Source organism: Melanostigma gelatinosum, assembly GCF_949748355.1.
Source record: "Melanostigma gelatinosum genome assembly, chromosome: 13".
Taxonomy (NCBI): Eukaryota; Metazoa; Chordata; class Actinopteri; order Perciformes; family Zoarcidae; genus Melanostigma; species Melanostigma gelatinosum.
In genome coordinates, this window is record NC_136646.1 from 91,939 (window position 1) to 213,834 (window position 121,896).

A 121,896-nucleotide genomic window follows, 5' to 3' on the forward strand; every position below is an offset into this window, starting at 1 on the left:
ATAACATATTTATGACTTCATTCAGCATGCTATACTACGACTTATTTATGACTTCATTCAGCATGCTATACTATAACTTATTTATGACTTCATTCAACATGCTATACTACGAATAATTTATGACTTCATTCAGCATGCTATACAACGACTTATTTATGACTTCATTCAGCATGCTATACTATGACTTATTTATGACTTCATTCAGCATGCTATACTATGACTTATTTATGACTTCATTCAGCATGCTATACTATGACTTATTTATGACTTCATTCAGCATGCTATAATACGACTTATTTATGACTTCATTCAGCATGCTATACTATGACTTATTTATGACTTCATTCAGCATGCTATACTATGACTTATTTATGACTTCATTCAGCATGCTATACTATGACTTATTTATGACTTCATTCAGCATGCTATAATACGACTTATTTATGACTTCATTCAGCATGCTATACTATGACTTATTTATGACTTCATTCAGCATGCTATACTATGACTTATTTATGACTTCATTCAGCATGCTATACTATGACTTATTTATGACTTCATTCAGCATGCTATACTATGACTTATTTATGACTTCATTCAGCATGCTATACTATGACTTATTTATGACTTCATTCAGCATGCTATACTATGACTTATTTATGACTTCATTCAGCATGCTATACAACGACTTATTTATGACTTCATTCAGCATGCTATACTATGACTTATTTATGACTTCATTCAGCATGCTATACTATGACTTATTTATGACTTCATTCAGCATGCTATACTAAGACTTATTTATGACTTCATTCAGCATGCTATACTACGACTTATTTATGACTTCATTCAGCATGCTATACTACGATTTATTTATGACTTCATTCAACATGCTATACTACGACTTATTTATGACTTCATTCAGATTGCTATACTACGACTTATTAATGACTTCATTCAGCATGCTATACTATGACTTATTTATGACTTCATTCAACATGCTATACAACGACTTATTTATGACTTCATTCAGCATGCTATACTACGACTTATTTATGACTTCATTCAGCATGCTATACTACGACTTATTTATGACTTCATTCAGCATGCTATACTACGAATTATTTATGACTTCATTCAGCATGCTATACTAAGACTTATTTATGACTTCATTCAGCATGCTATACTACGACTTATTTATGACTTCATTCAACATGCTATACTACGAATAATTTATGACTTCATTCAGCATGCTATACAACGACTTATTTATGACTTCATTCAACATGCTATACTACGACTTATTTATGACTTCATTCAACATGCTATACTACGACTTATTTATGACTTCATTCAGCATGCTATACTAAGACTTATTTATGACTTCATTCAGCATGCTATACTACGACTTATTTATGACTTCATTCAGCATGCTATACTACGACTTATTTATGACTTCATTCAGCATGCTATACTATAACTTATTTATGACTTCATTCAACATGCTATACTATAACATATTTATGACTTCATTCAGCATGCTATACTACGACTTATTTATGACTTCATTCAGCATGCTATACTACGACTTATTTATGACTTCATTCAGCATGCTATACTACGACTTATTTATGACTTCATTCAGCATGCTATACTAAGACTTATTTATGACTTCATTCAGCATGCTATACTATAACTTATTTATGACTTCATTCAGCATGCTATACTACGACTTATTTATGACTTCATTCAGCATGCTATACTACGACTTATTTATGACTTCATTCAGCATGCTATACTAAGACTTATTTATGACTTCATTCAGCATGCTATACTATAACTTATTTATGACTTCATTCAGCATGCTATACTAAGACTTATTTATGACTTCATTCAGCATGCTATACTCTAACATATTTATGACTTCATTCAGCATGCTATACTACGACTTATTTATGACTTCATTCAGCATGCTATACTACGACTTATTTATGACTTCATTCAGCATGCTATACTATGACTTATTTATGACTTCATTCAGCATGCTATACTATGACTTATTTATGACTTCATTCAGCATGCTATACTACGACTTATTTATGACTTCATTCAGCATGCTATACTATGACTTATTTATGACTTCATTCAGCATGCTATACTATGACTTATTTATGACTTCATTCAGCATGCTATACTAAGACTTATTTATGACTTCATTCAGCATGCTATACTACGACTTATTTATGACTTCATTCAGCATGCTATACTAAGACTTATTTATGACTTCATTCAGCATGCTATACTACGACTTATTTATGACTTCATTCAGCATGCTATACTACGACTTATTTATGACTTCATTCAGCATGCTATACTACGACTTATTTATGACTTCATTCAACATGCTATACTAAGACTTATTTATGACTTCATTCAGCATGCTATACTACGACTTATTTATGACTTCATTCAGCATGCTATACTACGACTTATTTATGACTTCATTCAGCATGCTATACTACGACTTATTTATGACTTCATTCAGCATGCTATACTACGACTTATTTATGACTTCATTCAGCATGCTATACTACGACTTATTTATGACTTCATTCAACATGCTATACTACGACTTATTTATGACTTCATTCAGATTGCTATACTACGACTTATTAATGACTTCATTCAGCATGCTATACTATGACTTATTTATGACTTCATTCAACATGCTATACTACGACTTATTTATGACTTCATTCAGCATGCTATACTACGACTTATTTATGACTTCATTCAGCATGCTATACTAAGACTTATTTATGACTTCATTCAGCATGCTATACTACGACTTATTTATGACTTCATTCAGCATGCTATACTACGACTTATTTATGACTTCATTCAGCATGCTATACTACGACTTATTTATGACTTCATTCAACATGCTATACTACGACTTATTTATGACTTCATTCAGATTGCTATACTACGACTTATTAATGACTTCATTCAGCATGCTATACTATGACTTATTTATGACTTCATTCAGCATGCTATACTACGACTTATTTATGACTTCATTCAACATGCTATACTACGACTTATTTATGACTTCATTCAGATTGCTATACTACGACTTATTAATGACTTCATTCAGCATGCTATACTACGACTTATTTATGACTTCATTCAGCATGCTATACTACGACTTATTTATGACTTCATTCAACATGCTATACTACGACTTATTTATGACTTCATTCAGCATGCTATACTATGACTTATTTATGACTTCATTCAACATGCTATACTATGACTTATTTATGACTTCATTCAACATGCTATACTACGACTTATTTATGACTTCATTCAACATGCTATACTACGACTTATTTATGACTTCATTCAACATGCTATACTACGACTTATTTATGACTTCATTCAGCATGCTATACTAAGACTTATTTATGACTTCATTCAGCATGCTATACTACGACTTATTTATGACTTCATTCAACATGCTATACTATGACTTATTTATGACTTCATTCAACATGCTATACTACGACTTATTTATGACTTCATTCAACATGCTATACTACGACTTATTTATGACTTCATTCAGCATGCTATACTAAGACTTATTTATGACTTCATTCAGCATGCTATACTACGACTTATTTATGACTTCATTCAACATGCTATACTAAGACTTATTTATGACTTCATTCATCATGCTATACTACGACTTATTTATGACTTCATTCAGCATGCTATACTACGACTTATTTATGACTTCATTCAACATGCTATACTAAGACTTATTTATGACTTCATTCAACATGCTATACTACGACTTATTTATGACTTCATTGAGCATGCTATACTACGACTTATTTATGACTTCATTCAACATGCTATACTACGACTTATTTATGACTTCATTCAGCATGCTATACTATGACTTATTTATGACTTCATTCAACATGCTATACTACGACTTATTTATGACTTCATTCAGCATGCTATACTATGACTTATTTATGACTTCATTCAACATGCTATACTACGACTTATTTATGACTTCATTCAACATGCTATACCACGACTTATTTATGACTTCATTCAACATGCTATACTACGACTTATTTATGACTTCATTCAACATGCTATACCACGACTTATTTATGACTTCATTCAACATGCTATACCACGACTTATTTATGACTTCATTCAGCATGCTATACTACGACTTATTTATGACTTCATTCAACATGCTATACTACGACTTATTTATGACTTCATTCAACATGCTATACAACGACTTATTTATGACTTCATTCAGCATGCTATACTACGACTTATTTATGACTTAATTCAGCATGCTATACTACGACTTATTTATGACTTCATTCAGCATGCTATACTACGACTTATTTATGACTTCATTCAGCATGCTATACAACGACTTATTTATGACTTCATTCAGCACGCTATACTAAGACTTATTTATGACTTCATTCAGCATGCTATACTAAGACTTATTTATGACTTCATTCAGCATGCTATACTAAGACTTATTTATGACTTCATTCAGCATGCTATACTACAACTTATTTATGACTTCATTCAGCATGCTATACTACAACTTATTTATGACTTCATTCAGCATGCTATACTACAACTTATTTATGACTTCATTCAACATGTTATACTACGACTTATTTATGACTTCATTCAACATGCTATACTACGACTTATTTATGACTTCATTCAACATGCTATACTACGACTTATTTATGACTTCATTCAGCATGCTATACTATGACTTATTTATGACTTCATTCAGCATGCTATACTACGACTTATTTATGACTTCATTCAGCATGCTATACTACAACTTATTTATGACTTCATTCAGCATGCTATACAACGACTTATTTATGACTTCATTCAGCATGCTATACTACGACTTATTTATGACTTCATTCAGCATGCTATACTACGACTTATTTATGACTTCATTCAGCATGCTATACTACGACTTATTTATGATTTCATTCAGCATGCTATACTACGACTTATTTATGACTTCATTCAATATGCTATACTACGACTTATTTATGACTTCATTCAGCATGCTATACAACGACTTATTTATGATTTCATTCAGCATGCTATACAACGACTTATTTATGATTTCATTCAGCATGCTATACTATAACTTATTTATGACTTCATTCAGCATGCTATACTACAACTTATTTATGACTTCATTCAACATGCTATACTATGACTTATTTATGACTTCATTCAGCATGCTATACTATGACTTATTTATGACTTCATTCAACATGCTATACTACGACTTATTTATGACTTCATTCAGCATGCTATACTATGACTTATTTATGACTTCATTCAACATGCTATACTACGACTTATTTATGACTTCATTCAGCATGCTATACTATGACTTATTTATGACTTCATTCAGCATGCTATACTACAACTTATTTATGACTTCATTCAACATGCTATACTATGACTTATTTATGACTTCATTCAACATGCTATACAACGACTTATTTATGACTTCATTCAGCATGCTATACTATAACTTATTTATGACTTCATTCAACATGCTATACTATAACTTATTTATGACTTCATTCAACATGCTATACTATGACTTATTTATGACTTCATTCAGATTGCTATACTACGACTTATTTATGACTTCATTCAGCATGCTATACTATAACTTATTTATGACTTCATTCAACATGCTATACTACGACTTATTTATGACTTCATTCAGCATGCTATACTATGACTTATTTATGACTTCATTCAACATGCTATACTACGACTTATTAATGACTTCATTCAGCATGCTGTACTATAACTTATTTATGACTTCATTCAACATGCTATACTACGACTTATTTATGACTTCATTCAGCATGCTATACTATGACTTATTTATGACTTCATTCAACATGCTATACTACGACTTATTTATGACTTCATTCAACATGCTATACTACGACTTATTTATGACTTCATTCAACATGCTATACTACGACTTATTTATGACTTCATTCAGATTGCTATACTACGACTTATTTATGACTTCATTCAACATGCTATACTACGACTTATTTATGACTTCATTCAGATTGCTATACTACGACTTATTTATGACTTCATTCAGCATGCTATACTATGACTTATTTATGACTTCATTCAACATGCTATACTACGACTTATTTATGACTTCATTCAGATTGCTATACTACGACTTATTTATGACTTCATTCAGCATGCTATACTACGACTTATTTATGACTTCATTCAACATGCTATACTACGACTTATTTATGACTTCATTCAGCATGCTATACTATGACTTATTTATGACTTCATTAAACATGCTATACTATGACTTATTTATGACTTCATTCAACATGCTATACTACGACTTATTTATGACTTCATTCAACATGCTATACTACGACTTATTTATGACTTCATTCAGCATGCTATACTAAGACTTATTTATGACTTCATTCAACATGCTATACTACGACTTATTTATGACTTCATTCAGCATGCTATACCATTACTTATTTATGACTTCATTCAGCATGCTATACTATGACTTATTTATGACTTCATTCAGCATGCTATACCATTACTTATTTATGACTTCATTCAGCATGCTATACTATGACTTATTTATGACTTCATTCAGCATGCTATACCATTACTTATTTATGACTTCATTCAGCATGCTATACTACGACTTATTTATGACTTCATTCAGCATGCTATACCATTACTTATTTATGACTTCATTCAGCATGCTATACTACGACTTATTTATGACTTCATTCAGATTGCTATACTACGACTTATTTATGACTTCATTCAGCATGCTATACTACGACTTATTTATGACTTCATTCAACATGCTATACTACGACTTATTTATGACTTCATTCAGCATGCTATACTATGACTTATTTATGACTTCATTCAACATGCTATACTACGACTTATTTATGACTTCATTCAGCATGCTATACTATGACTTATTTATGACTTCATTCAACATGCTATACTACGACTTATTTATGACTTCATTCAACATGCTATACTACGACTTATTTATGACTTCATTCAACATGCTATACAACGACTTATTTATGACTTCATTCAACATGCTATACTATGACTTATTTATGACTTCATTCAGCATGCTATACAACGACTTATTTATGACTTCATTCAACATGCTATACTACGACTTATTTATGACTTCATTCAGCATGCTATACTACGACTTATTTATGACTTCATTCAGCATGCTATACTACGACTTATTTATGACTTCATTCAGCATGCTATACTACGACTTATTTATGACTTCATTCAGCATGCTATACTACGACTTTTTTATGACTTCATTCAGCATGCTATACTACGACTTATTTATGACTTCATTCAGCATGCTATACTACGACTTATTTATGACTTCATTCAGCATGCTATACTATAACTTATTTATGACTTCATTCAACATGCTATACTACGACTTATTTATGACTTCATTCAGCATGCTATACAACGACTTATTTATGACTTCATTCAGCATGCTATACTACGACTTATTTATGACTTCATTCAGCATGCTATACTATAACTTATTTATGACTTCATTCAGCATGCTATACTAAGACTTATTTATGACTTCATTCAGCATGCTATACTATAACTTATTTATGACTTCATTCAGCATGCTATACTAAGACTTATTTATGACTTCATTCAGCATGCTATACTACAACTTATTTATGACTTCATTCAGCATGCTATACTACAACTTATTTATGACTTCATTCAGCATGCTATACTACGACTTATTTATGACTTCATTCAACATGCTATACTACAACTTATTTATGACTTCATTCAACATGCTATACTACGACTTATTTATGACTTCATTCAGCATGCTATACTACGACTTATTTATGACTTCATTCAGCATGCTATACTACGACTTATTTATGACTTCATTCAGCATGCTATACTACGACTTATTTATGACTTCATTCAGCATGCTATACTACGACTTATTTATGACTTCATTCAGCATGCTATACTACGACTTATTTATGACTTCATTCAGCATGCTATACTACGACTTATTTATGACTTCATTCAGCATGCTATACTACGACTTATTTATGACTTCATTCAACATGCTATACTACGACTTATTTATGACTTCATTCAGCATGCTATACTACGACTTATTTATGACTTCATTCAACATGCTATACTACGACTTATTTATGACTTCATTCAACATGCTATACTACGACTTATTTATGACTTCATTCAACATGCTATACTACGACTTATTTATGACTTCATTCAACATGCTATACTACGACTTATTTATGACTTCATTCAACATGCTATACTACGACTTATTTATGACTTCATTCAGCAAGCTATACTACGACTTATTTATGACTTCATTCAGCATGCTATACTACGACTTATTTATGACTTCATTCAGCATGCTATACTACGACTTATTTATGACTTCATTCAGCATGCTATACTACGACTTATTTATGACTTCATTCAGCATGCTATACTACGACTTATTTATGATTTCATTCAGCATGCTATACTACGACTTATTTATGACTTCATTCAGCATGCTATACTACGACTTATTTATGACTTCATTCAGCATGCTATACTACGACTTATTTATGACTTCATTCAGCATGCTATACTACGACTTATTTATGACTTCATTCAGCATGCTATACTACGACTTATTTATGACTTCATTCAGCATGCTATACTACGACTTATTTATGACTTCATTCAGCATGCTATACTACGACTTATTTATGACTTCATTCAACATGCTATACTACGACTTATTTATGACTTCATTCAACATGCTATACTACGACTTATTTATGACTTCATTCAACATGCTATACTACGACTTATTCATGACTTCATTCAACATGCTATACTACGACTTATTTATGACTTCATTCAACATGCTATACTACGACTTATTTATGACTTCATTCAACATGCTATACTACGACTTATTTATGACTTCATTCAGCAAGCTATACTACGACTTATTTATGACTTCATTCAGCATGCTATACTACGACTTATTTATGACTTCATTCAGCATGCTATACTACGACTTATTTATGACTTCATTCAGCATGCTATACTACGACTTATTTATGACTTCATTCAGCATGCTATACTACGACTTATTTATGACTTCATTCAGCATGCTATACTACGACTTATTTATGACTTCATTCAGCATGCTATACTACGACTTATTTATGACTTCATTCAGCATGCTATACTACGACTTATTTATGACTTCATTCAGCATGCTATACTAAGACTTATTTATGACTTCATTCAGCATGCTATACTACGACTTATTTATGACTTCATTCAACATGCTATACTACGACTTATTAATGACTTCATTCAACATGCTATACTACGACTTATTTATGACTTCATTCAGCATGCTATACTACGACTTATTTATGACTTCATTCAGCAAGCTATACTACGACTTATTTATGATTTCATTCAGCAAGCTATACTACGACTTATTTATGACTTCATTCAACATGCTATACTACGACTTATTTATGACTTCATTCAACATGCTATACTACGACTTATTTATGACTTCATTCAACATGCTATACTACGACTTATTTATGACTTCATTCAGCATGCTATACTACGACTTATTTATGACTTCATTCAGCATGCTATACTACGACTTATTTATGACTTCATTCAGCATGCTATACTACGACTTATTTATGACTTCATTCAGCATGCTATACTACGACTTATTTATGACTTCATTCAACATGCTATACTATGACTTATTTATGACTTCATTCAGCATGCTATACTACGACTTATTTATGACTTCATTCAACATGCTATACTAAGACTTATTTATGACTTCATTCAACATGCTATACTAAGACTTATTCATGACTTCATTCAGCATGCTATACTACTACTTATTTATGACTTCATTCAACATGCTATACTAAGACTTATTCATGACTTCATTCAGCATGCTATACTACGACTTATTTATGACTTCATTCAGCATGCTATACTACGACTTATTTATGACTTCATTCAACATGCTATACTACAACTTATTTATGACTTCATTCAACATGCTATACTACGACTTATTTATGACTTCATTCAGCAAGCTATACTACGACTTATTTATGACTTCATTCAGCATGCTATACTACGACTTATTTATGACTTCATTCAACATGCTATACTACGACTTATTTATGACTTCATTCAGCATGCTATACTACGACTTATTTATGACTTCATTCAGCATGCTATACTACGACTTATTTATGACTTCATTCAACATGCTATACTATGACTTATTTATGACTTCATTCAGCAAGCTATACTACGACTTATTTATGACTTCATTCAGCATGCTATACTACGACTTATTTATGACTTCATTCAACATGCTATACTACGACTTATTTATGACTTCATTCAGCATGCTATACTACGACTTATTTATGACTTCATACAGCATGCTATACTACGACTTATTTATGACTTCATTCAACATGCTATACTACGACTTATTTATGACTTCATTCAGCAAGCTATACTACGACTTATTTATGACTTCATTCAACATGCTATACTACGACTTATTTATGACTTCATTCAACATGCTATACTAAGACTTATTTATGACTTCATTCAGCATGCTATACTAAGACTTATTTATGACTTCATTCAGCATGCTATACTACGACTTATTTATGACTTCATTCAACATGCTATACTACGACTTATTTATGACTTCATTCAGCATGCTATACTACGACTTATTTAGGACTTCATTCAGCATGCTATACTACGACTTATTTATGACTTCATTCAACATGCTATACTATGACTTATTTATGACTTCATTCAGCACGCTATACTACGACTTATTTATGACTTCATTCAGCACGCTATACTACGACTTATTTATGACTTCATTCAGCACGCTATACTACGACTTATTCATGACTTCATTCAGCACGCTATACTACGACTTATTCATGACTTCATTCAGCATGCTATACTACGACTTATTTATGACTTCATTCAGCATGCTATACTACGACTTATTTATGACTTCATTCAGCATGCTATACTATAACATATTCATGACTTCATTCAGCACGCTATACTACGACTTATTTATGACTTCATTCAACATGCTATACTAAGACTTATTTATGACTTCATTCAGCATGCTATACTACGACTTATTTATGACTTCATTCAGCATGCTATACTACGACTTATTTATGACTTCATTCAACATGCTATACTACGACTTATTTATGACTTCATTCAACATGCTATACTACGACTTATTTATGACTTCATTCAACATGCTATACTACAACTTATTTATGACTTCATTCAACATGCTATACTACGACTTATTTATGACTTCATTCAGCATGCTATACTACGACTTATTTATGACTTCATTCAACATGCTATACTACGACTTATTTATGACTTCATTCAACATGCTATACTACGACTTATTTATGACTTCATTCAACATGCTATACTACGACTTATTTATGACTTCATTCAACATGCTATACTACGACTTATTTATGACTTCATTCAGCAAGCTATACTACAACTTATTTATGACTTCATTCAACATGCAATACTACGACTTATTTATGACTTCATTCAACATGCTATACTACGACTTATTTATGACTTCATTCAACATGCTATACTACGACTTATTTATGACTTCATTCAACATGCTATACTACGACTTATTTATGACTTCATTCAACATGCTATACTACGACTTATTTATGACTTCATTCAACATGCTATACTACGACTTATTTATGACTTCATTCAACATGCTATACTACGACTTATTTATGACTTCATTCAACATGCTATACTACGACTTATTTATGACTTCATTCAACATGCTATACTACGACTTATTTATGACTTCATTCAACATGCAATACTACGACTTATTTATGACTTCATTCAACATGCTATACTACGACTTATTTATGACTTCATTCAACATGCTATACTACGACTTATTTATGACTTCATTCAGCATGCTATACTACGACTTATTTATGACTTCATTCAACATGCTATACTACGACTTATTTATGACTTCATTCAGCATGCTATACTACGACTTATTTATGACTTCATTCAGCATGCTATACTACGACTTATTTATGACTTCATTCAGCATGCTATACTACGACTTATTTATGACTTCATTCAGCATGCTATACTACGACTTATTTATGACTTCATTCAGCATGCTATACTACGACTTATTTATGACTTCATTCAGCATGCTATACTACGACTTATTTATGACTTCATTCAGCATGCTATACTACGACTTATTTATGACTTCATTCAGCATGCTATACTACGACTTATTTATGACTTCATTCAGCATGCTATACTACGACTTATTTATGACTTCATTCAGCATGCTATACTACGACTTATTTATGACTTCATTCAGCATGCTATACTATAACATATTTATGACTTCATTCAACATGCTATACTACGACTTATTTATGACTTCATTCAGCATGCTATACTACGACTTATTTATGACTTCATTCAGCATGCTATACTACGACTTATTTATGACTTCATTCAGCATGCTATACTACGACTTATTTATGACTTCATTCAGCATGCTATACTATAACATATTTATGACTTCATTCAACATGCTATACTACGACTTATTTATGACTTCATTCAGCATGCTATACTACGACTTATTTATGACTTCATTCAGCATGCTATACTATAACATATTTATGACTTCATTCAACATGCTATACTACGACTTATTTATGACTTCATTCAGCATGCTATACTACGACTTATTTATGACTTCATTCAGCATGCTATACTACGACTTATTTATGACTTCATTCAGCATGCTATACTACGACTTATTTATGACTTCATTCAGCATGCTATACTACGACTTATTTATGACTTCATTCAACATGCTATACTATGACTTATTTATGACTTCATTCAACATGCTATACTATGACTTATTTATGACTTCATTCAACATGCTATACTATAACTTATTTATGACTTCATTCAACATGCTATACTATGACTTATTTATGACTTCATTCAACATGCTATACTATGACTTATTTATGACTTCATTCAGCATGCTATACTATGACTTATTTATGACTTCATTCAGCATGCTATACTATAACTTATTTATGACTTCATTCAGCATGCTATACTACGACTTATTTATGACTTCATTCAACATGCTATACTATGACTTATTTATGACTTCATTCAGCATGCTATACTATGACTTATTTATGACTTCATTCAGCATGCTATACTACGACTTATTTATGACTTCATTCAACATGCTATACTAAGACTTATTTATGACTTCATTCAACATGCTATACAACGACTTATTTATGACTTCATTCAGCATGCTATACTACGACTTATTTATGACTTCATTCAGCATGCTATACTATGACTTATTTATGACTTCATTCAACATGCTATACAACGACTTATTTATGACTTCATTCAACATGCTATACAACGACTTATTTATGACTTCATTCAGCATGCTATACTACGACTTATTTATGACTTCATTCAGCATGCTATACTATGACTTATTTATGACTTCATTCAACATGCTATACTATGACTTATTTATGACTTCATTCAACATGCTATACTATGACTTATTTATGACTTCATTCAACATGCTATACTATAACTTATTTATGACTTCATTCAACATGCTATACTATGACTTATTTATGACTTCATTCAGCATGCTATACTACGACTTATTTATGACTTCATTCAAAATGCTATACTATGACTTATTTATGACTTCATTCAGCATGCTATACTACGACTTATTTATGACTTCATTCAAAATGCTATACTATGACTTATTTATGACTTCATTCAGCATGCTATACTATGACTTATTTATGACTTCATTCAACATGCTATACTAAGACTTATTTATGACTTCATTCAGCATGCTATACTACGACTTATTTATGACTTCATTCAGCATGCTATACTAAGACTTATTTATGACTTCATTCAACATGCTATACAACGACTTATTTATGACTTCATTCAACATGCTATACTACGACTTATTTATGACTTCATTCAACATGCTATACTACGACTTATTTATGATTTCATTCAGCACGCTATACTAAGACTTATTTATGACTTCATTCAGCATGCTATACTACAACTTATTTATGACTTCATTCAGCATGCTATACTACGACTTATTTATGACTTCATTCAGCATGCTATACTACGACTTATTTATGACTTCATTCAGCATGCTATACTACGACTTATTTATGACTTCATTCAGCATGCTATACTAAGACTTATTTATGACTTCATTCAGCATGCTATACTACGACTTATTTATGACTTCATTCAGCATGCTATACTACGACTTATTAATGACTTCATTCAACATGCTATACTACGACTTATTTATGACTTCATTCAGCATGCTATACTACGACTTATTTATGACTTCATTCAGCAAGCTATACTACGACTTATTTATGATTTCATTCAGCAAGCTATACTACGACTTATTTATGACTTCATTCAACACGCTATACTACGACTTATTTATGACTTCATTCAACACGCTATACTACGACTTATTTATGACTTCATTCAGCACGCTATACTAAGACTTATTTATGACTTCATTCAGCATGCTATACTACAACTTATTTATGACTTCATTCAGCATGCTATACTACGACTTATTTATGACTTCATTCAGCATGCTATACTACGACTTATTTATGACTTCATTCAGCATGCTATACTACGACTTATTTATGACTTCATTCAGCATGCTATACTAAGACTTATTTATGACTTCATTCAGCATGCTATACTACGACTTATTTATGACTTCATTCAACATGCTATACTACGACTTATTAATGACTTCATTCAACATGCTATACTACGACTTATTTATGACTTCATTCAGCATGCTATACTACGACTTATTTATGACTTCATTCAGCAAGCTATACTACGACTTATTTATGATTTCATTCAGCAAGCTATACTACGACTTATTTATGACTTCATTCAACATGCTATACTACGACTTATTTATGACTTCATTCAACATGCTATACTACGACTTATTTATGACTTCATTCAACATGCTATACTACGACTTATTTATGACTTCATTCAGCATGCTATACTACGACTTATTTATGACTTCATTCAGCATGCTATACTACGACTTATTTATGACTTCATTCAGCATGCTATACTACGACTTATTTATGACTTCATTCAGCATGCTATACTACGACTTATTTATGACTTCATTCAACATGCTATACTATGACTTATTTATGACTTCATTCAGCATGCTATACTACGACTTATTTATGACTTCATTCAACATGCTATACTAAGACTTATTTATGACTTCATTCAACATGCTATACTAAGACTTATTCATGACTTCATTCAGCATGCTATACTACTACTTATTTATGACTTCATTCAACATGCTATACTAAGACTTATTCATGACTTCATTCAGCATGCTATACTACGACTTATTTATGACTTCATTCAGCATGCTATACTACGACTTATTTATGACTTCATTCAACATGCTATACTACAACTTATTTATGACTTCATTCAACATGCTATACTACAACTTATTTATGACTTCATTCAGCAAGCTATACTACGACTTATTCATGACTTCATTCAGCATGCTATACTACGACTTATATATGACTTCATTCAACATGCTATACTACGACTTATTTATGACTTCATTCAGCATGCTATACTACGACTTATTTATGACTTCATTCAGCAAGCTATACTACGACTTATTTATGACTTCATTCAGCATGCTATACTACGACTTATTTATGACTTCATTCAACATGCTATACTACGACTTATTTATGACTTCATTCAGCATGCTATACTACGACTTATTTATGACTTCATTCAACATGCTATACTACGACTTATTTATGACTTCATTCAGCATGCTATACTACGACTTATTTAGGACTTCATTCAGCATGCTATACTACGACTTATTTATGACTTCATTCAACATGCTATACTACGACTTATTTATGACTTCATTCAGCATGCTATACTAAGACTTATTTATGACTTCATTCAGCATGCTATACTAAGACTTATTTATGACTTCATTCAGCATGCTATACTACGACTTATTTATGACTTCATTCAACATGCTATACTACGACTTATTTATGACTTCATTCAGCATGCTATACTACGACTTATTTAGGACTTCATTCAGCATGCTATACTACGACTTATTTATGACTTCATTCAACATGCTATACTACGACTTATTTATGACTTCATTCAGCACGCTATACTACGACTTATTTATGACTTCATTCAGCACGCTATACTACGACTTATTTATGACTTCATTCAGCACGCTATACTACGACTTATTCATGACTTCATTCAGCACGCTATACTACGACTTATTCATGACTTCATTCAGCACGCTATACTACGACTTATTTATGACTTCATTCAGCATGCTATACTATGACTTATTTATGACTTCATTCAGCATGCTATACTACGACTTATTTATGACTTCATTCAAAATGCTATACTATGACTTATTTATGACTTCATTCAGCATGCTATACTACGACTTATTTATGACTTCATTCAGCATGCTATACTACGACTTATTTATGACTTCATTCAGCATGCTATACTACGACTTATTTATGACTTCATTCAACATGCTATACTATGACTTATTTATGACTTCATTCAGCATGCTATACTACGACTTATTTATGACTTCATTCAACATGCTATACTAAGACTTATTTATGACTTCATTCAACATGCTATACTAAGACTTATTCATGACTTCATTCAGCATGCTATACTACTACTTATTTATGACTTCATTCAACATGCTATACTAAGACTTATTCATGACTTCATTCAGCATGCTATACTACGACTTATTTATGACTTCATTCAGCATGCTATACTACGACTTATTTATGACTTCATTCAACATGCTATACTACAACTTATTTATGACTTCATTCAGCATGCTATACTACAACTTATTTATGACTTCATTCAGCAAGCTATACTACAACTTATTCATGACTTCATTCAGCATGCTATACTACGACTTATTTATGACTTCATTCAACATGCTATACTACGACTTATTTATGACTTCATTCAGCATGCTATACTACGACTTATTTATGACTTCATTCAGCAAGCTATACTACGACTTATTTATGACTTCATTCAGCATGCTATACTACGACTTATTTATGACTTCATTCAACATGCTATACTACGACTTATTTATGACTTCATTCAGCATGCTATACTACGACTTATTTATGACTTCATTCAGCATGCTATACTACGACTTATTTATGACTTCATTCAACATGCTATACTACGACTTATTTATGACTTCATTCAGCAAGCTATACTACGACTTATTTATGACTTCATTCAGCATGCTATACTACGACTTATTTATGACTTCATTCAACATGCTATACTACGACTTATTTATGACTTCATTCAGCAAGCTATACTACGACTTATTTATGACTTCATTCAACATGCTATACTAAGACTTATTTATGACTTCATTCAGCATGCTATACTACGACTTATTTATGACTTCATTCAACATGCTATACTACGACTTATTTATGACTTCATTCAGCATGCTATACTACGACTTATTTAGGACTTCATTCAGCATGCTATACTACGACTTATTTATGACTTCATTCAACACGCTATACTACGACTTATTTATGACTTCATTCAGCACGCTATACTACGACTTATTTATGACTTCATTCAGCATGCTATACTACAACTTATTTATGACTTCATTCAGCACGCTATACTACGACTTATTCATGACTTCATTCAGCACGCTATACTACGACTTATTCATGACTTCATTCAGCACGCTATACTACGACTTATTTATGACTTCATTCAGCATGCTATACTACGACTTATTTATGACTTCATTCAGCATGCTATACTACGACTTATTTATGACTTCATTCAACATGCTATACTAAGACTTATTTATGACTTCATTCAGCATGCTATACTACGACTTATTTATGACTTCATTCAACATGCTATACTACGACTTATTTATGACTTCATTCAGCATGCTATACTACGACTTATTTATGACTTCATTCAACATGCTATACTACGACTTATTTATGACTTCATTCAACATGCTATACTACGACTTATTTATGACTTCATTCAACATGCTATACTACGACTTATTTATGACTTCATTCAACATGCTATACTACGACTTATTTATGACTTCATTCAACATGCTATACTACGACTTATTTATGACTTCATTCAACATGCTATACTACGACTTATTTATGACTTCATTCAGCAAGCTATACTACAACTTATTTATGACTTCATTCAACATGCAATACTACGACTTATTTATGACTTCATTCAACATGCTATACTACGACTTATTTATGACTTCATTCAGCATGCTATACTACGACTTATTTATGACTTCATTCAACATGCTATACTACGACTTATTTATGACTTCATTCAGCATGCTATACTACGACTTATTTATGACTTCATTCAGCATGCTATACTACGACTTATTTATGACTTCATTCAGCATGCTATACTACGACTTATTTATGACTTCATTCAGCATGCTATACTACGACTTATTTATGACTTCATTCAGCATGCTATACTACGACTTATTTATGACTTCATTCAGCATGCTATACTACGACTTATTTATGACTTCATTCAGCATGCTATACTACGACTTATTTATGACTTCATTCAGCATGCTATACTACGACTTATTTATGACTTCATTCAGCATGCTATACTACGACTTATTTATGACTTCATTCAGCATGCTATACTACGACTTATTTATGACTTCATTCAGCATGCTATACTACGACTTATTTATGACTTCATTCAGCATGCTATACTACGACTTATTTATGACTTCATTCAACATGCTATACTATGACTTATTTATGACTTCATTCAACATGCTATACTATGACTTATTTATGACTTCATTCAACATGCTATACTATAACTTATTTATGACTTCATTCAACATGCTATACTATGACTTATTTATGACTTCATTCAACATGCTATACTATGACTTATTTATGACTTCATTCAGCATGCTATACTATAACTTATTTATGACTTCATTCAACATGCTATACTATGACTTATTTATGACTTCATTCAGCATGCTATACTATAACTTATTTATGACTTCATTCAACATGCTATACTATGACTTATTTATGACTTCATTCAACATGCTATACTATGACTTATTTATGACTTCATTCAGCATGCTATACTACGACTTATTTATGACTTCATTCAACATGCTATACTATGACTTATTTATGACTTCATTCAGCATGCTATACTATAACTTATTTATGACTTCATTCAACATGCTATACTATGACTTATTTATGACTTCATTCAACATGCTATACTATGACTTATTTATGACTTCATTCAGCATGCTATACTACGACTTATTTATGACTTCATTCAACATGCTATACTATGACTTATTTATGACTTCATTCAGCATGCTATACTAAGACTTATTTATGACTTCATTCAGCATGCTATACTACGACTTATTTATGACTTCATTCAGCATGCTATACTACGACTTATTTATGACTTCATTCAGCATGCTATACTATGACTTATTTATGACTTCATTCAGCATGCTATACTACGACTTATTTATGACTTCATTCAACATGCTATACTAAGACTTATTTATGACTTCATTCAGCATGCTATACTAAGACTTATTTATGACTTCATTCAACATGCTATACTATAACTTATTTATGACTTCATTCAACATGCTATACTATAACTTATTCATGACTTCATTCAGCATGCTATACTACGACTTATTTATGACTTCATTCAGCATGCTATACTACGACTTATTTACTTATTTATGACTTCATTCAGCATGCTATACTACGACTTATTTATGACTTCATTCAGCATGCTATACTACGACTTATTTATGACTTCATTCAGCATGCTATACTACGACTTATTTATGACTTCATTCAGCATGCTATACTACGACTTATTTATGACTTCATTCAGCATGCTATACTACGACTTATTTATGACTTCATTCAGCATGCTATACTACGACTTATTTATGACTTCATTCAGCATGCTATACTACGACTTATTTATGAATTCATTCAGCATGCTATACTACGACTTATTTATGACTTCATTCAACACGCTATACTACGACTTATTTATGACTTCATTCAGCACGCTATACTAAGACTTATTTATGACTTCATTCAGCATGCTATACTACGACTTATTTATGACTTCATTCAGCACGCTATACTAAGACTTATTTATGACTTCATTCAGCATGCTATACTACGACTTATTTATGACTTCATTCAACATGCTATACTACGACTTATTTATGACTTCATTCAGCACGCTATACTAAGACTTATTTATGACTTCATTCAGCATGCTATACTATGACTTATTTATGACTTCATTCAACATGCTATACTGTGACTTATTTATGACTTCATTCAACATGCTATACTGTGACTTATTTATGACTTCATTCAACATGCTATACTATGACTTATTTATGACTTCATTCAGCATGCTATACTATGACTTATTTATGACTTCATTCAACATGCTATACTGTGACTTATTTATGACTTCATTCAACATGCTATACTGTGACTTATTTATGACTTCATTCAACATGCTATACTATGACTTATTTATGACTTCATTCAACATGCTATACTATGACTTATTTATGACTTCATTCAACATGCTATACTATAACTTATTTATGACTTCATTCAACATGCTATACTATGACTTATTTATGACTTCATTCAACATGCTATACTATAACTTATTCATGACTTCATTCAACATGCTATACTATGACTTATTTATGACTTCATTCAACATGCTATACTATGACTTATTTATGACTTCATTCAGCATGCTATACTAAGACTTATTTATGACTTCATTCAACATGCTATACAACGACTTATTTATGACTTCATTCAACATGCTATACTATGACTTATTTATGACTTCATTCAACATGCTATACTATGACTTATTTATGACTTCATTCAGCATGCTATACTAAGACTTATTTATGACTTCATTCAGCATGCTATACTACGACTTATTTATGACTTCATTCAACATGCTATACTATAACTTATTTATGACTTCATTCAGCATGCTATACTATGACTTATTTATGACTTCATTCAACATGCTATACTATGACTTATTTATGACTTCATTCAGCATGCTATACTATGACTTATTTATGACTTCATTCAACATGCTATACTAAGACTTATTTATGACTTCATTCAACATGCTATACAACGACTTATTTATGACTTCATTCAAAATGCTATACTACGACTTATTTATGACTTCATTCAACATGCTATACTATGACTTATTTATGACTTCATTCAACATGCTATACTATGACTTATTTATGACTTCATTCAGCACGCTATACTATAACTTATTTATGACTTCATTCAACATGCTATATTATGACTTATTTATGACTTCATTCAACATGCTATACTATGACTTATTTATGACTTCATTCAACATGCTATACTATGACTTATTTATGACTTCATTCAACATGCTATACAACAACTTATTTATGACTTCATTCAACATGCTATACTATAACTTATTTATGACTTCATTCAACATGCTATACTAAGACTTATTTATGACTTCATTCAACATGATATACTATAACTTATTTATGACTTCATTCAACATGCTATACTAAGACTTATTTATGACTTCATTCAACATGCTATACTATGACTTATTTATGACTTCATTCAACATGATATACTATAACTTATTTATGACTTCATTCAACATGCTATACTATGACTTATTTATGACTTCATTCAACATGCTATACTATGACTTATTTATGACTTCATTCAGCATGCTATACTATGACTTATTTATGACTTCATTCAACATGCTATACAACAACTTATTTATGACTTCATTCAACATGCTATACAACGACTTATTTATGACTTCATTCAACATGCTATACTATAACTTATTTATGACTTCATTCAACATGCTATACTATGACTTATTTATGACTTCATTCAACATGCTATACTATAACTTATTTATGACTTCATTCAACATGCTATACTAAGACTTATTTATGACTTCATTCAACATGCTATACAACGACTTATTTATGACTTCATTCAGCATGCTATACTAAGACTTATTTATGACTTCATTCAGCATGCTATACTAAGACTTATTTATGACTTCATTCAACATGCTATACTAAGACGTATTTATGACTTCATTCAACATGCTATACTAAGACTTATTTATGACTTCATTCAACATGCTATACTATAACTTATTTATGACTTCATTCAACATGCTATACTACGACTTATTTATGACTTCATTCAACATGCTATACTAAGACTTATTTATGACTTCATTCAACATGCTATACTAAGACGTATTTATGACTTCATTCAACATGCTATACTAAGACTTATTTATGACTTCATTCAGCATGCTATACTATGACTTATTTATGACTTCATTCAACATGCTATACTACGACTTATTTATGACTTCATTCAACATGCTATACTAAGACTTATTTATGACTTCATTCAACATGCTATACTAAGACTTATTTATGACTTCATTCAACATGCTATACTAAGACGTATTTATGACTTCATTCAACATGCTATACTAAGACTTATTTATGACTTCATTCAACATGCTATACTAAGACTTATTTATGACTTCATTCAACATGCTATACTATAACTTATTTATGACTTCATTCAACATGCTATACTACGACTTATTTATGACTTCATTCAACATGCTATACTATAACTTATTTATGACTTCATTCAACATGCTATACTACGACTTATTTATGACTTCATTCAACATGCTATACTAAGACTTATTTATGACTTCATTCAACATGCTATACTAAGACGTATTTATGACTTCATTCAACATGCTATACTAAGACTTATTTATGACTTCATTTAGCATGCTATACTATAACTTATTTATGACTTCATTCAACATGCTATACTATAACTTATTTATGACTTCATTCAACATGCTATACTAAGACTTATTTATGACTTCATTTAGCATGCTATACTATAACTTATTTATGACTTCATTCAACATGCTATACTAAGACTTATTTATGACTTCATTCAGCATGCTATACTATAACTTATTTATGACTTCATTCAGCATGCTATACTAAGACTTATTTATGACTTCATTCAGCATGCTATAGTATGACTTATTTATGACTTCATTCAACATGCTATACTATGACTTATTTATGACTTCATTCAACATGCTATACTATAACTTATTTATGACTTCATTCAACATGCTATACTATGACTTATTTATGACTTCATTCAACATGCTATACTATAACTTATTTATGACTTCATTCAACATGCTATAGTATGACTTATTTATGACTTCATTCAACATGCTATACTATAACTTATTTATGACTTCATTCAGCATGCTATACTATAACTTATTTATGACTTCATTCAACATGCTATAGTATGACTTATTTATGACTTCATTCAACATGCTATACTATAACTTATTTATGACTTCATTCAACATGCTATACTATGACTTATTTATGACTTCATTCAACATGCTATACTATAACTTATTTATGACTTCATTCAACATGCTATACTATGACTTATTTATGACTTCATTCAGCATGCTATACTAAGACTTATTTATGACTTCATTCAACATGCTATACTATAACTTATTTATGACTTCATTCAACATGCTATACTATGACTTATTTATGACTTCATTCAGCATGCTATACTAAGACTTATTTATGACTTCATTCAACATGCTATACTATAACTTATTTATGACTTCATTCAACATGCTATACTATAACTTATTCATGACTTCATTCAGCATGCTATACTACGACTTATTTATGACTTCATTCAGCATGCTATACTACGACTTATTTATGACTTCATTCAGCATGCTATACTACGACTTATTTATGACTTCATTCAGCATGCTATACTACGACTTATTTATGACTTCATTCAGCATGCTATACTACGACTTATTTATGACTTCATTCAGCATGCTATACTACGACTTATTTATGACTTCATTCAACATGCTATACTAAGACTTATTTATGACTTCATTCAGCATGCTATACTGTGACTTATTTATGACTTCATTCAACATGCTATACTATGACTTATTTATGACTTCATTCAACATGCTATACTGTGACTTATTTATGACTTCATTCAACATGCTATACTACGACTTATTTATGACTTCATTCAACATGCTATACTATGACTTATTTATGACTTCATTCAACATGCTATACTGTGACTTATTTATGACTTCATTCAACATGCTATACTATGACTTATTTATGACTTCATTCAGCATGCTATACTGTGACTTATTTATGACTTCATTCAACATGCTATACTGTGACTTATTTATGACTTCATTCAACATGCTATACTATGACTTATTTATGACTTCATTCAACATGCTATACTGTGACTTATTTATGACTTCATTCAACATGCTATACTACGACTTATTTATGACTTCATTCAACATGCTATACTGTGACTTATTTATGACTTCATTCAACATGCTATACTACGACTTATTTATGACTTCATTCAACATGCTATACTATGACTTATTTATGACTTCATTCAGCATGCTATACTATGACTTATTTATGACTTCATTCAACATGCTATACTGTGACTTATTTATGACTTCATTCAGCATGCTATACTATGACTTATTTATGACTTCATTCAACATGCTATACTGTGACTTATTTATGACTTCATTCAGCATGCTATACTACGATTTATTTATGACTTCATTCAGCATGCTATACTATGACTTATTTATGACTTCATTCAACATGCTATACTATAACTTATTTATGACTTCATTCAACATGCTATACTATGACTTATTTATGACTTCATTCAACATGCTATACTATGACTTATTTATGACTTCATTCAGCATGCTATACTATGACTTATTTATGACTTCATTCAACATGCTATACTATGACTTATTTATGACTTCATTCAGCATGCTATACAACGACTTATTTATGACTTCATTCAAAATGCTATACTACGACTTATTTATGACTTCATTCAACATGCTATACTACGACTTATTTATGACTTCATTCAACATGCTATACTATAACTTATTTATGACTTCATTCAACATGCTATACTATAACTTATTTATGACTTCATTCAACATGCTATACTATGACTTATTTATGACTTCATTCAACATGCTATACTATGACTTATTCATGACTTCATTCAGCATGCTATACTAAGACTTATTTATGACTTCATTCAACATGCTATACAACGACTTATTTATGACTTCATTCAAAATGCTATACTACGACTTATTTATGACTTCATTCAACATGCTATACTATAACTTATTTATGACTTCATTCAACATGCTATACTATGACTTATTTATGACTTCATTCAACATGCTATACTATGACTTATTTATGACTTCATTCAGCATGCTATACTAAGACTTATTTATGACTTCATTCAACATGCTATACAACGACTTATTTATGACTTCATTCAAAATGCTATACTATAACTTATTTATGACTTCATTCAACATGCTATACTATGACTTATTTATGACTTCATTCAACATGCTATACTATGACTTATTTATGACTTCATTCAACATGCTATACTATGACTTATTTATGACTTCATTCAACATGCTATACTACGACTTATTTATGACTTCATTCAACATGCTATACTATGACTTATTTATGACTTCATTCAACATGCTATACTATAACTTATTTATGACTTCATTCAGCATGCTATACTACGACTTATTTATGACTTCATTCAGCATGCTATACTACGACTTATTTATGACTTCATTCAGCATGCTATACTATGACTTATTTATGACTTCATTCAACATGCTATACTATGACTTATTTATGACTTCATTCAACATGCTATACTATAACTTATTTATGACTTCATTCAACATGCTATACTACGACTTATTTATGACTTCATTCAGCATGCTATACTATGACTTATTTATGACTTCATTCAACATGCTATACTATGACTTATTTATGACTTCATTCAGCATGCTATACTAAGACTTATTTATGACTTCATTCAACATGCTATACAACGACTTATTTATGACTTCATTCAAAATGCTATACTACGACTTATTTATGACTTCATTCAACATGCTATACTATAACTTATTTATGACTTCATTCAACATGCTATACTACAACTTATTTATGACTTCATTCAACATGCTATACTATGACTTATTCATGACTTCATTCAGCACGCTATACTATAACTTATTTATGACTTCATTCAACATGCTATACTATGACTTATTTATGACTTCATTCAGCATGCTATACTATGACTTATTCATGACTTCATTCAACATGCTATACTATAACTTATTTATGACTTCATTCAACATGCTATACTATGACTTATTTATGACTTCATTCAACATGCTATACTAAGACTTATTTATGACTTCATTCAACATGCTATACTAAGACTTATTTATGACTTCATTCAACATGCTATACTAAGACGTATTTATGACTTCATTCAACATGCTATACTAAGACTTATTTATGACTTCATTTAGCATGCTATACTATAACTTATTTATGACTTCATTCAACATGCTATACTATAACTTATTTATGACTTCATTCAACATGCTATACTAAGACTTATTTATGACTTCATTTAGCATGCTATACTATAACTTATTTATGACTTCATTCAACATGCTATACTAAGACTTATTTATGACTTCATTCAGCATGCTATACTATAACTTATTTATGACTTCATTCAGCATGCTATACTAAGACTTATTTATGACTTCATTCAGCATGCTATAGTATGACTTATTTATGACTTCATTCAACATGCTATACTATGACTTATTTATGACTTCATTCAACATGCTATACTATAACTTATTTATGACTTCATTCAACATGCTATACTATGACTTATTTATGACTTCATTCAACATGCTATACTATAACTTATTTATGACTTCATTCAACATGCTATACTATAACTTATTTATGACTTCATTCAGCATGCTATACTATAACTTATTTATGACTTCATTCAACATGCTATAGTATGACTTATTTATGACTTCATTCAACATGCTATACTATAACTTATTTATGACTTCATTCAACATGCTATACTATGACTTATTTATGACTTCATTCAACATGCTATACTATAACTTATTTATGACTTCATTCAACATGCTATACTATGACTTATTTATGACTTCATTCAGCATGCTATACTAAGACTTATTTATGACTTCATTCAACATGCTATACTATAACTTATTTATGACTTCATTCAACATGCTATACTATGACTTATTTATGACTTCATTCAGCATGCTATACTAAGACTTATTTATGACTTCATTCAACATGCTATACTATAACTTATTTATGACTTCATTCAACATGCTATACTATAACTTATTCATGACTTCATTCAGCATGCTATACTACGACTTATTTATGACTTCATTCAGCATGCTATACTACGACTTATTTATGACTTCATTCAGCATGCTATACTACGACTTATTTATGACTTCATTCAGCATGCTATACTACGACTTATTTATGACTTCATTCAGCATGCTATACTACGACTTATTTATGACTTCATTCAGCATGCTATACTACGACTTATTTATGACTTCATTCAACATGCTATACTAAGACTTATTTATGACTTCATTCAGCATGCTATACTGTGACTTATTTATGACTTCATTCAACATGCTATACTGTGACTTATTTATGACTTCATTCAACATGCTATACTATGACTTATTTATGACTTCATTCAACATGCTATACTGTGACTTATTTATGACTTCATTCAACATGCTATACTGTGACTTATTTATGACTTCATTCAGCATGCTATACTGTGACTTATTTATGACTTCATTCAACATGCTATACTACGACTTATTTATGACTTCATTCAACATGCTATACTGTGACTTATTTATGACTTCATTCAACATGCTATACTATGACTTATTTATGACTTCATTCAGCATGCTATACTGTGACTTATTTATGACTTCATTCAACATGCTATACTGTGACTTATTTATGACTTCATTCAACATGCTATACTACGACTTATTTATGACTTCATTCAACATGCTATACTATGACTTATTTATGACTTCATTCAACATGCTATACTGTGACTTATTTATGACTTCATTCAACATGCTATACTATGACTTATTTATGACTTCATTCAGCATGCTATACTGTGACTTATTTATGACTTCATTCAACATGCTATACTGTGACTTATTTATGACTTCATTCAACATGCTATACTATGACTTATTTATGACTTCATTCAACATGCTATACTGTGACTTATTTATGACTTCATTCAACATGCTATACTACGACTTATTTATGACTTCATTCAACATGCTATACTGTGACTTATTTATGACTTCATTCAACATGCTATACTACGACTTATTTATGACTTCATTCAACATGCTATACTACGACTTATTTATGACTTCATTCAGCATGCTATACTATGACTTATTTATGACTTCATTCAACATGCTATACTGTGACTTATTTATGACTTCATTCAGCATGCTATACTATGACTTATTTATGACTTCATTCAACATGCTATACTGTGACTTATTTATGACTTCATTCAGCATGCTATACTATGACTTATTTATGACTTCATTCAACATGCTATACTATGACTTATTTATGACTTCATTCAACATGCTATACTGTGACTTATTTATGACTTCATTCAGCATGCTATACTACGATTTATTTATGACTTCATTCAGCATGCTATACTATGACTTATTTATGACTTCATTCAACATGCTATACTATAACTTATTTATGACTTCATTCAACATGCTATACTATGACTTATTTATGACTTCATTCAACATGCTATACTATGACTTATTTATGACTTCATTCAGCATGCTATACTATGACTTATTTATGACTTCATTCAACATGCTATACTATGACTTATTTATGACTTCATTCAGCATGCTATACAACGACTTATTTATGACTTCATTCAAAATGCTATACTACGACTTATTTATGACTTCATTCAACATGCTATACTACGACTTATTTATGACTTCATTCAACATGCTATACTATAACTTATTTATGACTTCATTCAACATGCTATACTATAACTTATTTATGACTTCATTCAACATGCTATACTATGACTTATTTATGACTTCATTCAACATGCTATACAACGACTTATTTATGACTTCATTCAAAATGCTATACTACGACTTATTTATGACTTCATTCAACATGCTATACTATAACTTATTTATGACTTCATTCAACATGCTATACTATGACTTATTTATGACTTCATTCAAAATGCTATACTATAACTTATTTATGACTTCATTCAACATGCTATACTATGACTTATTTATGACTTCATTCAACATGCTATACTATGACTTATTTATGACTTCATTCAACATGCTATACTATGACTTATTTATGACTTCATTCAACATGCTATACTACGACTTATTTATGACTTCATTCAACATGCTATACTATGACTTATTTATGACTTCATTCAACATGCTATACTATAACTTATTTATGACTTCATTCAGCATGCTATACTATAACTTATTTATGACTTCATTCAACATGCTATACTATAACTTATTTATGACTTCATTCAGCATGCTATACTATAACTTATTTATGACTTCATTCAACATGCTATACTACGACTTATTTATGACTTCATTCAGCATGCTATACTATGACTTATTTATGACTTCATTCAACATGCTATACTATAACTTATTTATGACTTCATTCAACATGCTATACTACGACTTATTTATGACTTCATTCAGCATGCTATACTATGACTTATTTATGACTTCATTCAACATGCTATACTATAACTTATTTATGACTTCATTCAACATGCTATACTACGACTTATTTATGACTTCATTCAGCATGCTATACTATAACTTATTTATGACTTCATTCAACATGCTATACTATAACTTATTTATGACTTCATTCAACATGCTATACTACGACTTATTTATGACTTCATTCAGCATGCTATACTATGACTTATTTATGACTTCATTCAACATGCTATACTATAACTTATTTATGACTTCATTCAACATGCTATACTACGACTTATTTATGACTTCATTCAGCATGCTATACTATGACTTATTTATGACTTCATTCAACATGCTATACTATGACTTATTTATGACTTCATTCAGCATGCTATACTAAGACTTATTTATGACTTCATTCAACATGCTATACAACGACTTATTTATGACTTCATTCAAAATGCTATACTACGACTTATTTATGACTTCATTCAACATGCTATACTATAACTTATTTATGACTTCATTCAACATGCTATACTATGACTTATTTATGACTTCATTCAACATGCTATACTATGACTTATTCATGACTTCATTCAGCACGCTATACTATAACTTATTTATGACTTCATTCAACATGCTATACTATGACTTATTTATGACTTCATTCAGCACGCTATACTATAACTTATTTATGACTTCATTCAACATGCTATACTATGACTTATTTATGACTTCATTCAACATGCTATACTAAGACTTATTTATGACTTCATTCAACATGCTATACTATAACTTATTTATGACTTCATTCAACATGCTATACTATGACTTATTCATGACTTCATTCAGCACGCTATACTATAACTTATTTATGACTTCATTCAACATGCTATACTATGACTTATTTATGACTTCATTCAGCATGCTATACTATGACTTATTCATGACTTCATTCAACATGCTATACTATAACTTATTTATGACTTCATTCAACATGCTATACTATGACTTATTCATGACTTCATTCAACATGCTATACTATAACTTATTTATGACTTCATTCAACATGCTATACTAAGACTTATTTATGACTTCATTCAGCATGCTATACTATAACTTATTTATGACTTCATTCAACATGCTATACTAAGACTTATTTATGACTTCATTCAGCATGCTATACTATAACTTATTTATGACTTCATTCAACATGCTATACTAAGACTTATTTATGACTTCATTCAGCATGCTATACTATAACTTATTTATGACTTCATTCAACATGCTATACTAAGACTTATTTATGACTTCATTCAGCATGCTATACTATAACTTATTTATGACTTCATTCAACATGCTATACTATAACTTATTTATGACTTCATTCAACATGCTATACTAAGACTTATTTATGACTTCATTCAGCATGCTATACTATAACTTATTTATGACTTTATTCAACATGCTATACTATGACTTATTTATGACTTCATTCAGCATGCTATACTAAGACTTATTTATGACTTCATTCAACATGCTATACTAAGACTTATTTATGACTTCATTCAACATGCTATACTAAGACTTATTTATGACTTCATTCAGCATGCTATACTATAACTTATTTATGACTTTATTCAACATGCTATACTATGACTTATTTATGACTTCATTCAGCATGCTATACTAAGACTTATTTATGACTTCATTCAACATGCTATACTAAGACTTATTTATGACTTCATTCAACATGCTATACTAAGACTTATTTATGACTTCATTCAACATGCTATACTAAGACTTATTTATGACTTCATTCAACATGCTATACTATAACTTATTTATGACTTTATTCAACATGCTATACTAAGACTTATTTATGACTTCATTCAACATGCTATACTATAACTTATTTATGACTTCATTCAACATGCTATACTATGACTTATTTATGACTTCATTCAGCATGCTATACTATAACTTATTTATGACTTTATTCAACATGCTATACAACGACTTATTTATGACTTCATTCAACATGCTATACTAAGACTTATTTATGACTTCATTCAACATGCTATACTATAACTTATTTATGACTTTATTCAACATGCTATACTATGACTTATTTATGACTTCATTCAACATGCTATACTAAGACTTATTTATGACTTCATTCAACATGCTATACTATAACTTATTTATGACTTCATTCAACATGCTATACTAAGACTTATTTATGACTTCATTCAGCATGCTATACTATAACTTATTCATGACTTCATTCAGCATGCTATACTATAACTTATTTATGACTTCATTCAACATGCTATACTATAACTTATTCATGACTTCATTCAGCATGCTATACTATAACTTATTTATGACTTCATTCAGCATGCTATACTAAGACTTATTTATGACTTCATTCAACATGCTATACTATAACTTATTTATGACTTCATTCAACATGCTATACTATAACTTATTTATGACTTCATTCAGCATGCTATACTAAGACTTATTTATGACTTCATTCAACATGCTATACTAAGACTTATTTATGACTTCATTCAACATGCTATACTATAACTTATTTATGACTTCATTCAACATGCTATACTACGACTTATTTATGACTTCATTCAGCATGCTATACTACAACTTATTTATGACTTCATTCAGCATGCTATACTATGACTTATTTATGACTTCATTCAACATGCTATACTATAACTTATTCATGACTTCATTCAGCATGCTATACTATGACTTATTTATGACTTCATTCAACATGCTATACTATAACTTATTTATGACTTCATTCAACATGCTATACTACGACTTATTTATGACTTCATTCAGCATGCTATACTATGACTTATTTATGACTTCATTCAACATGCTATACTATAACTTATTTATGACTTCATTCAACATGCTATACTACGACTTATTTATGACTTCATTCAGCATGCTATACTATGACTTATTTATGACTTCATTCAACATGCTATACTACGACTTATTTATGACTTCATTCAACATGCTATACTATAACTTATTTATGACTTCATTCAACATGCTATACTACGACTTATTTATGACTTCATTCAGCATGCTATACTATGACTTATTTATGACTTCATTCAGCATGCTATACTATGACTTATTTATGACTTCATTCAGCATGCTATACTATGACTTATTTATGACTTCATTCAGCATGCTATACTATGACTTATTTATGACTTCATTCAACATGCTATACTATAACTTATTCATGACTTCATTCAGCATGCTATACTATGACTTATTTATGACTTCATTCAGCATGCTATACTATGACTTATTTATGACTTCATTCAGCATGCTATACTATGACTTATTTATGACTTCATTCAACATGCTATACTATAACTTATTCATGACTTCATTCAGCATGCTATACTATGACTTATTTATGACTTCATTCAGCATGCTATACAACGACTTATTTATGACTTCATTCAGCATGCTATACTATGACTTATTTATGACTTCATTCAGCATGCTATACAACGACTTATTTATGACTTCATTCAGCATGCTATACTATGACTTATTTATGACTTCATTCAACATGCTATACTACGACTTATTTATTACTTCATTCAACATGCTATACTACGACTTATTTATGACTTCATTCAGCATGCTATACTATAACTTATTTATGACTTCATTCAGCATGCTATACTACGACTTATTTATGACTTCATTCAACATGCTATACTAAGACTTATTTATGACTTCATTCAGCATGCTATACTACGACTTATTTATGACTTCATTCAGCATGCTATACTACGACTTATTTATGACTTCATTCAACATGCTATACTACGACTTATTTATGACTTCATTCAACATGCTATACTACGACTTATTTATGACTTCATTCAACATGCTATACTACGACTTATTTATGACTTCATTCAGCATGCTATACTACGACTTATTTATGACTTCATTCAACATGCTATACTACGACTTATTTATGACTTCATTCAGCATGCTATACTATAACTTATTTATGACTTCATTCAGCATGCTATACTACAACTTATTTATGACTTCATTCAACATGCTATACAACGACTTATTTATGACTTCATTCAGCATGCTATACTACGACTTATTTATGACTTCATTCAGCATGCTATACTATGACTTATTTATGACTTCATTCAGCATGCTATACTATGACTTATTTATGACTTCATTCAGCATGCTATACTACGACTTATTTATGACTTCATTCAGCATGCTATACTATGACTTATTTATGACTTCATTCAACATGCTATACTATAACTTATTTATGACTTCATTCAACATGCTATACTATGACTTATTTATGACTTCATTCAACATGCTATACTATGACTTATTTATGACTTCATTCAACATGCTATACTATGACTTATTTATGACTTCATTCAGCATGCTATACTATAACTTATTTATGACTTCATTCAGCATGCTATACTATGACTTATTTATGACTTCATTCAACATGCTATACTATAACTTATTTATGACTTCATTCAGCATGCTATACTATGACTTATTTATGACTTCATTCAACATGCTATACTATGACTTATTTATGACTTCATTCAGCATGCTATACTATAACTTATTTATGACTTCATTCAGCATGCTATACTATGACTTATTTATGACTTCATTCAACATGCTATACTATAACTTATTTATGACTTCATTCAACATGCTATACTATAACTTATTTATGACTTCATTCAACATGCTATACTATGACTTATTTATGACTTCATTCAACATGCTATACTATAACTTATTTATGACTTCATTCAACATGCTATACTATGACTTATTTATGACTTCATTCAACATGCTATACTATAACTTATTTATGACTTCATTCAACATGCTATACTATAACTTATTTATGACTTCATTCAACATGCTATACTATGACTTATTTATGACTTCATTCAGCATGCTATACAACGACTTATTTATGACTTCATTCAACATGCTATACTATGATTTATTTATGACTTCATTCAACATGCTATACAACGACTTATTTATGACTTCATTCAACATGCTATACTATAACTTATTTATGACTTCATTCAACATGCTATACTACGACTTATTTATGACTTCATTCAGCATGCTATACTATGATTTATTTATGACTTCATTCAACATGCTATACTATGACTTATTTATGACTTCATTCAGCATGCTATACTATAACTTATTTATGACTTCATTCAACATGCTATACTATAACTTATTTATGACTTCATTCAACATGCTATACTATGACTTATTTATGACTTCATTCAACATGCTATACTATAACTTATTTATGACTTCATTCAACATGCTATACTATAACTTATTTATGACTTCATTCAACATGCTATACTATGACTTATTTATGACTTCATTCAGCATGCTATACAACGACTTATTTATGACTTCATTCAACATGCTATACTATGATTTATTTATGACTTCATTCAACATGCTATACAACGACTTATTTATGACTTCATTCAACATGCTATACTATAACTTATTTATGACTTCATTCAACATGCTATACTACGACTTATTTATGACTTCATTCAGCATGCTATACTATGATTTATTTATGACTTCATTCAACATGCTATACTATGACTTATTTATGACTTCATTCAGCATGCTATACTATAACTTATTTATGACTTCATTCAACATGCTATACTATAACTTATTTATGACTTCATTCAACATGCTATACTATGACTTATTTATGACTTCATTCAACATGCTATACTATGATTTATTTATGACTTCATTCAACATGCTATACTACGACTTATTTATGACTTCATTCAACATGCTATACTATGACTTATTTATGACTTCATTCAACATGCTATACTATGACTTATTTATGACTTCATTCAACATGCTATACTATGACTTATTTATGACTTCATTCAACATGCTATACTATGACTTATTTATGACTTCATTCAACATGCTATACTATGACTTATTTATGACTTCATTCAACATGCTATACTATAACTTATTTATGACTTCATTCAACATGCTATACTATAACTTATTTATGACTTCATTCAACATGCTATACAACGACTTATTTATGACTTCATTCAACATGCTATACTATGATTTATTTATGACTTCATTCAACATGCTATACAACGACTTATTTATGACTTCATTCAACATGCTATACTACGACTTATTTATGACTTCATTCAACATGCTATACTATAACTTATTTATGACTTCATTCAACATGCTATACTACGACTTATTTATGACTTCATTCAGCATGCTATACTACGACTTATTTATGACTTCATTCAACATGCTATACTATAACTTATTTATGACTTCATTCAACATGCTATACAACGACTTATTTATGACTTCATTCAACATGCTATACAACGACTTATTTATGACTTCATTCAACATGCTATACTATAACTTATTTATGACTTCATTCAACATGCTATACTATGACTTATTTATGACTTCATTCAACATGCTATACTATGACTTATTTATGACTTCATTCAACATGCTATACAACGACTTATTTATGACTTCATTCAACATGCTATACTACGACTTATTTATGACTTCATTCAACATGCTATACTATGACTTATTTATGACTTCATTCAACATGCTATACTATGATTTATTTATGACTTCATTCAACATGCTATACAACGACTTATTTATGACTTCATTCAACATGCTATACTACGACTTATTTATGACTTCATTCAACATGCTATACTATGACTTATTTATGACTTCATTCAACATGCTATACTACGACTTATTTATGACTTCATTCAGCATGCTATACTACGACTTATTTATGACTTCATTCAGCATGCTATACTACGACTTATTTATGACTTCATTCAACATGCTATACTATGACTTATTTATGACTTCATTCAGCATGCTATACTATGATTTATTTATGACTTCATTCAACATGCTATACAACGACTTATTTATGACTTCATTCAACATGCTATACTACGACTTATTTATGACTTCATTCAACATGCTATACTATGATTTATTTATGACTTCATTCAACATGCTATACAACGACTTATTTATGACTTCATTCAACATGCTATACTACGACTTATTTATGACTTCATTCAACATGCTATACTATGACTTATTTATGACTTCATTCAACATGCTATACTACGACTTATTTATGACTTCATTCAGCATGCTATACTACGACTTATTTATGACTTCATTCAACATGCTATACTATGATTTATTTATGACTTCATTCAGCATGCTATACTAAGACCTATTTATGACTTCATTCAACATGCTATACAACGACTTATTTATGACTTCATTCAGCATGCTATACTAAGACTTATTTATGACTTCATTCAACATGCTATACTATGACTTATTTATGACTTCATTCAACATGCTATACTATGATTTATTTATGACTTCATTCAGCATGCTATACTACGACTTATTTATGACTTCATTCAGCATGCTATACTATGATTTATTTATGACTTCATTCAGCATGCTATACTACGACTTATTTATGACTTCATTCAACATGCTATACTATGACTTATTTATGACTTCATTCAGCATGCTATACTATAACTTATTTATGACTTCATTCAGCATGCTATACTATGACTTATTTATGACTTCATTCAACATGCTATACTATAACTTATTTATGACTTCATTCAACATGCTATACTATAACTTATTTATGACTTCATTCAACATGCTATACTATGACTTATTTATGACTTCATTCAACATGCTATACTATAACTTATTTATGACTTCATTCAACATGCTATACTATAACTTATTTATGACTTCATTCAACATGCTATACTATGATTTATTTATGACTTCATTCAACATGCTATACAACGACTTATTTATGACTTCATTCAACATGCTATACTATAACTTATTTATGACTTCATTCAACATGCTATACTACGACTTATTTATGACTTCATTCAGCATGCTATACTATGATTTATTTATGACTTCATTCAACATGCTATACTATGACTTATTTATGACTTCATTCAGCATGCTATACTATAACTTATTTATGACTTCATTCAACATGCTATACTATAACTTATTTATGACTTCATTCAACATGCTATACTATGACTTATTTATGACTTCATTCAACATGCTATACTATAACTTATTTATGACTTCATTCAACATGCTATACAACGACTTATTTATGACTTCATTCAACATGCTATACTACGACTTATTTATGACTTCATTCAACATGCTATACTATGATTTATTTATGACTTCATTCAACATGCTATACAACGACTTATTTATGACTTCATTCAACATGCTATACTATGATTTATTTATGACTTCATTCAACATGCTATACAACGACTTATTTATGACTTCATTCAACATGCTATACTATGACTTATTTATGACTTCATTCAACATGCTATACTATGATTTATTTATGACTTCATTCAACATGCTATACTACGACTTATTTATGACTTCATTCAACATGCTATACTATGACTTATTTATGACTTCATTCAACATGCTATACTATGACTTATTTATGACTTCATTCAACATGCTATACTATGACTTATTTATGACTTCATTCAACATGCTATACTATGACTTATTTATGACTTCATTCAACATGCTATACTATGACTTATTTATGACTTCATTCAACATGCTATACTATAACTTATTTATGACTTCATTCAACATGCTATACTATAACTTATTTATGACTTCATTCAACATGCTATACAACGACTTATTTATGACTTCATTCAACATGCTATACTACGACTTATTTATGACTTCATTCAACATGCTATACTATAACTTATTTATGACTTCATTCAACATGCTATACTACGACTTATTTATGACTTCATTCAGCATGCTATACTATGACTTATTTATGACTTCATTCAACATGCTATACTATGACTTATTTATGACTTCATTCAACATGCTATACTATAACTTATTTATGACTTCATTCAACATGCTATACTATGATTTATTTATGACTTCATTCAACATGCTATACAACGACTTATTTATGACTTCATTCAACATGCTATACTACGACTTATTTATGACTTCATTCAACATGCTATACTATAACTTATTTATGACTTCATTCAACATGCTATACTACGACTTATTTATGACTTCATTCAGCATGCTATACTACGACTTATTTATGACTTCATTCAACATGCTATACTATAACTTATTTATGACTTCATTCAACATGCTATACAACGACTTATTTATGACTTCATTCAACATGCTATACAACGACTTATTTATGACTTCATTCAACATGCTATACTATAACTTATTTATGACTTCATTCAACATGCTATACTATGACTTATTTATGACTTCATTCAACATGCTATACTATGACTTATTTATGACTTCATTCAACATGCTATACAACGACTTATTTATGACTTCATTCAACATGCTATACTACGACTTATTTATGACTTCATTCAACATGCTATACTATGACTTATTTATGACTTCATTCAACATGCTATACTATGATTTATTTATGACTTCATTCAACATGCTATACAACGACTTATTTATGACTTCATTCAACATGCTATACTACGACTTATTTATGACTTCATTCAACATGCTATACTATGACTTATTTATGACTTCATTCAACATGCTATACTACGACTTATTTATGACTTCATTCAGCATGCTATACTACGACTTATTTATGACTTCATTCAGCATGCTATACTACGACTTATTTATGACTTCATTCAACATGCTATACTATGACTTATTTATGACTTCATTCAACATGCTATACTATGATTTATTTATGACTTCATTCAGCATGCTATACTAAGACCTATTTATGACTTCATTCAACATGCTATACAACGACTTATTTATGACTTCATTCAGCATGCTATACTAAGACTTATTTATGACTTCATTCAACATGCTATACTATGACTTATTTATGACTTCATTCAGCATGCTATACTACGACTTATTTATGACTTCATTCAGCATGCTATACTACGACTTATTTATGACTTCATTCAGCATGCTATACTATGATTTATTTATGACTTCATTCAGCATGCTATACTACGACTTATTTATGACTTCATTCAGCATGCTATACTACGACTTATTTATGACTTCATTCAACATGCTATACTACGACTTATTTATGACTTCATTCAGCATGCTATACTACGACTTATTTATGACTTCATTCAACATGCTATACTATGACTTATTTATGACTTCATTCAGCACGCTATACTACGACTTATTTATGACTTCATTCAACATGCTATACTAAGACTTATTTATGACTTCATTCAGCATGCTATACTATGACTTATTTATGACTTCATTCAACATGCTATACTAAGACTTATTTATGACTTCATTCAGCATGCTATACTATGACTTATTTATGACTTCATTCAACATGCTATACTAAGACTTATTCATGACTTCATTCAGCATGCTATACTAAGACTTATTTATGACTTCATTCAGCATGCTATACTACGACTTATTTATGACTTCATTCAGCATGCTATACTACGACTTATTTATGACTTCATTCAGCATGCTATACTATGACTTATTTATGACTTCATTCAACATGCTATACTACAACTTATTTATGACTTCATTCAGCATGCTATACTCCGACTTATTTATGACTTCATTCAGCATGCTATACTAAGACTTATTTATGACTTCATTCAACATGCTATACTACGACTTATTTATGACTTCATTCAACATGCTATACTAAGACTTATTTATGACTTCATTCAACATGCTATACTAAGACTTATTTATGACTTCATTCAGCATGCTATACTACGACTTATTTATGACTTCATTCAACATGCTATACTAAGACTTATTTATGACTTCATTCAACATGCTATACTACGACTTATTTATGACTTCATTCAACATGCTATACTAAGACTTATTTATGACTTCATTCAACATGCTATACTAAGACTTATTTATGACTTCATTCAGCATGCTATACTACGACTTATTTATGACTTCATTCAGCATGCTATACTACGACTTATTTATGACTTCATTCAACATGCTATACTATGACCTATTTATGACTTCATTCAACATGCTATACTATGACTTATTTATGACTTCATTCAACATGCTATACTAAGACTTATTTATGACTTCATTCAACATGCTATACTACGACTTATTTTTGACTTCATTCAACATGCTATACTACGACTTATTTATGACTTCATTCAGCATGCTATACTACGACTTATTTATGACTTCATTCAGCATGCTATACTACGACTTATTTATGACTTCATTCAACATGCTATACTATGACTTATTTATGACTTCATTCAGCATGCTATACTATGACTTATTTATGACTTCATTCAGCATGCTATACTATGACTTATTTATGACTTCATTCAACATGCTATACTATGACTTATTTATGACTTCATTCAACATGCTATACTATGACTTATTTATGACTTCATTCAACATGCTATACTAAGACTTATTTATGACTTCATTCAGCACGCTATACTACGACTTATTTATGACTTCATTCAACATGCTATACTATGACTTATTTATGACTTCATTCAGCACGCTATACTACGACTTATTTATGACTTCATTCAGCATGCTATACTACGACTTATTTATGACTTCATTCAGCACGCTATACTACGACTTATTTATGACTTCATTCAGCATGCTATACTATGACTTATTTATGACTTCATTCAGCACGCTATACTATGACTTATTTATGACTTCATTCAGCACGCTATACTACGACTTATTTATGACTTCATTCAGCATGCTATACTACGACTTATTTATGACTTCATTCAACATGCTATACTACGACTTATTTATGACTTCATTCAGCATGCTATACTATGACTTATTTATGACTTCATTCAGCATGCTATACTATGACTTATTTATGACTTCATTCAGCATGCTATACTATGACTTATTTATGACTTCATTCAACATGCTATACTATGACTTATTTATGACTTCATTCAACATGCTATACTATGACTTATTTATGACTTCATTCAACATGCTATACTAAGACTTATTTATGACTTCATTCAGCACGCTATACTACGACTTATTTATGACTTCATTCAACATGCTATACTATGACTTATTTATGACTTCATTCAGCACGCTATACTACGACTTATTTATGACTTCATTCAGCATGCTATACTCCGACTTATTTATGACTTCATTCAGCATGCTATACTAAGACTTATTTATGACTTCATTCAACATGCTATACTACGACTTATTTATGACTTCATTCAACATGCTATACTAAGACTTATTTATGACTTCATTCAACATGCTATACTAAGACTTATTTATGACTTCATTCAACATGCTATACTAAGACTTATTTATGACTTCATTCAACATGCTATACTACGACTTATTTATGACTTCATTCAACATGCTATACTAAGACTTATTTATGACTTCATTCAACATGCTATACTACGACTTATTTATGACTTCATTCAACATGCTATACTAAGACTTATTTATGACTTCATTCAACATGCTATACTAAGACTTATTTATGACTTCATTCAGCATGCTATACTACGACTTATTTATGACTTCATTCAGCATGCTATACTACGACTTATTTATGACTTCATTCAACATGCTATACTATGACCTATTTATGACTTCATTCAACATGCTATACTATGACTTATTTATGACTTCATTCAACATGCTATACTAAGACTTATTTATGACTTCATTCAGCATGCTATACTACGACTTATTTATGACTTCATTCAACATGCTATACTACGACTTATTTATGACTTCATTCAGCATGCTATACTACGACTTATTTATGACTTCATTCAACATGCTATACTACGACTTATTTTTGACTTCATTCAACATGCTATACTACAACTTATTTATGACTTCATTCAGCATGCTATACTACGACTTATTTATGACTTCATTCAGCATGCTATACTACGACTTATTTATGACTTCATTCAACATGCTATACTATGACTTATTTATGACTTCATTCAGCATGCTATACTACGACTTATTTATGACTTCATTCAGCATGCTATACTACGACTTATTTATGACTTCATTCAACATGCTATACTATGACTTATTTATGACTTCATTCAGCATGCTATACTATGACTTATTTATGACTTCATTCAACATGCTATACTATGACTTATTTATGACTTCATTCAACATGCTATACTATGACTTATTTATGACTTCATTCAACATGCTATACTAAGACTTATTTATGACTTCATTCAGCACGCTATACTACGACTTATTTATGACTTCATTCAACATGCTATACTATGACTTATTTATGACTTCATTCAGCACGCTATACTACGACTTATTTATGACTTCATTCAGCATGCTATACTACGACTTATTTATGACTTCATTCAGCATGCTATACTACGACTTATTTATGACTTCATTCAGCACGCTATACTACGACTTATTTATGACTTCATTCAGCATGCTATACTATGACTTATTTATGACTTCATTCAGCATGCTATACTATGACTTATTTATGACTTCATTCAACATGCTATACTACGACTTATTTATGACTTCATTCAGCATGCTATACTACGACTTATTTATGACTTCATTCAACATGCTATACTACGACTTATTTATGACTTAATTCAGCATGCTATACTACGACTTATTTATGACTTCATTCAGCATGCTATACTACGACTTATTTATGACTTCATTCAACATGCTATACTACGACTTATTTATGACTTAATTCAGCATGCTATACTACGACTTATTTATGACTTCATTCAACATGCTATACTAAGACTTATTTATGACTTCATTCAGCATGCTATACTACGACTTATTTATGACTTCATTCAACATGCTATACTAAGACTTATTTATGACTTCATTCAGCATGCTATACTACGACTTATTTATGACTTCATTCAGCATGCTATACTACGACTTATTTATGACTTCATTCAGCATGCTATACTAAGACTTATTTATGACTTCATTCAACATGCTATACTACGACTTATTTATGACTTCATTCAGCATGCTATACTACAACTTATTTATGACTTCATTCAGCATGCTATACTAAGACTTATTTATGACTTCATTCAGCATGCTATACTACGACTTATTTATGACTTCATTCAGCATGCTATACTACGACTTATTTATGACTTCATTCAGCATGCTATACTAAGACTTATTTATGACTTCATTCAGCATGCTATACTACAACTTATTTATGACTTCATTCAGCATGCTATACTAAGACTTATTTATGACTTCATTCAGCATGCTATACTACAACTTATTTATGACTTCATTCAGCATGCTATACTACGACTTATTTATGACTTCATTCAGCATGCTATACTACGACTTATTTATGACTTCATTCAACATGCTATACTACGACTTATTTATGACTTCATTCAACATGCTATACTACGACTTATTTATGACTTCATTCAGCATGCTATACTACGACTTATTTATGACTTCATTCAACATGCTATACTACGACTTATTTATGACTTCATTCAACATGCTATACTAAGACTTATTTATGACTTCATTCAGCATGCTATACTACAACTTATTTATGACTTCATTCAGCATGCTATACTAAGACTTATTTATGACTTCATTCAGCATGCTATACTACAACTTATTTATGACTTCATTCAGCATGCTATACTAAGACTTATTTATGACTTCATTCAGCATGCTATACTACAACTTATTTATGACTTCATTCAGCATGCTATACTAAGACTTATTTATGACTTCATTCAGCATGCTATACTACAACTTATTTATGACTTCATTCAGCATGCTATACTACGACTTATTTATGACTTCATTCAGCATGCTATACTACGACTTATTTATGACTTCATTCAACATGCTATACTACGACTTATTTATGACTTCATTCAGCATGCTATACTACGACTTATTTATGACTTCATTCAACATGCTATACTACGACTTATTTATGACTTCATTCAGCATGCTATACTAAGACTTATTTATGACTTCATTCAGCATGCTATACTACAACTTATTTATGACTTCATTCAGCATGCTATACTAAGACTTATTTATGACTTCATTCAGCATGCTATACTACAACTTATTTATGACTTCATTCAGCATGCTATACTACGACTTATTTATGACTTCATTCAGCATGCTATACTACGACTTATTTATGACTTCATTCAGCATGCTATACTACGACTTATTTATGACTTCATTCAACATGCTATACTACGACTTATTTATGACTTCATTCAACATGCTATACTACGACTTATTTATGACTTCATTCAGCATGCTATACTACGACTTATTTATGACTTCATTCAGCATGCTATACTACAACTTATTTATGACTTCATTCAGCATGCTATACTACAACTTATTTATGACTTCATTCAGCATGCTATACTACGACTTATTTATGACTTCATTCAACATGCTATACTACGACTTATTTATGACTTCATTCAGCATGCTATACTACAACTTATTTATGACTTCATTCAGCATGCTATACTAAGACTTATTTATGACTTCATTCAGCATGCTATACTACAACTTATTTATGACTTCATTCAGCATGCTATACTACGACTTATTTATGACTTCATTCAGCATGCTATACTACGACTTATTTATGACTTCATTCAGCATGCTATACTACGACTTATTTATGACTTCATTCAACATGCTATACTACGACTTATTTATGACTTCATTCAACATGCTATACTACGACTTATTTATGACTTCATTCAGCATGCTATACTACGACTTATTTATGACTTCATTCAGCATGCTATACTACGACTTATTTATGACTTCATTCAACATGCTATACTACGACTTATTTATGACTTCATTCAACATGCTATACTACGACTTATTTATGACTTCATTCAACATGCTATACTAAGACTTATTTATGACTTCATTCAGCATGCTATACTACGACTTATTTATGACTTCATTCAGCATGCTATACTACGACTTATTTATGACTTCATTCAGCATGCTATACTACGACTTATTTATGACTTCATTCAACATGCTATACTACAACTTATTTATGACTTCATTCAGCATGCTATACTACGACTTATTTATGACTTCATTCAACATGCTATACTAAGACTTATTTATGACTTCATTCAGCATGCTATACTAAGACTTATTTATGACTTCATTCAGCATGCTATACTACGACTTATTTATGACTTCATTCAACATGCTATACTACAACTTATTTATGACTTCATTCAGCATGCTATACTACGACTTATTTATGACTTCATTCAGCATGCTATACTACGACTTATTTATGACTTCATTCAGCATGCTATACTACGACTTATTTATGACTTCATTCAGCATGCTATACTACGACTTATTTATGACTTCATTCAGCATGCTATACTACGACTTGTTTATGACGTCATTCAACATGCTATACTATGACTTATTTATGACTTCATTCAGCATGCTATACTATGACTTATTTATGACTTCATTCAACATGCTATACTATGACTTATTTATGACTTCATTCAGCATGCTATACTATGACTTATTTATGACTTCATTCAGCATGCTATACTAAGACTTATTTATGACTTCATTCAACATGCTATACTATGACTTATTTATGACTTCATTCAACATGCTATACTATGACTTATTTATGACTTCATTCAGCATGCTATACTATGACTTATTTATGACTTCATTCAGCATGCTATACTATGACTTATTTATGACTTCATTCAGCATGCTATACTAAGACTTATTTATGACTTCATTCAACATGCTATACTATGACTTATTTATGACTTCATTCAACATGCTATACTATGACTTATTTATGACTTCATTCAGCATGCTATACTATGACTTATTTATGACTTCATTCAGCATGCTATACTAAGACTTATTTATGACTTCATTCAACATGCTATACTACGACTTATTTTTGACTTCATTCAACATGCTATACTACGACTTATTTATGACTTCATTCAACATGCTATACTACGACTTATTTTTGACTTCATTCAACATGCTATACTACGACTTATTTATGACTTCATTCAGCATGCTATACTACGACTTGTTTATGACTTCATTCAACATGCTATACTACAACTTATTTATGACTTCATTCAGCATGCTATACTACGACTTGTTTATGACTTCATTCAACATGCTATACTACAACTTATTTATGACTTCATTCAACATGCTATACTACGACTTATTTTTGACTTCATTCAACATGCTATACTACGACTTATTTATGACTTCATTCAGCATGCTATACTACGACTTGTTTATGACTTCATTCAACATGCTATACTACAACTTATTTATGACTTCATTCAGCATGCTATACTACGACTTATTTATGACTTCATTCAACATGCTATACTACAACTTATTTATGACTTCATTCAGCATGCTATACTACGACTTATTTTTGACTTCATTCAACATGCTATACTACGACTTATTTATGACTTCATTCAGCATGCTATAATACGACTTGTTTATGACTTCATTCAACATGCTATACTACAACTTATTTATGACTTCATTCAGCATGCTATACTACGACTTATTTATGACTTCATTCAGCATGCTATACTACGACTTATTTATGACTTCATTCAACATGCTATACTACAACTTATTTATGACTTCATTCAACATGCTATACTACAACTTATTTATGACTTCATTCAACATGCTATACTACAACTTATTTATGACTTCATTCAACATGCTATACTACAACTTATTTATGACTTCATTCAGCATGCTATACTAAGACTTATTTATGACTTCATTCAACATGCTATACTAAGACTTATTTATGACTTCATTCAGCATGCTATACTACGACTTATTTATGACTTCATTCAGCACGCTATACTAAGACTTATTTATGACTTCATTCAACATGCTATACTAAGACTTATTTATGACTTCATTCAACATGCTATACTAAGACTTATTTATGACTTCATTCAACATGCTATACTACGACTTATTTATGACTTCATTCAGCATGCTATACTACAACTTATTTATGACTTCATTCAACATGCTATACTAAGACTTATTTATGACTTCATTCAACATGCTATACTATGACTTATTTATGACTTCATTCAACATGCTATACTAAGACTTATTTATGACTTCATTCAACATGCTATACTACGACTTATTTATGACTTCATTCAACATGCTATACTATGACTTATTTATGACTTCATTCAACATGCTATACTAAGACTTATTTATGACTTCATTCAACATGCTATACTAAGACTTATTTATGACTTCATTCAGCATGCTATACTGTGACTTATTTATGACTTCATTCAACATGCTATACTGTGACTTATTTATGACTTCATTCAACATGCTATACTGTGACTTATTTATGACTTCATTCAGCATGCTATACTACGACTTATTTATGACTTCATTCAGCATGCTATACTACGACTTATTTATGACTTCATTCAACATGCTATACTATAACTTATTTATGACTTCATTCAGCATGCTATACTACGACTTATTTATGACTTCATTCAACATGCTATACTATAACTTATTTATGACTTCATTCAGCACGCTATACTACGACTTATTTATGACTTCATTCAACATGCTATACTATAACTTATTTATGACTTCATTCAGCATGCTATACTACGACTTATTTATGACTTCATTCAACATGCTATACTATAACTTATTTATGACTTCATTCAGCACGCTATACTACGACTTATTTATGACTTCATTCAACATGCTATACTATGACTTATTTATGACTTCATTCAACATGCTATACTAAGACTTATTTATGACTTCATTCAGCATGCTATACTAAGACTTATTTATGACTTCATTCAACATGCTATACTATGACTTATTTATGACTTCATTCAACATGCTATACTATGACTTATTTATGACTTCATTCAACATGCTATACTATGACTTATTTATGACTTCATTCAACATGCTATACTGTGACTTATTTATGACTTCATTCAACATGCTATACTATAACTTATTTATGACTTCATTCAGCATGCTATACTGTGACTTATTTATGACTTCATTCAACATGCTATACTGTGACTTATTTATGACTTCATTCAACATGCTATACTGTGACTTATTTATGACTTCATTCAGCATGCTATACTACGACTTATTTATGACTTCATTCAACATGCTATACTATAACTTATTTATGACTTCATTCAGCATGCTATACTATGACTTATTTATGACTTCATTCAGCATGCTATACTGTGACTTATTTATGACTTCATTCAACATGCTATACTACGACTTATTTATGACTTCATTCAACATGCTATACTATAACTTATTTATGACTTCATTCAGCACGCTATACTACGACTTATTTATGACTTCATTCAACATGCTATACTATAACTTATTTATGACTTCATTCAGCACGCTATACTATGACTTATTTATGACTTCATTCAACATGCTATACTACGACTTATTTATGACTTCATTCAGCATGCTATACTACGACTTATTTATGACTTCATTCAACATGCTATACTATGACTTATTTATGACTTCATTCAGCATGCTATACAACGACTTATTTATGACTTCATTCAGCATGCTATACTACGACTTATTTATGACTTCATTCAACATGCTATACTATGACTTATTTATGACTTCATTCAGCATGCTATACAACGACTTATTTATGACTTCATTCAGCATGCTATACTACGACTTATTTATGACTTCATTCAACATGCTATACTATGACTTATTTATGACTTCATTCAGCATGCTATACAACGACTTATTTATGACTTCATTCAGCATGCTATACTACGACTTATTTATGACTTCATTCAACATGCTATACTATGACTTATTTATGACTTCATTCAACATGCTATACTACGACTTATTTATGACTTCATTCAGCACGCTATACTACGACTTATTTATGACTTCATTCAACATGCTATACTATAACTTATTTATGACTTCATTCAGCACGCTATACTATGACTTATTTATGACTTCATTCAACATGCTATACAACGACTTATTTATGACTTCATTCAGCATGCTATACTACGACTTATTTATGACTTCATTCAACATGCTATACTATGACTTATTTATGACTTCATTCAACATGCTATACTATGACTTATTTATGACTTCATTCAACATGCTATACTAAGACTTATTTATGACTTCATTCAACATGCTATACTGTGACTTATTTATGACTTCATTCAACATGCTATACTGTGACTTATTTATGACTTCATTCAACATGCTATACTGTGACTTATTTATGACTTCATTCAACATGCTATACTATAACTTATTTATGACTTCATTCAGCATGCTATACTACGACTTATTTATGACTTCATTCAACATGCTATACTATAACTTATTTATGACTTCATTCAGCATGCTATACTACGACTTATTTATGACTTCATTCAACATGCTATACTATAACTTATTTATGACTTCATTCAGCACGCTATACTACGACTTATTTATGACTTCATTCAACATGCTATACTATGACTTATTTATGACTTCATTCAGCATGCTATACTACGACTTATTTATGACTTCATTCAACATGCTATACTATGACTTATTTATGACTTCATTCAACATGCTATACTATGACTTATTTATGACTTCATTCAACATGCTATACTGTGACTTATTTATGACTTCATTCAGCATGCTATACTACGACTTATTTATGACTTCATTCAACATGCTATACTATGACTTATTTATGACTTCATTCAACATGCTATACTATGACTTATTTATGACTTCATTCAACATGCTATACTATAACTTATTTATGACTTCATTCAACATGCTATACTATAACTTATTTATGACTTCATTCAACATGCTATACTATAACTTATTTATGACTTCATTCAACATGCTATACTATAACTTATTTATGACTTCATTCAACATGCTATACTATAACTTATTTATGACTTCATTCAGCATGCTATACTACGACTTATTTATGACTTCATTCAGCATGCTATACTATAACTTATTTATGACTTCATTCAACATGCTATACTATAACTTATTTATGACTTCATTCAACATGCTATACTATAACTTATTTATGACTTCATTCAACATGCTATACTATAACTTATTTATGACTTCATTCAGCATGCTATACTATGACTTATTTATGACTTCATTCAACATGCTATACTATGACTTATTTATGACTTCATTCAACATGCTATACTATAACTTATTTATGACTTCATTCAGCATGCTATACTACGACTTATTTATGACTTCATTCAACATGCTATACTATGACTTATTTATGACTTCATTCAACATGCTATACTATGACTTATTTATGACTTCATTCAGCATGCTATACTACGACTTATTTATGACTTCATTCAGCATGCTATACTACGACTTATTTATGACTTCATTCAACATGCTATACTATGACTTATTTATGACTTCATTCAACATGCTATACTATGACTTATTTATGACTTCATTCAACATGCTATACTAAGACTTATTTATGACTTCATTCAGCATGCTATACTACGACTTATTTATGACTTCATTCAGCATGCTATACTACGACTTATTTATGACTTCATTCAACATGCTATACTATGACTTATTTATGACTTCATTCAACATGCTATACTATGACTTATTTATGACTTCATTCAACATGCTATACTATGACTTATTTATGACTTCATTCAACATGCTATACTATGACTTATTTATGACTTCATTCAACATGCTATACTAAGACTTATTTATGACTTCATTCAGCATGCTATACTACGACTTATTTATGACTTCATTCAGCATGCTATACTACGACTTATTTATGACTTCATTCAACATGCTATACTATGACTTATTTATGACTTCATTCAACATGCTATACTATGACTTATTTATGACTTCATTCAGCATGCTATACTACGACTTATTTATGACTTCATTCAGCATGCTATACTACGACTTATTTATGACTTCATTCAGCATGCTATACTACGACTTATTTATGACTTCATTCAGCATGCTATACTACGACTTATTTATGACTTCATTCAGCATGCTATACTACGACTTATTTATGACTTCATTCAACATGCTATACTACGACTTATTTATGACTTCATTCAGCATGCTATACTACGACTTATTTATGACTTCATTCAACATGCTATACTACGACTTATTTATGACTTCATTCAGCATGCTATACTACGACTTATTTATGACTTCATTCAACATGCTATACTATGACTTATTTATGACTTCATTCAACATGCTATACTATGACTTATTTATGACTTCATTCAGCACGCTATACTACGACTTATTTATGACTTCATTCAGCATGCTATACTACGACTTATTTATGACTTCATTCAGCATGCTATACTACGACTTATTTATGACTTCATTCAGCATGCTATACTACGACTTATTTATGACTTCATTCAGCACGCTATACTACGACTTATTTATGACTTCATTCAGCATGCTATACTACGACTTATTTATGACTTCATTCAGCACGCTATACTACGACTTATTTATGACTTCATTCAGCACGCTATACTACGACTTATTTATGACTTCATTCAGCACGCTATACTACGACTTATTTATGACTTCATTCAGCATGCTATACCACGACTTATTTATGACTTCATTCAGCATGCTATACTACGACTTATTTATGACTTCATTCAGCACGCTATACTACGACTTATTTATGACTTCATTCAGCATGCTATACTACGACTTATTTATGACTTCATTCAGCATGCTATACTACGACTTATTTATGACTTCATTCAGCACGCTATACTACGACTTATTTATGACTTCATTCAGCATGCTATACTACGACTTATTTATGACTTCATTCAGCATGCTATACTACGACTTATTTATGACTTCATTCAGCACGCTATACTACGACTTATTTATGACTTCATTCAGCATGCTATACTGTGACTTATTTATGACTTCATTCAACATGCTATACTGTGACTTATTTATGACTTCATTCAACATGCTATACTGTGACTTATTTATGACTTCATTCAACATGCTATACTATGACTTATTTATGACTTCATTCAGCACGCTATACTACGACTTATTTATGACTTCATTCAACATGCTATACTATGACTTATTTATGACTTCATTCAGCATGCTATACTACGACTTATTTATGACTTCATTCAGCATGCTATACTATGACTTATTTATGACTTCATTCAACATGCTATACTGTGACTTATTTATGACTTCATTCAGCATGCTATACTATGACTTATTTATGACTTCATTCAGCATGCTATACTACGACTTATTTATGACTTCATTCAACATGCTATACTATGACTTATTTATGACTTCATTCAGCATGCTATACTACGACTTATTTATGACTTCATTCAACATGCTATACTATGACTTATTTATGACTTCATTCAACATGCTATACTATGACTTATTTATGACTTCATTCAACATGCTATACTGTGACTTATTTATGACTTCATTCAGCATGCTATACTATGACTTATTTATGACTTCATTCAGCACGCTATACTACGACTTATTTATGACTTCATTCAACATGCTATACTATTATATAATCCTGTTGCGCAGGGATTCTAGGCGGCAGGGAACAGCTGGTGACGCAAACAGGAAGTCCTCTAGCGTAGGCCGTCTCATTTCGGAGACAGCATGGTCCAGCCTTTGCGGTCCTCAACGCGGCCCACGTAGACCGCGAAGGCCGGGTCCTCCGAAGGATGCGGTCCCTGAATTGAGACACATGTCAACAAACATGCGAAATGGGACAGCCTAGTCGCAGCACTGTGACGCAACCGGTCTACGAATGCAGCCTCCGAAGGGTGCAGACCCTGAATTGGGGCAGACGCTCTAAGGACAAACTTTCTTGATTTCAGTATCATCGGACTCACTCTGTACTTTTGAATACTTTTTTCCACCACAACAGGCTTCTGACTGAGTCTTCTCCCAACATAATGATAATTTCAGTGCGCTCAGTATCAGTGTATCAATCTTATTTGTTTCGATCTCTGAGCGGTAGTTTTTCACAGGAAAGATGCAGGTCGGTTTAATGACCAGCTCAGCACTCAAGTTGTCCACCTAATTTGGAAAGATTGCACATTTAAGGAATGCCGCTCAAAAAAGACTTTTGTGTTTCAATTTTAAAATGTTAAGCAAAATTGTATTCCAATTACAATAACAACTCTACAAACTCATAAAATAGAAACTTACCAATTTCTTCAGGTCCTTGCTCTTATACACGTTCTTTATATCGGCCTTTTTTTCTAAGATTTTATTTGTACAGGGACAGTTCACATTAATCGACAGCACACATTAATAAAAACATGACTGTAAATGTGACAGTGTTAGCTAAAAAAGCTAATTTTCAACCGTTGTCCCTGGGCACGGTGTTAGAAGCTGTTGTGAAAATAAAGCTGTCTTTCACACTTGGAGCGGGTTTAAGAATGAAACAGAAAGCTCTCAGAGGCGTATAGTTATATCAAAGCAATAGATTTATTTATCAACAGAGTTATTCAGCCCAGCCATCAAACAAGCTTGGGTGCTAATGGTTGAACTTCGCAGAGATTCACCATGAGACACGCTTGAACACATCAGCGTGAACCTTAATATAGGGGGTCCACCCCTTGATACACATTGGTCAAAGTCAAAGATGCAGGCGTGGCACATTTGTACGTTATGGCACCTGGATGGAAGCCGTGGATGTCCATCCACCTTGGCCCCTCCCAGTAGGCGTTGGTTTCCATCAGTGTGAGTGAGGTGTTGCATGAGACAAGACCTGAGAAAGTGTGTGTGGAGAAGCCGGGCTCAGCTGGGGCGTTGTCCCTCGCTTGAATCTGACTGTCCATTGTGTCTTCCTTATCTTCTCTAAAGATGGCGTCCTGTTTCTTGTGACGCAGTTAAAATCAGTAACCTTCCTCCTGCTTCTCTCTGGCCCTGCTGTGTTGTGAGCACTGTATAAGTGGTTAATAGAGCTGCATAAGCTAATGGTTATTAAAACTACAAATATGCTAGTGATTAATTAAACTGTATATAAGCTAGTTGCTACTTAAACTGTATATAAGCTAGTTGCTACTTAAAGCTGCATATAAACTAGCTGCTGATTAAGCTGTATATAAGCTAATTGCTGATTAAAGCTGTATATAAGCTAATTTTATCAACAAAGCCGCTAAAAACATTTAAACATTTAAAAACTGTTTAAAAAGACAACAACACAAAAACAAGCAAACAGAGCTGTGCAATACAATCCTGCAGACACAGGATCAAACATGACAGACAAGCAGGCAGACAGACAGACAGACAGACAGACAGACAGGCAGACAGACAGACAGGCAGACAGGCAGACAGGCAGGCTACATACGGACATGGCAGGCATGAGACTGTTAGTGCTGACACACCTGGTTGTTAATGAGCCAGGCTTTGAGGTTGTGTGTGAAGAACCTGTATGTGGTGCTCTGTCTTATGTGTGATGGGAGAGTGTTCCAGGTGACGGAAGCTGTGACAGAGTATGATAGCTGGCTAAACTTGCTTCTCCTGCCTGGGACCACTAGGTCCCCGCGAGCTGTTGCTCTGGTTAGTCTGCTATTGGTCTTTTGTGTTATAAAAGTGCTCAACGGGGGAGGTGCAAGGCCATTAAGAATTTTAAAGGTTAAGCAGCTGTTATGGAATTTGACAAGACTATCCCAACACAGAAGATGGTATTTGGGCAAGATGTTGCAAATGTGGTAGTGTCTGGGCTTGATGTCAAGTACCTTGATAGCCTGCTTATAGACGGACTGTAGGGGCTTCAGGGTTGTGTTGTGAGTGTGTGACCAGGTGGTTAGACAGTAAGTGATATGAGGGAGGATCATTGCATGAAAGTACAGTTTAGCAGCTTCAGTTGTGAGGTTGTTGCTTATGTATCTGAAATTATGTAGACTAAACTTGACCTTTGCCATTACATGCTTCACTTAGAGGCCTTGACCTCTGGACCAGCTACATCAATTTTGGTGAGAATAGCCACTTGGGGAATCTCTGCCGATACAAAGATCCAATTCAATCAGATTAATGTTTGTCAGGTTATTTGATTTCATTTATCAACCCCAAAAACAACCTTACTCATGTGTGAAGCTGCAAGTCTGACTTCCCTCATCCTTTCCACAGATTCTTCATCCAGTATATTTACACTCTCGGCATCGATGACACAAACCAGAACATGAACTTGGTCCTTCAGAGTGGGGTCCTTGTTGTAGTCGTTTTTATCCATCAAAGTGGATTTAGAAAAGCAAGGGGAACAATGGATCCAATAGCATGTCTAGAAGCAGAGGTGAGGAAGGCACAAGGAAGGCATAAGGAGGAAGTGGTAGTGTTTTTTGATGTGGAGAAAGCGTATGATTTACTGTGGTAAGAGGGATTATTCATCAAAATTTGAAAATTAGGAGTATCGGGTAAAATATTCATGTGGGTTAAACATTTTTGTCTGGTCGATCAATAGAAGTGAGAGTGGGAAGGTGTTTGTCGGCCAGCCATTTGGTGGACAATGGAACACCACAAGGAAGTGTGATTAGTCCTCCTTTATTGTTCTCAGCAATGATTGATGATGTATATGAAAATGTTTGACAAAATATAGGGAGATCTTTATTTACTGATGATGGGGCACTGTGGAAAAGAGCTAGGAATGTGGAATATGTTGTGAAACAGATGCAGGAAACAATCAAAAGAGTGGAACAGTGCGCATTGGAATGGGGATTTAAATTTTCAGTGGAAAAAACAAATACCCTTTTCTTTACAAGAAAGAAAATTGGAACAGAGGTCAAATTGTATTTATATGGTAAGGAACTGAAAAGGACGGACTCGTGCAAATTTTTAGGGATGTGGTTTGATGCTCGGCTCACATGGAATGTACATATTGATAAAATGGTTACTAAATGAGATGCTTGGTGGGAACAGAGTGGGGAGCTGACAGGTCTGCTTTGAAAGCTATATATATGGGGTTGATAAGATCAGTGATAGACTATGGCTGTGTGGCGTATAGGTCAGTCTCTAAAACATTATTGGGAAAATTTGATGTAATACAAGCATTAAGAATATGTAGTGGGGCTTTTAAAACAACATCTGTGCCGGCATTACAGGCAGAAATGGGGGAAATGCCATTGGAGATGAGAAGATTACAGATAATGATGACATATTGGGCTAGTTTACAAGGACATAACAACCATCCAACAGTAAGTGCAATTGAGCCATGCTGGGAACATGCAAAAACGCTAACAACGAGCTTTGGTTGGGTTGCTAAGGAGAAGGTTGGGGAATTGGACATATTGGACAGGAGTTATTCTCCAGCTGTGGTTCTGCCAGCTGTTCCTCCTTGGTTACTGCCACAGCCTGAAGTTGATCTTGGCCTCCTTGAAGTAATGAGAGGTGAATGTGGGGTAAACTGTGGGATATTCAAGTCATACATCAGGAGGAATTATCACAATTATATACAAATTTATACAGATGGATCAAAAGACCCCAATAATGGTAAAACATCAGCAGCAGCAGCAGTAATACCAGAATATCAGTATGAGTGTGGGAAGAGACTCAGTGATGACTTGTCGGTGTTTGCATGTGAGGTGATGGCCATAGGTATTGCCTTGCAGTGGGTAGAGGACGTCAGGCCAGAGAGAGTGGTGATTGCACCAGATTCATGTGCAGTACTGATAAGTTTAAAATTGATCCACTCCAGATGCAGAGATGATTTACTGTATGAAATACTACAAGCACGATTCAGAATCCATCAAATGCACGTAGCGGTTAAATTTGTGTGGGTCCCTGCTCATGTTGGAGTCGATGGCAATGAGAAGGCGGATAAAGCAGCAAAAAAGGCTTTGAAGAGTGGGAGAAATATTGTTCAATTAAATATAAGCAAGTCAGAATCTAAAGTGGTGATTAAGGGACAAATCAAAAAGATATGGCAGACTGAATGGAATAAAGGGAGCAAAGGACGATATCTGTTTAAAAATAAACCATTGGTTGGGAGTGCATGGCCTAGTGGACGAAATAGAAAAGAATATGACAGGGTAATGACAAGACTAAGGAATGGACATACTGGTCTTAACAGTTCCCTCTGTATTATTGGAAAACATAATAATGGAATGTGTGGATTTTGTGATGAAGAGGAAACTGTGGACCATGTTTTAGTGTCATGTCAGAGGTACGAGGCAGAGAGAGAAATATTAAAAAGTGGTCTAAGAGAGTTGGGAGAGGCGAATATAACTGATATATTAAAGAAAAGCTTTGGTGAAGAGTGTTGGAAGCCTATTTTGGAGTTTTTGGAGTCAACAAGACTGGTGAATAGAATTTGAGAATTATATTTATTGTATTTTGTTTTGTTTTATTTTGTGTTTGTTTGTTTGGTTTTCGTATTAGATAATTACTTTCCTTAGTCCACACTCCAGATTAGTGGGTGGCGGTAATGCACCTAAAAAGAAGAAGAAGAAGAAGAAGAAGAAGAAGAAGAAGAAGGAGAAGAAGAAGGACTTATTTATCGCTGGCCCCTGCTGGGCCAATCAGGGCACGTCTCGCGATAGTTCAAGGGAGCTGAATTCAAACCTGAAGCGGTTTGAACTGATCAGTGGCAAGGTAACGTTAAATTCATTCATTTGTTATACTTATAGCCATTGTCTACCAATTTAACAAATGATCTCCAGAGTTAACTTACTTGGTCGCCCTTCTCAAGGGACTTCCTCGTGCGAACAGTGTTCTGTCTGCTGAAAAACGAGCCGGGGTTAGTTCAAGCGCCATTGTTGTTGTTGAAATGGTTAACGTTAGCTAAGGCTAATGCTAGCTAACGCTAATGCTATAGCGTTAACGTTTATTAGCTTTTTGGTCCATATAACTGCCGGTGTCGTTGTGTTACTTAGCTAGTGGTGCTAACGTAGTGCTATCTTGGCGTCAATAACCATTTAGCTAGCTTGCTTATGTGGTTTTTTTCAGCTGCTTATTTTTCAGGGCTGATACTTCAACACTTGACGGGGCTAACTACTGTATTTAACGTGCAGTTACTCGGACACAGCGTTCGCTACACACAGCATGTGTAACGTTAACGTTCATTGGATAAACGCTTCAGTATCTGACCTGCACGTACACATAGCCACGAAGTTAAAATGACGCTGATCTGATACATTATGTGTAACGTTACGTCAAGGAATATAGCTGCACACTTGAAACCAAATCACGAGCAGCAAAAATGAATCTGTAACCTGTGGGAGCGTGACGTCACAGGGAGATCTATCTGATCTGTGAAAGATAAAACACAATACAAATACTTTAAACATTTAAATAGAAATACTACACTGAGTTGACCAAATGACTAATAAAGCTCAACTCTAAAATAATAAATATGTAATATATCTCACCAAAGTGGTAACTGTTCTCAAATGTGACAAATCCACCATTCCATTCCCTTTTTTTTTTTTTTTTTCATTTATTTAAAAGGGACCATGTACAGTTTAAACATAAATGTCTCCATTCGATGCACTGTACCAGATTATAGCTTAAGCTAATTTGCATCTGCAGTCCCTTGGCAGGTCAAACAAGGACGGAACAACAACACAGTCAAAGGAAAAGAGATAATATAGAGATCTACCGCAAAAAACATACAGGACACCCAATACAACACTACACACAAATGGTACATCAAAAATGAATGTGTGTCAATAAAATCAAATCATAAAAGACCACAAGAATTGAGGTCAGTGTGTGCAGTGTTGTGCAGTTTTTAAAAGACTTTTCAAGTTGGCTTTAAAAGTGCTAATAGTGCTGCAGCTCCTCACAACTTCAGGCAGGGTGTCTTTAATGTGTGAGGCCCATGCTGGGTTGCAGCGAGCACTGCACTGGAAGCACAAAGGTTTTACAAACCTCCTCCCTGTCCACTCACCACTCTCCAGATGGCGGCGGAAGAGGAGATGCAGCGCCTGAGGAGCCAGCTGCGGGAGAAAGAGGAGCAGGTCCAGCAGGCTGCCCGAGCTGGTCTGGATCTCCTCAACCAGCAGATGGAAATGCAGACCAGACTGGACGAACAGAGGGTGGAGATGACCAACGCTCTGGAGGTATGATGCCCGCACCACAGATGCTCAATTTAGCCAAATTGGACAAAATGACAACTGACGGTAGTTGCTGCTTTGCAACCACCCCAGAACAGAACTGTCAACAGTCGAACATTCTCTTCTTTAGAACTGTTCTAGTCAAACCTCTACGCCTGTTTTTATTTGTCAAAGGACCTCGAGCAAGCGAAGTACTCCCTTCAGAAGGAAGTGGAGTTAAAGACCCGGATGCTGAACGCTCTGCAGTCGGACCTCGACTGTGTGAAGAACCAGCAGGCGCGGCAGCTCGAGGACCAACAGATGCACCTGGAGAGGAGCCACAGCACAGCGCTCAAGGAGCTCAGCAAGAAGGTACAACGAGCTGCCGTCTGGTCTGGTCTTCACTGCAGACGTTAGTAAATGTCATAGTACGAAAAGCACAGGTGTCGCTGATAACATTGATGATGGCTCACTGTCATGCTTTACTGGCACACGTGGCGATAGTAGAGCGCCATCATTAGGGGGCGACCGTGGCTCACTGGGTTAAGAGGGTCATCTGGGAACCGGAACGTCAACGGTTCAATCCCCGACTGGGACGTGTCGAAGTGTACCTGAGCAATACACTGAACCCCCGGCTGCCGATCAATGGCAGCCCACTGCTCCCATACAGGGATGGGTCAAATTTCGTGTAAATGTATATGACAATAAAAATGGTTTCTTCTTCTTCTTCTTCTAGTGTTTTATACGCCGCTGCTTTTGCTTTGAAATCCATAAACGCAGCACTATTCCTCTCATGCTGTGTTCACACCATACGCAGAGCAAGTTTGTGTTACTCGTGCAAGTTTGAGTGTACATTTAGGAGGAGGAGGAGCTGCTAAGTACATTTAATTATTGTACTTAAGTACAATATTGAGGTACTTGTAGCCTACTTTACAAGAGTATTTCCATTTCATGTACCGGTAATTTGACACTACTGGTCCACTACATCTCAGAGAGAAATATGATATTTCTAACCTCACTACATTCATTTGACAATATTAGTTACTAGTTCGGCTACTTTGCAGATTCACACTCTTACTAGAAAATACAAATGAGCTAATAAACTATGACTTATTAAGTAGTATATCGCCTAATTATTAAGGAAATAAAGTTGTTCAAATTAGCTGCAACTTAACCAGCTGCAACATTTAGAATGCAGAACATAACTTGTATTATTTTCGGTGGATTATGATCCTATGATGGGCTAAAACACACTTTGGTGGGCCGCCGCAGTCGAGGTTAATTGACGGCAAACCTTCTGATCCCCGTGGTGTTGCTCTTGGGGGCGACCGTGGCTTACTGGGTAGAGAGGGTTGTCTGCCAACCGAAAGGTCACCGGTTCGATTCTCGGCTGCACCGTGTCCTGTGTCGAAGTGTCCCTGAGCAAGACACTGAACCCCTAACTGCTCCCCGGGCGCCTGTCACTGGCAGCTCACTGCTCCCTATATATACAGGGATGGGTCAAATGCAGAGAATAATTTCCCCACTGTGGGACGAATAATTTCCCCACTGTGGGACGAATAAAGGAATGTTTCTTCTTCAACATGTTTGTCCTGTGTGTCGTCCCAGATGCTGAGTTTGCAGTCCACCCTGGAGGAATCCCAGCTGAGTGAGCAACAGCTGAAACACAAACTCCAGGCGCAGACCGAGACTCTGAATAACAAGACAGAGGAGCTGCGAGGTTTAAGCGAGCACACCCAGAGCTCCATGACGTCTGAGATGCTGGATGTGCAGATGAAGAACATGGATCTGGAGAGCATTATGGTGAGCGGGAGCAGAGCTGGAGAAACCAGGCTTATCTGGAGTTAATCTGCCTTTGTACCGTTCTTCAGGGAGAATGTAATCATAATCGCCTACATTCTGCAGCCTTAAACTTCTTGTACTGTAATCTGCTGCTCTTTCCGATCCTGTGTTAATGAGTCCCGTCGACCAGGTGGAGTTGGAGCAGACGCTAAAGGAGTCTCAGTACAAAGAGCAGCAGCTGGAGCTGACCAGTAGCAGCCTGCAGCGCCGCCTGGAGCAAAGCACTGAGGAGAGAGAGGAGCGGGAGAAGGAGGCTGTTTCCTCGTTCAATGCATTACAGGTAAGCGCACATCAGCTGTGCTCGTTGATATGCTTTAGGCCAGGGGTCGGCAACCTGCGGCTCTTTAGCCTCTCTGTTGCGGCTCTCTGAGGTTCCCAACTGGCGCACCGGATCCGGACCCAGGAACTAAAAACGATAGATAATTCGGAATTATACATATTGGGCACCGAGTTTAAACTTTAACCGGCGCCTCGTTACGGCACTTGTTCGGTGGTGCAGGAAACACACCGACCAATGCATTGCATCGCGTGATGCAGCTCAGCCAATCAAATATGGGTATTCTGACAAGTTTCCTGATTCGAGCGAGGTTTACACACACGGGACACACGGGGGAGAGACGAGGAAATAGAAAGAAGAGCAGGAGAATTGCGCTAATCGAAGAAGTTATCTCGCATGATGTTCTCCAAAAAGAGAAACGTGTTCAGAGAGAATATAATTTATAAGCAAGAATGAACAGAATCCTATATCGTCACCTTCCTAAAATAATGGCCTCAGTCATTTTTTGACAAAAATGATTTTGTTGCCTAAATCATCTCCTTATGATGCTGGCCACCTCTGATAAAATTGCGTACATCCTCAGATGAACAGATCATGCTATTCTACCCCTATAATATAATGGCCTATGTCAAGACTCAAGAGTGTCAGCCCGTGTTATTTTGTGTTTTTTGAAAAACCTGAAAAAATGACGTATGCCATTATTTTAGGAAGGTGACGATATGTTAATTATTCCCACAGGCACTTAAATCCTCTACCCCTGTTAAGTGCTTTTCCCTGCAGGTGGCTAATCATGATTTTCAGACCCCCGCCCTCTGGAAACTATCAATGGATAAATCCAAAAAAAGAAAAGTCACGGAGGAAAATAGAGAGTTTAACTCTGTGTGGACGTCTTCATTTGCTTTCACTGCCAACGATGCTAACTTGTAACAAGCACACAGCATTTGCTGAAAAGTGTCACGCTGGAGATGAGCGACTAAGAGCGATTTCTCAGCTGCTGCAGAAAACTCTCCTCTTCATAAGAGTGTGATATTGTTCTATCAGGTAAAAATGTCAAGAATTGTCTTTATACTTGTTCTATATTTTCATAAATACAACAAACTATAGTGTTTGTATGTATAATATAACTATATATACAACTTTATAAGCTGTGATATTAAATAGCTTTTGCGGCTCCAGCCGAATTTTATTTGGTGGAAAATAGGGCAAAATGGCTCTTTGGATAGAAAAGGTTGCCGACCCCTGCTTTAGGCCGTCGGGTCTTATCATCACAGGCCGCTGAAGGTTGATTCCAGCATTGACTGGACTTAAAAACTGCTGACGGTCAATACTTGATGTCTTAAAATTGTGGTAGACCTCGGAACACCCCTGGATGTTATAGCTACCTCGTCATCGTGCGCTTTAGAGGAAACAAGGACGAGCGAAACCTTCTCTACTCTCCCATTGCACTTCAAAGCAGTTTCAAAAGTTTCTGCATTTACAATCCGTTCCCTATGCTCTAAACCCAATATTCACTGATTCACTTATCTGTCTCAGGCATTTGTGGTGGATACCTCAACACTACACACTCCGTGAAATGATCTCTCCCTTCATCCGAGTGCAGCCGGATCACTGACTGCGATTGCATGTGAACATGCCGTCTGTCACATCTCTTTGTCTCCCATGTCTGGATGCTCATGCTGTACGTCTCTCTCTGTCTCCGCAGAAATCTCGTGATGCGAACCGAGACCTCCAGATCCAGTTGGACCAGGTTCTGCAGCAGGCCCAAGATCCCAACAGTAAAGGGAACTCTCTGTTCGCAGAGGTAAAAACCAAACTGAGCTGCCAATGACGTAGACGGGCAAGGAAGGCTCTGTCTTTGCTGAAGTAGAAAACTAAATAGCTTAAAGCGTCGTAGAGCGGGGTCGGCCTTCAATTCGATCCCAGCTTCGCTTGTCCATGTGTCCACGTGTCTTTGTGTCCTTGGACAACAATCTCACAACATTAGAGCCTCGTTGCGCCGCCGGCCCTGTGACGGTAAACCTCAGATTGATGTAGCTAGCCCGCTAACGTCTTTTTAGTTTTGCTCGAAGTTGCACCGCTAAGCGGCTCAACTGACGACTGCTCTCCAGCTTTCTAAAGGATCGTCTGTCTCTGAACTCTCATTGCAGTCGTTTCAAAAATGTTACTCAATCTTAATTAACGACGAGGAGTCTGAATCCGACTGCAATTAGCTCATGCTAACATTGCTAGTTTATGCTGTGTCAGACGTCGCGTTATGTCCAAACTGTTATTTGTAAAATATTTGAATAATTAACAACATTATCATGTGATCTGTGTCTGTAGTAAACTGTTATGGACCGGGCAGCAGAGTGTTTGGTGGCTTTGGAGAGAGCGAACATGAACCAGCTCTCGTGCAGGCTGTGCGGTAAATACCTCCAACAGCCCCACTTGGGAATATCCGCTCTAGCCGTTTAAAGCAACTTATCGTAAACTCCTCTACCCGGTCTCAATATTTCCAAATTGACAACAATTCTCTGTAACTTCAACGTCATACCGTCGAGAGCATCATCGTGCACCGACATATTTTGGCACACAAGCTAAGCTAGTTTATTTAAGACCCCATGTAAATCCGTGTGCTAAATGTTGTGTGTTGTTCTGCTGCAGTTGGAGGACAAGCGCGCTCAGATGGAGAGACAGCTCATCAGTATGAAGGTCCAGCATCTGTCGCTGCAGAAGCAACACGCCTTCAGCAAACAGCAGCTGCAGCGCATGAAGGTACCGCGTGTTGTGGAGCGCACTCGGGACCAACACGCTGGCTGTGAACAATGTCCCGTTTTGTTTGTGACTTGAATGACTGAGTGGACGTCTTGTGCAGGTCCAGATAGCCACTCTGATGCAGCTCCAGGGTTCCAGGGCTGATCCCGCTCAGCTGGGGAGGCTCCAGTCCATGCTCTCTGAGAAGAATGGAGAGATCCAATACCTCATCACTAAACTGCAGAGACTTGAGAAAGTAGAGGTGAGCTCCTAAAACAATGTACAGATGCTGTGCAGAACTTCTGGAGATATTTAAGCTTCACCAACAACAAAGTATTTCTAAAAGTGTCGTAACGACAACACAAATTCTGTTTTAATAGAATCTGTTATCTGAAACCTGGATTATTATTATTATTACGTGTGTGTGTGTAGATGATGTTGAAGTCTCAGCTAGCCAATCCGGCTCCAGCAGAAGGTGGTGACGGCCGAGATGAAACCTACTACACTGACCTGCTCAAAATGAAGCTCAACAACTCTGTGTGAGTTCCAACTCTGCGTGCCTCAAGTCATTCGAGTTGAACTGCAGCTCACTTTATCAAACAGTTTGCTTTATTGCATCGATGACTCAGCAGTTGCATTTAAAGCTACCAAAGCTGTCCAGCGCTTAAAGACCACTGTAGTCTGGTAAACCTGTATTTCATAAATTGTAAACAGTTTACTGTCTTTGATGACATTGTACAGCTGGGGACTCTGCTGTCTAGATGCCAGCGTACAGTGTGCACATTTTGCCGATCCCCTCACAGTTCTCCCATCTCAGGTTAAAGTCAGTGTCCATGATTTTGAATACTTCACCTGCAGTGGCTCTGTTAATGAAGGCCAAAGAATTATGATAACATTGTTTTGTCTTAGTTTCAATGTATTTCAGAGCTTTTCTTTATAACCAGCTGAAACAAAGTCTGCTGATATTTCTAGCTGTCTAATGTTACGATATTGTTTTACGCCTGATTCCCAAGTCCAGCAGCAAAGTTGCAGCATTATTTTTGACACTATTGAAATCCTACCATCGGGATTTCTAAATACCTTTTTTTAAACATAATCCCCCGAGCCGAGGCAAGTGATTTGAAACTGCCTTGATGCAAAACTACATGGTGGCACTGGGACAAACCTGAATAAGCTGGCTGTCCGCCCCCTCCCTGGTTAACCTGAACTCTTCTTCTCTTGTGTGCGTCGTCAGTAAGGATGCAGAGCGTCTGGGAGACGAGCTCTCCCTGCAGAGGATGCAGTCTTTGTCGGAGAGCCAGAGAGCTTTAGAGCTGGAGAGGAAGCTCTTCTCATCGGAGCTTCTTCTCAAACGGGTAACGGCTCCGACTGCATACATTCTGAACCCTACGCTCACTGAGCAATGCAACCGGCTGCAACACTTGCGCCACTAGTACCATCCAATAGATATAACAAAATTATGAAGAAAACTATTTTTTTTTTTTTTTTCAATAAGAAAACAAATAGTCTCCAAGTCAGGTACTTTTTTTATTTTTCCCCCAGAATCATTTTTGTAAGTTCTTTTTTTCTCATTTGTAATAACAGGTGAAACCCCTTTTAGTGAGGCTCATTGTGTGTTTGTTGTTGTAATGCTCATGTCGGCCACAAGAGGCTGAAGTACGCCACTACCTGTCATTCTACTGTAAATATGACTACCGGTACATGCATTCATGTTTTCTTCCAGGCCAGTTTAATTTACAAAACTTGCTCACACACATTGTATGTATCTTGTGTTTAAGGAGAATGGCAAAGTCCTATTTAAACCATAGGCATAAACCTTCAGACTCTTAACAACACTTTTATCCTTACAAAAATGAAATCACATTACATGGATTACCAGAAATATTTCCTTATCACTTGACCCTCTAGGCTTCCGTAGTCTAAAGTAGTAAACTGCAAAGAGACGGTTAGAGAGCAGCGTTGTAGTTCAGTGAGCACATGTTTGAGTCATCAGCAGCACAGTGAACATGTTTAGTCTGTTCTGCCTGCTAGATACACAAAGATCCATGATCTGATAAAACACAACCACTGAAACATGGTCACTTGGGAAGTGTCCGAAGTAATGATGCCCGTCCAGCACTGCTGTAGTCGGTGACTACGGTAGCTGTTAACGATGATGAACTAATCACGACATGCAAACATAACCGTGAGTCACAGAAGCACTTTGTACATTTCTGCTCCCTGCTGCAGACTCAGAGTGACAAGATACGGCTGCAGCTACGAGTAGAAGAGCTGCAGCACAAGTATGAGCCGGAAGGTAATGAGATGAACGCCGAACCCACTTCTGCTCATTGGTCACGACCGACGAGTCTCTGGTGTTATGGATGGAACTTTAGAGACCCTGTTGCTCGTAATGACACGGACGCACGTACATTTTGTGTTATTGTACGACTGTGACGTTGCTGCCTTTTGCAATATTTGTGTCTAGATGCCAAAATGATTGTGATTCAGAAGAGAAGGAGAGAGAAGCTTCCTGTGGACATCTTACCCTCCTCTGATGTCACAAAGACTGCACTTCCTGAGGCGGGCTCTCATTGTACGGCTAAGGCAGTGAGCTTCGCACAAGGTGTGTTCACTGGAGTTCGTGCTCCAGGAGGCAAATGTGGATTAGAACTGAGTGCAGTTGCTCTACATAAAAGAACACGCAGTACACATTGACATGGGGTTGTAGGAGGTACTTATGTGGTAGCACCGTTAATCACTTTGCCATTTTGTGTTTTTGGTTCAGAGCCTGAGGCACCACCTGCCAAGTGTGTGAAGATCGTTGGAGAAGAGCCTGTTGCCATTCCCAGCCCCAGGTCAGTACACCTGCCCGGTGTCGGGTCCTTCGGTGGCCTTTGAAGCGTACAGAACACTTAGATAAGTTCATCATCAGCCTTCAGTGTTGTGCTGCTGATTCTGTATGACGCCGTTTGTAGGTTTCTGTGCTCACCTCAGAGACACCAGTGAGGTCCATGGACTTTGACTTCACGATGCCTCTCGCTGCTCTCTCTACACACACACACACACACACACAACACATCATCGTCATTCTTGGCAAAACACGCAAGCGCCGTTTATTTTATCGACCGATATTTGAAAAAAATATTCATTAACATCTTGATTTCCCAAAATTACAACGCAACTAATTAAAGCCAATTGAAGGCTTATGAAATCAAACATGACGTATAAATGCCGCCACTCCACATGTGGCATGCAGTACTTGTCTAAGTCAGTCTTGGGTGGAACACAGTTTCTCATTTGGCAGCTTCAGCTCCTTCGTCCTCGCTGGGAGGAGCTGAGGCGTGCGTGCGTGCGTGCGTGCGTGCGTGCGTGCGTGCGTGTGTGTGCGCGTGTGTGTGTGTGTGCGCGCGCGTGCGCGCGTGCATGATGAAGCTGAACAGGGACGGGTACCGTTGGTCCTAATCTATTTGGTTCTTTGTTGATACTCTTATTGGTTCTTTTTGCATTACAAAGTAAGGAAGAATAATACAAAATACATAATTCCGAGCCGTATTAGAATTTATTAATATTTTAGATCGTGCTAAAAATTATTTCTAGAGCGGCAACAGTAATGTGTACAACAGCAGAGTCACTTTATAAACTCAATAATATCTCACTGTACTCCAATGTACAACGTCAATGAAATGAATAAAGTTTGGAAAGATTGAAGAACACAAACATCAGTCCTTCCTCTGCTGATGTGACTCACTGCCTACAGGTAGAAACGTTCTTTATCATTTTAAGATATGTGGCAAAATCAAGAGTTCGAGCAACAACACTGTTCTATGTTAACATGTGCATGCTCTTGATGAATAGGTGGATTGATGATAAGTGTTGGCTTTTTACAGTAGTTAAGTTCACTCCAGTGTCTCCTCCGAGCCTCTGCTCTGCTTCCTCCATGTGTGTGGAGGAGCACAGCCCCAACGCCTCAGAGGAGAGGCGGCAGCGGCCAGATAAACGACAAAACATTCAAAAGTACGGATAAGTTGGAACTTATTAATACTCTGGTCTTTAAATGTAGCACCGGTGCCCATTGAATACTGGGTTTCGGTACCCATCCCTAGACCCACTAATGCAGAACAGCTCTATATAGAGGCGCTAGAGTTCTAAAACTCCTCGGGGAACCTTTAAATGAACAAGTAGATTTCGTTGGTCAGACACTCATTGTTGACAGCAAAATTTACAAAGAATGATCACAATAATTGTTTTTCTTTTTATTGACTGAAGTTGCTTCTTTGTTGTGCAATAAGCAATAGAAACACAACGTATACATTGCTACCTGGTGGGGAAATACTGTAGATCTAGACCAGCGGTTCTAGAGCAGCGGTTCCCAAACTTTTTAGGCCGCGCACCCCCTTCTACATCCCGACCGGGTTCACGCACCCCCAATCCCCCACACCTTAAAAAAAAACAAAAAAAAACAACAGAGCCTACCGTATTTATAGCGTATAGAAATCGGACCAATGAGAGAACAGTTTGCTCGCGCGTGGCGTTTGTTTACAATATTTAGTCCGCTGTTAAATGTTGCAGTGTGAACACAAACCGAACAAAGGAGCAACTGCAACAAAGCAAACGAACTGAAGGTGTGAAAACGCCCTGAAACACTGCAACAAAGTTTCAATAACTTTCAGTGACACAAGGCGTCACTTTTAAAGAGCAATCAGGATGCGAGGACACACGCACAGGCTCAGAGGGAGATTATCACATTTAATTTACAATCAACCACACATAGAATGAGACTCCAGTTGTTTTTGGCTGTTTTGTAACTCCTCCAATTTGGATATAAACAATGTAAGGGGCTTTTGACTTGCACTGGCATGCTTGGTGTTCAGGTGGCGACGTAAATAAGAGCTTCAGACTGTTAGCCAGAACCTCACTGCACACCACGCACTGTGGCTTTGGGGAATCTGCGTTGGCAATCCAAGTGAAGCCCAGACACACATACTTTTCATCATATTCAATCTTTTTTTTCCCAGTCTGATGCTCACCCTCGTTTCCTCTTTTTTACCTTGACTCCGCGATGGGCCGATGTGCTCCCGATTTGTCTGTGCTATCCCTTCCTCCTTCCTCAGTCTCATCTTCCTCTGACTCCCGTTCGATTTCTTCTCCCGGTCTCCCCAACGCACCTCTCCGATTCCTCTCTCTCTCTCTCTCTCTGTCCCTCTCCTCTTTTATGACCGATAGCTTCAGATGTCCCACCTGACAGTTTCCCAGATTTTCAGCCAGTTTCCTAAAGTGTGGTGTGTGTGTGTGTATATATATATATATATTCATATATATATATATATATATATATATGAATATATATATATATATATATATATATATATTCATATATATATATATATATTCATATATATATATATATATATATTCATATATATATATATATATATATATATGAATATATATATATATATATATATATATATATATATATATATATATATATATATATATATATATATATATATATATATATATATATATATATATATGAATATATATATATATATTTATATATGAATATATATATATATATTTATATATGAATATATATATATATATATATTCATATATATATATATATATATATATATATATATATATATATATATATATATATATATATATTCATATATGAATATATATATATATATTTATATATATATATATATTCATATATGAATATATATATTCATATATATATATATTCATAATCTCATGAGTGATGTTTGTGTGTGATTCTCAGCTCTCCTGTGACTGTACCCAAAGATGAGGAGATAGAGGAGAGAAGAAAGAAGCAAAGAACAGTGGAGGTGATCCATGTCAGCTCCCAAAGCACTATGGAGAACGAGTGTGCTCAGCAGTAGTGTGTGTGTGTATGTATGTGTGTGTGTATATATATATATATATATATATATATATATATATATATATATATGACACACACTGCTTTCATTGAAATATATTTTCTATTTCTACATTTCCATCCTTCTTCTGACATCACTGTATTTGCTCTTTACTGTCAATATATTTAAATCTTACGGTATTAAAAGTTGTTTGCATGATACAGTATTCTGTGTTCAGTTTTCCAAAACACATGAACATTAATATGTTGACTTCAATTCCCTGTTTAGATTGCAATAATAAGAGTTATCTTAAATGCATTCCATGACATCGAGGTACCTGGATGTCTTAAAGAATTCAACTTTTTCCACCAGATTTAGCCTCGCGTTAACCTACCAGTGGTGGAGGAAGTCTGCTCGTACTAAAGTACAATACTTGAAGTAAATTCCACAAATCCACCACTGAACCGGCGCACCTGGACTCAAAATCACCAGTACCTATGGAATGACTTCCCACCTAACAAAAGAATGTCCCTCTGGAAAATGTTTTAAAAGATGCCCAAAAGAAAATGTGATTGCTGTTTTGTAACAGTTTGTTTATGTATTAGTTTTCATGTCTTTCTTGTTTTAGCTGTTATATTACACACGCACACGCTCACGCAACACAATTTTATTATTATTATTTTTCCTTTTCTTTCTTTGTTTTGTTGTAATGTAATGTCTTATGCATATTTAATTTTTTCTTTGTAATTTTGTAAAATTGTATTATTATATAGGTGGAGGCTTCAAATAAGCCAAGTCGGCTTTCTGTCTCTTCCTGTACTGATTCATTTATTTCTGTTATGTTTGATTATTTTAAATTTAGTTGTTTGAATTGTGCAAAATAAATAACTCTAACTCTACCATACCGGGTAGGTTACATGCGGTATAACTGCTCCGTCATTTCAGTGAAATGCTGTAGGAACAAGTTAAATATGTAACGTGTTGTCGACCTTAGCGCCTCAGAGCTGTCCAGCTGTCCTCTGTGGAGTTGCTGAAGATACTGAGGTTCCTTTGCACAGACACCTGGCTTCACACACAAGATGACACCTCAACATTCTGCTCTATGGAGTGGTCTCACCGACGTCACGATCTCCTTAGTTACGAGGTCGGTCGGCCATGTTGGAGTACATACAGATCCTACATGGCGGCGCGTAAACAAGGAAGTGCGGCGAAAATACAATGGAGTGGTCTCACCGACGTCACGATCTCCTTAGTTACGAGGTCGGTCGGCCATGTCAGGGAACATGTTCCACTCAATCATTGTAGAACCCGGCTGTGACCCAGTTCCATCCAGCCTTCTATTCTATTCTCAAGGGCAGATAATGTCTCCTTTTATGAAGTCACTATTTGCTAGTCCAGCTTTCACCGTGTTTTCATAAAACTCCACACATTATGATGCATTAGCCGTAATGAAATAACACGATATTACAAAACACATTTTGTCTATTGCTTTGCAGATATTTTAAATCATACATGCAACAAGTCACAACAAAGGTTTAAGCTGTTTCAAGTAACTCCACAAATTATCCTTTTAACATTGTTAAGCCATCTGTTTGCAAATTCATATTCAAGTGCTAATATATTGCATCTTGTGTATGTATGGTAACTACAGCCCAAATCTGACCTGCACCTGAGTTTGGGAATCAGTCAATTGATGGATTTAACACCGTAAAACCGTTTTGAACTGAATTATTTGATGTATAATAGTTATTAAGACAATTAATATTAATAAGTCTCTATTATGGTAATTATGTTCTGTTTGCCTTGCACGTTTCACTGCTCTGATTGGAAGAAAAGAAAAAAAATACCCAATTTGCATTTTACTGTGACTTGTTTCGACATACATATATATATATATACATATATATATATATATATATATATATATATGTATATATATATGTATATATATATATATATATGTATATATATATATGTATATATATACTGTGACTATTTCCCCCACACATACTGTATTATAACTTTCATTTTCCTTTTATTCAACGTACTATGAGGACTTTTTTCTACATGCTGTACTGACGTTTATTTAAAAATACTATACTTTGACATTGTTATCATAAGTAATATTTCAACATACCATGTAGTGTGACTTTTTTTAACTTTTTGTCAACATACTTTACTGACTTTTTTTGGTATATTGTACTTTGAGTTTTTTATCCATTATATACTACGACATTTTCTATGACTTTTGTAGACATATTATACTCTGACTTTTTCAATCACTTTTTTATGACTTTCAAAAAACTATAGTATGGCTTACTTTAAATAGTATACTATGACGTTATGTCATACTATACCATGACTTTTACAAGATGATATACAATTTTTTTCATGAAATACTACAGGATTTTTTTGACTCATGACTAATTCTTTATCTTATTCATAATTTATTCAAAACAATACTTCTTCTTGTAACTTTTCTTTTAACACACTATACTATAGGATTTGAACAAAGTTGTATCATACTACACTTACTTTTTGTGTTTACTTGTTTGACATACGATACTTGGGCTATCATGACCTTTTTGAACAGATTTACAATGATTTGCTTTTTGGTTTCTTCAACATACTATACTATGAATGTTTATTACACTGTTATGACATACTATCATGCTTTTGGAGCTTAAGAACTTCAATAATTGGTTATTAACAACACATACAATAGTTGCCAAGTCAGTCAAATCGTTTGACTCATGAATTAATCGACTAATTGTTCACACAAAAAGTAGTAATCTGTATTTTCCAACTAAACTTTAGAACTGGAGAAACATCACTGAGACCTTTATGTTGTGAAATAATGCTGACTACAGTCCTGCTTTTGAGTGCGCATACATTTTACAATTCTTATTTTAGACTTTACTTTTAAAAGACGAGCTTCTCACAACTTTCAAGTGTAATTTTGTTGGTGTTAATTTAAAACGTGCAGTTAACGAGGACACTGTTCAGTTTATACATAAAATTATGAAATAAAGATAATGACGAGACGAAACTGATGAAGGAAATCCCAAATGTTGCCTCAGCATTGTACGATTGGACTTCAAGCTAAGAGGAATAGCTCGGCATTTGGGGAAATGTTTAATCTTTTTTCCTGTGAGCTAGATGAGGGGATTATGGATGGAGGTTAGCTTAGTTTAACATACAGAGCAGAAACAGGTAGGGTGACCAGACGTCCGCAGACGTGCGCAGCATCAAGCCGGACGCGTATTTGTCCTCCTTTTTGGAGTTCCACTGGGCCTAAAGACGCGATAGAATATTTTGCTGGAACGCAGTCTCACAAATGATTGGTTCAAAGCGTTGTCACATAAATATCTGATTGGCTTAGGTTAGGTTCTAGCCGACTGACAGCTGATCAGCTGTCAGTCGGCCTCAATCATCAGAAACCGACGTCGCTTCACGTGACGCTTCAGAGGAAAGCCTGCGGTCAAGTCAGCAGACACTTACATGTTAGTGCACCTATATGCTGACATTCACGGTAAACGCAACCAAACGGCACAGATCGGAATAATAATGAAAGGTATTTTCTCAATAAGCCCAGACAATGACTGATCTGACTGAAATTTGACATTTTTACTGTACCAATTAAGAGATATTGCAAAGTAAATGTCGTACATTTGAGTCGAGAAAATATCTAATAAATGGATATTTGAAGTGTAATAAAAAGTATTTTCTCAATAAGATCAGACAATGACGTGTCTGTACATGATCACTGTACAGAGTTGTTTTCTGGTCCGGGCCGTTTTCAGCGAACATTCCAATAAAAATGCACTTTAAATATTGATTAAAAAAAAGATCGTATGTTTTCAGTTGATTTAATGGTGTTAAACTACTACTTATATTAATAAAGACACAGTTATCATCACTGTCAGAGTGGAGATGCTTTCTCTGTAGTCCTGTTAAACAAACTGCACACAAGTCCCCAATAGACTGAATCACTTTAGAAATATTTTTTGGCTCAGTCTACAGTTGTTTTTGGAATATATTTTTTTTACGAGGATATTATTTACTGCCTTTTCTTTAGTATGTTAGTATTCCGTGTTACTGCGTTCTTTTATTCCACAGAAAAGCTGCACAAAGCTTTTCTGTGACCAACAAAGGTCCCAAGGCCAAAGTACAACACTGTTTTCAGTGATGAAGTTTCTCGGGTCTGATGGTTTGAAGGCGACATTTCAGAAAAAAAACCTGTCCCTATTGGACATACGTCTGTTTTTTGCCCGATTGGCTTTGGTTGTCTCTTTTCGCGTCCTGAAATATGTCTCCAGCACGCCTCTGTCCATATGTGGCACAAAGCTTGGGTGTAGGATTACACAGGACTTGCATGTGTTATACTGTGGTATTGCTACCCTGACTTCAGAAAAGGATCTGAATACCTCTTCCACTTCAACATTAATTATTTGTTTTACAGCAACCATCAGTTGAACAGATAACATTCAAACTGGTGCGTTCAAGTACAGACGTTCTGCATCCCTCTTTCTATCACTTCATACTGCCGATGTACAAATTAGTCTGATGAAAAAAAGACACTGCACACAAGTCCCCAAGAGACTGAATCACTTTAGAAATTCTTTACTTTTTGAGCCGTTAAATGTGAACCAAATTTGTTTGGTTTTCTTTATGCTTTTAAAACATTCATTTATGTTTATTATTTATTATTTATGTGACCTGTGATTTAATTTGTACATTTTAAGTCCACAAATGTTATGCTTTGTGGCACTCAGCACAGTGGTCAGTTTTTGAACACCACAATGTATTGAATAAATACAAATACTGTGAACAAACACTTTTTGACTCTTTAAGACTATTTTTTCCTATTCTGTTACACATACATCATGTAGCAATCACACAAAGTTGTGTTATAGAGGGGAGTCCTATGCTATTATTCACAGCTTCACTAAATACCGCAGTGTCCTCCTTTTTGGTGTTATGGATATGGTCACCCTAGAAACAGGGGAGTGAGGTAGCCCCGCTTTCTACCAGAACTGTGACCTGCAACAGACAGTCAGTGAATTGCTTTATTGAGTTTCCAGACAAGTTTAACAACAGGCCCACTTAAAAAAAACACACAAATAAACAGAGAATCAGGATCAACGTCACAACATTACAGTGAGAGTAATAAAAAAAAAGGCTCCATTAAAATGTCCGCGAACCCCCGAAATGAAACTAAGCGTGAAGAATCACAAGAGTTCTTCCCTTTTTAAGCTCCTGCAACACAATTGGGGACAAGGTGGAAAAAGAAACGGGCTGAAACTTTCGAGAGAAGGGACAAGTGTCATCATCAATAATAGTCACAGTAAGAGATTGCTCGAATAGCGTGTATTGCACATGTGTACACATATATGCGCTTTATGTACATGTGAGTCTGCGAGAACTAGACACGTGTTGTATCGTCGCGACGGGAAAGAATCCGGATACAACGACAGCACGGGACAGAGAAGAGTCAGGAATGTGCTTGTGATCGGTTCCAACCAAACGGCGTGGCGTGGGCTTTTTTGTTGTTTTTTTTCTCCAATTTTTCAGTCACGAGCCGGACGACATAAAAAGGTAACGGAGAGAACGTCTCCCCTTCAAAAAGAGAGGGAGGTAAAACAGAGAGGGAGGGAGGGAGAAGGCGACAGTCACACTGATACTGAACCTCCTCTGTCCCCACCCGAGTCCAAAAAATACCCCCCCACCCACACACACACCCACACACACACCGCATCATAGCAGGACACTACATTTACACCACAGTATCAAACATATTAAGAAATATACAGTATTTAACTTGTGTAGCAAAATAGTCTGTGTGCGTGAAAGTGTGCGATTCACCTGTGTGTGTGTGTGTGTGTGTGTGAGTGCGTGTGTGCGTGTGAGTGCGTGTGTGTGTGTGTGTGTGTGTGTGTGTGTGTGAGTGGGTGGTAGTGACAGTAAAGCTGTGCGGCCTCTGGGCTGGGGAGGAGACGCCGAAACGGCAAGAAATCTTGGCCTTAGACGACACAAACCATCAGACCCGTCAGCACTGGTCATAGAGCGGCAACCACCACGACTTCTGATCATTACACTCTGGCTCTTATTGTTTGGTCAGTTGAACTCACTAAAGTGAGCTGAACTGTCCTAACGCAGCAACATCACTACTACAGAAGGCTGAGGTGAGTTGGTTAGTAGTGTCTACAGCTGTATTTACACACAGGCCAGTTTAAAAAGTCTGAGGTCAACAGATTTTAAACATATTTCTAGAGAATAGGCAACAGGAAATGCTTGTTGACTGTTCAGCCACAGTGTGAAAATATCCCATCAAACCCCTGCAGGACAATATGACATAATCATCGTATTGGCGAGGAAAGAAAATTAGAGAAAAACAGAAATCAGCAAAACAAGATATTTTTAAAAATCTACATTTTCTCTTGATCTTTTTATTGGGAAATAGTTGTTTCAGACCTCTACACCCGCTCTAAGACCGCTCTTTGGTTGAACTGCTTGCAACTCATACACACATTGACTCTTTGGGTAAAGCGCTTCACGGTGAAACAGTCAGCGATACTCCCTCACTGTACAGTACGCCGTGGGTTTCTATGCGTTTGTGCCGGCTCCTGTTTCTTTCTCCATTTACTTATATTTATTGAAGTTCTCGAGTTTCCAGATGAACCTGATTAGTACGTTGTTATTATTGTCGATGGAAATGACGGCTTAAATCTACAAAAAAATAAAGTCCAAGTTGTGATAAACCAGAATTACCTCTCAATGAAAACAATATATCTTACGCTGCAGTTCCTCTAATGGCCACTAGATGCTGGTAAAATACTATTCGTTGTTGGTAGTAGTTTAAAACATTGTAGTGTTGATACTCAGACATTTTTAAGTGGTGTACAAATTAACGTATAAAGTATAAATTGCTCTGTGGTAGTTGCCGCTTTCTTGCTCCACATGAACTCCAGCTGAGCTCAGGCGTCAACACCGCACTGCCGTGTTTGAAGGCTAATTTTTGTCTTTACCAACACCCCCCCCCCCCCCCCCCCCAACCTAAAGCCCTGCTATTACCCACTACTGTTGTGACGGACGAAATGGCCATAGTGTTTACACGAGCACAGAAACCACTGTACACTGAACCGCCAGGAAACACAGCTCAATAAATCAATCAACCCGTTGATCAATCCATGCTCGACCCCATCAAAAGCCAGGAAGAGCTTCACCAATGTGCGACCATGGCAACGCGTGTGCTGGTCTTTGTAGTCCTGCCGGTCACTGCTGTCCTATTAGTGTTATATTGCTTTGAACAGAGGGGACCCAGAGGTGAGCGGCGTCGGCTACGACGCTCGCCACACAGCACAGGGTCGTGGGAAATGGAGTTCAGTGAGGTTGTGTCCGGCAGAGTTGAGTATTTATGGATGTGGGTGATAGAATGGTCCAGTTCTGAGGCTCTGCGTCCGTTGGGTTTCTCCAGTGAGCGGAGGACGGTAGCTTAAAGCTTTCGTGAGTTCGAACTGAAGAAGTGGCAAGCAAACGTTTAAGTGCGGTGGTTCTTGGGAGAATTGTGGCATCATTTGGCAGAACGTACAGAACACGACGTCTTCGATTGAAGGATACTGCGGAGTTGATTTGCCAACTAAAACTGTAATCTTTAAAACAAAATAAATATATTTGTGGAATTGGGTCGGTGCAGCGTAATCATGAAGCTAAAGAAGTTGGGTTCGGTAAAAAAAATCATAAAATTTGTCACAGCGAGAATATTGAAAATATCAATTTACAGGATGGTCTTCGCCACTTCAATGGCAGGAAAATGAGCCCACTAACCCTGACCAAGAAAGGTCTCCTCCATTCACGTGGTTTAGATTGGCGCTTTCACGATGCAATTCTGTCTGCCACCACCGGGTACGATCTCCCGACAAAATGAACCGGTAGCGATCTGTAGCTAGCCCAGGTTACTTTACAGTTACTATCCCCGGTAGCGGAATCAGCAGCAACAAAAAAATGTAAGACCTGCAAAAACATACAAAAAATGCATAAAAAAAAAAAGTTTTGTTAACTTAAATTCAGAAAATCCAATTTAAGACGTTTTAAGGATCTGCGACAACCCCCCCAAAAGTTAGAACCTCGTGCTCGCAAAAGACTTATCGAGCACAAATCAACTGAATGGAAATGGCAACTACAACGTTGCCCCAACGTGTTTGACAACGCGCTCACTGCGTGAAGTGAAAACAGTTGAAAAGGTCATTCTGTTCGGCGACATCAACACGGAACGCAAAAGTACAACGACAAGCTCATTGCGGCGTAGCTCATCATCACTGGACCAACCTATTCACCAACACGACCTTTGACCTTAATATCCCCCTTTCTGTAGCTGCCTGTGGAGTGCAGCACTGCATGCTTGGTCCTGCCAGAGGAACTGGAGCTCCGCTGTCCCCCTCCAACCACGACAACAACAGTATCCAGCCATCCTCAACATCTGTAAACAAACAAACAAACATACAGGTGGCGGTCTGGTGACATCAGACCATGTGCTTACTTCCTGTCAACAACCAAACCTTTAAAACATCAAATCTCCAAATTGAATATATTCATGAATCCAATCCGATTAGATAAAACATAATATATACATACGTGTGTGTATAATATTCATTTTTTATACAAAAAGAGAAAGTACTTTGTGTTTTTTATACATATAAGTATGTACAGAAATAGAAAAGTGACCACACTGAGTCTGCTGTGACGTAACCATGGGCAACAGGACAGGAGGAAGTATTTACACCAAAGAGGAAATATTACAATTTAACAACAACAAAAAACGAGGGAGGGACGTGGTGGTGGTCGTGGTGGTGTTTTCAAAACGTGCCACAATCCCACGATCCCCTTTTCGAGAAGAAGGGGGCGGGGCTCAGCTGACGTGACTCCCAATCGGAACGAGCGAAAGAGAGCGAGAGCGACGCGTCACATGTCTCAACCAATGAAGACTGTTAAAACGGGCCGGATCCTGAGACACTGACACTGACACCAGAAAGTCTGAGTGAACGTCATCGTTAATGGGAATGACAGAAATATTTAATGGAGACTTCTGCTGGGAATTTCCAGTGTGTAATGATGGCTTTAGAGGATTCTCTTCCCAAACTAAATTAAAGTCTGTTGGGAGTACCTGGCATGAATATTGTCATATTTGAAAGAAAATACAATTCTTAGCAGTTTCACTCACCCTATAAATATATATATATATCTATATATATATATTTATAGGAACTCTCATGATTCTCTCTCTCAAGGTTGCTGAATAGTGAGATAAGAACAAATTAAGGCATCCAGATGAAGAAACAGGAAATGAAGTGACTGAGACGACAGCAGTATGAGCGTGTGCATCAGTGTTTCTTCAGTCCTGATTGGCTGGTGGGTTTGCTGAGGTGCTGCGGTGGTGTCTTGTGGTTTCTGATTGGATGGTATTTTTTGTTCTTTTGTTGTCGTTTTTTTTCTCTTTTTTTGAAAGGCACCTAGTTCCTCCTCTGTTCATTTTAAAAACAGTTTACTCCTGCTCCGCCACGTTCGCTCGGCCTGTTTCTCTGACAGACAGACAAGAGGACAAGTCGTCCACTTGGCGTCTGACATGTTCACTCAAATTCCACAGTCGTGGTCCCGCTGTGGACACAAGAGGAGAAACAGGAAGTCGGATGGAAAGGAAATAATTCAGTGGTGCTGTGTACAGGTGACAAAGTATGCAGGTTACAAGACGCGTGTCCCCTCGCTGACCCTCTCCTCCTCTGGTTTCCATGGAGATGCCAACAAGTCGCCTGCTCCTCCTCTGGGCCGATGAAGAAAAGAGACGCGTCTTCTTCGGTCCCCGTCTTCTTCTGTCCCCGTCTTCTTCTGCGTTCACAACGTTCTCCTCGGAAAAATCGGGAGTCCTCCACAACGGCACAATTCTGCTGCGTGTGTTTGTGTGTGCACCTGCGCACACTCAGTGGAGGAAGAAGAGAAGGAAGAGGAGGTGCCAGAAGGACGTGAATTTGTAGGTTTCTGTGTGTGATCCTCCTTTAAGCTCTTCCTACAACACAGGCTCTTCTTCCATCGGCTCCTCTGTGGACCTGAGGGTGAAATTAGACAATGTCAGATTTAACAGCATTTGTCAAAACATGTGTACACATATATAAATACAAATATGTATATATATATATATATATATATATATATATATATATATATATATATATATATGTATATATATATATATGTATATATATATATACACACATTGTTCACCCATATATACACAATATTGTTCTTGCAAAAATACCCTTCAATATCATATAATGTTAATCCTAATTAAAACATATTTTGGTGAATAAAGAGTGAGAAGCCTCAGGCCGTGTCTTTGTGCCGGTTACTAGCAATAAACGGCCGCACGGCTGCTTCTCAGCGCATCGCTGACCTGCTGGTTTCTGCGTTGTCGGGCTCCAAGCGCGGCTGCTCAACATCAACACTGAGCGAGGCCATGGCACTGACCGTCTCTGCCTCGTCCTTCTCCGATTGGCCCTGAGCCCCCAGGGGCTCATCCAATAGCGAGTGGCCACTCGTCTGAGACAAACTCTGGAGACACGACCAGTGTTTATCTGTAGGAGGGATGGAGAGACAGAGGGATGAAGGCGTGCTGTAGCTTTGCATCGTTGTGTATCTCTGGAGTGTGTGTTTGTGTGTTTCTTACTCTGGATCTCTATTACTCTCTCCAGTGAGGCCCAAGCTTTTGGACATGGCTTCTCCTGAGGCCACTGAAACACAGAGTCACACTGAGAGAGACACAGAACGTGTGTTAACAGAAAGATCAGTCCGTGTATTTCATGTTTTTAAGTTCAATACATCCAACAATACACAGCGCTGACCACCGAGGACTGACTGGAGGCTTCTCGACCTTTAAGTCTCATCTGTCTTTCTTGACAAACGGCCACCATGGGGCTCGGCTCATGATTGGCCCGGCCGGGTGTGATAAACAAGTAGTAAACAGTGTGTTTACCAGTGAGCTTTAGAGGTGTTAGTAGGCATATTTTTCAACTTTGAACAGAACCAGGCTAACCGTTTACCCTTTTCCAGTCTTTATGCTAAGCTACGCTAACCAAGTCCTGAGTCTGAAAAAAAAGAAAAGCAAATAAGCACATTTCCCAACATGTTGAACTGTTCCTTTAACATTCAAATGGACAATAGCGTTGTACTGAGAAGTAACGCTGGCTGACTGTTCTTAGTGAAAGACTGAGTCCTTGTCTTACTGGCGGCCATAATTCCATATTATTCACAGAAATATTGGACAACCAGCCATGAATAATGATCAACTGTCTCTCTCACCGGGTCTCCCAGAAGTGCGGCGACACAGGCCTCCGATGCGTCACAGATGGCCGTGAGGTCATGACCGCCCTCCAGCGCCATAACGACGCGCCCGCCCGCCAGACCCATCAGCAGCTGCGTTAGCTGACCGAAACCTGCCGACACACACACACACACACACCGGTCACAGTTAAGAAACACTGATTGAAAAGTATTTGGTAGTCACGCCGCAGAGATGTCGGCGTTCAGAGAATTGTCTCGGTTAGGGGTCACCGCGGTGACCGGTGTAGCACTCACACTTGGCGGAGACGTTGTATCCTCCCAGAGGAGACTGATGACCCTCCACAGCGTCGAAGCCCGCGGACACCAGGACCACATCTGGACTGAACTGCTCTGCGATGGGCATCACTGCGCTTCTACACACACACACACACACACACACACACACACACACACACACATTTTACAGCATGTTGCTTAACCTTACGCCATTTGCACGGATTTTAACCAATGCACCAAACGTCATATCAATGTGTACCTGAAGGCAGTGAGGTACTCCACATCCCCCATAGGCGGCTCTACTCCTCCGGTCCACGCTATGTTCACATTGAAGCCAACACCAGCACCTGATCCCACCTGCAGAGAGGGAGACTCTGTGTCAGTCTGTGTGCTTCACTGGAATATCAAATACCAAAGAACCACCAATATTTGTGGATTAAATTACCAATAAATCACATGGGCTTTGGTTCCGCTGGGTGTTTATTTGGTACGATGCTGTGGCGGCTGGGCAATACACCAAGGGCCACAAAACCTAATTCAGAGTCAGAGTTTTTTTACTCCTATGTCTTATACCAGGTATGGGTGCTCTGCTTGGCATATTACATTTACACAGAAACATTAAGGATTTAAGATGGGACATAAAACCACATGAAATCAGAGAGATGCAAGCAGAGACTTTATTACACACCCGGTTTACCATTTCTTTTAATTTAGCTTGCTGAAGCTGCTTTGTCAAAAAAAGAGTAAAAAGATTAAGAAAATGACCTGAGGCCTCGTAACAACAACCCAAATTGCTGGTTAAAGGAATGTCCAATCCCTTACCCATCAACTACATGCCAAGGCCTGGTGATATTATAGGTTAATCATTGAAGATCATGGAAGATGTTCAAATCAGGCAGTAAAATACTTGTACATAACATTACAACGTTATGATGTCGGCGCACAGTGCTGTCCTGTTCATATTTACACCATTTCTCTCTCACTCAACCATCTACCGGGTGACGTCAGGTAAGTCCCCGAGGGTTCAGGGTTTTAGTCCTTAGGGGGGCGACATTGGGACTGGGCCACTCGAAGTGTTTCAGTCAGACAAATTAAAGCATAACTGTGGGTACACACACACTCACACGCACACACACACACACACACACACACACACACACACACACACACACACACACACACACACACACACACACACACACACACACACACACACACACACACACACACACACACACACACACACACACACAGGGTGCTTTTATAAACACACTGGCAGTATCATCACCACTGCTTCAGTGTTTTACAAATGAACGTTTAGGCCTCATGTTATTCTCAGATTATAGTTGACTTGTACCCAGCGGGGGAGATTCACCATTTAGCTAAATGTCAGAGAGAGATTCCAGTGGGTGTAGTTATTGCGTTGTAGTTATTAGACATTTTCCAAACATGGGGCTGAACTATTTCTGAATTCTCACCTCTGCTTTGTGTGCGTGTGGTGAGTGTGTGAGTGTGTGAATGTTTGGTGTGTGTGTGTGAGTGCGTGAGTGTGTGTGTTTGTGTGTGTGTGTGAGTGTGTGTGTTTGTGAGTGTGTGAGTGATTGGTGTGTGTGCGTGTGTGAGTGCGTGTGTGTGTGTGTGAGTGTGAGTGTGTGTGAGCGTGTGTGTGTGTGTGAGCGTGTGTGTGAGCGTGTGCGTGTGTGTGTGAGTGTGTGTGTGTGTGTGAGTGTGTGCGTGTGTGTGTGTGAGTGTGTGCGTGTGTGTGTGAGTGTGAGTGTGTGTGAGCGTGTGTGTGTGTGTGAGCGTGTGTGTGAGCGTGTGCGTGTGTGTGTGTGTGAGTGTGTGCGTGTGTGTGTGAGTGCGTGTGTGTGTGTGTGAGTGTGAGTGTGTGTGAGCGTGTGTGTGTGTGTGAGCGTGTGTGTGAGCGTGTGCGTGTGTGTGTGAGTGTGTGCGTGTGTGTGTGAGTGCGAGAGTGTGTGTGTGTGAGTGTGTGTGTGTGTGTGTGTGTGTGTGTGTGAGCGTGTGTGTGTGTGTGAGCGTGTGTGCGAGCGTGTGCATGTGTGTGTGTGAGTGTGTGTGAGAGTGTGTGTGTGTGAGTGTGTGCGTGTGTGTGTGAGAGTGTGTGTGTGTGTGTGAGTGTGTGTGTGTGTGTGTGTGTGTGTGTGTGAGTGTGTGTGTACCTCCTCTGGAGCTCCGCTGCCAGGAAAGAAGTTCCCGTCGTCGTAGCGATGGAGGGAGATGTAGAGGACGCTGGGGTCACTGTAGAAGGCCTGCTGGGTGCCGTTGCCATGGTGAATGTCCTGCGGTGGCGTGAGAGAGACAGTCAGTCGGTCGTTGTGATACAGACACTCTGAGCACACGGCGTTTGGTTGATTGAATAAAAGCCCGCTCAAAAAACTATTAACGGTGTGAGTTTGGATTTGTGGGAGTGGACGGGGGGGCAGCACCAACATGTATGTAAGCCACCGAAACAAGTCATTATCAGTTAAAGTGTTCGCTATCGTTAGATTCGTCATCTTGCCGTCAGACGGGAAACTGAAGCCGTTGTATCCATCTATGCTTCAAGACTCCATTGACAAGAAAAATGTTTACCTTGCAGAAAAACGAGAGTTGCTGGTCGACCGCTGCCTTAATCAGAACTAATCCCTACTAACCCTTTAAAACACCAAAGTCAGACAATAACACAAACTCAGTTGTTGCCATGGTGGTCCAAAAAGGTCAAATGACTATTTTTGTCAAAGGAGTCGTGTGGCTTTGAAGACAGCACAGAAGCATATAACAGCTTCAGCTCCCCATCGAGGAAATATTCTGAATATAGCGAACACTTAACCAGACTCTTGTAGGTGGTTTGCTCGTGGGCCCATCCAGCAGTGCATTGGTATCCGTCTGTTTCTCCAGGCTGGGGGCGTGCAGACCGCCTTCTACTGTAGAGTACCAGTGGGGTGCTTGGTAGATGCCGGGCCGTTATTTAGGTTTGATACATGAAACAGCACGGTCATCCACAGGTGTATTTCATTAAGCTGCAGGTGTTGAGCGGCGCTCTTAATGCATTGATGCATTAATGCATGATCATACATTTATACCATCACTCCATTCAACAATTTTGAAATAAAAATGGAATTTTCTATGAATAATAATCATTATTAATGAGTAATTCACGCTTTAATGCCGAAAGTAGTAAATAAAAAAGTGAAATTCTTTCCAGGTGCCGATAGATTGTGTGTGTGTGTGTGTGTGTCTGTGTGTGTGTGTGTCAATGCGACTGACCCAGTCCACAATGAGGATCTTGCCCACGCCCAGCTTCTGTTGCAGCAGCTTGGTAGTGATGGCGACTGAATTAAAGAAACAAAACCCCCTGTTTACACACAAACACACGCACACACACACACGCACACACACACACACACACACACAAACGCAGGACACACATATACAAGCCGTTAGTCATCGCCGACATGTAGTGAGGTATTCAGCTGTGTAGCGATGATACTGACATGGCAGTGGACTCCTCAGCGTGGTGACCTGGTGGACGCACCACTGCGAAGCCATTCTAGTGTGGAAACAGACACAGAGCGAAGGACGGGTCAGACGCTGTGTCACGTTTGTCCGGCAGAAGTGCACTTGTGAGTGTTTTCCTGCGCGTTACCTTCAGCTCCCCCGCCGCCACTCTGAAGGCCAGCTCGATGACAGAGCCGACCGCCATGCGGACCGCCGCCGACGAGTGCATCTCGTTCCACACGGTGTCACTGTCCACCTGCCGGGGACACGCAGAGATCAGACCGGAGCTAAGACACTGATACGCAGACACATGAGACAGAGGTGGGCCGAGAGAGGCGAGTACAGAGATAGCCTCACCCCAATTCCTCCACAGGGAAGAACAGCGTACATCTTCTGGCTGATTGGACCTGGAACAACCAGAGTACAGGTTACTTACAGGTCGTGTGGTGTGTATTGATGTGTTCATACACAAACATTTAGAGGGTAGCTATAAACTTGCTTGGTTTTTTATTTTACATAAAAGTGGAAGACACGAACAGATGCAACAATTGCCGCAGAAACGTGGAATTCAAATAGCGCGTGGAATTTGCATAAAGCTGTGATACGGTGAATACAGCACCTCCGGATGCTGTTATGAACCCAGAAACGACGGCGTTTGGTTTCCCAACGTATCTGGGACTTCCACTTGTTTGGGAAACGGTTACCCGTCTCGCGGTCAAAGTAGCACGAGTAACACAAGGCGAGAATTTGCTCGGTGTTTGGCGTGAACGCAGCATACAGGGAAGCAGAATTACAGATTTATCCTCAAGCTAAACAGCCGGTCACATCAGGGGTTAAGTGCCTCTTTATGCTGGGGGGGGGGGGGGGGGGGGGGGGGGGGTGGGCTCAACAATGTAGAAGGGTTTTATGTCATAAATACAGTATACATGAGTCACAACTACATATAGGTCACTCAGACAGACAGACAGACAGACAGACAGGTACCCAGCAGCTTCTTGTGGTCCAGTTTGTGTCGATTCAGCGGACTGGTTCCATACAGCAGAGTGTGGAACTCTGAATGGACGGACTGGATCTCATCCAGAGACGCTTTACGCCCCCGAATCCTCTGCTCACACACACACACACACACACACACACACACACACACACACACACACACACACACACACACACACACACACACACACACACACACACACACACACACACACACACACACACACATAGAGAGTCTGAGTAAGGAGTCTGCACATTTTTATTTCTCTATAAGACAAAATAAATAGATATTTGGCAACTACTAGAATCAACTATTGTAAAGCACAATACAGAGTCCACGTGTTAAGTGTGATGGCGATGATGGTGATGATGAGAAGATCAGCTGTGCTAACTGCCATGAAGTCTTTAAAGTCGACTCCTGGGAGGCGAATGTTAGAAGCGTATTGTCGTGCATGCTGGGATAGCCTGCACCAAAACCATGACCTCTCGGCATTGTGGGCGTAGCTCTGCTGTGTGTACAAAGGTCCTGATTGTGTGCGTGTGCACGTACCTCACAGCGGCCCAGCAGGCCCGTCTCCTGCAGTCGGGACCAGATGCTTTGCACTCTCCCAGCATGCTCTGGGTGGATGTGAGCGTTGCCACACACACACTGATGCTTCAACATCAGACTGTCATACACAAGCCCTGGAGAAGGAGAGAGAGTATTCTCAAATAAAAGGTACAGAACAATACTCCAATAATCCACAAATGACAGCTGGGACCAATTGAATACTGGGTAAAAAGAAGAAAAAGAAGAGGAAAAAAGAAATAAACAGCAAAGACATATAACAACATACAGTTTTTTTATTTGCTTTGTGTGCGTTGACTTTGAGAGCCTGTGTGTTGCATGTCTTGTTAGTACTTGACAATGTGCTGTATATGAGTCTCCTGAGTGATGATACTACGTATATTAATATTCTGACCTTTTTTCATTGTTTGTGCATGCATTGTAAAGCGTCAATATTGTATAACCTTTTCAATTTAATCTTATATTCTGTTTTTAGGTTTATTTCGTAACATCTTCCTCTTGGGACTACAGATGAAAAATAGCCTTTTGGCTAGCTCTGGCGCATTTACAGCAATGTTTTTACTAATGTGCACTGCCCCTTATCAAATAAACCAATCAATAAAACAACATACAGATAATGGTTGGCATCGTAAATTCACCAGTACAAAAACAAATGTGTTAACGGTCCTTCTCCGTGTATTTTGTAGTGACAAATAAGCACCACAAGATGTCAGCAGCTACAAGTGTAACATGTGTGAGACATGCGGGACACATTTACCACAATGCTAATATAAAAGGCCTCATCTGAATCCACTACGAAGAGCACACAGGGCTCATAATTCACAGAGGGGTTAGTATGTTCGGTGAGAGCCAGCCAGGCCACCTCCTCCAGAGAAAACACAAACATGTCGTTTTGATTTGGCTGCACACGCCCTGGATGACGACGAAGCTTTTTAAATCTTCACTTTTAGGCCGACGTAGGCAGTTATTTGTCGACACCAGAATTTATACATTCCAGAGCTCAAACAGAGGCACTTAAATGCAAGGCAAGGCAAGTTTATTTGTATAGCACATTTCAACAACAAGGTAATTCAAAGTGCTTCACATAAAACCATTAAAAGAATCAAAACGTAAGGCAAAAGAAAAGGAGATTTGAAAACAATTAAGAACATTCATTGAAACAATAAAAACAGTCATCAAACATTCAAAAACAGTGTAAGAAATAAAATGCAGAAGTAAAATGCAGAAATGCAGGAAATTGATTAATATATTAATTGAATGTGGTTCAATTAAAGGCAGCAGCAAACAGAAAAGTCTTCAATCTTGATTTAAATGAGCTGAGGGTCTCAGCAGACCTGCAGCTTTCTGGGACTTTGTTCCAGATATGTGGAGCAGAAAAACTGAACGCTGCTTCTCCATGTTTAGTTCTGACTCTGGGAACAGAAAGTAGACCGGTCCCAGACGACCTGAGGGGTCGGGATGGTTCATAAGGTAGCAGCAGATCAGAGATGTATTTTGGTCCCAAACCATTCAGTGCTTTGTAAACCAACAGCAGGATTTTAAAGTAAATTCTTTGTTGGACAGGAAGCCAGTGCAAAGACCTCAGAACTGGAGTGATGTGATCCACCCTCCTGGTCTTAGTGAGGACTCGAGCTGCAGCGTTCTGAATCAGCTGCAGCTTTCTGACGGACGTTTTACAGAGACCTGTAAACACACCGTTACAGTAGTCCAGTCTGCTGAAGATAAATGCGTGGACAAGTTTTTCCAAATCCTGTTGAGACATAAGTCCTCTAATCCTTGATATATTCTTCAGGTGATAGTAGGCTGATTTTGTAATTGTCTTGATGAGTCTGTTCAGGTTGAGGTCTGAATCCATAACTACACCTAGATTTCTGGCTTGCTTTGTGGGTTTTAACATCAGTGATTGAAGCTGAGCGGTGATTTTCAATCGTTTGTCCTTGGTACCAAAAACAATTACTTCTGTTTTATCTTTATTTAATTGAAGAAAATTCTGGCACATTCAGTTGTTGATTTGTTCAATGCAGTTACCCAGCCCTTGTATGGGATTATAGTCCCCTGGTGACATAGTTATGTAGATTTGTGTGTCGTTTGCATAATTATGATAACACACTTTGTTGTTTTCCATAATCTGAGCTAGTGGAAGCATGTAGATGTTGAACAGAAGAGGCCCCAGTATTGAACCTTGGGGAACACCACATGCAATTTTAGTCAGCTCTGATGTGTAATTAGCTACAGACACAAAGTATTCTCGGTCCTTCAAGGAGGATTCAAACCAGTTAAGTGCTGTGCCAGAAAGTCCCACCAAGATTTTTAGTCTTTCTAGGAGTATGGCATGGTCGACCGTGTCGAATGCAGCACTGAGATCTAGTAATACTAAGACTGAACTTCTGCCATTGTCTGTGTTTACGTGGATGTCGTTGAAAACCTTAACAAGAGCAGTTTCAGTGCTGTGGTGCTGTCGAAAGCCTGACTGAAAGACATCAAAGCAGTTATTTACGGCCAAGAAGAATGTTGAGGTAATGTTGGGAGCGTTCTGAAGAGTGTAGTCATTCAAAAGGATCTCATCACTAGGAGCTTTCCTAAATTACACTAAACGTTTCTCACTTAGTTTCCTCTTAAGACCTTTTATAAAAGCTAAGGAACTGAGAGAACTCCTCAACTAAGAGAACGGCTCTATTGCTATCGACGGCGTCATGTTTATTCAATCATCATCTCTCTGGCGTTATTGGATTGTTTGGACTGGTTTAGTGGAGACGATTGGATCTTTGTTAACTCGTCTACTGTTAGCGATAAGAGGCTTTAAGAATTACTCAAAAGAACAAACACGTATTCTAAGGTGCTTCTCCAAACTCGGCAGGTTAGAGGCTGCTTTTAACCTGCGATGTTTGCTTGATAAAATGCCCCCCAAATACTTAAAGCCACAGAACAAACGAAGATGAATAGTCATAGATGATGGGGCTTGTGTTCCCTGAACTCTTGGAGGTCTTTTAATGTTAAACCGATAAAAGGGAAACACTGGCTTTGTACTGACAGCAAACAGCAGCAGCATTAATGCAGCAGATCGGGGATTTCATGACACTTATAAACCAGGAAATTAGCTACAATAGACAAAACAGATACTTAAGAACTGATGCCATTTCAATCAGTTCACTTCATTTGACTTTTCAATGTGAATTTTGTCATCGGATGCACCAGTTTAAAGCTCATACTTCAAAGCGACCCGCCGGATCGGAGAGTAGTGGATAAACACATTCCATTCCCTTTCATGTTTTCACAATAAAAGTCCAATGTTATTGTTGCCGCTGCTACCTGCAGTATAAGTAGACTTGTTCCATTGAAGAATAGCCGCTTCCTAAGAATTCTTCAAAATAAAAGTCCCCCCCGGATTTTGGTACTTAAAAGATGTCAGGCTTTTATGCCAAAATGCTGATTGCTCTCCTCAGAGTTAGTCATTAGAGTTAATGCGTCCCGACGTGATCGGATGGGAGAAGTCGCATTGAAAAGTCAAGTGTGTAACACAATAGAGAGCCGGCAGGCCCCCCCCCCCCCCCCCCCCCCCACGTTGCTAGGCAACAGCCACGGTGTCTTTCAGTGGGCGGACTGACACGGCTGATGCTACAAAAACTCTCCGTCACAAAAAGAAACTGACCGGTGGTGAAGAGGTGTTTGATGGGATTGACGGTGGCCGCGGGGGAGGACTGCGCTCTTCCCAGAGGTCTGTGGGGCAACAGGGACTGGAACACGCCCAGGTGCTGCAAGGCCTGATGGGAAGGAGAGAGGATAGAAAGTTCTGATTCATAGAGATCGGCCTGTGTGTGTGTGTGTTTGTGTGTCATGCTTAACACCAAAATCCCCCCCCCCCGTCATCACACACACACACACACACACACACACTGAAATTACTATAGTTCTATACAAGTGCATCAGTGCACGAATACAGGCTAAAACTCAGGATTGACGTATTGACGTATTGACTGATTTAATAGAAAATCGAGGGATCATTGCAACGACAACACTTTTCACTGTTACATTCGTGTTCAGCTTTTCCTGAAACTCGGACCGACCGTCTGTGAAACTTCACCGATGATCGACAACCACCATGGAGTGATTCTGAGGTCGGTCCAAGCACTGCAGACGCACACACACACACACACACACGCGTCTTCTGTAGCGTCTATATATAGGGAGTGTTGCTGTGCTCCCTGCTGCAAACTGGGTGACTCATCATGTGTGGGTGGACACTAAAAAACACACACACACACACACACACACATACACACAGACAGACAGACAGACATTCAGACGTACAGAAAGACACACAGCAACGAGTCCAGTGGTTGAGTCACCAGGCTGGTGATGTCACTGCAGCGTCAGCAATCGTGTGTGTGTGTGTCAGTGTGTGTGTGTGTGTGTGCGTGTCTCTGCTCGAGCTTGACTTACATGTCACAAAATCCCACCCTTTTCTCTGTTTCTGTAAAATGTCAAAGCTTTCTGTGGATGACTCATCCTGTACTTGTGTGCTGATCGAGACAGGACATTTTTTTAAATTGAATTTAAGATCTTGGACTGATCCATTCATCAGTGGTCCAAACTTGTGTTTGGAGTCAGTCTGTTAACGGATTGTATATATCATTACTTTGAAGCAATTTTGAGTTTGAACACCTCCCAATTATGTTGACAACATCCTGTTTGACTTGAATTATAGGCTAATATAACTCTTTATATTTATATGGTATTGTATGTATAATGGTACAATATCAACATGAAGGTCTAAAATGATTTGACTCCCTCCCGTTCCAGTCATCAGTCACCTTGCTGTGGCCGTGCGCACATATCTTTTTTTCCCACCTAATTGCGAGAGAGAACATTCAGTTCCTCCCGGGGTGGAATTATATATTATTATGCCTTCTGTTTGTCGTAATGACTCACTTGGGGCAGATGCAGACGTGAAATATAATGCTTTTCAAAACGTACACATTCACTGGACAAAATAAGAACAGTGCTTCAACTTGGGTTACACAACGTTTCCACTATTTTTCATATTTTATTTCCCTAATTTATGTGCACTTTCAGCTCAGTGCGAGAGTTTTGACCTCGTTTCGGTGTCCTGAACTGCCACGTTTATTTTTCTCTCCTCTCCTCTGCTCTCTGTGTTTCATCGTGGGCGGGGCTTTTTGCAGAGCGGGGACGGAACACTCAAATAAAAACGTGCATGCAGGCCGAAATTTAATTTGTTCAGGTTCTCTGTCGGGGAGATGCGGTTCCTTAAACCAGGTAAGAGAAGAAGAGCTATGAGTAAGGAAAAAGTCTGCTAGCCGTTAGGCTAATTTATGCAGTGTTAAATACCAGAGGCTTAAGCTAATACTCCTCAACGAGCAACCCAGAATATACAGGATATGTTCTCCTATTCTGGCGTTTCAGGGAGACATGGTCTGGGTAGCAGGAGTCAGAACAGTGGAAATGTGAAATGATCACCTGATTTAAATGGCTGAAGAGGACGGAACAAATAGGAGGAGTAGATCATAAATTCTCCACTGGCAACAGCTTTGAGAAGGTCGATATGCTGTACAGTTACAGTAATAACTTGTGTTGTTCATTGTTTTGGCGAGATCAAAAGGGCCTCAGCAGTCCACACTCTACCTGCACACAATGTGTTGTTTTTCTGAAGGAGCACCACAAGAGAAAAAAAAATACAAAAGGAGAGTGACAAGCAAACGCACTCAGGACTTCAGTGTGTGAAAACACACCCGGAGCCATCTCGGGTTTGGACTGAGGTACTGTAACAAGGCCGGCCGTCAGCTGCGATGAGTAAGACATCTAAAACACGGCTACATCTGCAGCGGAGCAAACGCAGTGAGGCTGAAAACAGCAGGAGGTCGGGCCAATGATGCGTTTGTGTGACTCATCCCTCTGTGGGATGAAGATTCTGCGCAACCAAAAGGCCTGGAGTTTAAGACTGACCCGAGAACCTGACGATGCCCCCGCATTGCTATCAGAGGAGCTCAAGTAACCCTTTGTCGATCCGCCCCATCATGTTCTAAACGTGTTCGTTTCAACCGATGTCAAAGTGGCCGTTGAGGGACGCAATAAAAAAAAGTGGATATTGTTACAAACGAACAACGCTTCAGTTGGTATTGTTTTGCAGTCTAACTACTAAGACTCAGAGAGCCAGATCCTGGACTTATCAACCATTTACCCACTACTTCTAGCCAGCTAGGCAAAAAAATATTCACTACAAGTGTTTCAATTATTCATCCATTACTTTAGCTAACGATTTCAACCATATTACTATATTATTATTATATTATCCTCGCCTCACTAGCATCACACCAGCCTCTACAGAGCAAAGCATTGCAAGCACACAAACCTGCGTGTAGCTCCCCCTCTCCTCTTCGTCGCCCTCCCTCAGCTGGATGATGTCGTCGTCTTCCTCCTCTTCATCCAGCTCGCTCTCTGTGCTCTCCCCTTTCACGTGCAATCTCCCATGCTCTTCCTCACTCTTCACGTGCACACCGAGCTGCTCGGAGGAGAGTGTGCTGTCGTCTGACCCCTCCTTCTGAAGCCTGATTGGTCAGCGTGACAGGTACGGTAACATACAGTACATAGATATAAAGACACTTGCTCAGTCATTGATGCTGACTGCTGTCAAAAATGACACACCTGTGTAGGCTCGCCCCTTCGTCGTCCTCCTGCATGTCATTAGTCTCTGTTAGTTCCTCCTCAGTCTCCTCCGGGTGAGTGGGCGGAGGCCTAGGAAGCTCCGCCACTTTCGACAGAATCTATATACACACACACAAGGTGATGTTAGTGAGGAAGCGTGCTCGTCTGTGAAAGTCTTTTTTGTTAGTTGTTTAACCTTGTAGTGTTTCTCCAGGAAGTGCTGGTGTTGCTGCTGGACCACTAGCTGCTGCAGGGCCTGGGGGGACTGGGGCAGAGGTGCACTCTGGGTCCGAGCCAACGGCCGGTGGCGAGGCAACTTGTTGACCGCCCGCATGCTGCTGGACACGCCTCTCTCTGCCGTAACCAGCGGCGACTGGCTGTACATGGGGACTAAGTAGGCGGAAGGGTCATAGCAGACAGACAATGAGTTAAGGGTGGACACTAACCTGGATGTTAGCATGCACGTAAGTGTACTTGTGTGAGTGTGTGTGTAGGTACCAGCTAGCATAGCAGTCTGTTGTCTGGCCTGCTCCAGCAGCAGTACATGCTGCAATAAGGAGGAATGAGCGGAATGAGAGCTGGGGGGCGCTGTCTCTATCTCATGCCCCACCCCTGCAAAGAAACATTAATAAGTCAAGACTCGCTCCAAATAATAGAATCAACTTTGAAAACTAAATGTTTCTCCATGTGAATAAATCATATTGAACGACTGTTACTTGCATACATATTTATATAAAGTAGCTACAATGTATAATACTGAAACGAAGTAATTAAAGTGTAATAACTTATAATTGTGAGCTATGGTAAAGCTTACCTGCGGGTAGGGAGGATGTGGAGAGAAACTTCCCTGTTAGAGCTCCGCCCCCTCGCAGCGATAGGATGGCTTGACGCTCAGCCTCTTGCTGGTTGGACAGTGCCTGGGAGGTCTGGGGGGGGGGGGGGGGGGCATTACAATGGTTACCACACAGATAAGTCAAAGCAGCCACCCAACCACAAGAGTTGATCAAAATGAACAGCCATCATTTCAGCCTGTTTTTCTTTTTTTACTTCTGGGTGAAATACTATAACTATTTAAGGCAGTGTTATAAATCTGTATTGAAAACTGCATCTGCAACGGTGACTAACTCGTGAACGGTCAATTGTGCAGTATTTCTGTCTTGTCCGGCACACTGAGCCCCAGAGAGAACAGAAGCAGCTACCCTACATTTAGTCTACTGTGAAGATAACATTACTAATCGTCTCATTCTCTACAGGATGCTGGTGTTACATATATTCAGTATGTGTATTTGCGCGCCTCTGTGTTTTTCGGAGTGCGTATGTGCCGCGTTGACCCACCGTGATGTGTGAGTTCGCAGGGAGGCCCAGGGAAATGTTCGGCAAGGAGGGCGAGGTGTAAAGATTCAGAGGACTCAATGTCCCATCAGCCCCCAGCGTCTGATGGAGAGATCTCAGCTGCAGACAGACAGACAGACAGACACGTAGGCAGACTGGTTAGTTGAAGAGTCTTGCTCCGTGGAGTCTCAGCGGAAGTTGAGCGGTTGGTCTGACGGTTATTCGCTGTAGATTCGCTGTAGATTCTTCCAAGTTGCTATAGTAACCATTGTTTTTAACATCTACCGTAAGCACTGACGAACAGAATCTCTCTCAAACCAAGTCTGTTCACTCTCTGCATCCTCTTTCTAGTGCTTCTTTCCTGGGCTTGGCTGTTTCAATGCATATTTAGTAACGAAATAATATTGACAGGGCTCAAAAGCAACAGTTGCCAGGCCGCCATTTTGAGAAATTGGAAAGCAATTTTTAACTGTATAAAAAAAAAATAGGGACGGCAAACAGCAAAAACAAATAGATATTTAGTATTTGTTACATTGGTGATATTTAAATATCGCTGTCACAGAACCGGAACCAAACGACGCTGACATTGCGCTGGTGCCTTTACTTACGTGCACACAACAGTGTTTTAAGCAAATAGAAAAATAGAAGCAACCGAGAGCTGATGCCCGGTTGCCAGGGCGGCAGCCCGCTTTTAAAAGTTCCTGCTGAGCCCCGATCCCTATCAAACACATCTGCCAATGATCTCAACTGTCTCCAGGCTTCAATCCTCATATAAAAGCCAACCTGCACATACTGGGATAAACGATGATGATGCTTGTGAGCCGGTATTTACAAGCCTCATTATCCCCGTTTATAAAAGGAGGACCATGCTCTCCAACAAGGAAACACCCACAACCTGTTCACATCTGTTCAGTGCCCTCTTAAGGAAGTAGTTGATACAGTACAGCCCATAATAAACTCCTCCCTAGTGGCTATCTTTGAGTGTTCTGTGATTCAACCTTTCATGAAATAACCTGGAGAGATAATCTAAAACAGGCTGTTTCTTATCTACAACATAGACTTTTGTGCTGCCGTCTCTTGTGTTATATTTTACACTCTATTTACTTTGCATTAAACATGCCTCTGCTGTGATCAGTTTATAAAACATTCCTTATCAATGCTACGCTGACGACGTGCTGCTATATTTCCCATAAAAAACAAACCAAACACATAATATTGAGTCTTTTCTAAATTGACTCGCCAAGATATTCTCCAGCTTAATAAAAGTGTCCACCGGTGGTTGAGACATTCGTGGACATTTCGTGGACCTGTGTTTTTAAATGTCCACACAGCTGCAAGACGTCTGGACGTTGTTTTTTCATTCTGCCTTCAGCTGTAACTGAAATGGTGCCTCCATTATGTGATTGTCACATGTTCGGTTTTCTTATAATTTGTTAAAATATTGGAAGTAAATCGATCTAATCTAATTTCTTGAGATTATCTTCAAATGCTTTCACATCCCTAAAATCTGTACAACCTAAGCTAAAAGGTTATGGAATTCAACAAACCATAATAATTGTTTTAAGTAATGAATTATTAAATCGTAAAATATATCCGACTTTTAAATCTGTCATCAAATTTGAATAGATACACAATATACATATTCTTTCTTGAATGATTCAAACTTTAGAAACATGAACAGAATATTTTTCAACAGAACGAACATCATTTAAGTAATTTTTTTAATATTTGACACTGTAAAGGCGTTGGTAGTTAAATGTACAAACCACAGTGAACTGTAGGGGGCAGGCTGGGGCTGTGTGTCCCGTATGAAGACATGACTGGTGTAAATGTAACCAGCATGAGTCGGTGAGTGTAAAGGAAGCATAAAAATAAAGTGTTGATGTACCTCAGTCTGTATGTTGGGGACCGACCCCGTGTTGCCATTGGCGATAGCCGAGTAGGAACTGTTGGGACTGCTGGGACCAGAACCTGGAGCGCTGTTACAGAGAGAGGAGACTGGTCGAGAGACAGAGACACAGAGAGAGAGAGAGAGAGCGAGAGAGAGAGAGAGTTAACTCATAAAATGCTAATTACACATGACACTAAACACACTATTACTGTGTTTTTATGACTGTTTGCAACCTTGCGCTTCTTTCACAATGAAACACTGTCATGTGCAGCATTGTGTGTGTTCACCTGATATCTCTATGGCTCTCTTCTTAAAGGTGCTGATAACGGTTCCGTCCTTCCTGCGGAGGAGCGGAGAGCTCCGCCTCTCTGCCACCTTCTGCTTCAACCGTGAACGCACCTTCAGGTTGGGCTCCGAGACTGGAGGCAGGGGGAGAGAGATAGAGGGGGGGGGGTGAAGACGGCTCAGCTCGGTGGCAAAAAATGTGTTTCCGTGCAATTAATTGGCACTAGGGCTGGGCTATATATACTGATATTCTATTGGATTTTGGATAACCCATTATTGTTATATAAGTGTTCTCTGTTCCTGGTTTTTCTAGGCTGCATTACAGTAGAACGATGTCATTTTCTGAACTTACCAGTTCTATTATTTGCCTTTGCGCACTCAGTCATCATATCCATATTGTTGGTGATTATTTATCAGAAATCTCATCTAAAATGTAGATATTTTGTAAAAGCACCAATGGTCAACCCTACAATATCGTCCTAATACCGATAGCGAGGTATTTATTTTTCTCCACATCGCCCAGACCTAATTTACACGACAATATATTTATTCAAACCTCCGTTTTTGTCATTTCACACAGAACGTAAATATTAAGGTGTGGGAAAAAAGCGACGTTTTTTCCGGAGCCAAGTACATTTTTCGTAGCTTTAACATCGCGAATAAAGGCATCAACCAATCACGATGTTCGGAACGTATATATTTTCAACAGGTAATCTTATGTAGTATGGAGGCTCCGTTGTCCGAGCCAAGAAGGCAAACTTTACTCCTCCTTTCAACCTCGACAAAGGCAGCGCACACCAGATCCCCTTCTTCCGTTCTTACCTTTCACAATAAAAGCCCTAAACATATACACTGCGTGACTGTAGCTTTTAATCTTGTGTTATTTGTTTCATTCCCTTTTCAAGGGCAGGGTTTTGCTTGGCAGAGTATTTGGAGGGGTATTTTAAGGCGCCTGGTGATTTGCCAACAGGAGACTATCGGAGAGCAGGCTGTCTTGGTAAATCCCACATTACATTTTGGCCAGCTGGCTGGTTTGCTGGATGAGCAGCTATAGCAGGTGTATTTTAAGGTGGCTTTGGTCTAAAAGTCAGGGTTGAGGGCAAAGAGCAGGAAGAGGGGTAAAAAAAGCATCTGGGTTTTATTGGTTCGAGCCGCCTGAACAGCTTCCAGCGGTCCTAAAAGCTGGAAAAGCTGGATGTGTTATCACTGCTTACCTATGGACTATGTGGGATCAGGGCGGCCAATGATTGATCTGACTAACTTGAACATGTCTATCAGTTAGAACCATTGACTTTATATAAGGAGTGGCCGTAGTCGTCGTGACGTCACCCATTGCTTTGTGGACTGCCGTTTTGAAGCATCGAGTTTGTTCTTGGATTTTTGCAACCAACGAATGGAAGTGACCATATTTGTATTGAAGATGACTTTTGAGACCATAAACTCATGTTTACAATGTTTACTGAGGTAATAAATCAAGTGAGAAGTAGAGTCATTTTCTCATACACTTCTTACAATCAGACTTATTTTTGCAATCAGAGGAGTCGCCCCCTGATGGCCATTAGAGAGAATGCAAGTTTAAGGCACTTCTGCATTCGCTTTACTTTTCAGAAGCGAAGGTTGCCGCCTGGTTAGAACTGAAACAGTGTGTGTGTGTGTGTGTGTGTCTGTGTGTTCCCTTTAGGTTTGGGCTACCTCTTCCCTACTGAGTCAGACTCACACTGACTCACACATACACACACACACACACATATATATAACATAAACACGCCACACTCCACCTCCGCAAAATCCTTTGTCAGATAACTTTTAAATGGCAAAGTGACAAATCACACACACACACACACACACGCACACACACAAAAACACATTTCCTCCCACTGTCTGCATCCGTCTCCTACCTGTCTTGCGGAGCGGGAAGTCGTCTTTGCCCTCGTAGTTCCCCAGCAGCGGGGGCAGTCTGTAGGAGGGAAGAGTTCCTGGGGTGTTGCTCTGCGGAGGAGAGCCCTGATCCAGGGAGATGTGCTGGGCTCCCCTGCACACACAGACACACACACACACACACACACAAACAGGAGGAGAAAGCAAATTAGGCGGCCGCTAAGTGTCATTTTCTCCACTTCACTTCGTCGTTTCCTACATTTCCTAGAATGCCTCTCCTGTTATTTCCTGTTGCTGTGGAAACATTTTCGTATTGATGTTTTATTTCTGAACGTTGGATTTGGGGAAAAAGCTTTGCGAGGACCGACACAAAACCTGACGTTTTTTTCCTGTAGGGACAGTTGAAATGAACTGGACGTGACATCGTGTCTTTTCTGGCCCTTTTCAGACATGGAATACATTACTGTTCTTGTATTTTTTTGTCATTCAAACATAAGGATCATTTTGTATTCATTATTTATTATGTATTTATCAAGCCACTATGAGTATGAAATTGCTCTTACGTGGCAAAAACAATGATCTTTCAAGGCCAAAAGTAAAAAGTATGATGGTGCAAAATATTTAAAATAATTACGGTGTTAGGGGAGGTGAGTAATATTTAGAGAAAAAAACATTCCTGAGATTAAAGTCACAAATCTAGGACAAAAAACGTAAAATATTCTAAATATAGTGTACAAACCTAAACTGATTTTGATATTTTTAGGGATTCTTTTTTCTGCTGCAGCACCTCGCTTTGCTCCTGTGCTGGTCCTCCCATCTATGCATAAGTACCTCATACAACCCCACTTCAAAAACATCTGAACTGTCCCTTTAAGCCTGGGGTCAGACTACACAACCGTGCTGAGGGGACACTGTTCACCCCAGGCGATGAGGAGGGATCACACACTCTGATCCGGGACTGAGAAACAGTTTTCACTTTTGTAACTGGAATCGCTAAATAACTGCTCGTACAGAAGATGCAGCTTAAGAAAACATATACATTATATTTAGTTATATATATATATATAATTTTGTTATTTACAAAAACAAAATCCTCACCAGCACTTTGGGGAGAAGGAATGGTTCAGTCCGCCGATGCCGGGCTCTTTCTTATTGAGAAGGAACTCCTGCAGCTTCAGCTTCACCTCTGTACTGGCGATGGCACCTTCAGGGGAAAGAAAGCACATCACAAGAGAGTGAGGGGCGGTGGGGCCGACGTCTCGTGGGTGGACAGCGGTGGCGGTGTCACCTACTCTCTTTGCCCTTCTCCTTGTTCCTCAGCAGCAGCAGCTGCTGCTCCAGCCGGTGCTTCTCCTGCTCGTCGTGCCTCTGCTGCTCCAGCTTCCTCTTCTGCTCCAGCTCCTGCTGCCGCTTCGCCGCCAACAGCTCCTGTTGTTGCTTGCACACACACACATGCACACGCACACACACACATTCACATTTTACTGAAGTGACGAGGAGAGAGGGTTTTTTCGACAAGCAAGGGGGGCCGGGGAGCGACCGAAACGCGCGGATGCCAACCTTCAGGTGCTCCTGCAGCTGGACCTCGTGTTGCCTCGTGAGCACTTCGTGTTTCTTCTGGAACTCCGCGAACAGCAGCTGCTTCTGGAGCTCCTGCTGCTGCTTGAGGAGCACCAGTTCCTGCTGGAGCTGCTGCTCCCTCATGGCCGTGTCCACCGCCGCCGCTGCGCCCCCAGACAGAGACCCCACCCTGGGCTCGGTCCGCAGATCCACTGGGCCTCCTCCTCCTCCTGGGCCTTCTCCTGGACCCCCACCTGGACAAAAAAAGACGAGAGGTCGTCTTTATTTATCCTGATCACGTTGTTCTGTTTGCTTACTTCACTTTGTGTTCTTATATCGGTGGAGTTCCCCTTTAAGTAACTCTTGACTCCCTACTCACCTCCTTCTCCGCCTCCTCCTCTCTGCTCGCCTGCTGTTCCGACTGGGCTCTGCATGCCCGATGGGAGGCTGCTCTTCACCTCCACCTCTGCGGGACGGACAAACAGAGAGAGAGACAGACCGATTGATTTGTCCGGACAATGTTGTCAGACTATTACATCACTCGATCCACACGCACACACACACACACACAGAGGCAGTTCCCGTTTCATTCAGATGAGATGTGATAGCATTGTAAGAGAAGAAGGATCCAACGTGCTGCCACCCTAAAAATAGCCACAAGACAAACATTAGCCTAGCATCGATTTAGATTCACCCAAGTGTTACTGTTAGCAACACTCGGCTTTAGCTAATCCAATATTCAGCGTGGCTAGGCTAAACCAGGCGGGAACCTCCGCTTCTAAAAAAAGTGACACCAATGCAGAAGTGCCTTAAACCTGCATTCTCTCTACTGACCAGCAGGGGGCGACTCCACTGGTTGCAAAAAGAAGTGTGACTATATAGAAGTCTGTGAGAAAATGACTCTACTTCTCTCTTGATTTATTCCCTCAGTAAACATTGTAAACATGAGTTTATGGTCTCAATCTCTAGTTTCAAGTCTTCTTCAACACAGCATGATGTTCATTTAGTACACTCTTCCACAGTCCAAATATGGTCAGTTCTGTTCCCTGGTTGCAAAAAAACAAGATGGCGACCGCCAAAAAGCCAAATTTCAGGCTTGAAAACCGCAGTCCACAAACCAATGGGTGACGTGACGACGACTACGTCCACTTCTATTATGCAGTCTATGGGCTAATCCAGTGGTTCTCAAAGTGGGGTCAGTGGCACTCTGTCGGGGGGTTTGCTAAATGATTTGCTATGAATTATAAAATTGTGCTGTATTATTAAAACTGTGCGCATCTACCATTTGTGCCAATAAAACAAGCATATAGTCTCCGTTACGCCCACTCACGTTAGCTTTGGACCAACAGAAACTCCGCTGTGATTGTGACACGTAGCAGTAAGTTCATTATTTTTAAGTTGAAGCACTTACAGAATGTCAGCTGCAGACGAGTTCTTTTAAACATCTGGATTTATTAGGACTATGCTGGTCCTGCTGCTGTTCATCTTTCTGAAAGCTTTTAAGATAAATTACCTGAAATGTGGACGATAAATGCTGTCAAGATGAGTCCAAATGCAATGTAAATAAAAACAACCTCTTTTTAAAGTGGCAATCTTCAAGATTCTCATTCCGATAAATGTTTGTTCAGTCACTCATCTATTGCTGGAGGAGGTAACACAATGGTGAGGAAAGCATTGCAAGAATTATATATTTGCAGTATTACCAACTGTGGCGACATGCCCGGGGAAAAGAAATGCTGTATTACAGTTTTCTTTGAACTATGCACTCAATTCTGAGAAATAGCATGTTCTTATGGAATTTTTCGGAAGCAGCCCAAGACTCCAGACTGCAATACTCCATTGTTTTCATTCAAATACAAATTGGGACTGAAATCTTAAGGATCGACGCTTTAAAAAGGTACACAAGTTGCATATTTCCTGTGGGACTAATAAAAGATTACTTTAATGCATCTTATCAGAACATGATTCAAATTGAAATGTCTGTCCGTTTATCACCATGAAGTATTACTTATAGTTGGTAAGTTTTATAACACGAGTAGTTCCAATGGCATCTCACAGTACAAACGCTAGTAAGCATACGCATAATAGGTGTTATGATTTCATGATTGTGAAATGTTCTCCTCTTTAAGGGCCCCTGGCCCAAAGAAGTTAGAGAGCCACAGGGCTAAAGGACACTGAGGTAAATGTTAACATGTGTCAGAGATGCCTGCTGTCATCTGTAGCTGACAGAAAGAAAACAACAAAAGGAGAAGAATTACAGGATCAGCCCTGCACTGATGCGTGACAGATATGAGTGTAATAAGAAACGTTAAAACTGTAAACACGCGCGTCTCTCCCTCGGTGTTGCGACGTCTGGTGCTGATCTGGATTTGGGGTTCGACACTCAAGCTAATCAGCGTGACGGAATGAAAGGGATGTTCCTGCAGCGGGTTTTGGATCTTGAATACGGACGATTGTTTGCATATTTGATTATATTTTGTATCATGCATACTGCAAGATGTCTGCATTGTGATGCATGCTTCATTTTTTCTTTTATTAATTCATTAATTTTGTTGCACTGACTTCTTCATCACGCACAGTTTTTCCATCGAACTTTATAGTTGTAGTTTCTTCGTTGCACCACACAAAACCCTGTCTCTTCAGTGGACGTTTCAATCCACACAATTATAATATTATAATTTCGATTTTTATCGATATTTTATCGAAATTTTTCAAACTCTACAAAGCTCTATTTTTCCCAGCTCAGATTTTTGTTACAAAATAAAAAAAATGCATATAAGATAAGACAAGAAGATAAGAGAGAAATGCATTAATCCCGGAGGAAATTCTTGTGCCAGAGTTTCATAAAAGATTTCAACAGAAGAAGAGCAAAAACACAACAACAATAGAGTGAAAATATAAACACATATGAACAATAGAATAACAATTATTAAGTGTAAAATAAATAATCCTAACACCATTGGAAAAATAGAACACAATAGCAATAAGAGTACGGTCAAATAAAGTAAAAAATTCAACTACAATACAAAAAGTTAAATACAACAAAGAAGAGTAAAAAATATAAAGTGTATAAGAAGTGATACTAACACCAGTGCCTGATGGAAACTAAAATAGAAAAGCAATGTTGAGCATGATGTTGGATGGAAACACACTTTCTGTGTGCGGATGTTTAGCTTTTTACGGCATCAGTGTATGTGTAGCTACAATGCTAGCAATCAGATAGGAAGCTCCCCTATCAGCTTATCTGCAACATGTTAGCACACTGCCTGATAGACAGACGGGGGAGGGGGAGATGTGTGTGCGTGTGTGTGTGCGTGTGTGTGTGCGTGTGTGTGGGGGGGGTTCTTGGAATCCCATCGATGTGCCCTTGAGCAGGGCAGTGACCCCGACCTGTGCCGGCCGACTACGCTCTCCTGGCCTCGGCTGACCAATCCCCCCCCCCCCCCCCCCCTGCTATTCGATCAGTGTCGGGATGTCAGGAGGATGTTACCCGTCTGCTCACAAAGGAGGAAATCCAATCAGGAATTACCGACTGTGTAGTCTGACCTACGACCTTTACATACGGAGGCATCCTGTTGCTTTGGCGCATCCCTTTACTTTCTGCTCCTGCGTCCCACGTGGGTCCAAAAGCCGATCAAAACATCGACACCCGCAATTAGGCCGAGCTCATTAGCCCCGTGAGGGGAGGATCGTGACGACAATCTGACCTCAGAGAGAGAAACACGTACTAATCGAATCCCTCGTCACAGCTTATTTCTGGCTACATCTTGCAGAATGAAGCGACTACGTTCCTCTTACTGACACACACACGCACACACACACACACACACACACACACACACGTTCGACAAAGCAGCACATGTTTTTTTGGTTCGAAACCGTTCGGTTGGTTCAGTCACTGCGGCCATTTCCAGAAAAAAAAGTTGCTAAAAAGTCCCGAAACTGAGAGCCGAGGATAAATAAGTCTGTGTGTGTGTGTGTGTGTGTGTGTGTGTGTGTGTGTGTGTGTGTATGTGTGCAGCCACTCACATCTAAATTACCTAAACAAATATTCTGGCGTTTCACTGTGACGCACGTGTCTCCCCTTTCCACTACAGCACACACACTGTCCCTGTGTGTGTGTGTGTGTGTGTGTGTGTGTGTGTGTGTGTGTGTGTGTGTGTGTGCATACGCGCAACGGTCCGTTTTGGCAAGAGAGCAGCATTCCACAGCAGCAAGCGTCTGACGTCAAACCGAATACATTTATAGTCTGGTAAACACATGCACGCACACACACACACACAGGGACAGTGTGTGCACTTGACGCGCTGTCTGACAAAGAGGCAACGTTTCAGTCAAACATGTCAGGATCTAACCGACTGAAGCTCGCTGCAAGTACACATTCCAGCGCCCGGGGCGGTACGCAGTGGAGAGAATGAAAGACGGACTGAGTTTGTCCACAGCCAGTGGATCCTGGTACAAACTGATTTTATTATTCCGTTGGTGCTAATATGACTCAAAACTCAAAATTATGGGGACTTTCTCCTTGAACTGCTACCAACACTTCTGCAACAACCATTTATATTTCTAATCAATTTGCCGATTACAGTCTTCATTAATCGATGGATTGTTTGGTCAAATGTGTGAGAACGGTGACAAAAAAACAATAAATGGCGAGGCAATCAAAATGGTTGTTTTGTCCAACTAACATTTCGAAACCTGCAGCGGTGCTCTGTGCTGAATGTTAACGACAGCATGCTAACTGTGACAGTGCTAACTAGCGTTTGCCGACGAGCAGCAAACACAAGGTGTTCTCAGATTCCCTGATACCAAGAAAACGTTATTTACAGAACAATATCCTAGCGTGCATGGGGACTTGCATCAAGTATGTTTTACCTGAAGGACAGTCCAAAGCTACATATTCAATTTACTGCTATGTGAAAAGCAGCAGCGGCGACGGACCCCTGTTGACTCCCCGGGTTGCAGCTTATTTTTTCATGTTCCAACTTCTGCCTTAGACAGGAACGCTACTGCCTGCTTTAAAGCGACTGACGTTTGCTGGTTCACACACTACCGTCTGAAGCCTCCCACACGGGAAGCATTTTATGGGTCCACTAAGTTTGGAATACACTCAAGAAGAAGAACTTAACGACCAGAACAAAAGGAAAGCGGTCCACCTAAAAACACTGCAACTGATCTCAGCAATGAACTAAGCCAGGAAGATTGGGAACTTAACAAAAACACAACTGGTCTAGCAGCCAACCGGATGTCGTTTTAACCTAAATCTTGACTTTGCTCTTTTATACGTTTCTTCTGATTAACCATGTTTAGCCATCGTCTGACTGTCACAAAGATGCTACACCGAGTGCTGATTGTGAAATACTGGTTCATAAAGACAGAAGACAGAGGTGTGTAGTTTGATGTCCAGTTCGGAGGACTTTTCACTCTTTGTACCCCCGTTTCTCTGATCTCTCACAGCTGCTGCTGGGAGGTATTTCTGGAAACCAATATTCGTCTTTTCACTTTCACTCTCTCTCTCTCTCTCTCTCTCTCTCTCTCTCTCTCTCTCTCCCTCCCTCCCCCCGCCCCCCCCCTTGTCTTGTTCAGTCTGTGCCGCTAAAAGAAAATAGGCACTATGACATCAGCCCTGCAAAACACGAAAGAAAGCCAGAGGAGGGAGAGAGAGAGAGGCGAAAATAATATAATGACTGTGTGTACTTTCGACAAATTAGAAGCTTAGAGAGAAAGAGAGAGAGGAGGGAGAGTCACATGTGTGGCGTTGCCATAGAGACTGCTGGGTGGGTCAGAAGTATTGTGGGCTGGCAGACTGTAGGTCATCCAAAGAGGGTGCCATCTGTGGTGTTATACACCGGGCTTCTGACAACAATCGTGGCCGCTGGCCGTTTATTTTTACTTCTTTTGGAGCCAAGCAATCAAATCAGTGCACGGGCGCTCGCCGGCGTCACGTTAAACGCATAAGCCTGTTAAAGTCTGAACACAAAAAAAAAGAAGATTAGCGCGGAAGTACGTCCTGCTTGGAACTTAACAACCTGCTGGTTCGAGTGCAGGGCTCACCTCGCTTTGGCAGCCGAGACCTGTTGGGCAGGCTCCTCAGGTTGAATACCGACAACAAGACATTGGTCTCTCTTTGCTCCCACTCTTAGATGTGCGTTCAGCATCGGAGCCATCACTTAAATGGGACTAAAAATAAAGATAACGGGAGTGACCTCGCGCCCTCCGTGTTAAAAAAAAACTCTTCTTCAAAAAGGTTCCCAAACAAAGGTCATCTATCCACGCTGCCAACACCGACACGGAGCTGTGGATGGAACTTTGCAGGGGAATCACGATTTATGACGAGTGTGATTTATGGGAGAGCGCCCGTGGCATTCGTGCTCCTAAAAAGAATAAAAAATACAAAAAGTGAAGAGGAGATGTTACTGTGCTTCAAGGATCTGCTCTTTGCCTTGAAAGTCTTGAGTGATTCCTTGATATGCCTTTCTGTTGCATTTATATTTGGAATTAGAACTGATTGAGTTATTTTCTTTGTATGTCCACGGGGTTTGTGAATGGATAGATGAGTGGGTCAGTAAATATAGTATCATGAGATTTTTGAGATGGGATTTTGTGGCTATTATTCTTATTTCTCTTTCATATTCATGCTTTCGGCATTGGAACTACATTTCCTATGATAAAGGGGTTTTAGAGGATGTAAACAGGAAGCATTCTGTTGCCTTGGAGTCAGTGAGTTAGCTGTGGGCTACAACTTTTAGTTGTTTTTTTACATTTTGGTAAATTGGCAGGAAAATACTCATCTGCAAGTATTTTGCATCAAAACTATTCATACCGGTTTGAAGCGGTTGGCGTAGGCAGAGGACCAACTACCTGGACCCAACTGACCCGGAGCAGTGTCTGGCGGTCTGAGATCAATTGTTGCACAGCCTGACGGTACTGTGGGCTATTTTATTGAGTGAATTTAGAGTTCCCTCTGATAAACAGTAACGCTGTGTTTATGTCAAGGGCTTTTATTGTGAAAGGCAAGAGCAGAAAGAGTGGATCTGGTCCGCACTGCCTTTGTCAAGGTTGAAAAGAGTAATAAGGTTTGCCGCCTCAGTTCGGACTACGGGGCGTCTGTGTTGTTGTCTACTGTAGTGTATGTTTTCAATAAGTCCGTTCTGAATAAGTCTGTTCCGCACAACGTGAGTGCGAAAGCTGCAAAAAATTAAGCTGTTTTTTTGCACCATAATATTCGCAGTCTGTGTTAAAGTACTCATTACGAAAATAACAGATCAGGAAAAATATATCAAAGTAAAATACATTTTAATTGCACAAAAACAATACGTGCAGCTATTATCGATTCCTGTTTGCCAATGATTGTATGGACAGCTATCACTTGATTACTTTGACACTGAAGAAAAATGTATGATTCTCAGGCAAGTCCTCAGCAGATTCATAGAAGTTTATGGACATCACAGGTGATGAGATCCACGGAAAGTGGAAGTCGAGTCTATTTAAGAACAAAAAACACGTGTTTCATGTTTGTGTGAACAACGACAGAGTTATGACTCTGAGAAGCAGCACAAACTCTGAAGCAAAAGGCAGCAATGGTTGCCTCAAACGGCTGACCGTGTTGATAAAACCGTGACAACTAACTTCACTAACACCCGAACACACCTGACAGCTTCTGTGATCCACCAGCACATAGTATGGAAAGGGTAGCAAAAGCCTTTCCTTTGAAAAAAAAACAACAACAAACAAAGTAATCACCAGACGTTATAAATGACACTTTTCACATTCGGATCCAAACCTTTAGTTCGATGCCCCATCAAAACCTCCAGCACACAGCAGCTCCCCCCTCCCCTCCCCATCTTCTCCTTTCCCAGATGATGACTCACCGGCGGTGGGCATGGCCGTGCTGGAGCCCCGGTTGCCAGTCAGGAGCTCCAGAGGCTGGTGGTGGCTGTCTGTGCCGGCAGAGGAAAAACAGGACTCCGTCTCATAGATGGTCTGCAACATGGCGCACAATCCTGACACCGTGGGATGCAACAGCATGCCAATACGAGAGGCGGCCCTCGATTTTTGTCACAAACGAGAAAAAAAAAAGGCCCGGTCAGTTCGTCTTCCGAGGTATCGGCATGGTTCCGTTTAGGATTCAGGGCGCTAGAGACGGTGGGGAAGGGGGGACACAAATGTTGAAAGATGCTTTCAACTCGTTCCAGGATGGAACAAACAATCTGTTCCTTCGAAACTGAAAACAAAATGTTTTGTGCTTCTATTGCAAAACGATCTGAATGAAAAAGCAGCGCAAATTCCATCAACAACTCCCCCATCAAACTCCTCTGTGCTTTTATTGTGTAATCCAGCAAACATATCCTGTTTAGGCTGCAGTCTCAGTGGGGTTTTTGCAGGTAGCCTCTGCCTTTCATTTCTTCTTTAAAATCCTCCTCTTGTTTTGTTTTTTTTAAATGTTGCAGCTCCGGCTGCAGGTCCAAAGTAATCCTCCTTCCTCCTCTGCTTGGCTTTGAGGAATGAAACCAAATTTAGGAAGTGCAGACTTGACCTGAAATGTGACTTCTCTGGTCAGCTGGTCTTGTCGACATCACCTGCAGTCCTGACACTCTGCTGGTTCCCCTGAAAACAGTGACGGTGGCTGGCGTGTTGCGGATGAAAGAAAAAAAAAAGTTTCCTCCGGTGCACCGAGTCTCCACCGACCAAACCGAAGAGGCAAAAGCAAGACCATCGGGGGTTGATCGACGAAATCCTGTCGCCGTGTGGAACCGTGCATTTCCCACAAGCCGGGGAGTGATGGGAGGGATCGGGCGCTGCAGCCTCTTTCGCTTCCTTCTCACCCGCAAGCTAACGGCACCACACGAAATACAGAGAGGAGAGGAGGAGAAGCAGAATTCCCCTGCTCGGCTGCATCAAAGGATCCTCATGCCACTCTCCTCCTGGCCGGCGTGAGAGAGAGGAGAGGAGGAGGAGGAAGAGGAGGAGGAGGAGGAGAGGCGAGGACGTAAATAGCTTTGGGAGAGCGCTCCCCGAGGTTCCATGCTTCCAAAATTAGAATGAGAGAATGACAGAGAGAGAGAGAAGAGAGAGGGAAATGGAAGGGAGGAGGGAGGGAGTGTAATAAAAACTAAAAAAGAGAATAGAAGAGGAATTGTGAGGAGAGGACGAGTAGGCGAGTTAGAATCCTCCCCAGAAAAACAGCAAGGGACCACACGTTGTCTTCTTATCCCTTTGAAAAAAGAGGGGGGGGGGGGGGGGGGAGCAGTCGAGCTTTGAGCAGCGACCAGAAACAGCTGCTGGTCAGACGGCTAATATTCACTGTCTGAGAGTCAGAGTGTGAGTGTGTGACGCTCTTTGAGCTGCTGAATGAACGTTGAAGAGAGAGGGAGGGAAAGAGAGAGAGAGAGAGAGAGAAAGGAGGAGGGCAAAAGTGGATCACTGGGTGGAAAGGAAGTTGGACGGATGAGGAGAAAGTCAACAACGGCTCGTTTCATCCAAGAAGCCTCGCGACACAGAAGGAGGAACACTCCCTCAACGTCCATCCCTCCCTTTTCACCTTCATTCATTCATTTTTTTTTCTGTTGACTGTTTTGTGTCTGTTGTTAAAATTATTATGATTTATTTTTAAAGATTAAAAATGACACGCAGGGGGGAGAGAAGGGAGGAGAACAGACGCATTTACCAACACAGGAGATGAGGGGGGGGGGGGCTGTAGCTGAAAATAGTCTGGCGGGGAGGAGGAGGAGCTAGAGATAAAAATAGAGACAGAGAGAGAGAAAGAGAGCAAGGGAGGGAGCAGTAAGCCTACAGCTCTGGGGTGGGGCGGTGGGGGAGGCGCTCGGCGCTGTCATGTTCCCGCACCGCGGGACTGTGACCTCTTCCTCCTCTTGATTGTGTGTTGATGCTGTCCTGTACGGTGAGATGCAACAGCCATGCCGTGGTTCCTTTTTTTAAAATATTCACCGTGCCAGCATTGTGACACTATAGGGACGGAACTCTTGGATCAATTTGGTGATAATTTGACTTGTAATCTAGCGCCACCAGCAGGTCAATGTTTTTTACTTACTTTGACATGTGTCAACATCTACTTGATAGACTGGCACTAAATTTAGCCAAGATGCTCTTGGTCCCCAGTGGATAACTCCTGACTTTGTCGGTGATCCTCAACCATCCAGCATCATCATTGAGTCAAATGTTATATTCCGATACTTCAGACTGACTAACACTAAAATGAATTGATGATGGCCATGAAGCTTTGTACACACATTCATGGTCCCCAGATCCTGATTCCTTGGATTGGGACTTGGGAGGTCCCCTGACTTTTCCTGTGACATTTCATCTAATCTGTAATCTAGCAGGTCAATTATCAATCAAAATGTGTCAACATCTACTCGATGGATTCAGAATTCTGATGACTTTAGGTGAAAACACAACGTTTTACACATGTTTATCTCCTTCCAACCTCTCAGGTAACGAGTATCACTATTACACAATGTTTAACCAGGAGTAGCTCCAAGCGCAGAAAACCAGCCAAGAAATGACAAAAATCTGAAAAGCGGCTCTACGGAGCAGAGCCGGATCGTTGTCGGACTCTTGTCACAGATGTCCGATGCAACGCTATACAATTGGCACGTCTGCGTTCGAGGGGCGGGACTAATCTAGTGTTTAATCGATGCAAAATCTGTAAAACCTCAGGCTGAATGATTTTGGAAAAATATCTAACCGAGATTATTTTGACTGATATTGCAAATGCAATATGAACAATAATATTTCCATCATTATTCAGATTTTCATTGAAAAATATATCAAAATGATTATGGTGCGATTTCTTCCAGGGATCTGGACCAAACAAAGGATTATCCTTAAGTCTGTAATGTGATGTGAAGGCCAGGACATCTCTGCAGCACCACAATATTTGATCTAAAATGATATATTGAGACATGTTTAAAATTTGTTTCACAATTTCAATAACAATTCAGATGAATTGTGCAGCCCTAGTAAAAACTAAAGTCACGACCCCATCAGGAACTGTGCCTGGCCAAGAAACAATCCAACACCTGACCCCCAGGAAAACCACAATGGGTTGTTTTTACACAAGTTTCACTGACAAAATGTGTTTTTATAACCAAAAAGCTGCACTGCTCACTTTTTCTCACTCGGCTGTCGGCGGGTATTATTAATTGAAACGGCTCGCCGCTATTTATAGTATTTGTTTGTTCCATTCAGTGGCTCTGTCCTGAGTGACGCTGTGCTTTAAGGAACAGATTCCAGTGTTTTACCGGAGTGTGACGCTGTTGTCGCTGACTGCTGGAGTGCTTCCAGAAAAAAAGAAAAAAAGAAAACACAGGATAAGGACAAATGGGCGAATATATTAAAAATAAATGGCCCCAGTACAGATCCAGCGGATCAGTTCAGGTCAATTCTGATCATTTAGACAAGAAGGATGTATTTAACACCTCTGTATTCCTCAGCTTCTCAGCTCTGGCGTCATCGTCGCCGCTGTGACGAGTTTCCTTTTTCGCTCGCGGAAGGATAATATTTAAGCCAGGCATGTCAAACATACGGCCCGCGGGCCGGACCCGGCCCGTTGGATGATTTAATCCGGCCCGGCATAAATTTCTGAGAATGTCAAAAAAAAAGCGAGTCTCTAGCTCATTTCTATCAAAAGTTGTGATTTTTTTAAATAATAAATACAAATCAAATGCTCCCCCCGGCCACTAGAGGGCAGCAAATGTAAAGGAGCTCACGTCCAGCATGCGGCACCGCCCCCTGATGTGTCCAGGTAAAAACTAACCGGCAATCTTGCTGCACCATTCACCACTAACACACTTGTCAACACACCCTTCCCAAAATGGCACTGTCAAAAAAAAGAAAAGTGGACACGGAGTGCAGAGTTTTCCAGGAAAAATGGACTGAGAATTACTTATTCACAGAAGTGAATGCAACACCGGTGTGCCTGGTATGTAATCAGCCTATTGCAGTGTTCAAAGAGTTTAATATTAAGCGCCACTATGAGACTCTTCATAAAGAAAAGTATGACCACTTGAAAGGACAAATAAGGAAAGACGAGATAAACAAATTGGTCGCTGGTCTGAAGAAACAGCAGTCTACTTTTACGCGCAGCCGCGATATCTCTGATGGGGCTGTAAGAGCCAGCTACATTATTGCCAACGAGCTGGTGCAGGCATCCAAGCCGTTTTCTGATGGGGAGTTTGTAAAAACATGCATGCTGAAGGCTGCAGAAGTCGTGTGCCCTGAAAAGCGACCTGCCTTTGCCAATATCAGTCTAACGAGGAACACTGTCGCAGATCGGGTGACAGCTCTCTCAAGTGACTTGAGCAGCCAACTGAAAGAGAAAATCAAGTCATTTATCGCATTTTCAATTGCAATAGATGAGAGCACCGATGTCACAGATATTGCTCAACTGGCCATATTCATTAGAGGTGTTGATGAAACTTTGACCATCACCGAGGAGCTGCTTGAATTGGTGCCCATGAATGACACCACAACAGCAGATGACATTTTCAGCGCTCTCGTTGGAGCGCTGGACAAGGTGGGAGCGGACTGGTCCCGTGCCGTGAGCCTGGCTACCGACGGTGCGCCATCAATGGTCGGGAGAAAGGCAGGTGTTGCCACAAAATTCCGTGACAAAGTACAGTCAAATGGAGGACAAGAGTTTTGGGCATTTCACTGCATTTTGCATCAGGAGGCGTTATGTTGCAAAACACTGAAAATGGACCATGTTATGAGTGTGGTTGTGAAAACTGTCAATTTCATCAGAGCGCGTGGTCTAAATCACCGTCAGTTTGACACATTTCTCAGTGATAATGACATTCATGCTGGCCTCCCATACCACACTGAGGTGCGGTGGTTAAGCAGAGGTGCAGTACTCAAGCGCTTCTTTGAGCTGCGAGGGGAAATAGGACAATTTATGGAGAAGAAGGGACGCCCAGTAAAGGAACTTAAATGCAAGGAATGGGTGCAGGATCTTGCGTTTATGGTTGATATTACACAACACACTTAACACTACATTGCAGGGCCGTAACAGGGTTGTCACTCAATATTACGACAGCATAAGTGCGTTCAAGATGAAACTGTCACTGTGGGAGACGCAGCTATCCAACGGCGACACCGCGCATTTCTCTTGTCTCACAGCTGTGCGTCCGAAGGCACCGGACCGTCCCGATAATGATTTGGATAAATATAAAGACAACATAACAGATTTGCTGCGAGAGTTTGAGCAGAGGTTTCAGGCATTCAGTGAACTTGAGAACAAACTTGGCTTTTTTCGCTCGCCATTTACAGTGAAGCCTTGTTTCTGTGTTTTCCCTACCATTACACTGGATGTAATTATATCCCTGTTGCATAATCTAATGTGCAGTATATTCTCATCTTCAGAGCCTACTAGTTTGATCTGATGTAATCTTATTGCCCATGCACTGCTATAACTTTTATTTTGTATTTTATTTATTTCAAAGCAGTATGACATATAAGGCAAAAATATTTTTTTCATAGCTCCCACTTGAGTTTGTTTAGTGTGGTGAGTTGGTTCAGGTGTAAAACTGCATTCACTCAACTGTCAAATAAACCAGTTGTTAACACATTCACAGCCAAACATGAAAATCATTTTTTTCTCCATTGTTTGTGAATAAATGTGTTGTGCTTAGAAAAGATCCCTTGTCATCCGTGATTATAATATGTAGGGTGGGCTACAAATGTAGGCTGAATGATAAAGCATAGTACTGAAAAACAAAGCTAAATATTTGGAGTTGACATTCTTTTACTGATCCGGCCCACCTGAGAACAGAAAGTCTGGATCCGGCCCCCGAGCCAAACTGAGTTTGACATGCCTGATTTAAGCCATTCTATCATCACCTTCATCCCACCTGCTCCTCGTCCTCGCCTCCTGTGTTAAACAGCTGCGTGTCCCTCGAGCAGACTAAGGGCTGCCTCGGAGTGACTCACAAGCACAGAGAGACGAATACATGGAAAGAGGAGGCAATGTAAAGGCTGATAAACAGAGTCCTCCTTTGTTTTTACATTGACTTGAGCTGCTGCAATGGTTATATTTTAAAGACTCTCTCTGCTGTCTTACGTCGCCCTTTCACATCACTTTGGCAGCAGGAGAGAGACGGAGAGAGATGGCACTGACTGGGCAACATGTCTCCCATCTTAATGGTCTAAACACATCTGCTAAAGGTGTGTGTGTGTGTGTGTGTGTGTGTGTGTGTGTGTGTGTGTGTGTGTGTGTGTGTGTGTGTGTGTGTGTGTGTACTGCAGTAGCTCAGCGGATGACTCATCTCTGCGTTTCTATTTGAGGCGCATCAACCCCTGGAGTCACATTGCTGTCTGTGTGTGTGTTTGTGTGGGTGTGTATGTGTGTGCGTGTGTGTGTGTGTGAGTGTGCAAGCGTTATGTACTACATGTGTATCCATGACAACCGCGTTACAGTCAAGTCAGTCGACCAGTCACTCAAGCCGAGACAAAAAGTGTCAAGAAATACCAACGGAAGGGGCGCACAGGTGTCTTGACTGTCTGCTACCAAAAAATGCATTCGTCTGCCATCCAAATAACACACCAATACAGTAAATAATACGCACATTACCTGCTGGGAAAAAAATGGCCACATCTCACATCAGTGAACAATGTTGAATGTAACCACCGGTCCTCTGTATCACAGATTTCAATCAAACTGCAGTCAGTGCACATAACACATCCATGGCTCAATACTGATGCGCTATATTTTTTTGGGGCATCCTGATCTATGAGAGCGTCCTCCTAAATAATTGGATATAGGTCTGGCTGATATGATATATATAAATTTATATATATATATTCAAAACAAGATAAGAATTTTGATGAAAATATTCTCTAATTATTATGGGTCTTAATGTCTGCCAACTGTCCTGTGAAATGCATTTATCAGCTGTTTTTTCATCCATATTACATTTTCTGTCCCCTAGGCCAGGCCTGTATTTGTTTAGTTATTTTTCTCTTTAATTTTACTTGAAACCGTTATGTTCATTTTGCACTACAGTTCTGATTAAAATGAGAAATGCTCACACAGGAGACATACAAATATAGGCTTTACCTAGGTTTCACATGGACTATATTGTGGTATATTGCTATCAAGATATGAAATTACCTTTATCGGGATAGAAGATTTTGGCCCCATCTCCCAGCCCTAATTGTATGTATAACATTTTTGATGTATGCCAAAACATTGTACTCTGGTCCCCAGGGGATGAACCCTTTGGACTGTGACGATCCCCTGACTTTATATTTAGTGGATGGATTGCCATGAACGTTTTTTCTTACATTCATTTCCTCCTCAGCATAAATGGAAATACATTTTCATCCAGCAGCAATATTGGGTCAAGATGTCGTCAAATATAAACATGACGAAATACTGTACCTACAAAGCTACTGATATTCCCATATGCCTCGGCTGTACTTTGTGTTAAGTGCTAGCTAGCATACCAAAATGCAAGACTAAGATCGTGACGATGGTAAACATTGTATCCGCAGCATGTTAGCATCCTCATTGTTAGCATGCTCATGTTAGAATTTAGCTTTAAGCACCATTGTGCCTATGTGCAGCCTCACAGAGCTGCTAGCATGACTGTACACTCTAGTCCTTTTTCCATCTTCTCCCTGGACCGATTTAGTTTTTACCACGTTAGACACCTTATTTTTGCGTGTTAGCATGCTAATATCGGCTAATTAGCACCAAACAGAAAGCGCAGGTGAAGCTGATGGCGATGCCATTAGTTTTGCAGGAATTTGGTCAGAGGGTCACCAAAGAAATTCTGGTGGTTCGTCCAATACGGCACAAAGGCACCGGTCTCTCTCCAGTTACACCGGCATTAACCACGGCAGCTCTTTGAGATAGGTAGACGGACTGATACGAGACTTACCTGAGGCGTGTGAGGAATTCATGAAGGTCAAACCTGGACCACCCTCCCCAATCCCTCCACTGTGTGCACGCGTGTGTTAAAGTGGGTCCTCTAAATCGGCCATGTGTTGGGGGACAGAAGACGGACGGGCAGACAGACGAATCAGGCTTTCCTCTCAATGTCGGCTTTTCTGCAAAAGAGAAAGTTACGTTTTTCAGCACTTGCTCGTCATTCTATTCATTGGTTGTCATTTTTTTCGGTAATTTTTTGTCTGTCTATGTTGAAGCGGTGATCGGTGTTATATCAAGAGCTTTGAATGTGGTATCATTTTATTTTACCTTCCTAAAACAAAAAACAAGAGCAAAAGTGTAAGGAATGGATTAGTGTATTCGAACATGCATTTCTAACGTTAGCCGCTAATTTATAGCTGTTATAAAATAGCAGCTTACTAACTGTGGGCTAGCAGCTAACACACTTAGCTAGCATAAGGAATGTATTAGTGTGTTTGAACGTGCATCTTTTAAAGTTAGCTACTAATTTATAGCTGCTGTAAGTTAGCAGCTAACTAACTGTAAGTTAGGAGCTAACATACTTAGCTAGCTTACTAACTACAGTAGTGACCTAACCCATCTGACCAAGGAGACGGGTCAAAGTCTTCAAATTAATTCCAATTTGTAGTATTTTCGTCTCATCATTCACATTGTGGAAGCTCGTCCGGGATGCTGCCATGTCAGAGTTGAGGCTAACGTTAGCAGCTCTGTCTTGCTGTCTCTTGGATTTGGGTTAGCTTACACTGACAGCAGCCCCAACCAAAGCAGCTGTCTGAGATAGCATTTACGTTTCACCAATTACGTCAATTAGTCCTCATCCTAGAAGTCTTTTCCCCTGTTGTGTTAAAAGTGAAAAGTACAGTTTGAAATACGAGAATAAATCCAACCTCTGTCTTGCTTGTCCTAGTATGTGAGCTAAGCAGCCAAATACTAATGACCATAAACTGGACTGCCGTTGAGCGAGAATGCGTTTCCACTAAAATAAGTTTACCTGTGGCTTCTCCTCCTCTGTGTCTATTTTTGTTTTAACATCGTACGAGGAAAGGATGGAGGAAGCTCAATACATAACCAGCACTCTGTGCAACAATTTCCTGGAGTCCAGTAAAGGCTTTTGGTTTCAGATGATAAGGTCGTTTACCAAATACTCGGATCTTTCAGTCTGTCCAACTCGTACCTGCATTGCTACGGCATTCAGTTTCACTGCACTTTAGTTTCTTTATTCTTGATTGTTTCTTTAAGCCTATTTTCAACATAACTTTCATATTTTTTAATCCTGGTCACGATTTATCTTGAGTGGTTTGTGAAAACCAAAAGAAGCAATTGTGTCAGTGGGGGGGGGGGGGGGGGGGAAAGCCTTCTAACATCAAAATATGCAAAGGTAACACTGAGTATTACCTCAGCAGGTTTTTATTATACCATTATTGAAATCACAGCATCTCTAAAATGACAGTTGGCAGCCAACCCCAAAAAATAAAGACAAAGAACCTCATTAGGAAGATTGTACAAGTTCCTGCCATCGATTCGGCACTGTTAGGTAGCCTGAACAGGAAGAACTCCAGAGGAAACAACGCAGACCGTACTAGGGCCGTGCCATCAATCCAATTTTCGCCATAAAAAGATCATCGTGCCGCATTCCGTTTTGCTCGGCCGCTCTCGTCTTGCTTTCTGTTACAAAAATCCAGCCCAACCTTTCCTTCAGGTGTGCTTTTGCGGTGTGGGAGGATCTCGTGTTCGACTTGGAAAGGCCAGAGGTGAAGGTGGCGCTTTACAGCATGCAGCGTTGACCTTTAAAATGTAGGCAACAGAACTCCTTCTTTTCTAAATGCGTGAGGTTTCAAAAGTCGACTAATAATCGTAATCTCAATACTGACCCGAAATGATGGTGCCTAGTCTGTAGTATAGTTTTCTTTACGGTTATTGTCTTTGGTCTTTCTCCAAAGAAAAGAATGAAACAATACTGATCACAACTTCCTAAAGGCCAAGAGATTATTTTCTTGATCAATTGATTAGTTGTTGCTCTATAAAATGTCATACAATGGTGGAAAACAAATAGTCGATCAGTGTTTCCTCAAATGTCTATTTTTTGTCCACAGCTGAAAGATATTCAGGAGGAGTACAGAAACCATAAATATTCACATTTAAGAAGCTGGCATCAGACTTTTCTTTCCCTCAAAAATAAGTTAAATCGATGAATCGATTTAAAAATAGTTTGTGATTAATTTAATAAGTGACAACTAATCGTTGCAGCTCTAAAGTTGATCGACACGAAATATCCCATAACGAATTATATAAAATATTAATTTCTGGGTTATTTCTGTCAGACAACACAATTGGAAGTCATTATTTTGGGCTCCAGGGAATCGAGACACTTTCCTTTATATTTCATGACATTTTATGAACCAAAACATGAATCAATTTCTCACAAATGCACACAAATGCACTCATTTAATGCAGCCCTGATCTGGTTAGTTCTCAAGGTTAAAACCTAATATTTTAAACAGTTAAAGCACAACGAAAAAAAGTAACAGAAGCCAAACTGAAATCTAAAATCTAAAATCCCAAACTAAATCAAAAACAATAAACGATTGCAACGCTTCTGAGCTATAATAAGCCCGGGTCCAACTGGTCCTTCTATTTTGGGGCTCACGCCGCCTTTACAGTATGCGCCCCCCCTCCCCCAAACTCCGCCGACTCCACAAAAAGAAGTCACAGGAAGTCCGTGTCCCAACAGGCACACTTGGCCGGGCGCCGTGGCAACGGTGTCGGGGCAAAAGATAATGGGATGGAACGCTGCGGGTCTGTGCTTAGGTAGTAACGGTGACAAGACACACCTGCTGGCCAATGATACGCATTAGCCTCATGACACACACACACACACACACACACAGAGAAAGAGAAAGCCTGTTTTAAAATAGAACACAGCAACACGAGTCCATTTTGAAAATAAATAAATAAAGCAAATCAAGAAATATAAATCTCTCACTCTCCCTGCTGCCTCCTCCTCCTCCTCTTCACACCGAAATATCCCAAAATACCTGGCCCCTCCCATTCTGGAGAGGAGCAGGAAGTGCTGCCTGGCAACCGGGGAGCTGGCTGCCGTGGCAACGCTCCACCTGAACACCTCTTCCCTAAACAAACAGCGAGCGGGACGTGGAGCCGTAGTCGGCCCCTCAGCAGTATTTGTTTATAGTCTGTATTCCTCGCTCGCTTTTTCCTTCGCAAACAAACGTGCACGCACCACACGCACACACGCACGCAGACACACACATACACACACACTCATCTGTTCAACCAGGCCTATAAGACAGCAGCTCTTTATCTCTCTCTTTCTCACTCTCTCTGCAGGCTCAAGGAGAAAGAAGACAAATACACATTGTCCAACACACACACACACACACACAGTATCTGTCCTCGCAGACGTAACATCAGGACTGCATGTGAACGATTACCGTCATATGCAGAGCTGCAAAGAACAGTCGATCGATCGGCAGAAAAATGTATCCACAACAGGAGCAACAAGACGATAAGACAGTGGAGGAAAGCAAACATATTACAAAAGATGTTCTTTACTCATCTTTCCCTCTGTGAATTATTTAGATGATCATTATTGTTTCAATAATCACAAAAAAACTAAATGTGGCCACTTGAGGGCAGCAGAAACAAAAAGTTAAAACATTTTTGGGAGGAATATTTAAGGTAAATTGGTAAAGGTAAAGTG

General features: G+C 37.5%; 2 protein-coding genes across 3 annotated transcripts; one reads left to right on the forward strand and one right to left on the reverse strand.

The window, feature by feature from the left end:
- The first annotated feature begins 59,740 nt into the window (after positions 1 to 59,740).
- spdl1 (spindle apparatus coiled-coil protein 1) lies at positions 59,741 to 72,853 on the forward strand. Of its 2 annotated transcripts, none has more exons than XM_079281287.1 (14): positions 59,741 to 59,805; positions 61,113 to 61,274; positions 61,443 to 61,619; positions 62,856 to 63,050; positions 63,220 to 63,369; positions 65,069 to 65,167; positions 66,010 to 66,120; positions 66,221 to 66,361; positions 66,532 to 66,638; positions 67,334 to 67,454; positions 68,329 to 68,395; positions 68,567 to 68,704; positions 68,867 to 68,936; positions 71,873 to 72,853. In XM_079281287.1, the coding sequence occupies exons 2-14, from the start codon at positions 61,113 to 61,115 to the stop codon at positions 71,991 to 71,993; spliced, it is 1,659 nt and encodes a 552-aa protein (XP_079137413.1). In that variant the 5' UTR covers positions 59,741 to 59,805; the 3' UTR covers positions 71,994 to 72,853. The 2 variants fall into 2 exon arrangements, with proteins under 2 accessions (XP_079137413.1, XP_079137412.1); XM_079281286.1 differs by lacking the exon at positions 59,741 to 59,805 and adding an exon at positions 59,857 to 59,950.
- Positions 72,854 to 77,027: 4,174 nt separating this feature from the next.
- On the reverse strand, positions 77,028 to 110,275 carry hdac5 (histone deacetylase 5; the record flags this gene model as incomplete). The annotated part of the gene is made up of 28 exons (XM_079282195.1): positions 77,028 to 82,072; positions 82,417 to 82,597; positions 82,690 to 82,771; positions 83,322 to 83,455; positions 83,598 to 83,716; positions 83,839 to 83,936; positions 85,760 to 85,879; positions 86,847 to 86,934; positions 87,074 to 87,129; positions 87,226 to 87,333; positions 87,435 to 87,484; positions 88,062 to 88,182; positions 88,624 to 88,757; positions 92,291 to 92,402; positions 95,009 to 95,204; positions 95,302 to 95,420; positions 95,498 to 95,691; positions 95,800 to 95,913; positions 96,116 to 96,227; positions 96,637 to 96,753; positions 98,522 to 98,631; positions 98,812 to 98,943; positions 100,708 to 100,841; positions 101,786 to 101,891; positions 101,980 to 102,124; positions 102,248 to 102,489; positions 102,657 to 102,713; positions 110,119 to 110,275. 28 exons carry the CDS (start codon positions 110,273 to 110,275, stop codon positions 82,033 to 82,035), a joined length of 3,378 nt encoding a protein of 1,125 aa, XP_079138321.1. The 3' UTR covers positions 77,028 to 82,032.
- Between the last annotated feature and the right edge of the window lie 11,621 nt (positions 110,276 to 121,896).

What these genes read in the sequence shown, in the direction of transcription:
- spdl1 (XM_079281287.1), top strand. Translation starts at nt 61,113, where the DNA reads ATGGCGGCGGAAGAGGAGATGCAGCGCCTGAGGAGCCAGCTGCGGGAG. An exon ending in GGAACTCTCTGTTCGCAGAG is followed by an intron (nt 65,168 to 66,009) that starts GTAAAAACCAAA and finishes GTTCTGCTGCAG; the next exon opens with TTGGAGGACAAGCGCGCTCA. An exon ending in CGGAGCTTCTTCTCAAACGG is followed by an intron (nt 67,455 to 68,328) that starts GTAACGGCTCCG and finishes TCCCTGCTGCAG; the next exon opens with ACTCAGAGTGACAAGATACG.